General features: G+C 36.9%; 1 protein-coding gene and 1 pseudogene across 4 annotated transcripts; one reads left to right on the top strand and one right to left on the bottom strand.

Annotated features, from left to right (window-relative positions):
- Nucleotides 1-31,962: 31,962 nt before the first annotated feature.
- On the bottom strand, nucleotides 31,963-33,084 carry LOC146896093 (ribonucleoside-diphosphate reductase subunit M2 pseudogene; annotated as a pseudogene).
- Nucleotides 33,085-33,909: 825 nt separating this feature from the next.
- LOC148123308 (solute carrier organic anion transporter family member 6C1-like) lies at nucleotides 33,910-115,171 on the top strand. Of its 4 annotated transcripts, XR_015737773.1 has the most exons (15): nucleotides 33,911-34,372; nucleotides 36,007-36,267; nucleotides 41,503-41,685; nucleotides 42,843-42,939; nucleotides 51,936-52,054; nucleotides 52,846-52,955; nucleotides 64,683-64,827; nucleotides 67,946-68,141; nucleotides 73,862-74,015; nucleotides 81,616-81,803; nucleotides 95,763-95,827; nucleotides 98,488-98,625; nucleotides 103,478-103,628; nucleotides 112,742-112,817; nucleotides 115,029-115,171. XR_015737773.1 is itself a non-coding variant. In XM_087905949.1 (14 exons), the coding sequence occupies exons 2-13, from the start codon at nucleotides 36,045-36,047 to the stop codon at nucleotides 103,603-103,605; spliced, it is 1,746 nt and encodes a 581-aa protein (XP_087762075.1). In that variant the 5' UTR covers nucleotides 33,910-33,998; nucleotides 36,007-36,044; the 3' UTR covers nucleotides 103,606-103,628; nucleotides 115,029-115,171. The 4 variants fall into 4 exon arrangements, 3 of the variants coding, with proteins under 3 accessions (XP_087762075.1, XP_087762068.1, XP_087762072.1); XM_087905949.1 differs by lacking the exon at nucleotides 112,742-112,817 and having other exon boundaries at nucleotides 33,910-33,998; XM_087905942.1 differs by lacking the exon at nucleotides 112,742-112,817.
- The last annotated feature ends 29,008 nt before the right edge of the window (nucleotides 115,172-144,179 follow it).

Genomic DNA, 144,179 nt, shown 5'->3' with positions numbered 1-144,179 from the left:
TTCCAGAAAGGAGGAAGATCTACAAAATCAAAAATAGCTAGGAAATAGCAATTGTTGCTCAAAGGTAATGATTCAGAAGGACCCTTGAGACAGTCAGGAAAGATCTGAGGGGTCAATTCTTCATAGTAAGACCGAATTACTTTAGATCAAAGTTAATTTAAGAACCAAATGTGAGTGCATTTAACTGGATTCTATGAAAACAAACTTGACCCATGACTAGAATCCCAGAACTGTCTAAGCAAAACCAGAAAGATCATAAATTGAGGCTAGCCTGAACAATGTAGGATATTCATGGCCTTCCTGAGCTATATAATAAGTCCTGAAAGAAATAAAGAAGGACTGGGGGTAACCCTGAGTGGTTAGACATTCTTGCATACATAGACCCTGGGTGCAGATTCTCCAAAAAGACGTTTCTTCAAGGTTAACACAGCCTCAAAACAATTTCTCAGTCCCTACTGATTAACGAAAACATAGCAAATGTTTTACTGAAACATTACACTCAAAGCCAGACACAAAGGCCTTACTATACATCTCACTTAAAGCCTGACATAAAGGCTTTACTTTACATAGCACTACAAGACAGGCCTAGAGGCTGCTTTTCAGGTTATTATGGCCTTTAAGGAATGGTGGTACTTAAAACTCCCACCCCCATTTTTTCTTTTTTTTTTTTTATTTGAGGCAGGGTCTTGTGTATCCCAAACTGACTCCCAACTACCTATCAAGGATGACTTTGAGCTCTTTTATCCTCCTTCTGTCACCTTCTGCACTGCAGTTATAGACCTGAGATATCCTCTGAGTTGATGTGGTGCTGAGGCCTGAGTCAGGGCATCATGCACTCTGGACAAGGATGCTCCACTGAGCCAGGACATCATGCACACTGAGCAAGTATGCCAGGGTCTGAAATGCCTTCCTATCCCTCTCCTTTTATCATTTCTTCTTTCCTGAAAAGGAGGTTTTGTGGCACTACATGCTTCCACCATGAGCCAAAGTTCCACACAGTTCCACAGAGCCAAAGTCAACCGACAAAGACCTCCTAAGCTGAGAGTAGTAAAGGGACAATGGTCATTTTGTTTTTATTTTATTTTGTAGGTAATTCATAGAGCTTCTGAAGTAAAGGATTTATAAATTTCATTAAATGTGTCTTCTACAAGGGTTTCTTTGCTTTCTTTTCCCCAGCTTCAAGGATCACATTCATATGTGTGTATCAATCCACAGTTCACAAATGCTCCTTCTTGTACCAACCATTTTTCTCCCTCTTCCCTTTGAGTGGTTTCTATTGTCTGTCTTATCTTACTTTCGCAGCATTTAAAATCCTATTATTACTTTCTAGCTAAGTGTCTTTTTTAATTTCAGAAACCATGTTTTCACCTCCAGACTCCATTTGGTCTTTTAAAAAGCATTTTCTACTTCCCGCATTGTGTTGCTTTTACTTACATATTTGGAGAGAGTTATGATATCTATTTTGACATTTTGCTTTCCAGTTTTATTATCTTTGGTGTATGTATTTTTATTGAGTAATTATTCTTTTGAATGTTAATAAATACTTTTTGCTGAAAAGTATCTAGTAATTTTTATTCAGTGCTAGATGATGAATTTTCCATGGTTGAATGTCTGCATTTTATTGTTTACCTTGAAAGAAAGTTAAATCAGGGGAGGAAGGTGTTGCATTTATGGGGATCAAACCCAGGGTCTATGTATGCAAGAATGTCTAACCACTCAGGGTTACCCCCAGTCCTTCTTTATTTCTTTCAGGACTTATTATATAGCTCAGGAAGGTCATGAATATCCTACATTGTTCAGGCTAGCCTCAATTTATGATCTTTCTGGTTTTGCTTAGACAGTTCTGGGATTCTAGTCATGGGTCAAGTTTGTTTTCATAGAATCCAGTTAAATGCACTCACATTTGGTTCTTAAATTAACTTTGATCTAAAGTAATTCGGTCTTACTATGAATGATTGACCCCTCTGATCTTTCCAGACTATACCAAGGGTCCTTTTGAATCATTACTTTTGAGCAACAATTGCTATTTCCTAGCTATTTTTGATTTTGTAGATTTTCTTTCTTTCTGGAATTCTGCCCTGTTGCTTCCTGCTGCTTCTGTCATTTGGTGTGGGAAACCCTTCTGTATATGTGTTGCTTTCATTGGTTAGTAAATAAAGAAGCTATTTTGTCCTGGGATAGGGCAAAATAGAGCTAGGTGAGAAAACTAAACTGAATGCTGGGAGAAAGTAGGTGGAGTCAGTGAGACACCATGTAGCTGCCACAGGAGACAGACATGCTGGAACTTTGCCCAGTAAGCTACAGCCACATAGTGATACTCAGATGAATAGAAATGGGTTAATTTAAGATACAAGAGCCAGCTAGAAATAAGGTTAAGGTATTGGCCAAACTTTATTGCAAGTATTATAGCTTCTGTGTGATTACTTTGGGTTTTGGCTTCGGGGAAAAATTGAGCACCCTCTGACAACAGTCATTGACCTTTGATTTTTTTTTTTATTTCTGACTCAGAAAATTCCATGCTTTGCTTATATTTCTCTCTTGTTCTATGGTTCTAATTGTCTCTCTGAAAAGAGGCAGGATAATTATAATACTAAACTCATTTGTTTTTTTCCTTAGGAATCACATGCTAATCTTATATCCAGTATCTGAAAGTCATTTAATACATACTAATATTATTTTCTACTTACTTCTGTAAAGAAGGTAATTAAAGTTTTGTTATTCTGTTTTTTTTCCAGAAGTAGACCTTTCAACCAATGAGTTCTTTTTGTCTATTGTTGAATGCTTTCAATATTTACATTTTGTAAAGATAGTCAGAATGTAATTCTTCAATATATTGTGTAGTATTTATCAAATCCCATACTTGAGAGTTTTATATGTTTAATTATTAATTTTACTTAATTATATAATTAATAAAAACGCATGCTGCATAAAGTATAAATATATAACTGAGTATTACTTGATTAATTAAAACATCTAATGCTATTGCTTTTTCTAATTTGATATTTATCTCTTCCTGCTATTCACTGGTTAAGATGAGGGTATAAAGAAGACCTTAAGCTCCCTTAGAAATAAAACAAATTTCAGTATGATGGCATTCCCGTGGATACTATGGTTACAGGAAAGGATGGATGTGCATAGCCTTGAGCTTGTAGATCAGAAGATTTTCTGATACAGACATGGTTTCTCACAGTGCTCACTGTGGCAAATCAACAGTGATGTGATTCAAAACAAACATCAAGGGCCTTGGCACAGCCATGCCAGATCTTCAGAGGCTTGTTTGTTTACCTGGTGCTTTTAGATATTCTTCAGAGGTAATTTCAAAACATAATTCTTCCTTGAAAATGCTATACTGCATAAATCAGATTACTGGTAGTTTTTAATTAGCCCATGTGTTTAAATGCTTAGCTTTATACTTATCACTACTTTAAGTGTGCATATATACAACAAGCCAAGAATGTGTTCTTAATAAAATATATAGATTTTAACCACATGTCCATATAATGTAATTAATCTTTAAGCATATGCATTTATATGTTTTGTTTCAATGGTTTGTAGAGATGATGCAGATAAAGGTTTAATTGATTGTGTGTGTGTGTCTTCTATATGCGTATACATAGTCTCCATTCACTCAAAGAATTTGAGGTAGGATTTGATATAAGATTGTTTAAAAAGTACTGAGCTTTTCACAGCCCTCTCTTCTTTTTCTCCCTAATTAAAGAAAACATTAGTAAGATGCATAAAGTGAAAAGTACTTGCAGAAAGTCTCTTGTGTAATGTGAACTATTTTATATTCTGGGAATTTAACAACGAATAGGAGAGCCATGGTTCTTACGGCCATGGAGCTCACTGGAAGGAGATGAAAATTAATAACAAACAAGGAACCAATTGAATACAATAGTGGACAGCTATAATATAAAATAAGAGAGAATGCAATACTGAAGGAATGTCTTGAAGACAAATGCTCGGTGAGGACATAAAATTTTATGTATGGGCTGGGATGTAAATGAGAAATAATTCTGTATGTGAAATAGCTAAGGAAGAGGCCTTGAAGCAAGTGCATCCCAGGAATATGACCATCCTTTTCTCCAGATGAGAAAGTCAAACCACTGTTTGGATAAAAAGAGCTGCTTAAGAGCTGCAGAGAAAACAGATGATGCTAGGCTGTGAAGTGTATCTTCGAAAATACTGCATGCTTCAAAAAATGATTTCCTCTTTGAACACCTTAATATGCCTGTTTGACTTTTCCATAGGCAATATGTAGATACCATTTTCTCTCATGCCTATGTCTTCATAAGTTGTTAATCTACATTTACTTTTAAGTGTCTCAAAACAGCACATTTTGTACCGTTTTCAGTCTTTTCCTAGGCCAATGAGTCCACATCTGAAAGTCAGTGAGTCCTTTACAGGTGAGCACATTGCTGGTACACACCACTCACCTTTCACACCGAGGAGAACGGTCTGAGCTAAGTGTCACCTTTCTTTAGACAACACTCAGATATTGGCTGCTGTATTTTAATGAGGACCTAGCAGGCTAGTTTATAAGTACAGTACACCAGAAGGTTTGAGTCTTCAGATTCCAAAAGCCTACAGATCCTCTGTGGGATTGCTTTCCAATTCACTGCTGCAAATGACAAAAAACAAAGGTGACCAAAATCCTCAGTGCAATGCAAGCAATGCATGGCTGTTTATTAAGAATGTCTCCTTTCCTAGCATAGCTGTGAATGTAGACAATGGAACAGTTTTGTAACCATCCGTTTGTGGCTCAGCTTAAAAAAAATATTGATAATGATTTGGGTCTTCCCTGTAGTCTCTTATGCATTACAAAATAACTTAGAAAACTTTGAATAAAATTGTTTTACATAGCCAATTTGATTTGGCTCTTTAATGTTGAAATGTCCTTCCAAAAAGCAATACTCTGTATTTCTGTACCCACACTTCATAGCTACTCTTGTCAATACAAAAAATATCCCTGTACGTGATCATAAGTGCACATATGTGCATACACACACACACACACACACACACACACACACACACACATACACACACACACACAACATACACAGAATAACTGGTTAGCTCCACCTACTCTTACAAACTGTCATAAATAATGTGCATTAAACAACATACACTAGCTTTTCATGTTTTGGGGATCTGGGAAATTCAAGATCCAGATATCAGCAGATTGGAATCACTACTTAAGGCTTCTTTGTTTCTCCTTCCTGCTCCAATAAAGTCACTAGTTCCACCACAAGGGCCCAACAACCTCTCGACGTACCACTTCAGAGGTTAGAGTTTAACATATGCTGTTTGGGGATATGCGATACAAAAGTTTAGTTCATAGCAAATGGGAATTTTCTCATAAGTGTCAGAGTTAATCCAAGTTCCAGTATTTAGCCTATGTTGACCTCAAACGCAAAGTCTTGCCTTAGTTTCTGGAACTACAGGTGTGTCAATATTTTCAGTCTGAAGTATGTTGTATTGGTAATTGCATGTAAGCCCTTATTACTAAATGCTCATTATCAAATTTAAACCAGTTAAAAATTTCTTATATTCATTTATTTTGTGTGTTGAGGGAGGGGTAGTGTGCCCCAGCAGTCCTGTGGAAGTCAGAGAGAGTTCTTTCTCCACACTGGGAGTGGGGAGAGAAGTGAACTCAGAGCCTTGGGCTTGTAAGCCAGCACATTTACCTGCTGAGCCATCCCTCCAGCCCTAAACAAGTTTGTGTCTATTGGTTTTCCAGATAATTTGAAAATAGAAATTTGAATTTCTATTGCCATTTCAAAAATACATTTCCGAATTTATATTTTTGATTTAACGGTCAACAATTTATTACATTTTTGGCTGATAATAACATGCAAACTCTAGGAAGGAATGTTTTGTTGAGTTAGTACTGTGAATTGTAGACTTAATCCAGATGTTACATTCACTGCTTAACATTTTTTTTTTGGAGACAGGGTTTCTCTGTAGTTTTTGGTGACTGTCCTGGAACTAGCTCTTGTAGACCAGGCTGGTCTCGAACTCACCGAGATCCGCCTGCCTCTGCCTCCTGAGTGCTGGGATTAAAGGCGTGTGTCACCACCACCCAGCTCACTGCTTAGCATTTTTCTTGGGCCTATAAGACAATTATCTTCAGTTGTTTCTTTTAATGCTTCCCTCTAAACCCACTTTGTTTGGCAGTGGGGAAAAACAGGCTGAAACTCAATTGAAACTAAATTATGAAGATAAGAATCATATAATCTATATGAATTATTTGAAAAAACACAATGGTAGAATTATTGCTTAGAATTTAGTCAGGACGTGGGAAATACAAAATATAAACTGAGAAATTTTAGTATAAAAATTCTATTTGAGGAAGATAACCATGGTCTATGTAGTTTAACTGAAAAATAACAAAGCTAGAATTAAAGTCAGAGTCTAAATTAGGAAACATGAGCTACAAATGTGAACTATGAAATTGTAGTATGAGAGTTATCGTCTTTAAGGGGAGATGTTAAATTGTTGAAAGAACCCTTATTTTTATCTCTGAACTAAGAGCAAGTGTTGAGTTTACCCACCACTGAGATTCAGACCTTGCTAGAGAATGCATGGCTATCACTGTGGATAAATGTGCAATGTTGCATGGCCATAGCTGGTATATAGTCTGTGGGTGTATGGAAGGGGCTAATGGAGTGAGGCTTCAGAGCAGGCAAAGCAGAGCACTGCAGGGTGCTACAGTGTCTCACTTTTGAAGGCTGACTCAACTGCTAAGTGTTCTGGGTCCATCATAGGATGTAGGCAGCATGAAGAGAGGAACTCATAATTCTCTAGTTATGGCAGGGGAGGAACAAAAACAAACAATAAATAAGTAGATTATTAAAGAAGAAGTAGAGAGGTCCCCAGTTGTTTCTTGTATTCCCCTTCTAGACTTCTTTCCCCTCTCAAATAAAAGAATGTCTGCTTGCTTCCAAGAATTGCCTACAAGAATCCTTTCCACTGTCAGATATCAGGTAATGAAGGATATGGCTGGATTGGAGCAGCAATAAAGAGATAATGTAAGCAAAAAAAAAAATGGCAAAATTGATTGAAATCGTATCTGCTTCAGCACTACTAGAAATATGTTGTCCTGGTCATACTTGTCAATTTAACAGAAGCTAGATTCAAGTTGGGCAGAGGAAGTTCCTCAGCTGAAGAATTCCCTGCATCAGAGGTATATGAGTATGTCTATGAGACGTTTTGTTGTTTACCAATCGATGTGGGAAGTTCTAGCCCTGGATACGTGGTTTTGGTTGAATAAAGGATATCGTTGACTAAGCCAGGAAAGCAAACCAGTAAACATCATTTTCCCACGCTTTCTTATTTCCTGACCTGGAAATCCCCTGATTGTCTCTGACATGGAAGTGTAAGATAAACAAAAATTTCCTCCCCCACTTGATTTGGGGCAACACTTCATCAAAACAACAGCAACAAAACCAAAAACAAATTAGAACAAATAGGCAGTAGGAACTTGAGTGGTTGCTGAAATTAGTCTGACTCTTTTCGGGATGGGTGGCTGTGGAAAGATTTTGGAACTTTCATCTACAAAAGGCTGTTAAGTACACTAAGCTCTGCTACATCCATGGCTGCCTCGCCAGTGTAGCAGAAATGCTGACTAGGCAGGCAAATATTGCCGGAGGATTGGGATCCGCGCTCCATGGAGATGTGTCCTGGGCTTACCCATGCCAATCAATTGTGGTGTATTGCCACCTGAGTCGCCATTTGTACTGACTCGACCTGACTGTACTTGGTGCTATATGTCTGTCTTTTCCCTTGTCTGTGTGTTCTTTGTGATCTTTGCATATTGCTAACAGATCAGACTATTCCAGGCAGTTGTGGATACAAACAAGACTGCTGAGGACATTTTTGAGTTTTGCGCCCCTTTTCATTAAAGCCTTTAAAGAAATAGCCAGTTCTGGAAATAGGGAAGTCATCGTTAAAATAATTCCTTGATGATGTGGAGTAAAAGGAGTTGCTCTTATCAGGAGAAACCTTAGAAGCCTTCTGTAAGAAAACAGCTGCAGCAACACTAGATGATTGCCTGAGAATTACGTTCAGGAGGCCTATGCAGCCTTCATTATGGCCAGAATAAACCTAGGCTAATTACAATATTTGAGCCTGAGAATTGAGAAGGGAGAAGAGTTGAGGTTAGTGATATAAAGTAAACTTCAGAGAGATTCAAGACTATGTATTAGAAATTTCCTAGCAGAAAGCTTTCCCAGGGAGATAGTAGCCTTTTTCTTTCTCACCCAGGCACACAAGGTCACTTAGCTCAAACCAACCAGCCACCTGCAAGATGATAAAGATGGTCTAGCTCAAGGGTAGTGATCTCTATGAAGGCAAGAGGAGAAAGTTTGTTTTGCAAAGTGTGAGAGAGCAGAAGTCCTTGTGCCCAAATCAAAGCATCTTCAAAGATTCTTTTTGTAAACTGTTTTATGCTGTTCTTTTCTGTTTTATGATTTGATGATGTATGCCTTTGCCAATTTCTTTGATTGTAAAAAAAAATATAATCCTGCACTGAAGTAAGTAAAAATGCAGCAGAATTTTCAAAAATACATTGAGAGTGACTGTCTGTCAGTTCCTCCGCCGTATCCTGAAATCTTCCGTCCTTCGCCCTGATTCCCTCACAGTCTGAGTGGCTCTCCTGAGCCGGTCCGTAGCAAAGCTCAATGAGCTCTTATGGGATTTTGAAAGAGAAGAACAGTGAGAGATACAGGTGGCAGACACACTACTTGTGAAGTTTCAGAGGAAAGCAAAGAGTCACTCATGATATTTTGAATTAAAAACTCTGGAAATCACACCTATGAACACCTTGTTTTTGAGAAAGAAGCAGAAACTATATAATGGAAAAAAGGAAAAGTATCTTCAACAAACAGTGCTAAACTAACTAGATGTCAACATGTAGAAGAATGAAAATAGATCCATATCTCTGACCATGTACAAAATTCAAGCCCTAGTGGATCAAAGACCTCAATATAATGCCAATTACACTGAACCTGAAAGCATGGGCACAGAAGACCACTTCCTAAATATAGCCCCAGTAGTATGGACATTGAGAGCAACAATCAATAAATGGGACCTCCTGAAACTGAAAAGCTTCTCTAAGGCAAAGGACATGGTAAATAAGATAAAATGACAGTCCACAGAATGGGAAAAGATCTGACCCACATCTGACAAAAGGCCAATCTCCAAAATATAAAAAGCTCAAGAAACTAGACATTAAATTACCAAATAATCCAATCAAAAATGGGGTACAGATCTAAACAGAGATGGATGGAGATAGAGACAGAGACCCACATTGTATTACTGGACTTAGCTCCCAAGGTCCAAATGAGGAGCAGAAGGAGCGAGAACATGAACAAGTGAGTCCACCCACTGAGACGGTGGGACTGATTTAATGGGAGCTCACCAAGGCCAGCTGAACTGGAAGTGATGGAACATGTGTTCAAAATGAACACTCTGAATGTCACTGGCAATAAAGGCTGACTGAGAAGCCAAGGACAATGACACTGGGTTTTGATTCTACTGCATGGACTGACTTTGTGGGAGCCTGGTTTGTTTGGATGCTCACCTTAATAGACCGGGATGGAGGGGGGAGGACCTTGGACTTCCCATGGGGCAGGGAACCCTGACTGCTCTTAGGACTAGAGAATGAAGGGGAGGTGGGGAGGGGGAGAGAAAAGGGAGTTGGGGAGGATGTGGAAATTTTTAATAAATAAATAAATTAATTAAAAAAAGAGAATTCTCAATAGAAGAATTTCAAATAGCCAAAAGATATTTAAGGAATTGCACAATATCATTTATCATTAGGGAAATGCATATCAAAACAACAAGATACCATATTTTTTTACACCTGTCAGAATAGCTAATATCAAAAACACTGAAAACAGCTTATATTGGAAACGTTGTGGAGTAAAGGTAACATTCCTCACTACAGGTGGAAGTGCAAACCTGTGTAGCTACATTGGCAATCGATATGGTAGTTTCTCAAAAAATTGGGAATCAGTTTATCTTAAGACCCAGCATTACCACTCCTGAGCATATACCAAAAGAATGCTCAATAATACCACATGGACACTTGCTCATTTTTGTTCATTAAAGCATTATTCATAATAGCTAGAGTCTGGAAACAACCTAGATGACCCTCAACCAACCAAAATGGATAAAGAAAATGTGGTAAATTTATGCAATGGAGTATTGTTCATGTGTTAAAAACAACAACATCTAATACCACTTTTGGGTATATATCCAAGAGATGCTCAATTGTGACAGAAGGACATGTGCTTAACTATGTTCATAGCAGCTTTATTTGTCATAGTCAGAACCTGGAAACAACCTAAATGCCCATTGGTCAACGAATGGATAAGGAAAATGTGGTACATTTACACAATGAAGTACTACACTGCAGAAAAAAATAACGATATCTAGAAATTTGCAGGAAAATGGAGGGAACTAGAAAACATGATTTTGGGTGAGGTAACCCAGACACAGAAAGAGAATTATCACAAGGACTTACTTGTTAGTGGTTTTTAAACATAAAGAAAAGAAAACCATCCTACAAACCACAATTCCAGAGAACTTAGACAACAATGAAGACAGTAAAAGAGACTTACATAGATCTAATCAACATGGGAAGTAGAAAAAGACAAGATCTCCTGAGTAAATTGGGAGCATGAGGACCTTGGGGGAGGGTTAAAAGGGGGAGGGAAGAGACAGGGAAGGGAGCAGAGAAAAATGTAGAGCTTAATAAAATTCAATTAAAAATGAAATACAGCAAAAACAAAAGAAAAAACAGCAACATCACGAAATTTGCAGGCAAATGGATGGAACTAGAAAAGAAATCATTCTGAGTAAGGTAATCCAGACCCAGAAAGACAAACACAGTGTGTACTCACTCATAAGAGGATACTAGATGTAAAACAAAGGATAACCAGGCCACAATCCAGAGTCCCAAAGAAGCAGGATAACAAGGAATAACCTAAGAAAGACTCACAAATTACCCTGGGAATATGAAAGAGAAGAAATGTCTTAGGTAAACTGGGAGTTGGGCACAGTAGAGGGAAAGGGAGGAAGGATGAGTACGCGGGAGAACGGGATGGTTGAGTTAGGGAAAGGATGCATGGGAGAACAATGAAAGAAACAATCTTGATAGAGGGAGTAATTGTGGGGTTATAGAGATATCTGGTGGTAGGGAAATTCCCAGGAATCCACAAGGATGATCCCTGCTAAGACTCGTAGAAATAGTGGAGTGTGTACCTCATCAGGCCTTCCCCGCATCCAGTCCAGCTCCAGAAGTCCAGTTGAAGAGAAGGAGGAGAGATTATATGAGCAAGGGGGGCTTGGTCCTGCCTCATCTTGATGTACCAGGCTTTGTTGATGGCCTTATCCTTTCTGAGGAGTGGATGAAGGTGGAGTAGGGGCCAGGAGGGGGTAACAGTAGGAGGGGAGGGAAAACTGTGTTTGGTATGTAAAATGAATAAAAATATTTAAAATAAGAAATTAATTATTAATTCCTTCTCCAAAAAAGAATAGAGAATATTGAACAAGAATACAGACTATTAAATAAGAATACAGAATATTAGATAAGACTACTGATGTAATTCATTAGAGATGCAGGTGTAACAGCAGCTATCCTGTGTGCAGTCTGCACTTGTTCCTTCCACTTTGCTCTCAGCATCATCTAAGTCATAGCCTTAATCAGAATACCCACTTTTTACTATTAAACTCTGCTCAGAGTAGATAATGGAACTCAGGCCCTGATTTGAAGGGGCCAGCACTATCTGAGAGCATCTTTTTGCAAAGTAAAACCAAAAAGGATGTGATAAGGTAATTGAATTGGTAAGATGGCCTGATGACCTGAGCTTGAGCCCAAAACCTATGAAAAAAAAAAGAAAAGAAAAAGAAAAAGAAAGGGATTATGGAATCAAAAAGTTTACTTGGACAATCGTTGTTCGTTAAGTGGGGCAAAAGTCTGTGAATAATGGCAGAGCTGTGTCTTTGAGGTACAATCTTCTGGGTAGTATTTTCTCAGGGTCTGCACACAGAAATTATGGTCCAGAGTGGGGAAAGGCTGCATCTCAACCTTGGTAATATGTAAATGTCTGCCACGTGGTACTGGTTTTTGTGACATGAAAGTTGCAGAATTGAAGGGGTTATGGAGAATGACTGAACTGTGGCTTGAAACTATGAGAGGCCACGCAAGGCCATTGGTGAGGGTGTAACCTCATTTATAATGAAGGCCCCAGCGTTGAAGGGCTCAAGGAGAGAACTGTGGTATCATATGGCAGGCTTGGAATCCCTGAGGAGGGTCCAGGAGGCCATTGGTAAAGGTGTAGCACCAGTTGCATTTTGGTGATGCCAGGACCTCGGAAAGACTACCAAGGACTTCAAAGATGTGGAGCAGATCCAGTTTGAGCCTATGAGATTCAAAATAAAAGTTAAATCTGGTGTTTAAAATAGGACGAGGAAATGGTGTGGCCTACTAGTAATAAGCAAGAAGAAACTCCTCTATGTTTCCGTACTTAGAGGTGAGCACACCCTTTTTCTGGGTTTAGGATTCTCACACGAAGGCCTCAAGACTTAGTTCAGGGAAGGACAGAGATAAGAGTTGTGGGGAAGCTTACAAAGAACTTTTGCATGTGCTGTTTCTCAAATTTCATTAACTTGAAGTATTTAGCACACCAGAACACAGTGTTTAGAGAATCTTGGGAACAAATCAAATAGAGTCAATTAAGGTATATAATAGTAGTCACAGTAAAATATATTATCTGTAATACTTTTTTAAAAATAATAAAGGAAGACAATTATCTCCAAGCTTTCAACAACATTTTATTAGCAGAATAATAAATGATACAGGATTGACTAAATGTTATCTATAGTATAAATTTAAATTTCTGAAATCTCCAAAATATATGAAGCATTTGAAATTCAAAACAAGTAAAGGACTATATGGTGTAAACTATCTTTAATTAATTAATTATTTAATTAATTAATTATACTCTCTTTTGACTAAGTCATAGACATCAATTTGTTAGCTCTCTTGAAGAGAAACTTTGCGTGGATAAGTAAAACAGAGGCACAATAATTATTCTTTTTTGTCTATTCTCTCCAGAAATTTGCTTTTTATCTTGACATTTAGCATAGTTTCCTATATAACATGTAAATGATTTCAACAAACATTTGTTGGAGAGCAGAACACACATAGGTTCCATCTCTGCTGAGCTCCCATTAGATGAGTCTATGAGTTATCCACAAATTTGCTTTATCATCTTAATTTCAGACTGCAGCTTTTAGAGGAAGTATAATAGCAGTCCATATGATAAGATAAATGTTCAACTTGAGATATAATTTTGGGATGCTTCGGTCAATTTGACTTTCAGGCCACACTTAGAGGATGCAGACAATTGACATACAATTGAAAATATTTAGTTTTGGTTTCCAAATCACTGTTTCCCTTGGTTCAGTTCAATCCTAATGGCTTTGCCTTGCATGAAGATAATTTTGGGGGGTTGCATATGAGTGCCAAACATTACTGGAAATCGATGGAAATTTGCAAATTTTCCCTTTCATCCTTGAAAGGAAATGCTCTTTGAGGGAGGGGGCAGGGAGCCTAAAGCACTTGGCCAGACATCACTAGCAGTGTGCTCCCTGACTCTGTTGTTGATCGGAGCATCTGTCAGAAAGGAGAGTTATGTTCCCGTGCTTTTCCTTTGACAACTAATCACATCTCTCCTCCTTTTCTCACTGTTCAGCATGTTGTCTTGTTCAGAACCAGGTTCCAGGAGAATCCAATGACTCTGACATAATTCATATAGAAGCTACAACATAGCATTGTTGTGAGTCCTATGAGACTCCGCTACGAGAGAGGCTGGCATTTTTTTTAGTTCTTGCTGACAAGACTATATAAAGTCAGGCATCAATCCCAGGAGACTGATGATCAATGATGACATCTCAGTAAAGAAAACAATAAGCAGCAGACATGCTATTACCTGAGTCTCTGTCGTTCTGATTTATTTCACTTAGCCTATGTTTTAAAGTGTACATGATGAGGAAAATCCTTCTTTACCACCTGAGATGTTCATACCACAGGTGAAGTGTGTCTTTGTGCAATAACTTTATGATTGTGTGTGTGTATGTGTGTGTTTAAAAAAAACTAAGATTCAGTTGATGTTGTGAGAGAGGATGTTTATAGGAACACAGAAACATGAATAGAGACTGTCTTTGGAACAACTAGTCCAGTGCTACATTAGAAAGCACATTACTTTTTTCTTATAGCCATTATATTGAACTATGAAACTGTATTCTGCCCTCCACAAACAGGGGTGGGTTTCTAGCTAAGAAATCTTTGGACCTAAAACTAAATTATTGAAAATAGCAGGATGGAAAATATGAATTCGTATTTGCTTATTGCGACTTACTCAGGTTATATATTCAGACACCGTAAAAATAGCATGATTTTTAAAAGTTAAGTTTAAGAAAATGTCAACTGGTTATATCAAATAATCTGGTTTCTGTTATGCTAGCAAACTTCCAAGAAGGTTGAAGATCATGCTGCACTCCCATATTCATAGCAGCGTAGGAAGATGAGAAAAGGATATGTTTGTTTCTTTTTATTTAAAATTTTCTTTCATACAATGTATTTTGGTCATATTTTCCCCCTCCCTCAACTCCTCCCAGATCTTCCTCACCTCCTTACCCAGTTCTCTCTCTCTCTTCCTCTCTCTTTCTCTCCCTCCCCCTCTGTTTATCTTCCTCTCTCTCTTCCTCTCTCTCTCTTCAAAACAAAACAAAAATGCAAAACAAATCAAAAAAGAATAAAAATCAAAACAAATGAGCAATAAAAAATAAGACAAAAATATGAAAAATGAAGCAATCCGCAAAGACAAAAAATTATGCGAAGTCTATTTTGTGTAGGTCAACTACTCTTGGGCACAGACCCATCTGTGCAGTCATTGCAGTCATTGATGTAGTTGATATACCCAATCCTTCAGTGGAAAACACTGATTTTCCTTTCCTCTATCAGGTATTAATTGTAAATAGTGTCTTGGTTACAGATGGGAATTTGTGTCCACATTCATTCTACATCCTGAAACTTTTTTCAGGCTCTAATTTCATACATGTATCAATCCAGTTGTGTCTGGAAGACCCTATTTTGTTAGAGTCATTCACCTCCTGTAGCATTTACAATCTTTTCCCTTCTTCCACAATTATTCCTGTGGTGTGGGGTGTTCTTCTGTATATATGTTGCCTTTATTGCTTAAAGAATAAAGCTGTTTTGGACAACGGCTTAGCAGAATAAACCTGGGCAGGAAACCTGAACAAAGAGAGAGTAGGCAGATTCAGGCAGACAGCATGATGTTGCTGAGGTAGGTAGATGCCATGTAGCCAAACAAAAAGCAAGAGGTACAAACCATGAGTCTCATGGTAAAATATAAAATCATAGAAATTGATTAATTTAAGATGTTAGAGCTAGCTAGGAATATGTCTGAGTCATTGGCTAAGCAGTGTTGTTACTAATACAGTTTCTGTGTGATTATCTGGGTCTGGGCAACTGGGAAACCAACCTGCAGTCTCTACTTATACCCTGATCCTGGATGATAGGGTTTTGATGAAGAAATCCCACTTACACCGTGCTCCAAAGTTTCTCACTTTCTTTTCATTGTCCAGTTGTGGGTCTCTGTATTAGCTGGCAGCTACCACAAGAAGAAGCCTCTCTGATGTGGGTTGAGCAATGCATTGTCATGCTGCGTCATGAATTCTAGTTGGTCTTAATTAATCAAAACCAAGAGTCAGATTTAAGAGTTAAAGTTGAAGACCAGAGAAGCAGAGCAACAGAAGGACCTTTTTCCTCTACCAGTGCTCATACTGAAGGGGTGATCCTCAGACTTCCTAGACTGCACTGTGTCTCTATCAAACCTCAAACTCCATACTCCAGTGCATTCTGATCTCTTCCTCTTTATATTCCTACCTCTGCCCAGCCACATCCCACAACAGAATGGAGAAATTATTTTCTATGATTTTATTAAAACCTTTTTTATGACTTTGATCTGGGTTTCTTTTTTCTATATGACTAATATATATTATTCATAGATTTGTTTTTTCCATAGTGCATCATATTCCCTACATGTTTTGTGCCTGGATTTTTGGTTTCAGCATTTTCTTTGACTGAGGTGTTCATATCCTTCCCTTTGTCTTCAATGCCCAAGATTCTCTCTTCCATGTTTTGTGCCCTGTTTGTGAGGCTTATCTCTGAGGCTTTTGTTTGATTTACTAAGTTTTTTGTAGCCAGTTTTATTTCACTTTGCATTTTCTTCAGTGATTCTATTTCCTTATTCAATTCTTCTTTCACACCCTGAGCTGTTTTTGTTATTTTATTAAACTGTTTTTGTTTTCACAAACTCTATTTTTGAAGTCTTTCTTAGAACATAGTCATAATTTAATTTTGAAGTCCTTGCCTTGTGTTTCAACTACATAGCTTTCTCAGGACTCATTGCAATAGGGTTATTGGCTTTTGGAGGAGGCATATTGTCTTGGTTTTTCATATTTGTATTTTTGTGCTGGGATTTAGCATCTGGATTCATGGCATTTGAAGTGTTCCTTAATGGAGATATCTGGTCTTCTTTGTTTTACAGACCTTCTGCTCTTGGTAGTTGTTACTAACTCTGGATTCTATCCAAGTGTAATGACTGTTGGATCCCTGACACAGAGTGGTTTTAGTCAAGGAGAATCACAAAGGAATGGAGATATACTATCAGGAAAGATTTAAAGGTGCATCAGGAAAGAACTGAGGGTGGCTGGGTAGGCAGTGTGAAACCATAATTCCTAGAGGACAGAAAAGGACTGAGAAAGATGCTCACAGGGTCAGGGTTCAGTAATACTAAAACTTGAGACACTGGAAGGGCGAACAAGAAGGATGTCACCTACCTGAATCCTAGCCTCAAATGACTGCTATGGGTCCATGGTAGACTGATTCTCCACCTTGATGAGAGTCATGCATGGATGGAGATGGGCTGGAAAGAAAGGCTGAAAGAGTGTGCTGAGAAGAAATCAATGAGGATCTTTGACTTTAGTCCTGGCAGTATATTAGGCCACCATCTCAATAACTAAAAGGGCAAGTTTTCAGAAGAAGGGAGATCAAATCATTGATAAAAAGGATTAAAAGGGAATAACTCAAAGAGAAGGTTAAATTAAGGTGTTTGAAGGGAGGTCAGGGCAGAGTAAGGAGGGTGGCGGAGGGGTAGAGAACACTAATGGCCTTTTCAAAATATCATATAGAAACTTACTACTACTACTATAGAAGTTTCTGGTGAAGAAAGAAAGTTGCCATAAAAGACTATATATGCAGAGTCATCACACACATACATACATACATTTAAAACCTATAAGACACACACACATAACACTTTGTGTATATATATATATATATATATGTGCAACTGCCTACATACTTCTCTATATAAAAACAGTTTATATTCTAACATTATACACACATGCAGATACATATACAAACACAAATAGACACTGACATACACACGCACACACACATATGATAATATTATCCTATAGAAATCCTCTATACCCTTAGTAGATATCATAGGCTAACACTTAAAAAGCTCTGTGCCAGAAATGGGTTACTTCTTTTTGAGTTTTTGGTCCATAAAGTTCCACAATTCCCCACCAAATTATAGCCTATTGTCATTTCTATTATTAAACCAACCAAACTTAACAGTGATCCCCTGTTGCTGAAAGAACACGTACTTGAGTCATTCTGCTCCTTCAGCCAATAGCCTTTAAGATACCAGCCCAATTGGTCATGGTCACTTGTAGTTTAAAAAGCAGTGGGAAATGTGCACCTGCTCTCTTGCTTCCAGATCCCATTCAGACTGCTAGACTCTGTTTCCTGTTTTCACTCAGAGGACTGTTGTTTAGGATAGTAATCTGTAAGATTTTTCACTTAAATTATTAACCCTTTTTATATCTAGTACTTCTGAACTGGTGTGGGATTGATTTACGGCATCATATCAGCATGTACATGTACGCACATATATGTGCATCATACATATCTACACACTCAAGGAGAAAAAGGTTTATTCAAGAACAGCCATAAATGTCTGTATGGTGGAAGGGTAAGCAATGAGATTGTTTCATTTACTCTTCTTAAAATATAGGTAATTCCCTTCATTTCTGAGAGCTCCAGTAAGGAGAACAGAGATCCTTTGTCCTAGTTCTTGTACCAAAGCTTTCTGCTCTTCAACCCTTCCCATTCTTCCTCGGCCACTTGTTGCTGCTGATTTTATGTTTTCTCCAAGCATCATCCTCCATTCTATTCATGGACTTAAGAGTCTATTCAGATGTACATCTCTGGGAGGACTGGAGCTTGGGAGCACGTCTTCTTGAGGCAGTTCCGTGCCAAAAGAAGCAAGTTTTTAAGGGAAATGATCTATTGAAAAAGACCACTTAAAATATGGTTGCATTCATGTGCAAGTCCAGAATAGCTTAGTATTTGCATAGACCTGAGAGGTGGATTCAAGGATGAGAAGAGTGATAATTGTAGTATAAAGCCTTTTTTAGAATATTCTAAATTTTACCATGGTTATTGGGTATCTGTGAATGAGTATACAAAAACTACTAAATTGGTTTCCATTTAAATAAACGCATCTAAAATAAAAACAAAATCAAAACATGAACAAATAGAATAAATCCAAATGCAAAGGTGCTGATTCATATAGTTAGGATCCAGGAGGCAGGAGTCTTCATATTAGGAGCAAAATGAACTTCTAGATAACCCAAGATTCTGTGGCTTTACTACAATTATCCTTCTTTGTAATCTTTTTACTTTATATCCTTCTACAATGCTGAAGATTACAATTTTATTGCAAGCCCAAAACTAAGTTTTCATTGAAAATCTTTTAATATTTTGTCATATTGTTGAAGCTTTTCTACCAATCTTCTTTCTTGGCTGCATCAGAGTATCAAACTCTAGATATTTTTCATTGCATGAATTAAATATGAAATTATTCTGTAAATATTTTTATAGTGCCAATGATAAAAATCTCTTTAAGATATACTGAACATTATTATATCTTTTAAAAAGCCCACATCTATTTACTTTGCATGAAATATAGATGAAAGCTTTTAACTGGCATATTCAAAGGAAATTATTTATAAATATTGAGGTATAATGGTAACATTAGAAGTATATTTATTTTGTAACTTCCAATATAGATTTACTTTCATCTGACTTAAAGGAAATATGTAACTAATACATATGCATGTGTATGCTTATGCATGTATTATATCTTGGAAATGTTCTCCTGTTTAATAATACTTTTTATTCTTTAACATTTAATAGTAAAATTTATTCTCCTGTATACAAAAGAGAGAATTTATTTATGTTCCACTTGATCTTGGTCAAAACCCAAGAAGTAAGAAAAGTGTCCTATCATGAAATAGTTAGATGGTTTGTTGATTTGCAAAGATCCCTAGGTTATTTCACAGCTTTTGTCTGAGCTATTTGTTATGAAAACAAATATTATCTTTGGCAGATTTATATAACTGAACCTCTCACACACATACAATTTTATTGGAAAGTCTTATCAATACACATGCTTAAAACACAGCAAGAAATCAAATTTCTGTATATTGGGTTAGTTTAATATTAAAATATTTGAAATGAAGCCATCAAAGGTCCTATAATATTTTGATAGCGATTTTGAACCAAGTCTACCTTTTTAGATGCATAGTTAATTACTTTACTGAAATGCACTGTCTTAGTTTACTATCTGATGCTGTGCTAAAACACCACTCCCTAAAGCAACTTGAGGAAGAACTCTATTTAGCTTATATGCCATAGTCCCTCATCAGGGAATTCAGTGCAGGAACTCAAAAGCAGGAACCTGGAGGCAAGAAATGAAACGGAAGTCAGGGGGGATTTGTTTGATGCTCCTAGGTTGCTCAGTTTTCCTTCTTTACATACCCAGAACCTCCTGCCCGTGGCTGAAACTCTCCTCCCTCCCCCATGTATGGTCCTCCTATATTAATTTATTAAATAAGAAAAGGCTCTATAGACTTGTTCATAGGCAATAAGATGGGGCGTTTTCTCAATTGATATCTCTTTTCCCAGATAATCTGAGCTTGTGTAAACAACCCACGATATATGTACAGTTGTAGAACTATTATTAATGAGCTATAGGATACTTTAGTCTGTTATGATCCAGCACGAGAGGGGCCTTAGAGGGACAAGGGTCCCCAAGGTGGGAGAGAGAAATACATGCAGACCATGCTACAAAAAGGGCTATTATCTGAAGAGAGGAGATGGGAAAAGGGGAAAGGGGGATTGGAGTGGGAAGACTGGTCTCTGGGGACAGAAGCTATGTAAGGAAAGAGAGAGAAACCAAGACCTGTATTTTCAGGGGCTGAACCAGCATAATGCCTGAATGCTAACATAGTCTCCCCCAACCCCAAATTTGTCTGTGCCTTGTTTTGTTCAGTCTCTTCTTTCTAACCCCAGTCAAACTTTTGAAGTCTCTGTACATTCTTCAAAAATGTCATGAAAATCTTACAACACACCATCTGTTTTTTGTCTGATTTCTTTCACTCAGCATTGCGTTTTGAAGATTCATCCCATTTTATGCAAGTCCTTCCTTTCCATTGTTTTTACTATTCCATGCTGTGTGTGATGCACGGGTTGTCTGCTCTCCAGCTGATGTTCAATTTTTAGTTTGGGTACATATAAATAACACTGCTAAACACATGTGCCTGTTGATCTTTGCATCAGCATACGATTTTATTCATCTTAAATAAGTGCAAAAGACTGGAATATAAAGAACCTGTACAACTAGAAATTAAGAAACAAATCAGTAAATAATAAACAAAACATTTGGGGATGTAGTTTGGCGAAGAGTATATAAAGTGAGTTAAGAAGCATATTTGAAATATGTTTACCATTAACAGTCTTTAAGAAAAGATAAAAACAACAATGATTGTGTAGGGAGATGTCCCATTTTGGAACATGAGGACTTGAGTTGGTATCTTCAACATCCAAGGTGGGGAAAACAGTTAAGTCCTGAGTCTATCACACAAGTTGGCATCAGTAATGGTGAAGTTGGAGTGTGATGTCATAGGGTGAGGAGGCATGAGACAGGGATAGGCATATTCCTCAAGTTCATTGGCCGGCCAGACTAGCTGAATTGTGAGGTTTAGGTTTAATGAGTGACCCTGTCTCAAGCAGCAAAGGTGAAGAATGATTCAGAAAAGAAATGCTTGACCTTTGACCTCTAGATGTGTGTGAACACGCACCTGCACACAGAAATACACTCACCCACATAAACAGGTACAAATCTACAACACACACACACACACACACACACACACACACACACACACACTAAAACCTACTATGACGTACAGCTGTATAGCTATTAGAATGAGTCCAATAAAAAGTCATAAAACTCCAGTGAGGATGTGAATGAAGCCCTCTGAATTTTCATGTGCTACTGGTGGAGTGGAAAGTGCTATAGTTATTGTAGACAATAGTTTGGCACCTTCTCAGTTTTCCTAAAACCAGTTTAAGCAAATGGCTCCATCTAGTGTTTAAACGGGAGGGGAAAAATCAAAATAGATATGTTTCGCCTTAGTATTATTAAAGCATTTCTACTTTATATTGAATCTTTGCAAGTGACTGTTTGTGATTTTATGTTATAAAAAGAAAAATAAGTACTTTAAGTAAAATGGAATGAACATTTTTCTAAATTCTGTTATTCTGATAGATGATGGAATAAGAATAAAGGACTCTATAATGGAGCATGAGTCCCAGAGATTGACCACTGGAAAGAATTCTTTCCTCCAAGGTAAAGTAGAAAGTTGAAAGAGTTCCATGAAAACAGGGAGTTCACTGCTTCTGAACTCACAAGGTCTTACTTTCCCTTATTTTTGATTTGCTAATGTTAGTAGTAGTAGTGTATGATGTGCTTTAGATATTGAATGTGCCTATGGGATATATATCAAAGCTTGGATGCCAGTTCACCATTACTAGAAACTGGTAGAAATATTAGAAGGTGAGGCCTTGCTGGGTAGCCTAGGTCTGTGATAGCATGGCTTATAAAGCCATTTCTTGTCCTCTACCCTTTTCCTGGCTTTGCTTCTCTCTTACCATGAAGTAAGCCGCTTTGTGCTGACACTGTTCTAGCCGAATGATGTTTTATCTTGCCCTAATCCTAAATGCAATGGAACCCTGAATGTGGACAGAAATCTTTGAGTCTAGGTTACCAAAATAAACTTTTCTCCTCTTAAATTGTGTTCTCTCTTGGGTGTTTTGTCACCGGAATGGGAAGTCAAATACAACATTATAAAAATGAGTGTGGAGGAAGGTGATTTGTTGCTCCTTGACCGCAGATTTATTATTCAACTGTCTCTTTATTCCTCGAACTTTAGTTTAGCATTTAGAGTGTGCCAGACACAAAACCAGGCCTAGCACATGCAAAGATCATTAAAATACAAAACTTATGAGATAGAAGTTCACCTATATTTTGGTATATGTGTGTATTTTTTGAGTGCTTGTGTGCAGGCAAGTTGTAATATGTGTGGGCACAAGAACATGTGTGTGTATGTGTGGTATACATTAACTCATATTTATATGAATATGAAGGTCAAAGTGTCCTTGATGATCACTCTAAATTTTCCTTTCAAGGTCTCTTGGGGTGGCATGTACTCTTTCTCCTGTGCCTCCCCTTGAATCTTCCAAAGTTAATTATTGATACAATTTTATTAATCTTACACAATATTCATGTCTTATTCCAAGTGAGAAAAAATAGGAAAACCTTCATTAATTAAGAAAAGGAATGTTTTCTTTATGCAAGTACAAGAACTTTTCTTAAATTAACTTAAGAATGTGTTAATTTCAGGTAACAGTACAGTTTTTCTACATAGTTTTACGACAAGCGAAGCAGTGGACACACAAGTGCTGAGTGTGGGAAACTTATCAAAATGGAATTTGATAGCTAATACTTTGTAATTTTAAATGAAACTTTAAATTAGATAAGAACATTGAGGAAAATCTCTTTCAAGTTAATGGACAGAGAATATATTCTTAAATGTATTTTTGGTGAACAAGACCCAAAGGGTAAAACATTGGCGAATAGACAGTACCTTAGGATAAGTTCCCTTGACACCATGGCAACATTTTCTCCTGTACATATAATGAGAAGTAAATTTTTGAGGGGGTATACTTTGACAAATAAACTTTTCTATTTTCTGTACTACACAGAGTTTTAAAATACGCACTGTGTTTATGTTTTGTAAATGAGGCTAAATAACTTTCTAAGATGATCAGGGCACAAGCGCCTCCCGTGTAAATGCTAGACTTGGGAGGGGAAAGTCATCAAAGTATGTTTGAGAAAGCTGTTCTTTGGTCTGGATGTGCACTTACTACTGGACTGTTTTTCTGGCTTTTTAAAGCCAGATTGTGACTTGGAAATTGCTTTCATCCCCTGTTTAGAATACTCATGCCAAATGGTAGGAAAGACTCAAGTTTCTGTTTCCTAGGAACACGTGTCCCTATAGACCGACAGTGGCCAAGCCAATGATTCTATTCCCACTGTGACCATGACTATTCAAAGTCTAACTTGTTTCTTATCTAGTTTAAATATAGAGTGTTTGAAGTATCAGATATAGTGCTTATGTTTAATAGTATAGGGAAACCCCAAGTATTTAAAGTATGTTAACATGTATTGCTTTTTAATATATAGATTGTTTCTTTTCTATTGTATGGCAATTTGCATAATATGACATTCAGTGTAATTTTGATTAAAGTCTTAAATAATTAGCAACAAAAATATGCAATTCTAACCTTTTTAAGAAATGGTTTATGTACTCTATTGATAGAAGAAAACCTTCCTTCATGTATTCCAAGCAAGCTTAGCTATAAATTACAGGGGATTTAAATCATATGTCTTTACCATATTGTAAATATTAGTATATGCACATTTTTGGTACCATACAGTGTAAAAACACTGAACCGCTTCTAATGGGCAGTATTCCCATGCTCCCTGTGTGCCTGCATCCACAGTCTCTGCTCTTTGGAGTGTAGGGTAGTCAAGGTTCTCTCCTGCTTCCAGTCTTCTAACATGGCTTTGTTTAAATGAATTTATGTGTTACACATTTCCTCCCACAAAGGAAGTCAAAGCACATAACATTATGACACCCTTGTCAAATTCTGGTGATGTAAGAAGTTTTCCAGAAATTAGTGGTGAGGAAAGTGATGCCTGGTGAAGTTGAGCAGCTGAATTTAAGTTCTTCGGTGGTGCAGATCTGACTCTCCGTCTCCAGTGCTTAACAGTAACCATGGGGTAAACACATTGCTTGACCACAGCCACAGCTTCCACCCCTACAAGTCACTGCACAGAGTGCACCAACATTGCTGCAGGGACCAGGTCAGGGCCCTGATTTTACTGTGCTCTGTAGCAAATCAGCATTTCTCTAAAGCTCTCTGCTTAGATGCATTTTCTGAAAGTGGGTTTTTAAATTGTGTCTGTTTGCATCATCCATTTATTGCCAGAACTTTTCTAACCTAGGATCAGGGAAAAGACATATGAGAAGGACCAACTTGGATAGCTCTTTTCTACGAAAAGTTTACTTTTACCGTTTTCTGAAACAGTGTTATTGTTCTCAGAAGAGATGTCCACGCAGCAGTTGATATCCCAAACTCTTAAAAAGCATTTTTAAGCTGGGCAGTGGTCGCACACACCTTTAATCTTAGCACTCTGGAGGCAGAGGCAGGAAGATCTCTGTGAGTTCAAGGCCAGCCTCCAAAGCTACAGAGAAATCCTCTTTTGAAAAACCCGAAAGAAAAATAAAAGTCTTTTATCACTAATATATGTTGATCTTATTTTCCCCTCCCTCATCTCCTTCAGATCGTCCTCAACTCCCGATTCACCCCTTGTCATAGGGGGAACCAGAAGTCCTACTGCTATTTGACCACAGGTTTTACTTATTTGGATTTACAAGACTCGTCATCCCTTTTCTGATTATCCAGCAGAGGGCAGCATGGTTCACAGTTAAAAAGCAGAGATGTCAGGGTTCACTTTTGTTAGGTCATTAAACCCATACAAACAAAGTGGCAGAATAAGGAAGACTTGATTGAGGCTCTAAGTGGAGCCAACTTCTAGTTCCCCAGATGCCAGAAGATCCACAACTCCAAGAAGTGGTGCTTCATCAAGTATAATGCAAGTGCATTTGAAATCATGGTAGCTGAAAAGTGGTTCATCTCTGATGACTGTGGGGTTTAATATATCCTCTGGACAATTGACAGGCCCTGTCATCCTAAGAGGTTCCACTCTACTCTCCTATACCCACCCCAAACAGGTTCAATAATAAATCTCACATTTAGTCTGAAAAAAAATGAGAAAGATAAGGAGGAAGATACAGAAGAAAAAGAGGAGAAGAAAAATTATTAGTGAGGGGAGTTGGTTTTAGTGGTTAAGGGCAAATGCTGCTCAGAGTGACTGTCTGCAATTATAGTTCCAGAGATCTGATGGCCTCTTCTTGCTTCTGCCAGCAACAGACATGTACACAGTACTCATGCAGATTTTCAGGCTAAATGCTCATACACATGAAATCAAGATAATTTTTTAAATGTTTTTGAAAAAGAATGTATTTCCGGTTAGGTATAGAGGTGCATGCCTGTGAATTCCTGTTGTTTTGTAGGCACAGGCACTGAAATGTCAAAATTTCTTGAGTCCAGAAATTAGAAAATCTTCGAGGAAACCTGTCACACATATACAAATATGTCTCCTTCGCATCTGTTTGCAATTCTGATTAGTTATTTAAAAGTGAAAATAACTTTAATAGAAAAGAAGTTAAGTCAGCTATTGTGGGTAAGACCAAATTTCTGTCTTTAGCTAGCAATTGTTAATGGTTTGTATCACAGCAAGGTGCACAGGTGTCCCCCAGGTCACTAAGTTTGGTATCTTCCTAGTAGGTTTCCTTTTGTGGATTCATAGATTGCTAGGGTGAGCAGAGATGCTGTATCAGTGAAATATCGCTTCCTTTTACTGCCCATGCAGCCAGGGAATGAGCAATTTTCCTGGATTCTGTCCCAATATCCTATTAAGGCTTAAAAGCATCTGATCAAACCAACTAGGGAAGAAAATCTGAAACACATTGTTTATTTTAATATTTTAAAAAAGCAGAGATGAAAAGCTGAGGGATGCAGGAGGCATTTCTACGATGGTGACCCTTTCTTTGAGAAAGGAAAGACTGTAAATTAATAGAAAATTGCAGATTAAATGATTAGTCTTTTCATGTTTATCAATGCAGATACATTATGAAATTTAAAGTAATAAGAATTTCCACTACTCATTATGGTTTTAGAAGTCCACATTTAAAAGGTGTGTGCACAGGCACGCGTGCGCGCGCACACACACACACTTTAATCACGAAGTGCAGCTTTTAGATGTTTATCCTATTTTATAGGTACTAACTCTCATGCACTGTCTGAGTCACGACCCTTGTCTTTGCTCCTCATTCATAATGCCCCTCCAAGACAAGGCCCAAGCAGAAGCTAATCTGTGAGAGCTATTGGCGAGTCTGACTAACTCACTTTCCTCAATCCCTGTGGTTCCCCTCGAGGCCCAGCCCTATCTAGAAGCTTCATCTGAACTCTCTGTTGCTGAGGCTGACCCTACACACCTGTGATCCCAAGTTGCTGCCATCACCAGTCTTCTATGGCTCTCCAGGCTCAGACCCAAGTAAGCATAGCATCCCTAGGGAAAATGAAATTAGGTAGACAATTTAGGATTTGCAATCTGAATTAAATGAAGAGAAAGAAACATTAAATAACAAGATTTTATTAGAATAACTGAATAAATACTTAAAAAGACAAAGTGTATGCATTAGTGTAGTTAAATTCCATTAGAATATATAGTATAGTTAGCATATTATAGAACCTAAAATAACTTTCAGATTTTTTGTTTGTTTTTTGAGACAGAGTTTCTCTGTGTAGCCTTGGAGGCTGTCCCGTAACTTTCTCTGTTGATCAGCCTGACGTTGAACTCACAGAAATCTGTCTGCCTCTGCATCCTGAGTGCTGAAATTAAAGGTGTACGCAACCACTTCCTGTCTTTAGCTTTTTTTCTTAATATCACTTGATGAATACCTGATGAACACATAATTCAATAATGTTCTGCATATGTTTACGGGCCAATGACGAATGTAATCCATTTTCCTGTGAACTTGGGTTGCTGTGGAATATTATTTTAACTATGTAAATATGTGTTCCATTTGTTTATCCTGCAGAATATTACTTTGACCATGTAAAAGTGTGTTACATTTATTTATGCTACATTTATTTAAATATGTAAAGATGTGATGCCTTTGTTTCACCTCACCTAAGGCACCTGATTGTTCCAGTAAAGAGCTGAACAGCCAATAGCTAGGTAGGGAAAGGATCGGTGGGTCTGCTGGGCAGAGAGAATTCAGTAGGAGCAGAAAACTAGGCAAAGGAAGAGAAGGAGGGGAGAACTAGGGAGAAAGAGAGTGACAAGCCCAGGACTAGCTCTGAGGAGAATGTAGATGATGAGAAACAGGTTAAAATAAGCTATAAGAGCTAGTAGGACAAGCATAAACTAAGGCCAAGTATTCATAACTAATAATAAGTCCCATGTCTTGATTTGGGAACTGGTTGGTGGCCCAAAATATGAAAGCCTGAAACATTTGGGCTATAGGACACCACTTTAATATCAGTGAGCAGAAGGCAGAGGCAGGAGGATCTCTATGAGTTGGAGATCAACTTGTTCTATATAGTGAGCTCAAGACCAGGCAAAACAATATATAGTGAGACTCTGTCTAGGAAAATGAATCCCTAACATAGTGAAATATTAAATGACTTTATCAAGATACGTGCAGTTCTAATCTGATGAATTTTTGACCAAATGGCTTTCATGCCAGAATTCACATCACCATATCATTGAAGGCCATTCTTATATTTAGTCTTAGGATTTAGTGGAAACATATTTGAACCTATCCTATTCAAAGGAATATAAAGAGTCAGTGCAATCACTATATAAGAAAACCAAAGAAATTCTTCATATAGCTAGAAAAATCAATCTTAAAAATCTACAGAAATTACCCTATAAAATTACATAGTTCAAATCACCTTGAACAAGAACAAAACAAGAAATATACAAACTGTGTTGAAAATATCACGTGTTATTTTGCCATACAGAAGCTTTTCAGTTTCATAAAGTTCCATTTATTAGTTGATGTTCTTAGTGCCTATACTACCATGCTATACTGTTCATAAAATCTTTTTCTGTGCCAATGAATTCAAGACTCTGCTTTCACTTCTATTACATTTCGGGTATCTAGCCTTACGTCTAGGGTCTTGATCCACCTGACCCTGAGTTTTGTTCATGGCTATACTTGTAGATCTATTTGTATTCTTCTACATGTAGTCACCTAATTTGGCCAGCACTATTTATTGAAGATGCAGTGTTTTTTTTTCCAGTATGAAGTCTTTGTTTCCTTTTCAAAATCAGATGTCCATAGTTATGTGGATTTATGTCTTAGTATTCAGTTCCATTCCATTGATCAACCTGTGTTTATGCCAATACCATGCTGTTTTTTTTCTAATCACAATAATTCTATAGTACAATTTAAGATTGGGAATGGTGATACTCTGAGAAGTTCTTCTGCTATTCAAGATCGTTTAAGGATCCTGGGATTTTGTTTCCATGTGAAGCTGGAAATGGTCTTTTTAAATTTTGTGAAGAATTAGGTTAGAATTTTGAAAGGAAGTGCATTGAATAAGTAGAATACATAGATTGTTTTTGTTAGAATGGTCATATTTGTTGTATTAATTCTATCTATCCATAAAGATGGGAGATTTTTCCAACTTCTAAAGCCTTCTTAAACTTTTTGTCATTTGTTGTTGATGATTTTCAGCCTAATTCATGGTGTTCAGGTAAGATTCAGGGTGTTATTCAAATTTCTGTGTGTCTGTTGATACTTGCTTTGTGTCTAAGTATGTGGCCAATTTTGGAGAACATTTCATGAACTGCTGAGGAAAGGTAGATTCTTTTAGTTTGTTACAAGTGTTCTATAAATAACATTTAGGGTTATTTCGGTAAACAATGCCAGTTAGCTCTTGTATTTATCTGTTTAATTTTTGTTTTTATTGTCAAGAAATTGGTATTGAAGTCACCTACTGCCATTGTGTTAGGGGCAACATGTGGTTTTAGCTCTAGTACTATTTCTTTTAAGAAGTTTGGTGACCTCGTGTTTAGTGCACAGACTTTAACAATAGCAACATCTTCTGGGTTGAGCTTTCCTTTAATGAGTATGCAGTGGCCTTCCTTAACTTCAGAACTGTTTTAATTAGAAAATTGTTGTAATTAAATTTCTATACTGGTTTGCTTCTTGAGACCATTTGATTTTAATATCTTTTTCCAACATTTTACCATGAGGTGATTTCCAACTTTGATGGTAAGATGTGTTTCTTGGATGGATTCTATTTTTGCATCATTTCTGTTAGCCTGTATTTTTTTAAATAGGGAATTGAGATCCTTAATGTTAGAATCATCGGTGAGTAAGTAGTCTCTGATGTTTTCTCTTACTTTATCATTATTGTATTTGCCTTCCCCCCTCTTTTTGTGTCCTGGTATGAGACTATTTTTTTTATTATTTTATTTTGTTTGTTTATAATTAACCTCTTAAAACAGAACTTTCCCTATTAAAGCAGGATTAGTAAATAGATTCCTCTCAAAATTGTTTTTATTGTAGAATGATTTGTTTTTCTTCTCCTATTTTGATAAAGTTTTTCGGTATAATAGTCTGGGCCAAATTTGTGGCTTCTGCAGAACAATCACCCAGGGCCTACTTAAGGAAAGAGTTTCTATTAAAAAGACAAATGTTATTTTAATGGGTTCTCTTTTCTGTGTTACTTGATCTTTTTCCCTTGCAATGTTTTATATGCTTGAGTTGGATTTTTTTTTGTATACTATTCATTGTCAGTGAAGCACGAACTTCAAATTCTTCCTTTGGGGAATGAACTTTTTTGTGCCTCTGGTAAAACCCGGAGCACTAGAAAATCTTGATAGTGTTACTGTGCTAGTGTTGCTGTGTGCACCACACAGATGGTATGTTCCTAGGATGCTATTACTTGTCTGTGTTGCTCAAATGGCATATTTTTCCCTAGTCATCTAAGTTGGACTTAATTCCCCTGGATTAATCTGCCTTTCAGAATGACTTAGTGCCCAGACCTAAAAGACAGATCTTGTCTTGTTTTGATGAATTTCTTGGGATCAGATTAAGTTCCTTTCTTTCTTTCTTTGGCAATTTTTTTTTTTTACTTAAATCAGTCCCTGGGGCGGCATCCAACCTTTGGTAGATAGACTGCAGGTAGACAACCCAATCTTCCTGCTCCTTTTTCGCCATATGAGAACATTTGCCTGGGACTAGAGGACTTTAGGTTTCACTGGTTTGTTTAAAAAGGCAAAGTGCTTCTGCTGTGTATGTCCAAAGAGACCAGCGATATAACATTCGGGAAGGAAGTTTAACATTGTTTTCCTTAGAGCAAGTCTATTACTATCAGATAATTTCTTAATTGTTGACAAAGTCTGCTAGATTGGGATGAGCTATCTGTCATTCCACAGACTTCTGAGGTTTCTGAGTATACACTTGTCTCCATTTGGCTTTGATGAGGTCCTCATGTTCTTTCCTTCTGTGTGTTTTTTTCAATATGATCCACATATTCTCTGTATTGCTTCTTAATACCTTCTTATACATTGTAATGAATTCACCTGATGACTACAATTTTAGTTCTCTGATGGAATCCCCAAATATTATTTTTACAAGACCTATATAACTATTACTGACAGACTGGGACAGAGATCTCTTTGGCTTTCTATAATCTCATCAGAAACAAAATTTCCAGAGTTTTCATTGTTTGCAGAGCTATCTTTATTCTTCTGTCTTTAGGCTATGCAAGTCTGGTATCAGAATAGCAATTCTCACCATCCCATACTTTTTATCAATAAGAATCTCATCACGTTTGTGCTTATTAATATGATGAAGCAATATGAGAGGGTATTTATGTTGTTTATAACAAAATGGTACACTAGGCAGTTACCCTTATTTGTGTATTTAGTACGATGACAATTTGAGTCTCTTAATATACGAAAAAAGTCAACATTTTCTGTCAACCTAATACATGTGGGTTTGTTTGCTGGCTTAGGTTTCAGTTGGTTGTTTTTCCTAGGATACCATGACGACACTTTGAGTGGCAAAATTGTTCAAAGGCTTCATGAATTTTGACAACAAGTCTATGTCTTAAGAGTGGAAATAGGTTCAATTGTGCTGGAAAGTCACCCTCAGAAATATACATGACTCAGCTTCATGCCAAAAAGGAAGGATATCCGAAATTGCATTTTTATATGAAACAAATTTAATGCCATAAATCATGGTCCTTCACGCAAGTAGGATTTTTACTCCTAGTAATAAAACTCTGTTCTGTATTTCCTGACTTTATTTATAGTGGAATACATTACTTGCTTTCTATTTTTGGAAGGGAATGAATTTTTCAGAACAACTCTTTTGTCACTGTAAGACCTTTCATTCAAGGCCCTTGCTTGACTCCTTGTATTCTGATTCTTGGTTGTTCTTGATGGTTATTCTTCCACCACAGTAGATGCAGATATGTCTTACCATATACCTTGATATCTATCTATCTATCTATCTATCTATCTATCTATCTATCTATCTATCTCTCTATCTTTCTGTCTATCATCTATCTATCTATCATAATGCTTCACAATTTTTTTTGAGGTAGCTACTCAGTTTTTAGATACTGCTTAACAAATTCAATGACAATTCACGGTGTAGCCAGTTGATTGCTTTTGCTGATTTTTTTATGACAAGGGGAGAACAATAATTCGCAAAGAGCAGGCAGTTTACTCAAAAGTCAGCATCCAAGGTAAAAGAATTCTCTGCTGAATTTGAAATCACCCATATCCTCAGATACTTGCCCACTCGCTTCTCAAAGAAGTTTATCTTCCCTTCTAGTGAATTATTTTCCATGAAGTCAAACGGATTTTCTACTTTGAAAATCTTGCTGAACCCTAGCTCCAGGATAAGACTGTCTGCCACGAATTCAATGTACTGCTTCATCAGGGTGCAGCTCATTCCGATGAGCTTCACAGGCAGGGCCTCCGTGAGAAACTCCTGCTCTCTCCTTACTGCACAGATGATTCTTGTACTCTTTGCTCCGACGGCTTGTGTACCAGGTGCCTGAACATCAGGCAGGCGAAGTCACAGTGTAAACCCTCATCTCTGCTAATAAACACGTTGGAAAATGTAAGGCCAGGCATCAGTCCCCGTTTTCTTGAGCCAGAATATTGACGCAAAAGGACCAAAGAAGAAGATCGTTTCCGCAGCAGCAAATGCCCCAAACTCGTTCTCCATAGGAAGCCTCTTTGTCCCCAATCCATCGCAGGGCCTAGTCAGCCTTCTTTTTCAACAAGGCATTATCTCAATAGCATTGAAGAGTTATACCCTCTCTTTGAAATCTTTAATGTAACTGTCAATGAGGAGACTGTACATTTCAGAATATATGTTTTCCATGGCAATTTGGAAGCCATAGAAATAGCGGGCCTCTGTAACAAGAACTTCTTGGCTAAAGTGCTCCACCAGGTTTTCATTGACTATGCCATCACTCGCCGCAAAGAAAGCCAGGACTTGAGAAATAAAATGTCTCTAGTCCGGTTTCAGTGCTTCCCAGTGTTGGATATCCTTGGAAAGGTCCACCTCCTCAGCCGTCCAGAAGGAGGCCTCGGCTTTCTTGTACATCTGCCAGATATCATGGTATTCGATGGGAAAGACAATAAAGCAGCGGAAATTTTCTCGCTGTAAGGGCTCATCCTCAACCCTGGGCTTAGTAGAGTCTTTACTTTACGGAAGATTCTCTTAGCAGCCTTGCTGGCCAGGATGAGGGTCTCGCTGAGACTCCCGGGCATGTGGCTACACCCTCAGCTGCTGCTGGTCAGTGATGGTGGCGAGCCGGATGCGGGCGGAGAGCATGGTGAGGGCCGAGGTGACAGAGAGGGTGGCAGAGCAGCTAAAACCCGGAGCACACTTCACAAATTTGTATCAAGTGAGAGTATCAATTTGTAGAAAGACCACACACAAAAGAAGCCATTCTCGAGATACTGAAGGTTTGTTCCCCTGCCATATACTTAAACATTTATTTTTTTCTTGTTCTTTTAAAAATGTTTGTCTTCTAAGGAGTCTTGTGTCTGGTTCGAGGCCCCAGGTCTCCATGACACAAAAGATGCTGCCCCCCCCAGGACTTCCTGTACCTACACCACCCTGTGTGGTAGAGATCCTGCAGCGTTGGGGTCTGTGGGTTGGGTCCCTTCACCTGCTCCAATAGATCATAGATGAGGTGGATGCTGGCGCATGTCAAGTTATAACCCTTGGTCTGGGCCTCGGCAGGACTATATTATTGATCCACCTGATGGGAAAGGGGAAAATGACTCTTTGCAAAGGAGGCTTGCAAGTAGAGATGTATGGATAAAGGGGTACACGGCGTGACTTGTTGGGTCACACTGCGGCTTCCATGACAAGAGTTTTAAATTTCTCCTTTTTAATTTTTTTTCTAATTTATTTACTTCCTTTTTCTCTTGAATATTTTTTTTTCAGTGGGGTTGGGGGAGTACGGGAGCATAAGGTGGACATGAAGGGATGGGAATGAATGGGATCAGAATACATGATGTAAAGGACTTCCCTCCTTTCCCCCTTTTTTCTTTCCTTCCCTGTCCTTTTTTTCTTTCCTTTTCTGTGACATAGAGAAGGCAGAATACTATCTTGGAATTTTGGCCACGTCAGTCAACCCTTCCGTGGGGACGTTAGCTTCCTGCACCGGCAGTAACGTTCCCAGAAGAGGTTAGAGTGAGAGCCACAGCCTTAGTCACTGGAGTCTACAGAGTGCACAGGTGCCTGGAAACATCCCTGCAGTCTCCACGGATCTGTCACAGATAAGCCATGACACAGGTCCCGGGGAAAGAGCAAGCTACCATGGAGGTGGCTCAGGAGCAAGAGGGGGATGGCAAGGACAACAAGAAGATTCAGAAATCCAATAAATTAATTCCCTATCTGACAACAGTTCCAAGGTCCGTGACAAAGTTTAAAAAGTTCCCACTAGAGAAAACGCCTGCTTCTTCAAGTCCCTCAAATATGTCAGATTCAAAATACAGTGATTCCCTGGAGGGGTCATTCGGCTTGGGCCCTCTAGTTTTCCCTGCTTTTCAACGTCTCAACAATATTGGCTTCTTCCTGTTTTTGTTCTTTGTGGTGGTCTTAGCTCATGGTAAGTTGGAGAAGTAGAGTTGCTTTATTGAGAGTAAACATGGCCAACATGCTGTGAGAAGGAAAGGGTCAATGCTGGGCATGAATGGAATCAAAATCAGTAAACCCAATCCTCTGTTCTTGCGTCCAGTCCTTGGTAACCTGCTTGGCTTGGTGCACTCCACAGTGGGTACCAGCTTCTGGTATCCAGATACAGAGCTAGTGGGAAGGTAGTATTGTTGGTTCATGTCATTTGATGACCAACTTGAGTTCTGGGTTCAATTTCTTGGAGATTAAGGATGAAAACAGCATTGCCATCCTGAGGTAGTTTCTGCTCACAATTTTGAAACACTCTGACAAAGCATCTTTTGGTCTGGATTTTGTTTCTTCATCTTAGAATTGTCAGGGAAGAAAAGTAAAGGGTGTTTTTATCCACATTTTCTCTTCTCCTTCCTGTTCATCTTTCTCCTCCATGTATAATTTTAGTTATAAACTTTTCTCCATGAATTTTGTTACTATAATAAATCTCATTGCTTTTGCCCATAGTTCTCAAGTTCCATCTCTCGATTTCTGAACTTACTTTTATTTGCAAATGTTCTGTTAACTTGGAAACTGCATTTGCCCACAAACTTTCACCTTCACACTGTTGATAGTGAGAGGCTCCAGCAGGAAGCACACCAAAAGTATAGCCAGAATCTTCTATGGCTTTCTGATGATTTTGGCAGCAGGACCAATACAGGGTGATTGAAGTTCTTGGAGTTAAAGTAGGGAATAGACATTCTATCAGCAGCATAAATGTTTCAGCAGCCCTGTGTTCCTTGGGTCTCGCCTTGACTACTGTTGGGGCAGCAGACCAGCAGGAGATGAGAAGTTTTTCAGAGCTTTAGAAGCTTTAGGAAGAGTCTGGACTCCTGGATCCCTGCAAACAAAGGAGTGCTTGAGACAGACAACAGCAGCTATGGATACTGTCCAGTGAATTTTGATCTAACCCCTTTCCAGATATAGCCTTGAGTTCTAATTTGTAACTATTTCTGTTTTCACTCCAAGAAATATAATACTTTTTCTAGCTATTCCCCATATCAAGTTATTTTTGTTTCACTTAGTATGATTTTTTTTAATTCTTAACATGTTGGATAGTGATTTTAAAGAAATAATGCTACCATCTATTTTATACACAGGACCATAAAACAATTTACATTGAACACACTCATGTTTTGAAAGATTGAAATGCTCAGAAATGTTAAACCTCAAGCACAGAATCCACTCCAAAGCTACAGACTCCCCCCAAAAAAAGAAAAAAATCAAAGCTGGGTTCCAAATGTCTTTATAGTTTTAATTGAGAAAATATGTAAACATCCCTTATATTATTTATTTATTCTACATAACTGATACATAATGCACTTAAAAAGAGGGATGAGATGATAGACCATAGTTTACCTTAATAAACTACTAATAGAGGTAGTTAAAATAGCTTCTAATATTCAAGTAAATATTTAATTGGGGAAAATGAATTAATTTTTGTGTGTAAGTTTTTCTCATTCATAGTATTATAAAATAAATTAAATCAGTGCAATGCTTTTTTGAATGGTTATAATGGTGATATGTTTGTATATTAAAATATTTATATTGTCTTTTGTCTTCCTTTTGAATTTTTAGGATCTGTATTTACCCTTGTTGCTGTGAGTTTGAAAACAATGGAGAAGGCATTTTCTCTGACAGAGACAGAGATATACATAATGGATTACACTGATTTTTATGTATCTTTCATGGTAGCAATATTTGTAGCATTCTACGGAGGCCAAGGAAACAGGTCAAAATGGGTAGCAGCTTCTGCCTTTATATTAGGAATTTCATCATTTATATTTGCTATTCCTTTCTACAAGTTTGAAATTATTAGAAAATTCAAAATATATGAAGGTGAGATTTTTTTTCAAATATATTATCATATACTAAAAAAACCATTGGTTCTGTAAGAACTATATATTACACATATGCTTATAATATGTATTCTATATTTATAGAACTGGCAGTTGGATTGAGAAGATGACTGATAAAAAGAAGGGAATGAAAAACATTTTGTTTCTTTGTTTTCTTAACTATATACTTGTCAGAAATGATAGAATCTTTTTTTAAAATATTTTTATTGATTTTATTGAGCTAAACATTTTTCTGTCCTTCCTCTCCCTTCCTCTCCCCTTCCCTTTAACCCGCTTCCAGGGTCTCCATGCTCCCAATTTACTCAGGAGATGTTGTCTTTTTCTACTTCCCATGTAGATTAGATCTGTGCTGCCTCTCTTCGGGTCCTCATTGTTGTCTAGGTTCTCTGGGATTGTGATTTGTGGGCTGGTTTTCATTGCTTTATGTCTAAAAACCACTTATGAGTGAGCACATTGATAGTTGTCTTTCTGGGTCTGGGTAATCTCATTCAAAATGATGTTTTCAAGCTCTATCCATTTTTCTGTGAAATTGAACATGTCATTATTTTTTTTCTGCTGTGTAGTACTCTGCTGTGTAAATGTACCACATTTTCTTTATCCATTCTTCAGATGAGGGTCATTTAGGTTGTTTCCAGGTTCTGACATGACAGACAATGCTGATACACACACACACACACACACACACACGTGCAGGAGACAAGAGAGAGAGAGAGAGAGAATGAGAGAGAGAGATGTGAGCACATGTCCTCCTTGTGGTACGATTGAGCGTCCTTTGGATATATACCCAAAATTGGTATTGCTGGGTTTTGTAGAAGGCTGTTTTCTAATTTTCTGAAAAATCACCATAGTGATATCCAAAGGGACTTTAACATCTTGCATTCCTACCAGCAGTTCAGAAGTGTTCCATTTATGCCACATCCTCTCCAGGATAAGATGTCATCAGTGTTTTTGATCTTGGCCATTCTTACAGGTGTAAGATGGAATCACAGAGTTGTTTTGATTTGCATTTCTCTGATCACCAGAAATGGTAGAATCTTAAGGAACACAAATTTCTTTTTTTTTTTTTAATAAATCTTAAAATTCTGATCATTGGCAAGAGCATATTCCATAGTTTCAGAGGACTTGAATTTGATTCCCAGTAGGCAGCTAGGAACATCCCATAGTTACAGCTCTAGGGCATTTGATACCCTCTTCTGTCCTCTGCTGGCATTGACTTACACAAACACATACAATTTAAAAATTTAATATAAATCTTTAAAAGGTTGTCACTGCTGGAAAGGAGTCACAGTAGCAAATATGTTTTTCTTCCTCTTGAACCTTGTTCATGTCATCTACATTTTTTTTTCTTGGGATTTTTCTATTCTGTTTTCTGCTCCATGATTCCATCTGTTATTTACAGAGATGACTGCAGTCTTCATATTCAACCTGATGCCTCAACACACATGTTCATCACATCTTGAAATATCTGACAGAAAATTTTTGCACAAATTCATGAAAATACTCCTACCACATAGTCACCTTTGCATGGTAGAATTTTCTATGAAGTGACCATCCACACATCTTTCTCAACAGACATACTGAGCTGGGCTTAATGGTTTTCAGTTTACTCAGAATGAAGGCGAACTCCTTTCACAGGGACGAGATGATAGTAACACCTGCTTTGTCTGATTCTCATAGTTGCTATTTCCTTTCTTTGTAGCTCGCTTTCTGTCTGTCAGCAGAGCACAGTGAAATCATCCAGACCTCCTCCCGTGAGTCCCTTCAGCCTTCCTCTCTCATTGTCCCTTAGGGAACACTCTATTCTAACCTTTAAAAACAATTTAGTTTTTCTCACTGAATCACTAACATGTCCTGTTTTGGATGGAAACTAATGTTATAGAGAAAAATCGTCTTAATTTCTGTACATTGAAATGTTAATTGAGCCCACAGTTACATGTTAGCATGCTTCCCTTCTTCCCCCAGTTGAGATGCAGGAGGTGTCCTCTATTGATGATTCTGTTTGCTTCTGTCTCACCCCTTGCTCCATTCCTGATCCCCTCCTCCTGCCCTCTGCAAGCCACCCTTCTCTGTCCATTCTTACTAACGCCTGAATACGAGCAAACTCTTTAAGTCCACTTCAAAATTTGAATCCTTTTTCAGTTTTTAGTTTTTAAAATTAAAACAAAATGATATCACTTCCTCCTTTCTTTTTTTCTGTCTTTTTATACCTGCTACATTTTGCCCCATGTTTTTGTTTCTCTCCAATTTTTAAAAAAATTTCCAACTTAGTCACTTTCAAATTCAAGGTCTCTATTTCTTTGTTATTGTTATACTGTAATTGTGAAAGGAGGGGGGAATCTTTTAAATTTCTTAAAATCTTTTAAATACTAATTTTGTCTTATCTGTTTGAGTGTTATGCATGTATACACATGGACACATGTGTGTGCCTGGTGCCTGATGAGGCCAGAGAGGCTGTCAAAACCTGGAACTGGAGCTACAGATGGTTGTTAGTTTCCAGTTAGATGTTGCAAACAGAATTCAGATTCTCTGGAAGGACTCTCAGAGTCCTGAATTGCTGAGCCACCTCCCTGGCTCTACGTTCCTCTCACTCTTAAAGAATAAATAGTGGACATGCTACTGATCAGCCCTCTTTTTATGACCTGTTGAAATCTTCTTGCTTTCATATGTGAGTCTGTGCAGTATCTGTATGATTTCTTGATTTTTTTTACCCATTTCTTTCGGGAATTTTAACATGACTTTACCCAAATTGTTAAAACAGTTATTTCTGTCTGTTCATCAAAATAACTCATGATATTTACTATAATTAAGCTTTGCATGTTACAAAATCAGAACTTTAGTCAGTATTGGTATTATTGAACAAACTCCATTTCTTGTTAGTTTCTCTTCTGATAATTTCTATGTGTGTTACTTTTATGCTACTTATGCTATTTACAATCTTCAATCTCCTTTAATATAGAATTATTTTTATTGTTAAGAGTAAAAAAGATTGTATTCAATTATTAGTCAATGGGAAACACAGAAATATAACTCTTAGTAGTAGGTAGACTAGTGAGCTCAACTTTCTAGAGCAAGGCAGAGGTAAATGGTCTCAGGAGATGTTTTTGACTGCAAAGAGCATGAAGGATTTTTCTTGACTCTATTTTCCATAAAGTCAAAGTAGAGTTTGAATGCTACGTGTTTCTTTAGCTCAAAAATTATAGCTAGAGATCATGGAAAAGTGATATTTTGACTATGACTGCAATTTTACTGAGAGTTTGTATGTTGTGTAAGAGAACACAGATACAGAAGAAACATATAAAGAACAACTTAGATAGTTAACAGGAACATTCTAATAGGATTTTTATGTATTATTTGAATCACATACTAAAAATCTGGAAAGATTAGAAGAATTCAAAATAAGAATGGGTGACTGTTGTATGCTCAGCCATTAATAATTCTTCCAAGGCACACTGAATACTCAATATGAAGATGCAGGAGAATGAAAGAACTGGATGTGCTTAAAGGCGTGGGAAGTAATATTAAATGCTGGACTTAGGCATGAAATAGTGAAGTCAAATAGCTCATGGAAGATATGAGTATCTGCACACAAATTATCCAAGATAGTGTGTGCAAACGCTATCATGGGAGAGAAATGAGCCTACAAGTTCCCTGCATTCTTGGACATTTATATGTAGCCATATTGTGGAGAATAAGAGGAGAGGGAGAGAGACAGACAGAGAAAGAGAGAGAGAGAGAGAGAGAGAGAGAGAGAGAGAGAGAGAGAGAGAGGAGAGAGATGGGGGGCGGGGAGAGAGTTGCAGTTGAGTCCTTGCCAAGGTGCCAGGGCCTCTACAAAAGCAAATCTTCACCCATCATCCTGTGACAAATTCTCACACAGCCCATTGAGTCATTTAAAAATGAAGAAGAACATGGATGTAGAAGAGTTGTGTAGTTGGGAAGAGGAAGCCACTCTGTGTGAGTGTTAGGCAGACAGAGAAAAGGGTTGAAATTGATTAGAAACATTATGTTTATGTGTGAAAATGTCAGAAAGAAATTGATTGAACACACAATTGAACGTATTATTATTATTATATTTCAAAAGAAAAGGATGAAAACATTGAATTAAACCACAATGTTAGGAACATCTTCCTATTTTCTGTAGTGTACTAGTCCATAGAAACTAAGTGAAATACCTTTTCTCTAATGTCATAGGTCATGAATTTCACTTTAATAGTTTTTCTACAGTAACATGTCAACTTTGTGTTAAATTTCACCCAAGATGATGATAGTGGATATGATTTGATATCAGTTACTTAGCTCCACAAGTCTCCTAGCAAGTATAAACACAAAAACCTTATAATCATTTGAGTAAGAAAATGAAGACTAACATGTCATTCAAAGGTTTCAAAATCTATTGGGTAAATGACCACAAAGAAACTAAAGAAATTGTTACGATGTCATATCTCCTTTTTTAAAAAATGATCCTGCGTGTAACTAGATGCTCTGTTGTTGTGAACCAATGTAAACAACTTGCAAGTAGAAACGATCTATTTTAGCTTTTCAGAGTGTTCCTCCATGGTTGCTAGGCTTCACTGACTCTGAGCCCATGGTCAGGCAGAAAACTGGGGGTGGGCAAGAGAAGTCTGTATATTTCATGTTAGGACACAAGCAGAATGAAGCTGGGAAGGGACTAGGACAAGACATTCCCATCAGAGACTAATGCTGTCTCTCTCTCTCTTATACAAACCATTTGAGTATGGATTATAAAAGCTCATGGGTCTGAAATAGAAAATTACTTAGTCAAAGTAGTGCACATGTTTTAAAGATTGCTAACAGAATTAACTCAGATGATGGACTTTGACAAGTATGATCATCCAGGGCATTGCAAGTACTTTTATTCTGGAGCCAAATGTCAGAAGAACAGTATGCAAAGCGCAGACAAAATGAGTGCATATGTATGAATAAATGTGTATGTATATAAGAATATCTGTGTACATGCAATCCTGTACATATAACATTCACATTGCTTCTTACACACTGTGTGTGTCTTTCTCAGTATTCCCACGTTTCCTTTGATTGTGCTAGTTCTCCTGAGAAAATGATAATTGATTGTATGACTACACTCAGAGCACAAAAATTAAGTAAAATAAAAGGTATGGTGGTAACCACTGCAAGTTCAATTGTTCATTTAATATTGAATTTGATTCAATAAAATGTATTTCTTATCTTTCAAAAGAGTTGTGTGAAAAAACAAAGACGACAGCTTGTGTGACAGCTAGAATACCACACAGATCAATATGTATCTATCTCTTCGTCTTCGCCAAGTGTCTCCATGGAATAGCAGGGATGCCTCTGTATATCCTTGGTTTCACTTTCATTTATGAGCATAGTCCCACATTCTCTGCTGGCATCAATATAGGCAAGTTGGTTTTTTGTAATATGTACAACCCATTTTGAATATACATCAGGTTCCTGTAGGTTTTTAACTGACACAGAAGTACTATTGACTCTGAGATGACACTGTACCAAGTTGTGATGACTTGTGTGCATAACTTCAAAAAATCACACACTGATGTACTTAATTTTGAGATTTAGAATACTAGAGAATCGTCTAACTCTCTGAAAAGACATAGGAATAAAAAATACATGCACATTTATGTGGTAAAATTTTCTCTTTGTCTCCCTCTGAGAGAGAGGGGGAAGGAGGGGCTTAGGAGGGAGAGGGGCAGAGAGGGATAGAGGGGAAGTCTGAGGGAGGGGATAGATAGTTGAACACATAGTCATCTCATCTGCTTACAGTATCTTACATAAACTCTGTCCTTAAGAAAACATTGATTCATCCCCAAATAATTTACCAAATAATCAGTAATGGAATCTGGTTCTGGTAGGTCAGAATGAAGACGTACTATCAAAGAGATATTTTGGTGTCATTTTTTAAAATAAAATCTTACTTTGAACTTACGTGGAAAATGTCTCTAGTAAAATATTAAAGAAAGTACAGTCTATTTATGTTCATATTGAATATAAGTATATTTACTACTTAAGTATAACGATTAAATAATAAACAATCAAGTTCACAATTAAATTTTCTGAGTATCCAGTACTTGATTAGATAAGAGAATGTGCACCCAGTTGTATGTCAGGGAGTAGTCTATATGGCTCTCTGACATTGTCCTGAATCTGATAAGCATTCACAATCAGACACTGTGAAATGTCCTTTATAATAAAAACAGTTCTCACACAAGTAAGGTAAAGTCCCAACAGTGCAAAGTGACTGTTCCCAAAGAAGCAGTGACTGTGGCTCAGGACAAGCATCAACTATAAGACTTGCATCAACTCTCACATGAATTTCCCACCAGTCTCATGGACTACTAATTTGGGATTTGTTAGAATTGATATACTTTGAATATCTCGATCTGACCCCTCCTTCACTTTGCCCTACTTCTCCCCCTCTTTTCCTTCCTTCCTCTCTTAAGAAATAAAAATTAGCACGAAAAGCTTTCAGATATCACAAATTGCTCAGGTATTTTGTATGACCAAGTTATGAAGCTGTTTGGTGCTGTGTTCATTTTCAAGCTATCGCTGATTCTGCACAAGTTGTTGGATACGCTATAGGTTATGTAATAGGATTCCAAGGTACTATATCTGCTCAGAAACAAGCTTTATATGCAGGGTAAGTTATGCTATTTGCTTTTCTATTTATTTAGTCTAGGTTATATAGAATATTTTTGAATAGATACGATTGCTTGTAAGTAGTACACATTTAATTGGCAAAAGTTTTGGAAAATGTATGTAATTGTGAGTGATGTACAGTTATAGCATACATTTATGTTTTTACTCTTTGAAATGTAACTAAAACCATTACTTAAAAGTTCACTAATTGAGCCTGGATAGACAACTCAGTGGCCAAGTGTCAGCTGTTTCTGTTCCAGGAGATCTAATATCCTAACACACGTATGCAGGGTAAAACACCAAAGCACATAAAATAAAATAATTTGTAACAAATTTAGAAAACAGTTTACTATTATTTTAAGTTTTGCCTTTAAAAAACATGCCTTATTCACTCAATGCAATACAATAGTAAACATATGATCAGGATAGGTAGAAGTTTTCATCTTATTTATTTTATTATTTAAGGTTTTTTTTCATACAGTATATTTTGGTCATATTCTTCCCTTACACCAAACTCTTCCCAGATACTTCCCTAGCCATATTAGTTGCTTATGTTCTTTCTCTCTCATTTATTGCAAAAATATGAAACAACCCCTATATAAAAGCACAAAAGTGAAAATCAAAACAAACAACCAAAGACTAGCGAGACAAAAATAAACAAAACAAAAATGAAAAAAAGTTTAGAAAAAAAAAACTCTTCATTTTTTGTCTGTCTACTACTCCCAGTCATGAGACAAGCTATGGAATGTTGCTGTTATATACAGTCACCCTCTACTGTAGAAAACGTACTGTCCCTTTGCAAATGGCATTTATTGGAAACAGTTTCATAGTTAGGACTGGGACCCCATGTCTTTTTCCTCATCTCAATTCTGAGACCCCCATCTCGGACCAGTGTAGATCTTCTGTGTGTTGCTACAGTCCCTGAGTTCATACGTGTATCAGTCCTATTGTGTCTGGAAGATGCTATTTCCATGAATTCATTCATCACTTCCTGCTCTTAAAATCCTTTCACCTCCTCTTCCAAACAGAGTCCTGAGACTTGAGGTGAGGGTTTTGATGTAGACATCCCTTTTAAGACTGAGTGCTTCAAAGTCTCTCACTTTTTCCACATTATCCATTTGTGGTCCTTTTCCACAATAATCTTCCCTGATGTGGGCTGAACAAGTCAATGATTGACAAGTATACAAGAATGTTAGTAGTCCTTCAGCAGAATAATACAATTAGGTTTTACCCTAGGGCCATGACTTATCTTGTCTCAGGTTCTTGGGCATTTTAGCAGTATCATATGTGGGTGCCATCTTATAGAGTGAACCTTAAATCCATTCAAAAAGTTCTTGACTACTCTCAGAAACTTTGTGAAAAGCTTGTACTAATGCATCTTAAAGGAATGGTACTGTTGTAGGTCACAAATTTTATAGATTCATGATATTGATAATTATGTTTCTCCTTTGGTAACATGCAGAGTACCTTCCAGTGCCATGAACACATGTCAGTAGGGATGACGTGTCTCTAGTTGAGCACTAGCTAAACTTTTCCATGTTTAATGACATAAATTAAGTGCTGTCTTTAGCAACTGGGCCTGACTGTCCAATTGTGGAGAGAAACCAATAGCCCTGGTAATAACTTGTGGTGTATGGTGGTTTTATTGGCATGCCTTTGGTAAACACATTCAAGAAGTTTTAATTTATTCCTGGGACTTTATGGCCTAACATCTAGTTCGGGCATTGTTTCCTCAATTATTTGATGACTCTATTTTGATTTTTTTCATATATCAAAATATTTTTGGAAGCTTCTAGTGTAGTTGGTTTTTAAATGAGATTTCAAATGACATTTAGTGTTGGATGTTTTGCCATATTTCTTTGTTAATCCGTGTTCATCATTCCCTTTCCTGTTTAACCCTCTCATTCTAGTTTCTTTCTTATCTGCCCATAACACTATGTTGTATATTCCCTGTCTTGGTACATCCTTTCCTCCCTCCTGATTTCTTAGTAGATACCTATATTCTAGGTTTTTCTTATTGAAACACATATTTCAAGTGCTCAAAATCTAACATGCACATGTAAAAGAAAGTATATAGTACTTGTGTTTTTGTATCTGAGTGATCTCACTCATGATGATTTTTTTCTGGTTCCAAACACTTTCTGCAACTTTCATAATTTTATTCTTAATAGATGAAAAATATTCCTTTTTGTAAATATATAACTTTTTTATTATCTGTTCATCAGTTTGTGGACATTTAGGCTATTTCTGCCTTCTGGCTACAATGAATACAGTAGTAATGCTCAAGATAAGCACTTATTACTAAGGTCCTTTGGGTATATACCAAAGAATGATATAATTGGATAAAGGTAGATTGACTTTCAGATTCCTGAGAGAAAAATCCATTCTTTTTTCCATAATGGCTGTACCGGTGTGCACTGTTGTTGTTGTCTGAGATTTTACGTCCTGCCTCGTTCCTGCAATCATTTTGTCCCAAAGAAATCACACAGAGGTCTACCTTAGTTATAAGCTGATTGGCATATTAGCTCGGGCTTCTTATTAACTCTTTTATTAGCCCATTATTCTAATATATGTTAGCCACATGGCTCGATACCTTTTTCGGTGAGGCAGTCACATCTTGCTTCTTCTGTGATTCGGTCAGGCCTGCTGACCAAGCTTTCCTTATCCCAGAATTTTCCTGTTCTCCTTGACCCACCTCTACTTCCCATCTGGTTGTCCCACCTATACTTCCTGCCTGGCTACCAGCCAATGAGCATTTATCTAAAATATAATGGACAGAAAACAGACGTGGTCCCACACCACACTGTAATTAGCCCGTGCTGTAATTTGTTTTGTTGAACCTGACAGTTTGATAGGCATGAGATAAAGTCTCAGAGTAGTTCTTTTTTGCATTTCTCTGATGAATACAATCGCTGAGAATTCTGTGTTTTTCAACTCTTTGTGTTTCAAATTTTGAGACTTTCTGATTAGATTTGTACTCCATTTTTGAATTGGGTTATTTTCTTGATGATTTAGATCTTTCTATATTTGTTTTTGTTCTCTATATGTTTGTGGATATTACTATTCTATCAGACATAATTGATAAATATCGTTACTCATTCTTTTGACTATGAGTTTTGCTTGAATGATTGTGTATCCTTTGTCTTATAGAAGCTTCTCAGCTTCATGAAGTACTGTTTTTATTAAAGTTGGTCTTAGTGTCTTTGCTTTTAGAGTACTGTTAATAAAGTCTTTTTATCAATGAGCTGTATCAATGAGCTGAAGCATATTTCTTCCTCTCTCTTTTGTGATGGTCAGTGTATCTGGTCTCATGTTGAGCTCCTTGGTTCACTTGGAGTTTAGTTTTATTTGGAGTGACAGATAAGGATCTATTTGCATTCTTTTAATGCAGTTGCTATCCAGTATTACCACTGTTGTTTTTGAAGATACTCTTTTCTTCAGTACGTATTTTTGGTTTCTTAGTAAAAATTCCCGAGTGGGTACCTGTGTGGTTCTTCAATTGGACCCAATTCATTAGTGTGTCTGTGATTTAACCAATACAATGCTGCTTACTATATTACTCTATAACTCTTATACAATTAACAATTGGAGATAGTGATATATTCACCAATTCTTTTACTATTCCAGATCATCTTACTAGGTGTATGTATGTGTGTGTCTGTGTGTGTCTGTGTGTGTGCATATTAAATTGAAGATATTTTTTTGATTTTTGTTTTCCTTAAGAACTTCTTTTTTATTTTTTTTTTTACTAAAAATTTTCACCTCCTCCCCTCTTGCCATTTTCCTTCCCTCTCCCCAATCCCCCTGTCCCTCCTTCTCCAGTCCAGAGAGCAGTCAGTGTTCCCTGCCCTGTGGGAAGTCCAAGGTCCTCCCCCCTCCATCCAGGTCTAGGAAGGTGAGCATCCACACAGACTAGACTCCTACAAAGCCAGTCCATGCAGTTGAATCAAAATCCAGTGCCATTGTCCTTGGCTTCTCAGTGAGCCCTCAATGTCAGCCGCATTCAGAGAGTCCAGTTTGATCACATGCTCCATCAGTCCCAGTCCAGCTGGCCTTGGTGACCTCCCATTAGATCACCCTCACCGTCTCAGTGGGTTTAGCTATATGATGGATTACATTGATAGATTTCCATAGGTTGAATCAGACCTGCATCCTTGGGATGAAGCCTAGTTGATCGTAATGGATATTTTTTAAATGTGTTCTTGGATTCTGTTTGCCAGAATTTTATTGAGAATTTTTGCATTGATGTTCATGATTGAGATTGGTCTGTAATTCTCTTTCTTTGTTGGGTCTTTGTGTGGTTTTGGAATCAGGGTGACTGTAGCTTCATAAAAAAGAGTTTGACATGACTCTTTTGATTCTATTATGTGAAACACATTAAGGAGTATAGGTATTAGCTCTTCTTGGAAGTTCTGATAAAATTCTGCATTAAAACCATCAGGTCCTGGGCTTTTTTTGGTTGGGAGGATTTTTATGAAAGCTTTTATTACCTCACGACTTAAAGGTCTATTTAAATTGTTTACCTGGTCTTGATTTAATTTTGGTAAATGGTATTTATCTAAAAACAAGTCCATTTCTTTTACATTTTACAACTTTGTAGCATATAAGCTTTTGTAATAATACCTAATGATTCTCTGAGTTTCCTCGGTGTCTGTTGTTATGTCTCCCTTTTCATTTCTAATTTTGTTGATTTGTGTGGTCTCTCTCTGCCTTTTGATTAGTTTGGATAAAGGTTTGTCAATCTTGTTGACTTTCTCAAAGAACCAGCTCTTTGTTTCACTGATTCTTTGGATTGTTTTCTGTGTTTCTATTTTGTTGATTTCAGGGCTCAATTTGATTATTTTCAGTCTTCTACTCCTCCTGGGTGAGTCTGCTTCTTTCTTTTCTAGAGTGTTCCGCTGTGCTGTTAAGTCTCTAATGTGAGCTTTCTCCGTTTTTTTTTTTTTTAATGTGGGCACTTAGAGCTATCAGCTTTCCTCTTAGCATTGCTTTCATAGTGTGCTATACATTTAGGGATGTTATGTCTTTATTTTCATTGAATTCAAGGAAGACTTCAATTTCTTTCTTTATTTCTTCCCTGACCCATGGGTGGTTTAGTACTTGACGGTTCAGCTTCCATGAGTTTGTAGGCTTTTTGGGGGTAGAATTATTGTTAAATTCTAACTTTATTTCATGGTGATCTGATAAGACACAGGCGGTTACTAATATTTTTTTGTATCTGCGGAAATTTGCTTTGTTACTGATTATGTGGTCAATTTTAGAGAAGGTTCCATGAGATGCTGAGAAGAAGGTATATTCTTTCCTATTTGGGTGGAGTGTTCTACAGATGTCTGTTAAGTTCATTTGATCCATTACTTCCATTAGTTCTCTTATTTCTCTGTTAGGTTTCTGTCTGATTGACCTGTCCATTGGTGAGAGAGAAGTTTTGAAGTCTCCTACTTTTAGTGTGTGTGGTTTGATGTGTGCCTTCAGTTCTAGTAATGTTTCTTTTACATTAGTGGGTGATTTTATATTAGGGATATAGATATTCAGGATTGAGGCTTCATCCTGATGAATTTTTCCTGTTATGAGTAAAAAGTGTCCATCTCCAGTTCTTCTGATTTATTTTAGTTTGAAGTCAATTTTGTTAGAAATTAGTATAGCCACACCTGCTTATTTCTTAGCTCCATTTGATTGAAAAACCTTTTCCCAACCCTTTACTCTGAGTAGATGTCTGTCTTTGTGGTTGAGGTGTGTTTCTGGTAAAGCACAGAATGTTGAATCCTGTTTTGGTATCCAATCTCTTAGCCTGTGCCTTTTTATAGGTGAATTGAGACTATTGATATTAAGTGATATTAATGACCAGTGGTTGTTACCTCCAGTCATTTTATTTATTTATTTTTTTGGTAGTAGAGTTTGTGTGTTTCCCTTCTTTGAATTGTGCTGGTAAAGGGTCACTGGATGTCTGAATTATTGTGGGTATTGTTGGATTCCTTGGGCTGTGATCTTCCTTCTATTACTTTCTGTAATACTGGATTTGTGGCTACATATTGTTTAAATCTGTTTTTGTCCTGGAATATCTTGTTTTCTCCATTGATGCTGAATGCAAGCTCTGCTAGATATAGTAGTCTGGGCTTGCATCCATGATCTCTTAGTGTCTGCAGCACATGTATCCAAGACCTCCTGGCTTTCATGGTTTCCTGTAGTGAGGGGCTGCGGGCCGGCCTGCTTTTCATCCCACCCGGTTCCTGCACAGCTAGCTTAGCCCCAGAAATAACAACACACAAATTGTATTCATTTAACCACTGCCTGGCCCATTATCTCTAGAGAGTTAGTTAATGGCTAACTCTCACATCTTGATTAGTCCATTTCAATAATCTGTATAGCACCACGAGGTGTGGCTTACCGGGAAAGATTCAGCATGTCTGACCTGGTGGCTGGCTCCATGGTGTATGCCTAATTTCCCTTCTTCCCAGCATTTTGTTCTGTTTACTCCGCCTACCTAATTTTCTGTCCTATCTAAGGGTCAAGGCAGTCTCTTTATTGACCAATGAAAATAACACAATAGACAGATAACCCTCCTCCATCAGTTTCCATTGAGAAGTCAGGTGTAATTCTGATAGGTGTCCCTTTATATGTTACTTGACCTTTTCCCCTTGCAGCTCTTAATATTCTTTCTTTATTCTGTATGTTTTTTGTTTTGATTATTATTTGGCAAGGGGATTTTTTTTTGATCCAGTCTATTCGGTGTTCTGTATGCTTCTTGAACCTTTATAGGAATATCCTTCTTTAGGTTGGGAAAGTTTTCTTCTATAATTTTGTTGAATATATTTTCTGGGCCTTTGAACTGTAATTCTTCTCCTTCTTCTACCCCTATTATTCTTAGGTTTGGTCTTTTTATTGTTTCCCAGATTTCATGGATGTTTTTTGGTGAGAATTTGTTATATTTGTTATATTTTTTATAAGTGTGCTTATTTTATCTATAGTGTCTTCAGCATCTGAGATTCTTTCTTCTATCTCTTTTATTCTGTTGGTTATACTTGTCTCTGTAGTCTCTGTTCATTTACCTAGATTTTCCATATCCAGCCGGTCCTCAATTTGTGTTTTCTTCATTGCCTCCATTTCAATTTTCAATTCTTGAACTGTTTTCATTATCTGTTTGATTGTTTTCTTTATTGGTTTCCAGGGTATCTTTTAGGGATTTATTCATTTCTTCAAACTTTTTGTTATTCTTCTCATCCATTTCTTTAAGGGAGTTTTTCATATCCTCTTCAAGGGACTCTATCACTTTCATAATGTGTATATTTTCTACTTCTTCTTGATTAGGGTGTTCAAGTCTTCCTATTGTATGTTTGCTAGGTTCTGGTGTTCTTATATTGTTTTTCAGATTGTTGGAGGAATTTTTGCATTGATGCTGCCCACCCATCTCTTCCTTCTTATGCTCTCTGATGGATCTTCTGGTACAGGATCAGGGACCCTTGTTGGCCAGGGACCTTGCAGACAAAAGGACTAGCTTGGGTACAGGATTAGTGAAACAAAGGAATTCTTGCCCGGTTGCACTCATTACCCTGTCCCAGAGCCTCAGCCCCAAAACAGACTGAGTTGGAGGATCTTATGAGCCAGAAGGTAAGGGGTGCCTGAGAGTAAGCTGGGATGGGATAGGAAGAGAGAGGCAGTAGCCGGGTATAAAGGAGTGTGCCACCACCAACTGGCTTAAAAATCATATTTTTTTAATATTTGAAATTTTATTGTCTATAAGCACACACACATATGCACACATGCACATACACACACATACACACACACACACACACGCACACGCACACACACACACACACACATACAAACACACACTTTGGAGCTAAAGAGGAAGGTCGGCAGTAGCCATCACCTGATTTTTCTACCAAGAACCTCAATTGGGTTTCCACCAACCACATGTTGACTCACATCTATCTGTGACTCCAAGCCCAGGGTGTCTAACAGTCTCTCTGAACTCTACGTGTGGCATAATACATAGAATGTAGGCAAAACACTCATATACATAACATAAAATAAGGTGTATATAACAAGAGATTTAAAATAATAATTATTTAAAATAGACAAGTATTTTTCTAGATATATTTGGAATTCTGAAAATAATCAAAGCACTTATCTTTCAACTAAATTCAAGTGTCAAATTTTTTTCCATGAAAGAAAATAGCATGCTATGTCATTATCTCTAGTCTTCTTAGAGTTGTTCAAAGAAGATTTATTATAGTCATTATTAAATATATATCAGAAAATGAGTGCATGGTATTTTCCAACAGGTTGCATAGTGGAATCATTACATCTTTGAATTTTCAAATCACTTATTTATAAAAAGAAGTATTTTTGCTGTCAACAATGTATCTTATAAATATGATCACCCTGTCAAAGATATTGCTTACATTTAATAGTCTGTTGTATGTTTTGCTTTGTCTGAGGTCTCTGCTCCTCTGGTACACAATCACACACAGTATGAAACAACTGCGTAATATGTGACATGTTATTAACAAAACATACGAGTGGATTCTAAATGCTAAGTAACACAATACTTCTGGATATTACAAGCACCATGGAGCCAGGGTCACGAAGAAAGAGATGTCAGATGATATGTGACTCTAAGGGTCAGGTGCCATGTACAAGAGAAGCTGCCCCAGTTGTCCAAGTGTAATGTTTAAAGGAGCAGGATAAAGAGGGAAGACTTGTCTTCCAGGGGCACAGCTGTTAATGGAGATAATTTTGAATCGGTGCAAACAGGAACGTCTTCCACTCGAGGAGTTTCACTGAAAAGGAAGATGGGAAAGTTAGGCTCTAATGGGGGCAAACACACCACACAACTGAACATTAGCACCTGACCCATATCAGCAAAACCCCAAAATTAATTGTGACAAATTACAAATGAATGCAAATTAACTGGGAGTTCTCTTGCTACCCCTGCTAACTATGATCTATTTTTTAATAACCTTAATAGAAATTTCCCATTTTTCTCAGTTCAAGCGCAAATGCGAACAACTTTCGGCAATGGCAGAAAATTTGGTGGAGTGCTTATACCTTATTTGCTGTGCTGTCATGGTGTTTATTTCCCCTGTTCCTGTGCTTTCCACCTAGGCTACCTGGTGAGTATAAGAATATTACAGTAATCCTGACCCCTTGGCTCCCATTCTTGAAGCATAGATAAACTCCATTTACGTATGAATATGTTTCTCCTACTAGTATTGCTCTGTAATAGAATAATATCAAAGTGTTGTTTTATCAGCACAATCAGTATCACATCCAAATATTACATTTGTGTGCTACATTTTTATGAGCATATATTGTATCACTCATTATTTCCTTTTAAAAACCCTTTATATTTGTGTCTTTTCAAAGTGAAGTATATTCGAATCTATTTGCCTAGTGTTTTAGTCAGCATTCTCTAGAGTAATAGAACTTTCTATATAGAATGAATCCCTCTCTCTTGATACACACACACACACACACACACACACACTCACACACACGCACAAACACACATACACACACACACACACGCCATAACTATGCATTTTAGGGCTGTGTCGTCAACTGTCAATTATTGAATATGGCTATTGAACTTTACATTAAATTAAGAATTAATTAATTCAGCCATAGGAAACACACTTCCAGCAGTTAAAAGACAGACATAGTGCTTGACTGCAGAATTGGGCAGTGCAGATGTAGGAAACTTTTATAACCAAGAAATTGTCTTTTGTGAAGTACTACTGTAGAAGAATTTGCATTCTAACATATACGTTGGTTTTAGTTTGTTTAAAATAATTCACATTTCTTTCCACAACAAATTGGGATTATTGTAACACAGACAAATGTGTGGTTTATATTTTCTTATGGATTTGGGCATATCAAAAGACTGTTTGCTTGTGACCTATAGGTGCACAAAAGCTAATGCTTGAGAAAGAGAAGGAACATCTCTCCTTTGACAAGAGACTTAAAAATAAGGAATTTGGACCTAGTTTGAAGGATTTATTTCAGGCTGTTAAGGTAAAGTAAAGTGTCTTTGTTAACAAGCCTGTTAAGTTGACTTGTTTAATTTTCTTATAGAGTTAAGAAAATGGCAAACTCTTTAAATTTATGTGAAAGTTTCAGGGCCTTTTAATTAAATTGCTCATTTTCCTTGTGATGAAAAGAAAGACCCCCTTTTTTGGCATTGGTGGGGACCTGTCTAGTGTTTGAGACTGATTATGCCCAACTGTAATTCTGATTTTTAAATTGATTTTATAATATTTTGTGCTATTCCCTTTGGATAAATAAATAAGGCATTTTAACAAAGGTCATGAATTGGAAGAATTCTGTTGTAAACACATATTTTCTATGTACAAAAAAGTCTCACTACTGAATACAAAATCCTGCATTTCTTTAGCTATTCAGTTTATTGAGATACCATTTATTAATTGTTGATCTTAGTTCCTACCCTATTTATTTTATGTTAAGAAAACCTTCTTCTGTGTCAGTTCAAGGTTGTTTTCTCCCTTCTCTTCTATCAGGTTTGGTGTATCTGTTTTTATGTTGAGCTCTTTGATCCATTTAGAGTTGAGTTTTTTGCTGAGTGATAACTATAGATCTGTTTGCTTTCTTCTACATACCAACATCCAATTTGACCAGCACCATTTCTTGAAGATGCTATCTTTTTTCTGCTGTGTATTTCTGGCTTTGCAATAAGAAATCTATTGTCCATGGCTATGTGGATTTATTTCTGGGTCTTCAATTCAATCCCCTTTATCAACATTACTGTTTTTATTACAGTATCATGCTTTCTTTATTATTAAAACTTGAAATAAGGGATAGGTGATATAACTATCAGTCCTTTCATTGTTCAGAATTTATTTATCATTCATGAGTTATTTCTTAGTTTTGTTAACATATAAAGTTGAGATTTTTCTGTCAAGATCTATATTGTATTTTCAAGGGGGATTGCATTAAATTTGTAGTTTGCTTTTGGTAGAGTTGACATTTTTACTGTATTAATCCTCCTGACCCACAAGCATGAGCTATCTTTCCAGTGTCTGATCTCTTCTTCAGTTTCTTTTTTAAGCATCTAAAAATTTTGATTATACATGTAATTCAGTTGTTTGGTTAGAGTTATCACAAGATATTTTATATTGTTTGTGGCTATTGTGAGAGGCAATGTATTCCTAATTTCATTCTCAGTTCACTTGCCATAAATATATATGAGTGCTACTGATTTTTGTGAGTGAATTTTGTATCCAGCTACTTTGCTGAAAGTGTTTATTATCTGTTGGAGTTGCCTGGTGGAATTTTTGGACAAACACACATACCCATATAATATGTGTGTGTATGTGAGAGAGAGAGACTCCAAAAATATACTATATTTATAAATAAGCTATTATATCAACTACCAATAAAGATATTTTGATTTCTTCCTTTATGAATGTATCACCTTGGTCTCCTTCAGTTGTCTTACTTCTATAGCTAATACTTGAATTTCTAAATTGAATAGATGTGAGAAAATGGACACCCTTGTCTTCTTGATTTTTGGTGGATTGATTTAAGTCTCTCTTAATGTTATATGATGTTGACTATGGGCTTGCTGTAAAGTCCCTTCATTATCTTTAGATATTTCTCTTGTATTTATAATTTCTTTAGGAATTTTATCATTAAGGGTTTTGGATTTTGCCAAAGGCCTTTTCTGCACCCACAGAGATGATCATATTGTTTTTTCTTTCAAATTGTTTATATGGTGGATTATATTTATTCATTTTCGTAATTGGAACCATCCTTGCAATCAGTGATGAAGCTTACTTAATCTTAGTGGATATTTTTAAATCTGTTCTAGAATTTGGTTTTTAAGTACTTTATTGAGTATTTTTGCATCTATATACATAAGTGAAATTGGTCTGTAAGTCTTTCCTTGTTGGATATTTATTTGATTTTGGTATCAGGGTAACTGTGTCCTCAAAAAATGAGTTGAGAAAAGCAACTTCGAAAGTCTGGTAGAATTCTGCATTAAAACTATCTGGCCCTGTAATTTCTCTGGTTGAAAAACTCTTGATGAGTGCTTATCTTTCACTAGTGTTATGCATATCTTTAAATTGCTTATCCGATCTTGGTTTAACTTTAGTATACCATACCTTTTTGAAAAACTATCCATTTCTGTTGGATTTCCCAATTTGGTGGAGTACAGTTTTTTTTAGTACATGGCTTTTTAATTCTCTAGATGTCCTTGTTGTCTCTTGTTATGCCTGCATTTCTATTTCATTTTTTCTTTTTTTTAAAAACTTCATATAGATTATTTGTAAATTTTATATCATGCACTTCAGTCTTACTTATCATCCCATCCCTACATAACTGCCCTCTGCCTTTGAAACCTCCCCTCCCCCAAAAACCAAACATTAGAAATGATAAATAAATAAATACAAGTTAAACAAAACAGAAGCATCTCTATGTGAAAGCTGTACTGTGTCATGATGTGACACACCAAACAGCTTTATTTGCAAATGTTCATTGTAAGGAATCATTGAGGGCAATGCTGTACTATCATTACTAGATCCTTACCAGAACTTCTTTTGGGTAACTAGTTGTTGCCCTGTGGCATGGAGATCTTTCAGCTTTGGTTCTGTAGGACCAGAAGCTTCACATGTTCCAGCACTTCTTAGATGGCATAGACAATTGGTGTTGGCTAGCTCAGAGCCCTGGATCTGGGCTTGAGCGGTAGCTGAGTTGATGAGCCTGCCTGCTCTCCCAAACCCTCAACTTCAGGGTCAGCTCTCTTGCTTTGTGTAGGTGGGAGGGGCCAGCTCTCCTGCAGGACTATGGACCCAGACATGTCCCTTGGTGGCAGCACAGGCGGGTCATCTTCAGGGCCTCAGGTGATAGTGTTGCCTACTCACATTTTCTGTTCCTTGCCACCTTTGCTTGTTCTGTCTCTCTTCAGAGTTAAAAAAAAAATTCCACTTATCTTTCTCTATCATCTGTCTACCATGCACTTTGTCATCTTAGTGGGCATCTCAGGGGCTTCTGTTCCATCCTCATATTATGGCTGGGGAAAGTAGAGGGGTGCTCTCAAATGTTTCTCAAATCCATGTTGCTATTGACAGGGTTATTTCTTTCTTTTTTTTTGTAAATTTTATTAAATTATAAAAGTTTCCATTTCCGCCCCTCTTCCCAACACCTTCCCACTTCCCCCACTCCCTCTCCTCCTCCCTCTTCGTCCCTTAGGGCAGTCAGGGTTTCCTGCCCTGTGGGAAGTTCCAGTTCCTTTCCCCTCCCTCCAGGTCCAGGAAGGTGAGTGTCCAAACAGACTGGATCCCCAAAATCCAGTATATGCAGAGGAAACAGGTCCCAGTATCATAGTCAATGGCTTTTCAGAAAGACTTCGGGCCAGCCACAGTCAGAGAATCCGGCCAAATTCCGAGAATCTGGTTAGATCACCTCCTCGTTCAGTCCCAGTTCAACTGGCCTTGGTAAGCTCTCATTAGATCCGTTCCCTTGTATCAGTGGGTGATAGCATCCCTCGCAGTACTGATTTCGTTTTTCATGTTCTTCCTCCTCCTGCTCCTCATTTGGACCTCGGGGGGCTCAGTCCGGTGCTCCAATGTGGGTCTCCGACTGTATCGCCGTCCTTCGCCAGATGAAGGATCTATGGTGATAAGTAAAATATACATCAGTATGGTTATGGGCCACGGCCGGTTCAGGCACCCTCTCCTCTGTCCAGAGAACAATCTAGGGCATCTCTCCTTGGACCTGGGATCCCATATATAATCAAGTCTCCTGTAAACCCTAAAATGACTCCCTTAGTTGAAATATATTCTTCCCTGCTCCCGTATTCATCCTTCCTCCCCCCCCCCATCCCAGGCCACCGAGCTTTCCCCGTTCCTCCCCTACTCCCTTCTCTCTAACCCTCTCCCCTTCTATCAACCCTCCCACCCCCCCATGCACCCGAGGAAAGAATATACCTTTTTCTCTGCAGCTCATGGAACCTTCTCGAAAATTGACCACATACTCGGTAACAAAGCAAACTTCCACAGATACAAAAAAATATTAGTAACTACCTGTGTCTTGTCAGATCACCATGGACTAAAATTAGAATTCAACAACAATGCTCCCCCCAGGAAGCCAACAAACTCATGGAAACTGAACAGTCAACTACTAAATCACCCCTGGGTCAAGGAAGAAATAAAGAAAGAAATTAAACTCTTCCTTGAATTTAATGAAAACAAAGACACAACATACTCAAACCTATGGGACACTATGAAAGCAGTGCTAAGAGGAAAGTTCATAGCACTAAGTGCCCAATTAAAGAAAGCGGAGAAAGCACACTTTGGAGACTTGACAGGGTTATTTCTGGAGTCCTCTATCCATCTAAGCACAGCAGCACCTGGCATGACTTCGAGTGTACTCTTCCTGCCGAAGTCCAGCGGCACTGAGTGGGACCCTTAGCCATCTCCATTTTTTATTTTTTTGATTTGGATGATTTCTGTCTGTGCTTTAGTTTGGATAAGGATTTGTCTATCTTTTTTTGCTTATCAAAGAATCAACTCTTTGTCTCATTCTTTGTATTGCTCTCTTTGTTTCTATGTCATAGAATACAGACCACAGTTTGATTCTTTCTTGGTCATGGTTTCTTCTTTCTGTTAGAACTTTTTGACATGACACTGAGTTGCTAGTATGAGATAGCTCCATTTTTTTTTAAATGTAGGCATTTTGGGCTATGAACCTGCCTCTTAGAACTGTCTTCATTATAGTTTTTTAATTCACATATGCGATATATTCATTTTCAAAGAATTCCACATAGTGTTTAAGTTCTTTATTTCTATCTTGACCCATTTTTTATTCAGTAGATCATTGGTTGTTCAGTTCCCAGTGGTTTGTAATTTTTCTTTTATTTCTGTTGTTGGTGATTTCCAGTTTTAATCTGTGGCAGTCTTATGGGATGCAGGGAGTTACTTCAATTTTATTGTATCTATGATGACTTGCTTCATGTCTGAGTATTTGATCAACTTTGCAGAAAGTTCCATGGGGTGCAAAGAAGAAGGTTTGTTGTTTTGTGTTTGGGTTTAGTGTGCTATAAATGCAGTAGATTTATGACACCTATTAGCACCAGCATTTCTCTGTTTATGGTTTGTCTGTTTACTATTTATTGCTGAACATGGCATTTTGAAGTTTTCTATTATCAGTGTGTGAGGGTCAATATGTGATCTGAACTGCAGTAGGGTTTCTTAAACAAAAGTGGCACATAGACATTTAGAATTAAATGTCATTTTGCTGGATTTTTCCCTTGATGAATATGTAGTGTCACTTCTCATTTCTTCTGTTTAGTTCTGATTTAAAGTCTATTTTACTACATATTAAAATAACAATACCAACTTGCTTCTTAGGTCCATTTGATTTGAACACCTTTTACCAATCCTTTATCCTGATGTGATCTCTATCCTTGATGTTTCTTTGACTTGGCAGGTTAAATCCTATTTTCATGTTCATTCTCTTATCCTGTATCTTTTTATTGGGAATGAAAGACATTCCTATTACTTTGATGTGGTTGTTCTTGGTGATGATGGTGGTGATGATGGTGGTGTGTTTGTGTGTGTGTGTGTGTGTGTGTGTGTGTGTGTGTGTGTGTGTGCGTGTGTGTATGCTGCCCGTTTTTTTGGTTTTGCTTGGGTGAGATTATTTATTCCCTATTTTTTCTTATGTGTAATTAACCTTCTTAGTTTGGGGATTTCTTTCTGGTTCCCTCTTTAGGTCGGATTTTTAGATGTTGTTTAATTCGTTCTGTCATGGAATATCTTTTTTGAGGAGCTAAGTTTATTGAAAGTTTTCCTGGGTAAAGTAGTCTCAGCTGGCATCTGTGGTCTCTTAGAGTCTGCAGTTTATTGCCCATGCTATTCTAGTTTTTATAATCTTTTGGTATAACTCTAATAGATCTGATTTCATATGTCATATGGTCTTTTCACCATGCTGCTTTTAATATTCTTTCTTTGTTTTGTATGTTTAATGTTTTGACTATTAAATATTTAGGGAACTTTCTTTTTTGTTCCAATCTATGGAGTTTTGTATGCTTCTTATACCTATATAGGCATTTCCTTCTTTATTTTATGATTTCGCTGAATATATTTTCTTGGTATTTAAGCTGGATTTCTACTCCTTCCTCTAATACTATTATTCTCCTCATATTTTATCATTTCATAATGTGTCATATTCCCTGCAATTTTTATATGAGAAGTTTTTTAGATTTAATATTTTCATATATATTTCTGCTCTTGATTAAGATATTGTTTTTGCACAGGTCATTTAAAAATATAATGTATAACTAAGAAACATAGGTTAATAAATAATCATCTATAATAGTCAAGCTTGTAGTGATATTATGTTTTCTCTTACATAAAGATAAATTTCAGCTAGATAGATAATCTTCAAACCTATCAAAGACCTATGGAATATGGCAATAATGTGTTTTAAGAATTTAAAACTTTTCACAACAATCAGACACATCTGCTCCTGGCAACACCACTCTACTTCAAGAGGAAGATGGGCATGAGAGAGGCTTCTCATAGAGCTTATTAGTCATTTGAACAAGAACCTGCTCTTGCCTGGACTCTTTGATACAATGCTGTATGAACTGTCTATATAAGGACCACAGAAAAATGACTGCTGACCTTGCCTAAAGATGAGACCATGCTTCAGATTCCTGCTTCAGGAAGGAATCTGCCAGGCATTCTGCAGGACACAGGAGAAAACAACTGATGAACTTTGCCAATATAAAGCATAAAAGATCTTCAAATTTACTGCTTCATGAAAAGTTTGTCAGATACTATGGGCCTGTTGGCTGGAGATGAGTGTTACAATGTTACAAAAGAACTTTGGGTGGCTGTCTAGACAACAAGATGTGTCTGTCATTTCTAGAGTTTTGGAAGCTGCTTACAATGCATTTCCTGTTAACTTAGGTAATATTATATCCTTCTGGTGTCTTTGATGGAATTTAAGAATAGATAGTTATAATTATAATTTTTCTTAGTTGTGATAAAAGAAAAAGGTGGTATAAATGCTGTAACTGCAATTCTTGCTTGATACATGCTTTGTTATATATAATTTTACTATGTTAAAGTCAAAATCTTTCATATTTCCATGTGAATTTTAAGATTTTTTATTTTTGTGAAGAACTGAGTTAACATTTTTATCTGTAGTTTGAATTAACTTTGTAATGGTAAATGTGAACAGGACCTAGGGCTCTAGCATGAACATGCTATGACTTTTGCTGTTAGTTGAGATCCTTCAAATCTAAGTGGATATACTACAGAAGTTTTATTTTCACCTATTCCAATTTTCCAATGCTTATTTTTTATTAAATAATACACCCTTTGTAACGCTTGATCATACTACATCAAAAATCATTTTTTAAAATCACATTATTTTGTTTAGACTACTCTTGAGTATTTAACCTCTTTTTGGGTCTTTGGAGTTGAGGGTTTTAGGAATGCAATACCACAGCTGGCCCATTTAATATTAATTATTATCAAATATTACATGCACATATTTTAACAATGCAGAATCTAAACAACTATAACTACTTTACATTGTTAAATGTTAAGCTGAAATTATCAACAATATTTAGTATAATTTAAGAATTGGTAATTTAAAGTCGGTTATCATTAAAAATTCTTTGATAAAATGAGTTAACTATCTATGTTAATGGGGATCATTATGGTATCTCCCATACTGAAGATAGCAGACACTGACTAAATCATAATAATTAGTGTCCCTTCATCTCACCCTTATAAATTTTTTTGTATTGTAGTACTTAAGGCATTCTTTTGAAAATCTATTTAGAATTTTACAACAGAATATTGAAGACCATGGTCATCCTACTCTATAAAAAAATATGAAAGCTCATTCAATCTTGCATGGCTTTGTGCCACCTTTATTCTTCCCCAATCAATTTTCTAACCTCCCCCCAATTATAACATATTCTCCATGCAGACAAACTGTTTCTTACAGTACAGAATATTTTGTGTTTGTCTTCCTGTTTCTAACTTAATCTACTTCACATCCGAAGAAGCTACCAACTAATTGAACTTGTTGGGGAGCAATTCATGTCTATACCATAACATCATTCTCACTGGGAATAGAGATATCTTATTGTAGCTTTTATTTGCATTTTCATGATGATTAATTTTTTACATTTTTATGTTTCTCAGATGTTTTATTTCTTTTGATTCATATTCTGATCATTAGTTCATTTTTAAATTGGGTTACTTTGTGTTGTTAAATTCCTTCAGAATTTTTGCCATTTTGAATATTGATTCTTGGACAGAAGAATGTGTGGCAAGCATTTCCTCCCATTCTACAGGTTACATTTTAATTCCAGTGATTGTTTTCTATCCTGCAAAGCAGCCTCTAGTTTTTTAAATATTGCTCGACTATGTTGCTTCTGTTTTCTTTACCTTTGGAGTCATAGATGAAAAATAGCATCATCACTCATACTGATGTAGTGTAGCCTTTATGTTCCGACTTAGTAGATTCGTAGTTCCGGGTCTTGCATTTGCTTTCTAATCACCTTTGAGTTGGCTCTTTCTACAGAATGAAATCAGAGGTCAAACTGTGGTTTTCTACATGTAGAACTCTGCATATGAAAGAACCTATCTCTTTCAGTCTTTACTTTTTGACTGTTTATCAAAAATCAACTGGCTATAGATGACTGATAATTTCTTGGATAGCGTGCATATCTATACCCTTGGCTCACTGGGCTCGGTGTCTTTTTTCTTTCTTTCTCATGCTGCTTTGTCTAATGTGGCTCTGTAGTATGTCTTGATATCAGGTATACAAACACCGCCAACTTTCCTGTGTGACAGATTACTTCAACTTAAAGAGGTCTTTTTTTCTGTCTTATGAATTTCAATATTGTTTTTAAAAGTTCTGAAATAGTATCACTAGTGTTTTGGTTGAGGTTGTACTGAATGTATAGATTCCTTTTTCATTTTCCAACATTAATTCTTCTCTCATGATCATGTATGATCTCCCCCCTTTTTGTATGTGTGTATACTTCAATTTCACTCATCTGTGTTTTGAAGCATGAATTCTAATTGGTCTTAATAATTGAAACCTGGAGTCAGATATCAGGGTATATACTGAAAGATCAGAGAGGTAGTGGATCAGCCATAGTCACTACTTACCACCACAACTCTCAATCAGAAAAGGGACCAAGCTCCCATCTCTTCCTGTTTTATATTCTCTGCCCCGCCATACGACTTTTTATCTGTCTGTACAGACCTTCAGATCTGTGTGGTTAACTAGTGGCTAGCTCTGTCCTCTGATCTTCAGACGTGCTTTCTTTGTTAACGTATAAACAAGACATCACCACAGTGTTTTACAACTATCATTGTAGAAGTACCTCATTTCCATGGTTGAAATTATTTCTGGGCATTTTCTCTACAGCTGTTTTGATGGTGAGTTTTTCAGTGATTTTTTTCCACAGCAAGTTCATTTGGCTAATTAAACATCACTAAGATTTGTGGGTCAGTTTTATATGCTACAAATATCCCAAATTAATGTATTGGTTTTACTGATGCTTTAATATTAACCTTAAGTTTTTCTGTATTTGAAAACATATAATCTTTAAACAATAATAATTTGACCCTGTCCTGTAACCACCATTTAAATACCATTTATCTAAATCAAAGATTGGATTGTCAGCTAAAACAGTGACAAAATTGTAAATAATTCAGAAATTCATTTAACAGCTATGTTTAAAATTTCATTAAGAAAAATTAATGCAACCTATCTGTTCCTAGCACTCAGGAAAGCTGACATATGTAATGTTTATTCATAAAGGCTCAATAATCTATAAATTCAATGCAATAATAATCAATAAAATGGCATATGCATTTTATATTTTAAAGAAAACACATTTCTTACTTGGATCCTAATAAATCATAGAGCAGACTATCTAACAATTGGTTATCTGTGTGTATATATATACATATATGTTTAAGAAATATTTTCTGTGGCTTAAGCAAAGCACAAGGTATTGTTCAGTGAATGTTATAATAAATATAAGACCTCCTACCTTATATTATATACATAGATACTTTGCAGGTTTATTGAGTTCTTTAGAGAAATTAAAAAGTAAATGTTGACAGAGAATATATGTATAAAAGAGAAGTGAAAATGTGTTCTAAGTAAATTTTAACCATTATAAAACACAAGATAAAAGTTACTAGGTCAGATAATGTAAGTAAAGTCAAGAATATTTGTTTTATGAATGAATCTATAGTATATGAGTATTGGCTATCTAACTACAAGAAGTGAATACTAAGAATGAATTGATAATTCTTAGGAAATCTACCCTTCTGTAAGGAGGTATAGAAGAATAGCACACATAAACACACAAACTGGACTTCTAAATTATATAAAGAAACCACATATTTATGTGTATTTATATATATGTAGATATTCACATATGTTCACATTCATGTGCAAATGAGTACACATATATGTGAAATTCATATGACTCAGGTGTCATTCCTCAGGTACTATACATTTTTATTTAATTTTGGGGATATGCTGTGGTGGAACTTGCTATGTAGGCCAGAGTAGTTTACCAGTAGGTCTCAGGGACTGTCTTTGCCATCACCATTTCTCAGCACTTATATTATAAGTTATGTTATGAGCACTGATACTATGTTATGCCACCAAGTCTGGCATTTTTTTATCTGAGTTCTGCACATTGAGTTCAGGTCCTTAGGCAGAGCAAGTACAGACATTCCAGCCCCCAAAATGCACATTTAATTTGCAAATAGAAATGCAAAAGAAATACTATCTTGTGTATGATGGTAGGACAAAATTTTCGAGGTCTACAAATATCAACAAAGGTTTATATCTGTTCCTAATTATGTGATCTATGCCTCTTAGTTATTGCTGCATGACGAGACTTAGTAGCCTGACAGAAAACGGTTTTACTCATCAGTGCAACATTTGTATGAGGCTTTTTCCTCTCAGCTTCACATGGGGTGACTAACAGTGTGAAGGATGGATTTATCTCCAGGCTTCTGTGCTCTAGCATTAGCATTATTGCTGGCTAGGTTTTAGAACACTCAAACACAGTCTTGCTGGCAATTGTTAGGCTTTCCCATGCTCAGGATCTTATTGATGCAATCATATATGTCTGCAAGAGTCTTCCAAACATGAGATGTTATTCTGATGAATCTTAGAGTATATGCTGCATCCTTCAGAAACTAGACTTTCTGTCATTATGGTGTTATTATAAAAAGATACAAACTAAAGAAAAATTTGGATCAAAAATGAAAGAAATTACTCATAAGTCCAATATAAAAAATCCCTTGCAAGGATGCACAATTCTAAACATACTTTGTCATAGGAAATCAAGAGTATATTCATAGGGGTTTTTATTGTAATCATGTACACGGTGGAGTTGAAGGTGTCATAAGTATTTTATCCTATAGGAATCAATTTCAATCACATGATGCAAAATTACAGAGTACCCGCCAGCTGAGTGAAGGAAATTCAAAATATGGATGTATTTAAATAGGCACTGAAAGATACATTCAACAAGCTAAAAGTTCCAAAGATAAAAGCTATTTTGGTCGTATAGAAGAACCAAACTACAAATATCGTATGGAATGTGTCTATTATGGAATTACACAGTTTTGTTTGCATAAGTCTGATTTTTTCTGCAGGTTGATCATTAGCATCTACAGACATCAAATGATAGTGATATGACCTGTTCTGTTTCAGTGTCTGGTCTTCAACCCGCTGCTGATGTGCTGCTCGCTGTGCAAAATCTCAGAGTGCCTGATTCTTAAGGGAAACTACGCGTTTGTGCCCCTATATGTAGAAAGTCGGTTTTTGATGACGCCAACACTTGCCAGGCGTCTCACAGGTAGGTTTTTCTTCTTACTGTGCTGATCTCAAATTCCCGTGATGTGTATATGTAAGTGTGTTATGTATATTTAAGAAACATGTCATGTAAGCAGAAGACACAGTGTGGATGTCACTTGCAGAAACTATATAAACATGACCATTCTACACTGCATCAATATTTTTAATACATAAAACTCTACAATGTTGCTTTTATAGCCACTATCTTCTATCTTCCCTCTCTATATACTTGCACATTTATTTTCCCCTTATCTATAGAAAGTCAGTCTTAGCAAGCCACAGTTTGTCTTTCCTCTCTGTGTGTTTATACCTTTCTGCTTGAGTGTCAATACTCAAGGTTTTTCTAAAATATTCACACAATTCCCTACTTATTCTTCTGTATTTTCTGGATTCAAATTGGTTTGAACTTAATGCATTATAATTATGCTATGGTACAGTTTTTTCCCTAATTGCCAGAGACATGCCACTGTTTATGTAATGTAATTGTATATCCATTATTATACTAAGAGATATAAAATTAGATTTAATCTTAATTTCCCTAAACACTGTCACAGTACATAAGCCCTTTGATATCCATTCGTATTGGTAAATATTGTTTTATGTTTTGACACTAAGCAAGAATTGCTATTGTTTACACTTTTAATCTTAAAACAGAATTGAGAATTTTGCTCAATAAAAGATTCCAAATAATAGTTCTAAATGAAAGCATTAAAAGGTTCTAGTATTTATTAAAAAGTGATGAACATAAAAGTTTATTTTAGGCTATAAAACATCAAGCAGGTTTCCAGGACAGCCAGGAGAAACTTCATCTCAAATAAACAAGCAAGAAAAGAAATGATAAACAAAGTAACAAAAAGTCAAGGACCTTTGTTATAGATTTAATGTAACCTGTGAAAGCATAGATAGTTAAGGGAGTATTTACATTAATATTTGACTATACAGAAGGCCAGAAAATGAATGGGAGAAAATTAAGTGAAATAATCTTTCTGCCAAAGATCTCTCTTAATCTTCTAGATTTGAAAAATTTAGTGAATTAGGTGAGAAGAGTAGGTTGTATTTTTCAGATTGTTCTAATTCTTTTGTCATTAAAATAGTGGACACAGAAGCACACTACGATCAACATTTGACAAAGTCAGAGGGCATGCTGGCTGTACTAGGAGCATGTACTCTCTAGAGTCTCGGTCTTCAATGCCCTGAGCATGGACACTGATAGTGGAACAGGACACTGTCTTGCCATATGAGCATAGGAACGAAAATCTGTTCTAGATATATCATTACTTAAAAAGGCATTTTATTCTGTAGATGGAGAAATAGACAATATTTGGGGTACAGCAAGCTCTTCTCACTGAACACTAGATTTGGACCTATAAGCACTATTCTGAATGGATACATTTGCTCTGAAGACTTATAGTTTTTGCATCTGGGGTCATAGGCAGCATCTAAGACATGGGGATGTTCCTGGAATGCCCCTACAGTGTGTGTGGGCATATATCTGTCAGTACATTGTATCAAACATACTCAGGTATAACTTTCTTGACTTTGCCTTTAGTTGCTGCTTTCCTAGCTATGCACTGAGGTGTTAAGTAGAAGTCTGAGATAGACTCTGTTGGGATTTCCATTCTCAAAGTGACTGAGTCTCTGATACCAGATACTCTAGCAGTAAGATTTCCCTGATCCTCTTGTTAATATCTTTTGTCAAACTACCTTGTTTTCAGACGCAAGGTTCGGTATTATAGGCTACTTGTATACAGGATGCAGCCTTATAGGCCAAGTCTTGTCTTCCACTGTCATTTCCTCCCTAGGAACACAGACTCCACTTCTCTACTAAATTTTGTATTCTAGGAGCCAGGGTATTTGATCCCCTTGCCTTGTCATTCTCTTTAGTTTGTGGAATGTGCCAGGTTTCATTTTCTGTGAAACTTCCAGACTCATTCATTTTTCTTTTCATGACAAATTTCAAGTCTTTCATTTTGTTTCCACTCCATGGAAGAGAAAACTAGTGCCTGTTATCCCTATTCTACCACTTTGGACCTGAACTTGATTTCTTCTTATTATCTCAATTATGTTTTCTTAACCACTTTTCTCATTTGTTTTTGTTTTCAAATGTCTCCTTTATTTCTTGATTCTTTTTGTTGTTGGTTATCTTTTTACTCTGACTCTTTATTCCAAATAAAACACATGGAGGCTTATTCTTAATTATGAATGCCAGACCGAAGCTTGGCTTGTTTCTAGTCAGCTTTTCTTAAAATAAATTATCCCATTTATCTTTTGCCTCTGGACTTCTATCATTCTCTATTTCTGTATAGCTTTCTTTACTTCTTATTTCATGGCTGGTTGTGTGGCTGTATGACTGGTCCTTTGAGTTCTCCTCTCCTCCTTTTTCCCATTCATTTGATCCTCCCTCTCTCCAGAGTTCTCCTTCAATTTATTCTCTCTTCATGCCAGCCCTGCCTATCCTTTCTCCTGTCTTGCTATTGGCCATTCAGTTTTTTATTAGAGCAAACAGGTGTTTTAAACAGGCAGTAACACAGCTTCAAAGAGTTAAACACATGCAACATAACAGAATGTAACATATCTTTGCATCATTAAACAAGTATTCCATAGCATAAACAAATGTAACACATCTTAAATTAATATTACATGACATCTTTCAATTTTTCCATTTTTTTGTGGAACCTTTCAGGTATGTATATTTATTATGGTATGATTCAATCATGTGTTTGTGTTGTTTTATGGTATTTGTTCTCTTTCCATTACTTCTTCTTTTATTTAAATTAAATCTCTTACAATAAACATAATTCAATTAGATAAGTAATAATATCTCTCAATAAGACAAATCATAGCTTCTGTGTGGTATGAACTAAGTTCCTAGTCATTACTGGATATCCTGTGTATTGGAGCAACAAAGCACTGTCCTTCTCTACCAAAATCCAGAAGACATATAATGGCTCAATCCCCATGCACATGATGGTATATATTATAAAGTCCAGATACAGGTTTTGTGCTTTGTGTTATTTTTTTCTAAAAAAATGTATTTGGTTAGAGGGATTGTTTATGTGTAATTTTTCTGTACTCTCAACAGGTTACTTTTTAACAGTATTTTCTTTTCATTTTCACAGCCGTTTTTCTGGTTTCAGGACATGCAGTTGGCCGTTTCCTGGGAGGTTTAATAGTTGACAGATTGGAAATGTCATGCAAGAACAAAATAAGATTTACAGTGTTTACATCTTTTATAGCACTTTCTCTTTTTTTATTAATCCTCTCCGTAAAGTGTGAAACAGTGAAATTTGCTGGAATCAATGATGATTATGATGGGTAAATATAAGTTTTTGTACTAGATAATTATTTAACTAGTAATCCAGAAGATAATTTCCAGAAAAATAATCCAGTAACAACATATATTCATATATGTCTTGGAGTTTTTAAACATATAAGTGAAGTATAAAACACAGCTTTACTCCTTATATTAAAGTTACATAACACACAGAGACATGTTTGCCATGTATTCCTAAATGATTTAGAATCAAAATTTGAACTTTGTGTTAAGGTATGCAGCAAGTAAGATGGTATAAGAATATATACACAGTGATCTGACCTTTTGTTCTTGAACTGATCTGTCAGCATTCTTGTAGACATCAAGGGTGGGTTTAATGGATCTGTGAGGTTGCACAGGAATATTTTAATTTAAATATGCAAAACGTCTCATAAGCATAATTACTAAAATTATGCTTATTTAAATGTAATATGATTATAGAAAATTCAAAAGGCACTAGAACTAACATATTGAGTTGAGGATAATTACACAACACATTGTAAATATTAAAAAAATCCATGATTCTCTATGACTGGAGCTGTAGGTCATTGATTGTCCATTTGCACAATTATTGCATGACTACATATTTTTACCCTCACAGAAAATACATACATACCCCTGAAGCAATAGAGAATCTTCATACAAATGAGAAGAGACACAATCCTTATAAGAGAACATAAATTTCTTATGTTCGTTACAAAAGAATATAATTTCACATATTATATAAAAGAGCTAAAGAATTTAAAATGTTATTAACAATGATGTAAATCAAATGTGAAAACTCTGTATTGATTATTACAATATATTGGTAAAAATAATTAGAGACAATTTAAAAGAAAGCAACTACATGTTCTTAAACTGGAGAATTTATTCTTTATGAAGAGTTGACTCCTTCACAGATATCTTCTATGTATTCAGTTTAATGACAACAAAATCCCATCAGACTGTTCTTTGTAGATATTAGCAATAAAATCCTATATTGTCATTGATATGCAGGGACCTAGAAAAACAAAAAGGTCAAAAAGAAACAAATTTAAAAGACTAATTCTATTTGCTTCCAAAAAGAATTGTAGAACTCAGCTGGGTGGTTGTGGCACACACCTTTAATTCCAGCACTTGAAAGTCAGAGACAGGCAGATCTTTGTGAGTTTTATACCAGCCTGTTCTATAAGAGCTAGTTCCAGGACAGGTTCCAATACTACAGAGAAACCCTGTCTTGGAAAAAAAAATGTAGACCTCTGTTAACCACAGAAGTGTTAAAAGCTTGTCAGTGGACCAAAATGAAGAGTGCATGAATAGAGTTACATGTCTGTATAGAAGTTTGTTCTTTGGGCTGAGTACAGATGCAATGAAGTAGAGACTCTAGAACCATGTACAAAATTATTATTAGATGACTTCATGGCTACACACCCACACACACACACACACACACAGACACAGACACACACACACATATATACACACTAATTCTTTATATATAAAGAATGTATATATATATGTATATATATATTTTTTGTATGTGTGTATAGCCTCATATGGAGTAAACAGATTATATATTTAGAAATATATGCATATGAATAGATGCATTCAATATATTTAGTGAAAAAAATTAAGCCATGAATTTGAAGGTGAGTGGGCAAGGCTTGAAGGAAAGAAAGGGAGTGGAAAAATTTAATTATATTATAATCTCAAAAACTATAAAAAGTTTAAAGAACAAAATTCATATTATATATAAATACTATTAGCACGGCTAGAGAGATTGCTTATGCTTAAGAATGCCTGTTATTCTTCCAGAGAGCATGAATTTGGTTCCAAAAACCCATGTCAGTCAGCTCAGAACTGCCTGTTATCCCAGCTCAAACACGAAAGAGGAAGTCAGATTCCCCGGAGCTGATCTTATACAGGCACATGCATACTCATAAATAAAATATAATAAAAACAAAGGTGTAATAATACTATTGGTTTGTGACCATTACATGTCTTTATTTTCATATAAACCAACGTGGAACCCTATTTTGTATTATGTAGAGGAATTTAAAATGAACCATAAGTATAAATATGAAATATAACATTCTAAGAATATAAGGGAAAATCTTAGGATTTCTTTCGCAAGATATAAAACACATAACCCAGGAAGAACATTGTAAGTTGAACTTCATAAAATTTAAATCTTCCCTTTCAAGAACTTCTTTTATTTTTTTCCCTGGGGGAGGGCTTGATACAGGGTCATCTTATGTATACCTGGTTGTTCTTGTACTCACTATATAGACCACGATGGCCTCAAACATGCAGAAATTCATCTGCCTTTGCCTTTCCCTCCCAAAACCTGGGATTAAAGGTATATGCCATGTTTGTCTTTAAAGAACAATGTTTTAAATGAAGAGACAGATTTTCAAAAAGATACTTGAAAATAATATATAGAAAACTAAAGATTTGTTTCTGATCATACAAAACATCTAATATAAAAAATAAACAACAAAATGGAAAAACAATTTGAAATAAGACTTTCACACACACAAACACACACACACGCACACACACACATACATACATACAACTGGAAAATATGCAGAAAGAATTTATTATTACTAATTTAAAAAATGGGAATCAAATGTTACAGTCTAAACTATTGTTCCCATATCAGAATGCTTAGGTCATTGAAATCATACTGTTATAGAGAAATGTGGGGAACAGTTGAAGCTCCTAAATACTAGGAGCAGAATTGCGGTCACAAACTGAGGGGTCTCTAAAGGTGTCATGCAAGTGGGGAGATGAATTGCCAAGAGGTCAGAATGAAATCTTGGTTCAGATTGACTTTGCCAACATTGATCAAACTTTCGCAAGTCTGATGCCATTTTGATTCTTTTCCATTTTGGTGTCCAAGTCCCTCATGTCCCACCCTTTCCAACTTCTGTTTACTAAGTTCCACCAGCTTCACTGTTACAAATGTTTCCATTCATGCACCCTTTCTACATTGACAACCCTTCTGCAATATTTCTTTTCTCTCAAGTTAGGTTGTTTTAAGTTCTCAGTGTATCTCTATCCTTCATATGCTAATATATACATGAGGTGGGTTAATGTTGAGTTTCACAATTCCTGTTGCATTTTAGGCGTTAAATTTCTTGTCAAATTTAACCAAGAGTCTCCAGGAAGCAACTTAAAGAGTGGGTTCAAACCCTTAGTAGTGCTAGGCAGTTAAAATTACATCTTATAGAAACAAAATTTTAATTTTGATCTTTTATTTAATCTAATATAAAAGCTAAGTACTCATTTAAGCACTGATTTGATGAGCAGGAGAGGAGAAAGTTCTCCATATACTGAATGGGCAACACCTCAGGAAATTTAATCAACATCAACTTGATTGCCTTGTCTAAGCTGCAGTTGTTTCTATAGTAAAAGATGGCCTCTTTTTGATGTTTTTCTCTCAATAAGAAATGAGCTGTTCCTGCTATAAGGGAAAACAAAAACAGAACAAAACAAAACAAAAACAAAAGAGCAAAGCTCTATTCCTAGGTCAAGCTGCAGGTTGTGGAGTTCCTTCTGTCATTCCTTGGAGTTCAGGTACTGCTCTGAACTAGTGGGCCCTGGGCAGGGAAGACTGACTGGAGGCATGAGAGAGGCGGCTCTGAGCAGGAATGATTGAGAGGAGGCATGCAGAGGGGCAGCTCTGAGTTCTGGTCAAATCATGCAGGAGGGTGAGCGCCAAACCGGTGTGGCTGGACTGGAATCTGAAGAGCCGCGGAGTCCATTCACCTGCCAAAGTGTGAATGGCAAAAAATTCTCTCTCTCTCTCTCTTTCTCTCTCTCTCTCTCTCTTTCTCTCCCCCTCCCTCCCTCCTCCCTCTCCCCCCTCCCTCCCCCCCTCCTGATTTCCCTGCTCTATTTTCTTAAATAATGGACAGGGATTGTAACTCGCTTCTCGTGAGATTTCTTCATATCAGTTCCTACACCTATAAAGTTGCAAAACCATATATCTGAATATTTTGTTTTTCTGGATTTTAACAAACATTTCAATAATTGTACAAAATGATTTGTCCCAAAGGCTGAGAAGAATACACATTAGAACCCCTCTCTCAAGAATTTATAACTCTTTTCAGTGAGAGGCCTCAGTTTCCTGAAACCCCAGTAGCTTTTTATTTTATTTATTTATTTTTGTAGTGTTAATTTGGGTATTGTTTAGACCAAACATAGAAGTTATAGAAATGGGAAGACACATCTGAGAACTGTATTTTGAGTTAACAATAAACAAGAAGTCTAAGTTTCCTGGTCTAAAGAATAAATACTACATATCTACCTACTGGATTGTACTTTTTTACTCATTTCTATCTCTGTTTGTCACCCAAGCTCACATAAGTGACCTCAACAGCTTTTTAAAGAAAACTTTCTTTAACTTCTCAGAGGGTCATGTGACCCACATTTTGGCACCGTTAGGTGTCACTGCAGGTAGTGAAATGAACCAGGGTGAAGTGAGAATGAAAACTCCATCCCGACAGACTTCATTGACCTGGATCAAACTTTTGGTGGTCTGATGCCAGGAAATATAATGTCACCGTATTCAAACACAGTGTAATTTCAAAAAATACTTTCCTAGCGTAATAGCATCCCCAGTGCACAAGGAAGCATGATCACATTGAAAGTCAACTCAGGGCACATGTCATTTCTTCCAAGAAAATGGCTTATAGAGATAGGCTACCTGTATTATCTTAAGGACCTAAGATTGGGCCTGGTCATACAGACAGAGCAGAGATGTCAGCTACATCTTTTTCTTGTGGTAGGAGCTTGGGAGACCTCATGGCTATACATGTAATAAAATATAAGGATTATTTATATTACCTCTGGTCCTGGCTCTGAGATCTTTGTATTTCCTACCCAATGGATAATGCAGACTATTAATAACCTCCAATTCACAGCTTTCTTGATGGAAGAAAAGGTTAAAAGTCCACTCCTTTGAGAGGAAAACCATGAGCACTTAACATTTCCTGGTTTCCCAGCTGATCTGTGAGCAAAGGACATTTCTGCTCCTAAGGATAAACCATTTTGGGAAACTGATAGTTTCTCAAAACATTTAAAAAGGAAAGGGTAGGTAGAGAGTGGCTCAGTGTTTAAGAACACTTGTTCTCCTTCCAGAGTACCCAGGTTTGGTTTCCAAGACTCACATTGGGTATCATAACTGTCTGTAAGTCTATTTCCAAGGGATTCAATGAATATTTTTGCTTACACAGGTGTTGTACTCACAAAGAGCATAAATATACATTCTAACAAAACATGTACACATGTAAAATAATTCTAAAATAGTTGCATAAAACCTTTCACAAAATTTAAATATTCTACTTTAATATTGAACACAAGAACAATGGAAACATATGTCCATATAAAGCAAAAATAATTACTTACATGTATTTATCTGGTACCTATAGAGATCATAAGAGGGCATCAGATTTCCTGGAACTAGAGTTACAGGTGGTTGTGAGCTGCATTGTGGATGATGGGAATAAAATTTTGGTCCTCTGGAAGAACAGGAAGTGCTGTTAAGGGCTAAGATATCTTTTCAGGACTATCATGTGATATACTCTTAAATGTGCATTTTATGTTTTTTTATAATTTGGTAAATCTGTGAAAAAATATTTAAATGATAATATTTGCAGATCTTATTGATATGCTGATACATGCACCAATAATTCAAATGGTGATGTTATAATTGTATTTAATGTCAACTTCACAGGACAGGTATCCTTGGAAACCTCACAGCTCCATGCAATGAGAACTGTGGTTGCTCAAGCACACGCTATGCTTCCATATGTGGAAGAGATGATACAGAGTACTTCTCTGCGTGCTATGCAGGCTGCCATGCTTATAAATCCTATCAAGGTCAAAAGGTAACTTTTATCTATTATGTTTTTCCTTTTCCAGTAACAGGTTCCTTATTTTTTTTTTAATCTTTGAAATAGAGAAGTAAAACCTAGTTTATGATTCCTGCATTCCCTTTCAGCAACACTTACTGAACTTTGTTTTTTTTTTTAGTAAATTTTATTAAATTATAAAAGTTTCCATTTCCGCCCCCCCTCCCAACACCCTCCCACTCCCCCCCCTCCCCACCTCCTTCCCCTCCATCCCCCAGGGCAGTCAGGGTTTCCTGCCCTGTGGGAAGCTCCAGCTCCCTCCCCCTCCCTCCAGGTCCAGGAAGGCGAGTATCCAAACAGACTGGATCCCCAAAATCCAGCATATGCAGAGGAAACAGGTCCCAGTGTCATAGTCAATGGCTTTTCAGAAAGACCCCGGGCCAGCCACAGTCAGAGAATCCGGCCAAATTCCGAGAATCTGTCTAGATCACGTCCTCGTTCAGTCCCAGTCCAACTGGCCCTGGTAAACTCTCATCAGATCCGTTCCCTTGTATCAGTGGGTGATAGCATCCCTCGCAGTACTGATTTCGTCTTTCATGTTCCTCCTCCTTCCGCTCCCCCTCCGGACCTCGGGGGGCTCAATCCGGTGCTCCAATGTGGGCCTCCGACTGCATAGCCGTCCTTCACCAGACGAAGGATCTATGGTGATAAGCAAAATATACATCAGTATGGTCATGGGCCACGGCCGATTCAGGCACCCTCTCCTCTGTCCAGAGAGCAATCTGGGGGATTTCTCCTTGGACCTGGGATCCCATATATAAACACCATCTTTCGCACACCAAAGGTTGCCTGGTCCCATCCTGCAAGTCATCTTTTCTTCAAATGTGCCTTCCGCTAAGATTCAAAATGCCTATGCTGTATCTCTACTTCTGCTTCACAGCAACTCAGATGAAATAAGATTTTTCTTAATGGGGTATTGAATCCAGTGCTCTACCTTCACAAAAAATTTGAGAGAGCTTGGAGAGGAATTTTAGACACAAAAGACGAGAGTTAAGCATGACTTCTCAGTAGCAACATTTTCTTGGTTGGGTTCTGTTTGCTAGAGGCAAGCAGAGGAATAATTCTTTTAAGAGAAGGCGTCCTGACTCAGTGCTAGCAGCAAAAACTGTGCATCTCCTTTAAGAGCCAGCTTCCTGGTTCATGCTGGTCCTATTAGGCAGAACTTTAGTGGGGTCTCTGAGAATTGTGTTACAAATTTCTTAATGGTGGCATAGACCCACTGCATTCCTGGATTTGAGGCCATGAGGATGGCTCACAGAAGCAGTGAACATACCTCTGCCATGGTGAATGGGGCAGAGCCAACAGGCAGGGCTGCAGAGTTGGTCCCAGCCACACCCTCTTTGCATTAAAAAATGCACTCCTCATCAGAAAATAATACAGATACACAATAAGACAGATTCAACCAAAAAAAAAAACCCTCTGAATGGGACACAGAGTATTTTTAAAAAAAGATGTATGTAGGCTTAAGAAAAAATGGGCTATAGGCAGATATAAAACAAAATAGTTCTAAAAAATAAAACAGTCTTTAAGGAGACAATAAAACTTATAAAAAGTATAGACACATAGATTAAAGGAAGTATTAAAAAGTCACAGAGAATAAAAGCCACATAAAGAATGAAAATATGCAGAGAGTCTCGATTATGTATACTACTGTGTTTTCTTTGATCTTTTTGATTTTTAATGAGCGAAGAACACAGAGACATTTCATTGTACAGGCTGGAAAGCTAAACCAACATATTTACTTTAAAGGTATCTTGATGTCAAAATTTAAGTCTAAGGATGTATGTCTTTGGAAAGAGGTTCTGCTTTTGTTTTTACAGAAGATGAGAACCTGCTGATTCCTTCCTGGCTAATGTGATTTGATGGAACCTGACCCTCCCAAAAGTTCTCCATGAACTCTAAAAATACTTTGCCCAACAAACAGCAGGAAGCAGTTTGAAAAAAAAAAAACACCCAAATTTCCACTATTATTGTTTATAAATGTTTCTTTACATTTAATTATATATGATATAATAATTAAAACTTTATATTGATATGAATCTCAATGTATTGATACAAATTTAAGCTCAATTTTGTTGTATGTATATTTCTACTCTTGTTTAAGGTGTTATGTTCATATAGCTCATTTAAAAGTGCAATAAATAATTAAGCAATACAGATTAATAGATTGTCATCTGCAATAATTAAATATTAATTGTGTTAGTTAGGCTTTCTACATAAACCTGCAGAATATGATATTTAAAATGTCTTATGAACTCAGAGTTTTCTTGACAATGAGACATATCTGCTTTGGGCAGCACCAATAGAACTTGAGGGGCATTGCAGAAATTCGTTATGTAATTTGCTCTCATTGTGATAAGGCTAGCCATTTTGGCAAGAAACTGCTTTTGCCTGGACTTATTGGTGGTATGCTCTATGAATTGGACATGCAGGACCCACAGAAAAATGACCACTTAACATGCCTAAAGAAGGTGAGACTGTCCTTTAGGGTTCCTGCTTCATGAAAGAATAAACTACCATACATTCTGAAGGACTGAAAAACTGCCAATATAGTTTAAACAGCCTTTTAAATTTTCTGATTCATGGAAAAGTCTGCCAGATACTATGGGCTTGTAGGCTGAAAATGGATGCACCAATGTTACAGAAGAACTTTAGGTGACTGGACAGGTAGCTAGATGTCTCTGTTAATTCTACAGTTTTGGATGTTGCCTATCATCTTCCTGTTTACTTGGATAATATTTTATCCTTCTGGGGTTTGGTGGAGTTGAAGACTGATAGTTATAATTTTCCTTAGGTATGATAAAAGATAATTTATATATGACCAGTGGTTGTTAACTCCGGTTATTATTATTATTACTATTACTGTTGTTATTATTATTGGTGGTAGATTTTGTATGTTTCCCATCTTTGAGTTGTGCTGGCGAAGGGATGTTAGATGTCTGAGTTATTGTGGGCATTGTTGGGTTACTTGAGTTGTGATATTGCTTCCATTACTTTGTGTAAAGCTGGATTTGTGGCTAAGTATTGTTTAAATTTGTTTTTATCCTGGAATATTTTGCTTTCCTCATGGATGGTGAATAAAAGCTTGGCTGGGTATACTAGTTGGGGCTTGCATCCATGGTCTCTTAGCTTCTGCAGCATATCTATCCAGGACCTTCTGGCTTTCATGGTTTCCATAGAGAAGTCATGTGTAATTCTGATAGGTTTACCATTATGTATTACTTGATCTTTTTCCCTTGTAGCTCTTAATATTCTTTTTTTATTCTGTATGTTTTGTATTTTGATTATGATTTGGCGAGGGGATTTTTTTTGATCCAGTCTATTTGGTGTTCTGTATGCTCCTTGTACCTTCGTAGGAATATCCTTCTTTAGGTTGGGAAAGTTTTCTTCTATAATTTTGTTGAATATATTTTTTGGGCCTTTGAGCTGTAATCCCTCTTCTTCTTCTACCACTATTATACTTAGTTTTTGTTTTTTATGGTGTCCCAGATTTCCTGGATGTTTTGTGAGGAGAATTTGTTGGATTTGCTGTTTTCTTTGATCAGTTTGTTTATTTTCTCTATAGTGTCTTCAGCATCTGAGATTCTTTCTTCTATCTCTTGTATTCTGTTGGTTATGCTTGTCTCTGTAGTCCCTGTTCATTTACCTAGATTTTCCAAATCTAGATGTCCCTCGTTTTGTGTTTTTTTTTCATTGCCTCCATTTCAGTTTACACGTCTTGAACTGTTTCCATTATCTGTTTGATTGTTTTCTTTCTTGGTTTCCTAGGGTATCTTTTAGAGATTTATTCATTTCTTCAAACTTTTTGTTATTCTTCTCATCCATTTCTTTAAGGGAGTTTTTCACATCCTCTTTAAGGGACTCTATCACTTTCATAATGTCTATTTCTTCTACTTCTTCTGGATTAGGGTGTTCAAATCTTCCTGTTGCATGTTTGCTGGGTTCTGGTATTATGTTGTTGTTTTTCAGATTGTTGAAGGAATTCTTACAATGGCGCCTGCCCATCTCTTCTTTCAAATGTTTTCCACTGGATCTTCTGGTACGGGATCAGGGCCACTTGCTGGCCAGGGACCCTGCAGACAAAAGTGCGGGCTTGCTGTGTGCAGTCTCTGTGAAACAAAGGAACTCCTGCCCAGTTGCATTCACCACTTTGTTCTCAGAGCCTGAGCTGAGTTGGGAGATCTTATGACCCCCAAGAAGGGAAGGGGCGCCTGGAAGCAAGCTGGAATGGGATAGGAAGAGAGAGGCAGTAGCCAGTACAGAAGCCCTAGCTGGATGGTCAAAAAGTTTAGATGGTTGAGGGGTGTCTGTGCTCCCTTTCTGCGGCATCTGTTGGTAGATCGGGAACACACTCACCTCTCTGATGGATCGTCTGCTAGGGGATCAGGACCACTTGCTGGCCAGGGACCTTGCAGCTTGCTGTGTGCAGGTTCCCTGAAACAAAGGAACTCCTGCCCAGTTGTACTCACCACTTTCATATTTTATTCTTTTACTTGTAGTTTGTAATAAATGCACTTTTCTTGCTACTAACTCCACCAGATATATCTAGAAATACATTCCTGATAAAGAAAAGAAAAGCAGTCAGTGATGAAGCGATGCAAATTGCTTAAAATGAACTATGATGAGTTCTCTTCTTTGGCGACTTTGCTTGCTTGAGATGGACTGCAGACATTGATTAACTTGCTTAGGTTCCTATTAATAAAAACATACCGGTGTCTTTTTTTTAAAATAAGATTTCAATTACTATGATCTCTTTGGTATTCAGTTCTAACCCAAGTTCTAGCTTTTAGGGTAATTCCTCATCTCCATTCTCATATATTTCTGATTTGTGTATCTCATCATTTGATTTCATTTTCCATGTATTTCTTCTACTCTGCTCTCCAAAAACTGAGTTTTCTGTCCAAGCACTACTTCCTTTTCCATCTCATTTTCTGACTCAAGTCTACCCCTTCTGCTTGCTTCACATTAAGAGGCCCCTGAAAAGGTAGCATTCTTATTGTGTCCATGACAATTTAGGGCATGTTCTATCCTCCTTCTCCTAAGTACCTCTCACTGAGACTTTTCTCACCAGAATGGACTTCTATTGCTGCTCCTCCTTTCCTTCAGATTCAGGTTTGAGCTAATTCCTCCCATTCCTTGCAGAGGGTTTAGAGCCTGAATCACTGATGCATTTCTTTCATTTGATGCTAATATATGGACTTCTTATTTTTTAAAAATAACTTTATAGACTATAACATTGTGAAATCTCGCCAGGTGAAAGCTAAACTTGGTGTTTTCAGTCTTGTTGTCAGTCACCTTATTTTTTATCCTTTGGAGACTATTACTGCACTGCATCTTGGTTCTTCAGATCTGTTCAGTATGCTTAGGTACATCTGTTCTGCCCCATAAGTCAATCATATTCTTAGAGCCTTATAAAGGGATCCCTTGATCACATCAGAAAGATAGAAAAGAGAAGTGAAATCAATATTCTATTTTCTTGTTTTATTCTGCTGCCTCTCTGGAACGATATTCTCTTCCCGTAGTAAAACTTTTTCTGTGATTTTCTTGCTTTTGTTCCAGGTAATTACACAGAGATTCCAGAAAAGTCTTTCATACCTACTTTCTACATAGGATTATTTTACTTATTTTTTTTGTTACAAAGGTGTACACTGTCAAAACCTGGCTCTATCTTAGATTTTGTTTTTTGATTCTTTCACATCCTTTCTGTTCTAAACCTTGCTGTATTTGGTCACTGAACTTGTTAAGCAAATTTGAGCTCACTGCCTTTATGATTGACTGCTGTTCTTCTGTTATCTGTAACATATTTCTCTTAACTAGAATCATATGTTTTTTAAGTTTCATCTCAAAAAGTACTCCATTATTTATGCATTCTCTAATTCTGCGTAGTACAGAGTATTTGTATAAACACTGCCTGCAATTTGGCCTTGCCTTTTTTCTTCATAGTAGCCACATAATATTACATAAAACCTTTCCTTTTGTCTTGTATCATTGTTCGCCTTCTTAAGCAGGATGTTCTGTTGTATTGTTTACAATATATCCTCAATTTAAGCTGTTTTTTGGCATACAGACATTTAGAAACTTTGGCAGAAAGATCATTTTAGCTTGTTTTTATATTTATGCTATACAATTTTATACTCTTATTTTCTGAACCCCTCAGGCCCAGGGCGTTTATAACTTTTTATCAGCAGTATATTTACTTTGTTGGTGTTTCTCGGTTATAATTATCATTTTTTAGCTCAAGGCATTTTAAATGGTCTAATGAATTCCTATATAATCTCTTCATCTCTGTGGTGGTTTGAATTTACTTGGCCCCCATAGGTTCTTAGGAAGTTGAGTGTAAGGTGCTGTGGCCTTGCTGGAAGAAGTGTGTCACTGTGGTGGCCAGCTTTGAGGTCTCATATATTCAAACTACACCGATGTTGGACTCAGTTCACCTCCTGTTGTCTGAGGATCAAAATGTGGAACACTTAGCTCCTTCTCTAGAACCATGTCTTCTTGAGTGTTGCAATGTTTCACAATGATGAATATGGACTAATGGTCCATATTCCAAATTACTCCAAATACTGATTTCTGGTGTGTGTGTGTGTGTGTGTGTGTGTGTGTGTGTGTGTGTGTGTATGTGTGTGTGTGTGTGTGTGTGTGTGTGTTTGTGTGTGCACTTCTGCCGCTTCAGTGCTGGGATTACAGTTGCTGATCTTTGTACTCTTGAACATATTTCATCTCAGAAACAATGTGTCTACTCTGATAAAAAAAATAAATGTTGCCATGATTATTCACAAAAGAAATTATGAACATGGTTACACAATCTTTCAGAGTTGGGGTATTGTCTATATTTCAAATCTTAGCTATTTAATTTAATTTATTCACTACATACCTTTATTTGTGCTTAATCTATCATCATATTCAATGATAAAAAGCATAAAATGATAATTATTTCTTAAATGTAACACTCTCCTCATTTAAAAGGATTTTATACCCACAAAAGCATATGCATAAAATAATACATTGCCATGTAAAATACTATACATTTTATAACTAATATTGAATTTCTAAATAATGTATGGCAGGTATAACACAAGTTTATTCATTAAAAGTAGGCAGTATAATCTGGATATGATTGCAAATGTCTTTAATCCCAGTGCTCTGGAAGAAGAGGCAAACTTATCTTTGTGAGTTCCAGGCCAGCCAGGGCTACATAATGAGATCCTAGCTATGGAATGCTGAGAGCAGGAGAATATTCTTCTTTATGGAAACGCCCACCAATTGGTTATCGAATACCAAAATGTCAACCCTAAAAGCATAAATACAAATAATATTATACATATTGAGCAACTTGCCTTAAGAAAAAAGGCTATGAATTTGGAAAAGGATACATAGAAAGTTTTGGAATGAAGAAAGGAAGGGGGAAAGTCATCATTATATTTTAATATCACTAAATTAAAAATATTAACAGAAAAACAATCAAAACTCTGTACAGTCTCCCTTTAAATATTGATTTAATTTTTATTTTTATAGTACTAAAGCTATTATCTCTTCTCTGTTTCTGAAATACTGTATTTGTGTTCAATATTTACAGACATACTACAATTGCTCTTGCATTAAGGAAGGATTGGCAACTTCAGATTCTGATGATCATTTTATTGATGCCACTTCTGGAAAATGTAGTAACAAATGTGACTCATTACCTTTGTTTTTTGCTTTTTTCTTTTCTTCAGTCATTTTTGCTAATTTGTCTAGTGTAGCTGTCAGCTTGTCTATTCTCCAGTAAGTATGTAATTTTCATAATTATTATTTACTTAATACAAAAGAAGGATATACTTAGAAATATTTCAGATTATTAAAGGAAATGATATCTTGTGATTTATAGCAGTAAATATAAAGATGAAATACTTATATTGTTAAAATTCGTGTGTAGGTATAATTTTTCTTTTTAATTTTTTATTATTTCTTAATATATAGATGTTACATTTGGTCTCAAATTAAACTCAAAATAAGTGTAAGATTTTGGAATTTCACATATTACTTTCAAATTTTGTAGAAAATATAGGTATCTGTTTACCAGTAACAAACTAAACTTACTTTTATTTTGTTTAACACTACATGAAAAATCCATAAATGGGAAAATTTCAATTGAAACCTATTTTAGTATAAAGTTCCTTCACTGGTCTGGGTATTTAATCCAGTTCTACATTAAAATCCTGGCTATGAGGAAACACTAGAGTCATCCACAGAAGAACACAGTAACTTTTACAGTTTTAACTTATTATTCTAAATTGAGACCACATTTTCATTCATGTGTTCTTCCAGAATAGTTTATGTCCTCCTAACATTGATTTTTATTCTAGGAACTGATTAAAAGGGCATATTCTGAAACTGTTTTTTTTTTTTTTGTAAAAAAGAAAAAAAAGAGGTTAACAACTGTATTTGAATCCTAACAATTATGTAAGATCTGAATAACAAAATGACAAAATATAGCTTGTTTCTGGCATGATCTCAATTAGCTGTGGAGTTAAGGTAGAGACAGCAATGTGTAGACTATCCTAGCAAGTGTTTGGTTCTGATGGAAGCAAAGGCCTGATAGAGAATAAGAAGGAGCTATAGGGGAGGAAAAATAGGGGTGTGTTTGATCAAGATTCATTATATGAAGAGTGGAATTCTCTAAAAATGAAAAGCAATATTGATGAGATATATGTTGTTTTATTTTTTCTATGTAGTTCCATCATTTTGCTTTCTTTTCTGAACAAGGTCTTTCTATATAACCTAAGCTACCCTCAAATACGTAATCCTCTGCTTCTGCCACTTCCTTGATGGGATTTCCAATGAGATAGACATCTTTTAGGGTCGATTGAAGAAAGTCAGGAAAATGGAGCCAAAAGAGGAAATTGGCAAAAAGAAAATGAGATTGTAATGATAATGTTAATAGAAAATATGATAGATCATATTCAGGCAGTACTTAGTTTTCTAAATGTTAGACTAGGGTTATAGAATCATATTCAGACTTCCCATTTGTGCATCTAAATGAATGATAATTCTAATAACTAATGTATAAAATCAGACAAAGACAAAATGCAAAGGAAGCCATGCTTGAATTGATAAAATGCTTCAGTGAGTATAGAAACTTTTTACCATGTCTGAGGACCTGTATTCAATCCTTTGAACTCACAAGGCAGAAAAAAAAATAAACAATTCTTGAAAATTTTTCTTGTACTCCTACAGCATCTCCTCTCTAACCACCCCATGTGCATGCACACACACACACACACACACACACACACACACACACACACACAGACACACAGAAATTTTTAGAAAATTATGAATATGACTTCTTTAAAGATGGTTTGAAATATACAAGCCAAATGTCTTCTTCAACCCTCTTCCAAGGTCCCCATGCTCTCAATTTACTCAGGAGATCTTGTCTTTTTCTACTTCCCATGTATATTAGATATATGTATGTCTCTCTTGGGGTCCTCATTATTATCTAGGATCTCTGGGATTGTGATTTGTGGTCTGGTTTTCTTTGCATTATGTTTAAAAACCACTTGCTAGTGAGTACACATGATAGTCTTTCTGGATGTGGGTTACCTCACTCAAAATGATGTTTTCTAGCTTCATCCATTTGCCTTTAAAATTCAAGATATCATTATTTTTCTGCTGTATAGTACTCCATTGTGTAAATGTACCACATTTTCATTACCCATTATTCGGTCGAGGGGCATTTAGCCTGTTTCCACGTTCTGGCAATGAAAGACAATGCTGCTATGAACATAGTTGAGCATATGTCTTTGTGGCACAATTTATCATCCTTTGGATATATACCCCAATGTGGTATTACTGAGTCTTGAGGAAGGTAGTTTCCTAATTTTCTGAGAAATTGCCAAAGTAACATCCTAAGAGGCTGTACCAGCTTACATTTCCATCAGTAATGCAGAAGTAATCCCTTTACCCCACAACCTCTCCAGCATAAGTTGTCATCAGTATTTTTGACATGTCTTGTTTACTGTGTTATTTGCTTTAAAAGCTTTTCAGTTTCAGGAAGTCCCATTTATTAATTGTTTCTCTCAGTGTCTGTGCTACTGGGGTTATATTTAGGAAGTGGTCTTCTGTGCCAATGTGCTCAAGTTTATTTCCCAATTTTTCTTCTGTGAAGTTCAGTGTGGCTGGCTTTATGTTGAGGTCTTTGGTCCATTTGGACTTCAGTTTTGTGTGTCATGTTAGTTATTAATCTATTTTCATTCTTCTACATGTTGATTTCCAGTTACGCCAGCATCCTTTTTAAATATGCTTTCTTTTTTCCATTTGATATTTTTTGCTTCTTTGTTAAAAATCAAGTGTTCGAAGGTGTGTGGATTAATATCCAGATCTTATATGCTAGGATTTTGATGGGCATTGTATTGAATCTGTAGAGTGCTTTTGGTAAAATTGCCACTTTTACTATGTTAATTCTACCTACACAAGAGCATGAGAGATCTTTTCACTTTCTCGTGTTTTCTTCAATTTATTTCTTCAAAGATTTAAAATTCTTGTCATATAAGTATTCCACTTGTTTGGTTAGAGTTACTCTGAGATATTTTATGCTATTTGTGGCTATTGTGAAGGGTGATGTTTCTCTGATTTCTTTCTCAGCTCATTTATCATCTGTGTACAGGAGGGTTATTGTTTTTTTGAGTTAATATTGCATCCTGCTACATTACTGAAAGTGTTTATGAGTTGTAGTAGTTCCTTGGTAGAATTTTTGGGGTCACTAATGTAAACTATTGTATCATCAGCAAATAGTGAGAGTTTGACTTCTTTTCCGAATTGTATCCCCTTGATCTCCTTTTCGTATCTTATTGCTCTAGCTTGGACCTCAAGAACTATATTGAATATATTTGGAGAGAGTGGAAAACCTTGTCTTGTACCTGATTTCAGTGGGATTGCTGGAGTTTTTCTCCATTTAGTTTGATTGTTGCTGTTGGCTGACTGTATATTGCCTTTATTATGTTTAGCTATGTTCCTTGTATCCCTGTTCTCTCCAAGATTTTTATCATGAAGGGATGTTGTATTTTGTCGAAAGCATTTTCAGCATCTAGTGAGATGATCATGTAGTTTTTATTTTTCAGATTGCTTATATGAATTACATTGACAGATTTTTCTGTGTTGAACCATCCCTGCATCAGTGGGATGAAGCTGACTTGATGATGGTTCTGATGTGCTCTTGGTTTTGCTTTGCCAGTATTTCATTTACTATTTTTGCATCAATGTTCATGAGTAAGATTGTTTTGTACCTCTCTTTCATAGTAATGTCTTTATGTAGTTTTGGTGTCAGGGTAATTGTAGCCTCATAAAAAGAATTTGACAATGTTCCTACTGTTTCTATTGCTTGGAATAATTTGAGAAGTGTTTGTATTTATTCTTTGAAAATCTTGTAAACTGAGCTGAAACCATCTGATTCTAGTTTTTTTTTCTTTTTTCTTCTTTTTTTGGGGGGTTGGGAGACTTTTGATGACTGTTTCTATTTCTTCAGCAGTTGTAGGTCTGTCTAATTTGCTTATCTGGTCTTCATTTAATTTTGGTGAGAGTTATTTATCCAGAAAGTTGTCTGTTTACTTTGTTTTCCAATTTTGTTGAATATGGATTTCTGAAATATGACCTAATGATTCTCTGCATTTCCTCCATGTCTGTTGTTATGCCCCCTTTTTGTTTCTGATTTTGTTAATTTGGATATTTTCTCTCTGCCTTTTGTTTAGTGTGGATAGAGGTTTGTCTATTTTGTTGATCTTATCGAAGAACCAACTCTGTCTCATTGATTTTTGTATTGTTTTCTTTGTTTCTATTTTGTTGATTTCAGCTCTCAATTTGGTCATTTCCTGATGTCTAGTTCTCTTGTTGAGTTTCCTTCTTTTTGTTTTAAGATTTTCAAATGTTCTGTTAAATCACTAGTGTGGGATTTTCCCAGCTTTTTTATGTAGGCACTTAATGCTATGAGCTTTCCTCTTAACACTGCTTTCATTGTATCCCATAAATTTGGGGATTTTGTGTGATCATTTTCATCTGGGAAATGATTTCATCAGGGAAGCCATTAATTTCTCCCTTCATTTCTTTCTTGACCCATTCATGATTCAAGTGAGTATTGTTTAATTTCCGTGTCTTTGTGGGCTTTCTGAAATTAGTATTGCTGTTGACTTCTAGTTTTAAGCCTTGGTGATCTGATAAGATACACGGGGTAATTCCAATTTTTTGGTATATGTTGATATTTGTTTTGTTACTGATATGTGGTCAGTTGTTGAAAAGGTTTCATGAGGTGCTGAGAAAGTATATTCTTTTATGTTTAGGTGGAATATTCTATAGATGACTGTTAAGTCCATTTGAGTCATAACATCTGTTAGTTCCCTTATTTCTCTGTTATTTTTTTTCTCAGACTGGTCTGTCCAGTGGTGAGAGTGGAGTGTTGAAGTTTCCCCCTCTTATTAATGTGTAGGGCTTAATATATGATTTAAGCTTTAGAAGTGTTTCTTTGACTTATGAGGATGGCCTTGTATTTGAGGCATAGATGTTCAATATTGAGATTTCTTCTTGATAGATTTTTCCTGTGAATAATATGAAATGTCCTTCTTTGCCTATTTTGATTGATTTTAGTTTGAAGTTTATTTTGTTAGCTATTAGGAGAGCTATACCAGCTAGTTTCTTAGGCCCATTTGATTAGAATGTTTCCCCCAACCATTTACTCTGAGGCAATCTCTGTCTTTGAGGTTGAGATGCGTTTCTTGTATGCAGCAGAAAGATGCATTGTTTTTGTATCCAATCTTTTAGCCTGTGCCTTTTTATAGGTAAGTTGAGTCCATTTATATTAAGGGATATTAATGACCAGTGATTGCTATCTCCTGTTAATTTGGTTTTCATTGTTGGTGATGTTAATTTGTGCATTTTTCCCTTTTTGGTATTTGCTGTTATGAGACTATCAATTGTCTATGGTTTTGTTGATGTAGCCAACATCTTTGGGTTGGAGTTTTCCTTTAGTATTTTGTGTAGGGCTGGGTTTGGGGCTAGGTATTGGTTAAATCTGGTTTTGTTATGGAATATCTTGCTTTGTCCTTCTATGGTAATTTAAAGTTTTTCTGGGTATAGCAGTCTGTGCTGGGACCCATGGTCTCTTAATGTCTGCATAATGCTTGTCCACGACCTTCTGACTTGACCTTCTAGCTTTCATTGTATCCAATGAAAACTCAGATTTAATTCTGGTAGGTCTGCTGCTACATGTTACTTGGCCTTTTTCCTTTATTCTTTCTTTATTCTGTACATTTAGTATTTTGATTATTTATGTGGTGTGGGAAATTCTTTTTTTTTTTGATCCAGTCTGTTTGGTGTTCTGTAAGCTTCTTGTATCTTCATAGGCATATCTTTCTTTAGGTTGGGAAACTTTCATCTATGATTTCATTAAATATATTTCTGTACTTTTGAGTTGAACTTCTCCTTCTTCTATACCTCTTATTTTTTGGTTTGGCCTTTTCATGGTGTCCCATATTTCCTGGAAATTTTGGGTTAATCTTTCATTAGATTTAACGTTTTCTTTGACTGATGAGTCTATTTCATCTATTATATATTCAGCAATTGAGTTTCTCTCTTCCATCTTTTGTATTCTGATGTACATGCTTGCATTTGTGGTTCTGATCATTTTCTCATTATTTCTGTTTCTATAAATCCCTTGGCTTATGTTTTCTTTATTATCTTTGTTTCAGTTTTCAAATCTTGAATAGTTTCTTTCATATGTTTGATTGCTTTTTCTTGGTTTTCTTTAAGGGATTGCTGATGTCTTCCAATTGTTTGTTTGTCTTTTCCACCATTTCTTTGATGGAATTTCTCATTTCCTTTTTAAGTGTTTCAAACATTCTCCTGAAGTTACTTTTAGATCATTGTCTTCTGCTTCATCTATATTTGGTTGTTCAAGCCTTGTTGTTGTAGGGTCTTTAGGTTTTACTGGTGTCTTTTGCTTTTTGTGGCGTGGCATGTGTTCTTAACTTCTGTATTCATCTTTTCCTCTAATAGGTATGGTCGGGCTTTCTGTGATTCTGCTGATTAATCTTCTAGGTGCCCGTGAATCCAAAGCTCAGATGGCTGTTAGTGACATGGTTCTAGTTACCCTATGGATCTCTTGATCTTCCTGGAGGTCACTCAACACTCCCTGGCTTTGCTTTGCTCCCTTGGAGTTTGCTGTCTCAGGCTTGCTCTAGCCTATGTTGTTGGCTCAGACCTGTTTTTGGAAATGTCCCTGGTCTGAATCCATTCCTGCAAAGGTCCCTGACTTGGCGGTTGTTTCCACCAAGGTCTCTATTTCTGATCTATTCCCTCGGAGGTCCCAGACTTCGTTGGGCCAATATCCGCAGAGGCCCTGGCTCAGACCTTCTCCCTCAGAGGTCCCCGACTCATGGTTGGACCTTTAGAGATTTCTGGTTCCTGCCAACTCACTCAGAGGTCCTAGACTCAAGCCCAGACCTGCAGAGGTCCTGGCTCAGGCCTAGTTCCTCAGAGGTCCTATACTCACATCCTGACCCAAAGGGGTCCTGGCTTAGGTCTATTTGCTGTCTCAGGTCTTCTCTGACACAGGTTGCTGGCTCAGTCTTGCGTTCATAAATATCCCTGGTGTGGATCTGCTCCCACTCACTTGGAGTTCACTTTCTCAGGCCCCTCTAGTCTAGGTAGCTGGTTCAGTCTTGTTCCTGTGGAGCTCACTGCCTCCGCATTCCAATTTATATTTAAAATTCTGAAATCTGGCACTCCTTAGCAGTCAGTCAGCAGATGAGAGACCTGGCTGTAGACTGTACCACCTTGGCCAACACATACCTTATTCTGTTCCCCCAAGACCCACTCTGCCATCCAACAACCACCCACCTCATAACCTCCCTTCAGCTAGCCCTCACCCCAAACCCCAGCAGAGTACATAGGCACAAACACAGCCCACACCAGTTGGAAGAAAAGACTTCCTAGGCACAGGTACAGCCCACATCAGCCAGAAGAACAGGAGGATATGCTGGATCTAGGTACCCAAATGACCACAAACCTCACCTGAGACAATCCTACTGGACCTGAAGATCTACCAATCACCAGAACTCTTGGCCATCTCTGCCAAAAGCTAAAAAAAGAAGCTGATAATAAAGGAATAAAACACCCACCCAACAAAGACAACACAATAATCAACACCCATACATACAATCATCCCTAACCCAGATGCATAATTGCCAGTGTAAGAATACATTCAACAACAGAAAGAGCAATATGGTGCCACCAGAAACCAGTGACCATGCAACAGCAAACCTGAACATTCCAGTGCAGCTGAATCACAAGAAGACAAACTTAAAAATAACTTTATGAAGATGATAGAGGCCCCTAAAAAGGAAATAAAAAATCCATCAAAGCAATGTTGTAAAAGACGAACCAAAAATTGGAAGAAATCAATATATTCCTTAAAGAAAGCAAGGAAAAACAAAGAGGTGAAGGAAATGTTTCAAGACTTGAAAATTTCAATAAAAGCAATAAAAAAACACAAAATGAGGGAAATCTGGACATGAAAAATCTGGGTAAAGAACTGCAGATGCAAAATAGCATCACCAACAAAATGCAAGAGATGGAAGAGAGAATCTCACATGTTGAATATACAATAGAGTAAATAGATTCATTGGTGAAAGAAACTATTACATCAAAAAAAATCATAACACAAAATATCCAGGAAAATCTGGAATATCATGAAAATACCAAATCTAAGAATAAGGATAGAAGAAGGAGAAAAACACCAGATCAGCTCATATACTCAGAAAATATATTTAACGAAATCATAGAAGAGTACTTTCCAACCTAAAGGATATTTCTATAATGGTACAAGAAGCTTATAGAAAATCAAATAAAGTTGCTTAAAAAAGTCCCCTTACCACATAATAATTAAAACACTAAGTATGCAGAATAAAGAAAGAGAATTAAGAGCTACAAAGGAGAAAGATTAAATAACACATAAAGAGAAACCTTCAAGGAAGAAATGCAAAAAAAATTGAAGAATTCCTAGAATTCCATGTGAATGAATGCCTAAAATTATGGGACACTGTAAAAGCAGTGCTAGGAGGAACATTCATAGCACTAAGTGCCTACATGAGCAATTTATAGAAATCTTACACTAGCAACTTAACAGCATACCTGAAAGCTCTATAACAAAAGGAAGTAAACTCACCTAGTAGGGATAGATGGCTGGAAATAATCAAATTCATGACTAAAATTAATAAAATAGCAACAAAGAAAACAATACAAAGAATCAAGAAAACAAAACTTGATTCTTTGAGAAAATCAACATGATAGATAAATACTTATCCAAACTGACTACAGGCAGACATAGAATATTCTAATTAACAAAATAAGAACAAAAAGGGGGACATAGCAGACACTAAGGAAAACCAGCGACTCTTTAGGTCATACTTCAAAGATTTGTATTCCTAAAAAATGGAAAATATAAAATAAATAGACAATTTTCTTGATAGATTCCTCATATCATAATTTAATCAAGACCAGATAACCAATTTAAATAGACATACAACCTCAAAAGAAACAGTTTCAGTCATCAAAGTCTCCAAACTAAAAAAGTCCCAGGGTCAGAAGGTTTCAATGCAGAATCCTACTAGACTTTCAAAGGATAATTCATACCAGCATTCCTCAAATTTTTCCACACAATAAAAACAAGGACTCATTACTAAATTATTTTATAAGGCCAGTTACCTTGCTACCCAAACCACACAAAGATATAACAAATAAAGGGAATGATAGATCGATCTCCCTCATGAACATTGATGCAACAAAATACTGGTGGAATGAACCAAGATTACATTAAAAAAATCATGGGGACCTTAGAAGAGGATGGAAGGGGAGGGGAAAGGAAGGGTGAGGAGCAGAGAAAATATATAGCTCAATAAATTCAATTAAAATAATTTTAAAAAATCATCAAGAATAATCAAGCAAGCTTTATCTCAGAGATGCAGCAATGAATACATTGCATGTCAATACAATAAACAAATTGTCAATGCATATAAAAACACTAAAAGGAGGAAAATCATGTTATCATCTTGTTAGATGCAGTACAGCACTTTGTCAAAATCCAACACTGTTCATGATACAAGTCCTGGAGAGAGTATGAATGTAAAGGACATGATCAAACACAAGAAAGGTAAGTTATAACAAGCCTATAGCCTACGTCAAATTAAATGGAGAAAAACTCAAAGCAATTCCACTGAAATCAGCAACAAATTAAGGGTAAACGATCTCTCCATACCTATTCATTACAGTACTAGAATTTCTAGATATAGCAATAAGAAGAAAAAAGGAGATCAAATAATTAAAAATTGAAAAGGAAGAACTCAAACTTTTGGTATTTGGAGACGATATGATAGTATACCTAAATGGTCCCAAAAATTCTATAAGGGGTCTTCTACAACTGATGAACACTTTCAGTGATGTGGCTCAATACAAGATTAATCAAAAACAAAACAAAACAAAAAATCAATACCCTTCTTATATACAAACAATAAATGGGCTGAGAAAGAAATCAGTGAAACAATACTCTTTATAATTGCCATAAAAATATAAAATATCTTGGGATTAACCAAACAAGGAAAAATCTGTATGACAAGATCTTTGAAGAAATAAATGGAGAAGATATCAGAAGATGGATATCTTCCATCCTCATGGGCTGGTAGGATTAACATTGTAAAAATGGCAATGTTTCCAAAAGTAATCTACAGATTCAATGAAATCCTCATCAAAATTCCAACACAATTCTTTACAGACCCTTAAAGAATAATACCCAACTTCATATGGAAAAACAAAAATATCAGGATAGCCAAAACAATACAATTCTGTGCAATAAAGGAACTTCCCAAGGGATTACCATTCCTGACTTTGACTCTACTGTAGAGCTACAGTAATAAAAACCACATAGTATTGGCATAAAAACAGACAGGCTGATCAAATGGAATCAAATCAAAGACTCAGAAGTAAATCTAGACAACTATGAACATCTCAGTTTTGACAAAGAAGCAAAAATTATACAATGGATACAGGAAGACATTCTCAAAAAATGGTGCTTGCATAGCTGGATGGTGGCATGTAGAAGATTGCAAGTATATCCACAACTATCTGCTTGTACAAAACTCAAGTTCACGTGGATCAAAGTCCTGAACATAAATCCAGTTATACTGAAGCTGATAGATGAGAAAGTGAGAAGCATTCTTGAACACATTGCCTTGGGGGACAACTTCTGGAGTAAAATACCAGTAACACAGATGATAAGATCAAAAATTAATAAATGGGACCTCCTGAAACAGAAAATCTTATTTAATGTAACAGACACTGCCAATAGAACAAATAGCAGCCTACAAATAGCAGAATTGAAAAAGATTTTCATCAACACCACAACTGATGGAGGGCTATTTTATTAAATATATGAAGAACTTAAGAAACTAGACATCAAAATATCGAATAATTCATTTAAAATGGGTGCAAATTTAAAAAGAGAATTCTCAACAGAAGAATGTCCAATGACTGAGATAAAGTTATGTAATTGTTTATAATCTTTAACCCTCAAGTAAATGAAAATCAAAATGACTCTGAGATACCATCTTATAGAATAGCTAAGATCCTAACCACTTCTGACAGCCTATGTTGGAGAGCACTTGGAATAAGGGAACACTCTTCCACTGCTGGTGGGAATGCAAAGTTGTACAGCTACTTTGGAAATCAGTCCAGTTGTTTCTCAGAAAATTGAGCATCAGTCTATGTTAAGACCCAGCTATACCAATCTTGGGAATATACCCAACTGTGCTCAATCGTAACACAAAGACACTTGCTCAACTATGTTCATATAGCAGGGTTATGTGCAATAACTGGAACCTATAAACAACCTAGATGTGCCTTAACCAAAGAATGGGTAAAAAAAAAGTAGAACATTAACACAATGGAGTATTACTCAGCTGTAAGAAACAATGGCATCATGGAATCTTAAGGTGAACAGATAGAACTAGAAAAAAAAAACATCCTGAGTGAGATAATTCAGACCCATAAAGACAAACATGGTATGTTCTGACTCATAAGTGGATATTTGCTGTAAAGGATAACCATGCTACATATTCCCCATCCCTAAAGAAGCTGTATAACAAAGCATACCCAAAAGTAGATACATGGATTTCCCTGGAAATGGGAAATAGATGTTCTGGGTAAACTGGGGACAGGAGTGTTGTGTTAATGGGGGTTTGGAGGGATCAGAACATGAGGGATCTGGTAGTGAGGTTAGTGGTGGGTCAAAGATTGAGAGTATAGAAAGAGTTGTCTTGATGGTGGAATATTTCAGGGTTAGGAAGAAACCTGGTGCCATGGAAACTCCCAGGAATCCACAAGGACAGCACTAAGATTCCTGTCAATAGTTCAGATGGTGCCTAAACTGGCAACTATAGAGGAAACTATTTTGGGGTTTTTGTTTGTTTTCAAGACAGGATTTTCTATAGGGCCTGTCCCAAAACTAGTTCTTGTAGACCAGGCTGGCCTCAAACTCTGTCTGCCTTCCTCCTGAATGTTGGGATTAAAGATGTGTGCCACCATCACCTGGCGAGAGGGACCTTTTTTGTCCCCACTGCCCAGGACCAAATAACCATTCTGAGTATAAACATTAATTATAAATGTTTGGCCAATAGCTCATGCTTATTACTAACTCGTTCCTACATTTTAAATTAACTCATCTTCCTTATTTACACACTCTCATGTGTTTTGTACAGGTATATAGCATGAAACGTTCATTTCCTGCTCCCTGAGTCTGGCTGATGGCCCTGATTCTGCCCTTCTTCTTCCTATCATTCTCAGTTTGACTCTCCCACCTATTTCTCTTCTATTCAACTATTGGACAGTCAGCTTCTTTATTAAACAAATGAGAGTTATATATATTTCCATTGTACAGAAATATATAATTGAATTATTCTACAACATGCTATTACCTGTAATCAGATCTACCCTAATTGTCATCAGAGAGCCTTCATCAAATAATAGGTAGAAACAGATGATGCAGAGATCCATAGCCAAGCACTGGCCTGACTTCTGGGATTTCTGTTGAAGTGAAGGAAGAGGGATTGTAGGAGTTAGGGGAGGTCAATATCTTGACTGAAGAATCCACAGAGAGAGCAGACCTTGGCTAGTGGATATCCATGGACTCTGGACTGAAAACTAAAGAGGCTCTATGGGACTTACCAAGGCCCTTTGCATGTGTGTGACAGTTCTGTAGCTTGGTTTGTTTGTGGGGCTCCCTGTAGTAGGATCAGGACCCATCCCTGAAGCTTGAACAGGCTTTTGGGAATCTTGTGACCCATGCATGGTTACCTCTCCCAGCCTTTATACAGGGGAGGATCTTGGTCCTGCCTCAATTTGGAGTGCCTGATTTTGTTGACTCTCATGGGAGGCTTGCCCCTTTTTGAACAGAGACAGAGAAGTGGTTGGGAGGTATAGATGGGAGGCAGGGGAAGGGAATGGCAGAAGAGGGAGAGGAAACTGTGATCAGAATGTAAAAATAAGTGAGGAAATAAAGGAAATTTTTCAGAAAGCTCTATATACAGATTATGAAACTATTTATCATAAATAGTAAAGCCAAATTTTATAAAAGAGACATTATGCAAAGTGTTTTCTGTTTTAGTACAAGAAAATAAAGCAGTAAGTTTCTTGACAAAATGCTAACTGAATAATATACCTATGTGTCAATTTTCTTCTTCAATAAATATTTAATCAGTGAGAAATACATATATCTTCTTTCTTATTTTTCAACGCTTTCATACTAAAATATGGAATTTAGTTGTTTTTAACCATGTAATCTGTTCTTTTCTTCTTCCCAATAAGCTTCTTTGTTAGTGACTTCTCTCCATGTGTGACTTGCTGAACGAATTAGAGTTGTTTGAATCCTTGTGCGTGGACACCACTTATTTAAAACATTGTGAAGTTAGTTGTCATCTATTTAAACATATGGCTGTATATCAAATATAATGACTATAATAAGGGTAACACAGGAAAGAAAACACTCAGAAACTAGGACTATGTAAGTAAAGCTGAATAAAGCTGCAGGTTGGATGTAAGGAACACTATTGCAGAGTATGGTGTGTAGCCACCTCCTACTCAAGGGACTAAGGGTGAGAAGAAACACCTGTAAGGAGGAAACCTTCCTGTGGCACTCAGTCTCCCTGAGTAACTATGGGGAGGAAGCCTGAAGACAGAGACTTGATTTGACCCTTCTTCTCCTTCCAAGGTAACATTGCTGATATAATTTGTGGAGTACAGAATCCAAAACAGTCAACAAACTAGAAAAATGTGGAGTGGACTTCACAAAGCTGAAATGGATTCTAAACAATCCTATGCCTGACAGCATGAGGAAAGATGAATTGAGAGGCAGAGAACTATGTCATTTCAAAAAAAAGGAGGCTTAGGGGGAATTTAATACATGAAGTTCCTTCTCTTTGGAAGAATAAAGAGCTGGCAAAGAATGAATGGGAAAATCAAAAGATTTACACTATATCTATAAGCCAAATTGAACTTCTGTTAGCTGATGATCTGTAATATAAATATAAATATATATATATATCTGTAATATAATTCCATAAATTATATAATGTTTATAAATGTATTTTTAAAGCATAAACCTAGCATATGTCACCCGTAAGTAATACCATTGCTATTTGCTTTCAGAAGTACACCTATCAGTTATAGTTCACTGAGCTTGGGTGTGAGCCTTGCAACTTGGAGACTAATGGGTATGTATTTTCAATGTACCAAATCATCCTTTTTTAATATATAAATGTGCCTATATATGTATTTAAACCTAGATGTAAACAATAATGTAAAATAGGAGATTGCTTTTTTAAGGCTCTCCCAATACTTCTAGTTCTATATTTTAGTCATGGGTTTTCTACCTGGTACATAGTTTACTGTATATACATGTACACTCATTGTAACATAATGTCTCCTCCCCATTTTTAAATTTTTTATTGATTTTATTGAACTATACATTTTCCTTTGCTCCTGTCCCTTCCTTCCCCAACTTGACTGAAGAATGGATAAGGAAAATGTGATACATTTACACAATGGAGTACTATACAGCAGAAAAAATAATACATGTTGAGATTTGCAGGCAAATGAATGGATCCAGAAAACATTATAATGAGTGAGGTAACTGAGACCCAGAAAGACAAATATCGTATGTACTCAATGATAAGTGGCTAGTAGACATAAAACAAAGAAAACCAGACTACAATTCACAATCCCAGAGAACCTGGACAATAATGAGGACCCTAATAGAGACATACATGGATCTAATCTACATGGGAAGTAGAAAAAGACAAGATCTCCTAAGTAATTTGGGAGATTCCTTTAAAAATATAGCTAAATATAGAGAGAAATTATGTGAAATCAAAGCTATCCTGTTAAACAAAGAAATGCATCAATCATATTGCATCACCTGGAGCCATGCAATTGGATCCAAACCAGACAAGTAACTCCAAGAGATCATACAAAGCATCCACATGCTCACAGTAATTTCATACTTTTTATGTGCCTGTGAAGTCCCCAAGCCAAAAGAGTTCTTTAAATAATTTTCCCTAGTCATTGTTTTTGACCACGTTTACAGCACAAGTCATGATTTTCTTCCATCAAAGAGACCTCAGAATCAATCAAGAGAGTGGTTGGTTGTCCCCATATACGGTCTTGCAACTTTTGCACCAAAGGTGCTACCAGACCATAGGTTGGTACTATGGCAGGGTCTGGAGCTAGCTAGGTTAGAGCTGCTTTTTCTCCTCCATCAGGCTGCATAGCGCCTTATAGCACTGTGAATACAAGCAAGCCGGGAGCTTAGGGCTGTTTTCTCTGTGTCTCATAACCAAAGAGTGCAGTGTCTTCAGTAATAGGGTCTTATGATTGGGTTATGTTGGGATTATGATCACTGGCATTAGACTGTATTGTTTCAGATACCTCTCTGTCCTCCCTGGCCAATATCCAAAGGAGAGGAAAACCGTGTTTGGCAATGAGATTTTCATTTAACAATACATGTCTTCAGGGAGCAGGATCATTTACTAATGTGGCATACGTCGGTTCAAACTCTGAACTAGATCTTACCACATGATCCAGATATACCACTCCTGGGCATATAACCAAAGGAGTTTATAGGCTATTACAAAGTATTTGCACATTCATGTTCACTGATTTTATAGCCATTACAGCTAGGAATAGAGTCAACTTAGATGGTCATCAGCTAGTGAATGGGCAATGAGAATGCATACATACATACATTCATACATACATACATACATACATACATATTACTCACCTGAAAAGAAAAAGTGACATTGAGAAACTTTCAGGCAAATTAATATAACTGAAAGAAATTATACTGAGTGATGTCATCCAGGTCAGAAGACACAACTCAGAATGTTCCATCTCATGTGACTACAGCTTCCATTCATTTCCATGTTAACATAAAGTACACGTGGAAACTTGAAATGATTCATTGCTTGATAGAATGCATTTGGGAAGGAGAGATAGCAGAATATAGGTGAGATGAAAGTAGGAAACGGAAGGGTTCAGACAGGAAGTGAAGTGATGGAGTAGCAGGAATATGAGCAAGAGGAAGCGTTACACAAAATGAAGCAGCAATGATCTTGTATCTGAGGAAAAGTATAATAAAAGGGAGGCAGAAGAGAAATACTGGGAGCTAATAATTAAGAGAATTGGGATGAGATGGATGAGAGAAAAATAGGGGATGAATCCAAAGCTAAGAATTATAGAAGATTTATGATATCTCACAAGTTTGTAAGCTAAATGAAAATAAAACACATGAGTAGGCAATGTATTTCATTTTAAGTGACAGTAGCACATTGTGCCCGAAAGTAGTGTATATGTGTGCATGTTTGCGTGAGTGTGTGCAGTTTGGTGCCATATGTAGTTTCATACATCCACTGGAGAATCTTGGAATCTCCTGCAAGTATAGGAAGAGTACTGTAGGAAAAAAAAGAGAATACAATCAGAAAACATTAAGTCAATTTCAGTCATTAAAAAATCTCACAGTTGTGTATCATTACAGATACTAGAAATAACAAAATCATGTAGTTTACTTCCTTTGAACTAAATATGTTCTCCTAAATATCCCATGCAAATTCAGCAACTGCTTTTAAGTTACCCTGTAAACAACAGCATAGACACAATTCTAAAATCACTTCACACTGTTAACGTTTGTATCCATTTCATATTCAGGGTTCAGGATATTGATTACCAGTGTTAATAAGTCAATCTATGAAAGACCATTATGAATTTCAAATAATGTGTTTAGAGGATTGCATGTGTGTGTATTTTAAGAAGAAATTATTCTAATAGCGATCAAAGTGTTTCTATGGAGAACTTACAATCATTGACTACTTCATAGGATTTAGCGGTGTACCAGTGATTTTAAAAAAAGGATTAGAAGAAACTTGCCTTTACTGGCACATTAATAACTGTGGACACAGAGGAGGTTGTTGGATCTACAGTGTCTCAAAAGTGGTCTACGTGTTGATGGGAATATGTAAGTGATGTATATGGATAAAATTGTTTTTAGAATTTGTAATTGTTTATAATAAGGTAATAATTAACCATGAGTAAATACTTTGCTAATTAAATCTTATACAATTGTGTACAAAATATTTTATAAACTTGTACTACAGAATTATGTAGATACTTACAGATTTGTTCAAAAGGCTCTTGATTTCTGTGTTATTATATAATAAAGAGTTATAACTAGTATGATTTCAGTTTATTAACTAATTTTAGTCATACATTGAACAGCCAAATTGATCTCCTTTATGAATTTTTAATTTTTACAGTATTAAATATTATGTAACTTTGAATAAAAATTATTATACTTTAAATAATATTATCACAATCTTACTGAAGATTAAACTTCACAATTTCTCCTTTGTAATGGTAATATGAGACACATGTTATTTTTCAGATACTGAAAAATCTCATAAAATTATTTAGTATTTTTCTTTCAAATACATGTTGACATGTCATTGCCTTGTTCCCACAGTCAGTGTCTGTTTAATAAACAGAAAGTGGAGACAGTGATCAGTGATCAGGATACAGGACAAAGACACGAGCTCTCAAGCCCTTCCCTGTCCCCAGTGAAGTGTTTCTTCCATCGAGGCTGCTCCACGTCCCAAAATAGTGCTAATCACCAGAAACCAAGTGTTCAAATCCTTGAGCCTATGGGGATATTATCATTCAAACTACTACATTTTTCTCCTGGTTCTCATAAATAAGCTCATGGCAGCATCATCATATATAATGCATTTAGTTTACCTTTAAAAGTCCTCATTCACTTCAACAGTCTTAACACTGCTTCAGTGACCAAAGTCTCTTTGAGATTCAAGACAATCCTTTAGCTGTACCCCTACATAAAGTCAAAAGAACAGGTACATACTTCAGCCTACAACACACATTGTATACATTACTTTCACAAAGGGAGGGATGGGAAAAGAGTTAGAAAATAACAAACCAAAGCAAGATCAAAACCCAGAAATGAAAATATCTAGCCCTGTAACTCCATGCCAAGCATCAAGAGTTTTAGATGGCTCTACCTCTCCATATTTGTTGAACACAATGTATATGTTATTCCACATTGTTTCCTGTGCTCTCTGGTAGATATTTCACTGCTCTGGCAGCTCCAAAATCTTGTAATCTCAATGGTAAACCAGGATTCATTTTCACAACTTCATGGCTTCATGGCTTCTTAGAGCATACCTTTTGACGGGACTGCCCTGCTAAGTGCTTGCTGACCTCAGCATCAAACTGAACCATTGAAGGAGGAATTTACAATCCCCCCACTTTTAATTCTTTTTATTTTTTAACTTATATTCTTCTGTCATGTATTATCACAGTTTCCCCTCCCTCCACTACTCCCAGTTTCTCCTCCTACTTCCCCTCTCCCCAAGATCAACTCCCCATCTGTTTCCTATGTTTCCATAGCAGTCCTCCTAGGGATACCCACTGAACATGGCCTTATATAATACAATAAGACTAGACACAGACCCTCACATCATGACTCATCGTGGCAATCCAGTATGAGGAAAAGTGTCCCAAGTTCAAGTAAAATCACTAGTACAGTACCATGTGAGCAACAATGTCACATTTGGCTTCCAGTTTGTCATGGACCCTCACACCCTGGGGTCACATTTGTAGTAGCTGTAATGGGTTTGTGATGAGTCCCCGACAGCTTTCTGTGGGGTCCTGAAAGCAGCCAGCCCCAAGCAGGGACAGTGCATAAGACCACATGGCAGATCTCTAGGTCTCCATGTGATGACAGCGGGAGAGAGAAATGGATAGGCAAACCATGCAGAGTGAAGTTGGACATTTATTAGGTAGGTTATGGAGGTGAAGGAAAAAGGGGAGAAGAGGGGGAAGAGAGAGAGAGAGACAGAGAGACAGAGAGACAGAGACAGGGAGAGACAAAAAAAGCAGAGAAAGAAAGGGGGAGAGAAGAGAGTCAGAAGCTCCCTCTCAGAGAGAGGGACAGAAAGAGAAGAGAGAGAGGGTAAGGCTGCAAGCAGAAAGGGAGTGGGCATGGCTTGTCTCTTAAAAGGGACAGAACATTACATTCCCATCTCTTTTTTATAAAAAGTGGGAGATTAGGCACCATAGGTTAAAGGAATTAAAGGATTCTCAAGACTGCTTCCTGCTTATTTGTGGGTGTTGTCTTTGGCGTGGGGAACCTGAGAAGGCTGGGTACTGGCCACATCCTGGCATGGTTGGTCTCTTTGCTCCTGTCTGGTGGTTGTGGCATGAAAATGTCTGGTATCTCTTGCACCTGGTTAAGGTATTGGCAGAACAGAGGACAAGGTTAAATTAAGGAAAAATAATTTAGGACCAGGGAATTGATGGGGATGTAGTTGACCTGTTTAAGGTGGATCAGGAAATTGATGAGGATGTACCTGACCTGTTTAAGGTGGATCAGGGATTTGATGGGGATGTATCTGACCTATTTAAGGTAGATCAGAGAATTGATGGGGATGTATCTGACCTGTTTAAGGTGGATCCTTCAATTTGGCTCCCTGGAACTCACAATAATTCTTTGTGTTTGTGAAAATAGAAGTTTTAGACATATGTCAGAATGACTGTGACAGATATTTTTGCACAATAAAAAGTATTTTTAAGACTATGAAAGGCATTATGAGAGAGAAATTTGATCTGAAATTTGTTTGGTGAGGTTGTCCTTTTAATCTGACAACACCTCTCAGCTGTCAAACTGCATCAGAGATCTTTGAGAAGGATGCATGAGAAAGAAGTTTGATAACTTGCATTTGTCCTCACACCTTTATAACTTGCAGGTCATGTATTTGTATTTTACTGAAATTTGTTTGGTGAGGTTGTCCTTTTAAACTGACCAAACCTCTCAGCTGTGAAACTGCATCAGAGATCTCTGAGAAAGATAAAGTTTTACTTGAGTTACTGATTTTTAAAAAAAATGACAGAGAACTTACTTGGTTAGCACCCATAGCTACTCCTCAGGGTCCTCCATGGTCGCTGAAGGTCGCATTTGCCTTTTGCTGTTTAGTACAGGACTCCAGAAGGTCCTGTGGGCTGAGAAATCTGTAGGAAGACAAGCCTACCTTGACATGAGTAGCTAGGCTGTCGATTCCAGCGATTCTGTCCATGTCTGGAGATCTTCAGTTTAGATGAAAGGAAGTTTTGCCTGGTGGTCAACACTTGTCAGTTGAAGAAAACTGCAGATGGATGTTGTTGTGTGCCCATTTGTCTTCTGTCTTCTTTGGAGGAAGTAAAGTGCTGTTGCTAGGAGCCAACCTGTCTCTTTCTGTTATGAAAAGGTTTTTAATAAATGCCATAATTCCCAGATCTCTGAGTAGTTGAGGGTTGTTTATCAGTTATATTCTACACACACACACACACACACACACACACACACACACACACACACATATATATATATATATTATACAGTATAGAATATGTCTGGAGGGTTGGGTCTGAGTTTTACTACACTGCAGCAGGTATAAAACAGAAAAAAAGAAAATATATTCAACAAATTTTTCTGGCATAACTGGATATCAACATGTAGAAGAATGAAATTAGACCCATATCCCTGACCATGAACAAAGTTCAAGTTCAAATAAATCAAAGTCCTCAACATAAAGTCAACCACACTGATCCTCACAGAATAGAATGTCACAGCAGATAATACTCTTAAAACTCCAAACCTGATCTTCCATGATCACGGTGGTGAAGGGTGCCCCCTCAGGCAACTTATATCTGTGAGTTTGGAGATTCTACAGGACTCATAGTTTCTTTTTAGGTCTACTTTTATATTCCATCTACAACTTTTGCAGATATTGCTTAATATTTCTAGCTTCTCTGGCTGTCTATTGTTCACTCTAGATGTCCACTTCAAAAGCTAAACTTGGCATTGTCCTATTAGGTCTGTTCTGCATGGGCTCCAATCTTGCAGCAGGTTTCGGGCTTTTTTTTTTTTTCAAAATTTTTGAAGGTGTCAAGATCCCAAAATATTTGCAGTTTCTCCTCTGGATGACTAGGACCACTTAGTAAGACTTGCTTCCAACATGAGTATTGGAACTTAAGTCTAAGCCATAACTTCTTAGTGGTACTCAGTTGGAAGCAAGAAAAGTTCCCCTAAGCAGAAAGACCATTTAGAGTTATGAAGCTTAGCCACTGAAGAATTCTCCCCTGGCAGGAACAGACTATTTTCCCAAGAGTTCTGAAATGTTCTGAAGACCCTTTTTCATTTTTCTGATTCACAATGACCCACTCCTGTTTAGTCACACTAATCTCATTAGCAAGTGCTTGCTGAGCCCCACTTGTATTTTCTTCTTCCAAACATTTGGTCTTGTTCTTTCCTGACCAGGCTATAAACTCACCAAGTCTTTTCATTTGGTTTCTTTTTTTCAACTGTGATTCTGAATAACAAGGCCAATACTACCTACCCACAGCATACTCTTACCCTTTTGATGTTTGAACTTCTGCCCTCTCGGTTGTAAGCACATGTCTTGGTACATAATTACTATAAAAGTATTTTATTTTCTATAAATTAATATTTAAATAGCTACATGAAGGTTAAAACAACTTGGTTAAATTACAAAAATATAATTCATTTATGTGTTCACAAATTAGCACACTTCATAAATTTATTGAATATTAATCTTTGGACTCTAAATGATGAATATAAAAAATTTTGTAAAGATTTAAATAAATATTTTGAGGTAAGTTTATATTATTAACTATATTTGTAATTGGGAAAGTAATACTTTAAGAAGGAAGTTTATCTTTTGTTTAGGTAAATAGATATTTTTCAAAGCTTTTGTTAAAGGAATAGTTACATTCCTGATTATTATTTCTTCTTTATTCAGGTATTATTTTCCAAGCATCTTTGATCTTCTTTAGTCTTTTGGCACTTTGCAGCTATAATCGTGGTGTAAAACAAAACACTGAGAATGAGGTTAAGAAAGCAAATACAAGTAAAGAAGAAAAAACTTAATTTCTAAAAGATTTCTCCATTGGGTAAGAATTGTATCTTTTCCCATCGTCAATGGAATATCATATTGATAACCTTTAAAACAATAATAGTAAATAGTTACATTTAAAAATATACTTATTGTAATCCCATAATTTTTATTATGAGCATAGTAATATAATCTGTCTTAAAATTATTGAATATATTAAAAAATACACTTTTTTAACTCAAAAAGATATTGTAGGTCTTCTTATTTTCCCTTATCTTGGAAATATATTATTTTCTCTAATCTATCCTTAATACAGTTTCCCTTCCCTCTACCCCTCTCAGTTCCTCCCACCTCATCTCCCCTCCAGATGCATCCCATTTCTGTCTCGTATTAGAAAAGAGAAGGCTTCTATGAGGTTGCAACTAAACATGGCAAAATAAAGTGTAATAAGATAAAAGAAAAGCCATCACATCAATGTTGGACAAGGCAACCCAATAGAAGGAAAAGAGCCCCCAAAAGCTGTCACAAGAATCAGAGACACATTTCACCACACACTCAGAAGCCCCATAAAAATATTAAGTTGAAAGCTATAATATAGATACAGAGGACCTGGTAAACACATTTGTAGGACCTGTGCTTCCTGCTTTAGTCTCTGTGAGTTCTTCTGAACTTTGTTGATACAGAGGACCATTTTTCTGGTGTCATCCATCTCCTTGGGCCCTTACACTCTTTCTGTCTCCTTTTTCTCTGGGTTCTGGAGCTCTGAAAGGAGGAATTTGATGGAAACATCCTATTTAGATCCATGTATTCCAAGAATACACAGAATTCTCTCTCTCTCTCTCTCTCTCTCTCTCTCTCTCTCTCTCTCTCTCTCTCTCTCTGTGTGTGTGTGTGTGTGTGTGTGTGTGTGTGTGTGTGTGTGTGTGTATTTGTGCAGAATATTGTTGGGAGTCATTTTATTTATACTCTTTTATCTTAAGACCAGCAGGGCTTGTTTTTACCCTTGGTCTCTAGGTTGTCTATTCTCTGTCTAGTCAAGCAGTATCAGGTATGAGTTCTGTCTCATGGAGTGGGCTTTAAGTCAAATCAGATGTTGGTAGACTATTCCCATATTTCTGTGTCATCATTGCCTTACCAAATATTACAGATAAGATTGATTATAGGTCCAAGGATTAGTGGCTGGTTTGATGCTTGCATTTCTCTTCTGGTAGCCTACAAAGTACCTTCCCAGACCAAAGATAACAAAACACAGCAACGAAGGCTCCATGTAGGCACCATTAAACTCATTCAATGAGTTGTATGTGGGTGTTGTTCTTGGCAATGGGTCCCCTTTGTCAGTTTGTAGAAAGAAAACCATTCTCTTAACAACAGCCTCGGTTGTTTGAAGACTTCTGTAGGACCTCCTGGTAAACAGCTCAGTAGAATGCAATGCATTCTGTTACTAAAAGTCTTCTTTGAGACAAGATGACAAGTTAGGTGTTTGCCTTCCCCATTATTAGGAAACCTGATTTGGTTTGCTTTCCTATATTTAAGGGAATTTCTACTGCCCTATGGATTTTCGATATCATCTCTCAAATGCCCCACAAATACAGCTATCTCTTTCTTCTTTCCCTCACTCAACATAATCTCTACTCTTTACTACCTCATCCTCTCTTTCACATTCCTACTGACACCCTGTCTCCTTGACAAAATTTGTTCTACTGTTCCTTCTCAGGAGGATCCGCACATACCCCACCACAGCTTCTTCCTGGATACACAACCTCTGTGGTAGTTTGAATGAAAGTGGCCCCCATAGACTCAAAAGAAATGGCACTTTTAGGAGATATGGCCTTGTTGGAGTCAGTGTGACATTGTTGGAGGGAGTGTGTCCCTGGGTGTAGGCGTTGAAGTTTCAGATACTCAAGCCAGGGCTGGCATCTCTCTCTCTTCCTGCTGCCTGCTCATCAGGATGTAGAACTCTTAGCTCCCTCTCCATCACCATGTTTGCCTGCACGTTACCATATTTCCTGCCATGATGATAACAGGCTAAACTCTTACCTGTAAGCCAGCCACAATTAAGTGTTTTTTTATAGGAGTTGCCATGGTTGCAGTGTCTCTCCACAGCAAAAGAAATCTTAACTAATATAACCTCTCTGGGTCTACAGATTATAGATTGGTTAACATTTACTCAACGGCTAATATCCACATATATGAGAAAACATACCTTATTTATATTTCTTGGCCTGAGTTACCTCACTCAGGATGTTTTCTTCAGGTGCCATCCATTTGCCTATAAATTTTGTGTTGTCATTTTTTTTTAACTGGTGAGTATCCTCTGTTATGGTAGGATAAAGCATACTTTGGGTATATGCTGAAGGGGATATAGCTGGATCTTGAGAGATTGATTTTCAACTTTCTAAGGAACTGCCATATTGGTTTTAGTGTGTCTGTAGAAGCTTGCACTATCACCAGCAGTAGATGAGTATTTTCCTTCTTCTACATCTCTGCCAGCATGAACTGTCACTTGTGTTATTAATCTTAATCATTCTGATAGGTGTTAAGGTTGATTCTCAAAGTAGTTTTGTTTTGGAAGTCTCTGCTGGTTAAGGATGCTGACTATTTCTTTAAGCGTTTCTCAGCCATATGCATTTTCTTTTTAGAGAATTCCATGTATGTCTCTGCTCCATTTTTCAATAGGATGATTTTTGTGTTTTTTTTATTTTATGATTCTTTGTGGATTTCACATCATGCATTTTATTCCCACTTATCCACCCATCTCCTCACATCTACTCCCTGAACTTACAACCTCCCACAAATCAAAATCGAATTCAAAACAAACGAAATAACCAAATCCCAAAAAAGGCAGAGAAAAAAATCACAAAAATAAAAATAAAAGTGAAAAGAAAGAGAAAGGAGAAGAAGGAGAGGAAGGAGAAGAGAAGAAGGAGAAGGAGAAGGAGAAGGAGAAGGAGAAGGAGAAGGAGAAGAAGAAGAAGAAGAAGAAGAAGAAGAAGAAGAAGAAGAAGAAGAAGAAGAAGAAGAAGAAGAAGAAGAAGAAGAAGAAGAAAAGAAGAAGAATCTTGTGGAAGTTGTAGTGTGGCCCACTGAGTCACACGTTTACCCTTTGGTCCGTTCATCTTTACTTGCAGGTGTTCATTTGTCATTATTCTGACCTGAGGCATCTGGTTTCTGCAACACCACCAATAATGGGCTCTCTTTGGGGCTCGGATATCTTGTGGTCATGTGTCATGAAGATCCTGCTGTTTTGGATCTGTAGGTTCATCCCACTTTCACAGACTCCAGCAGTTCATACATGAGGTGGATGTTGGGGTAGGCCAACCCTTAGTTCTAATTATGGGCCTGGGTGGTATCTGGTTTGGTCAGCTCTATAGCTTTCCCTTGTTGTCATTGTCACTACCTGAGCGAGCTCCCCAGCACTCCCATGGCTAACTCATCCAGTGCAGCCTACAGCAAGGAGTGGAGCCAGTACTCCTGCTCTTGGGACTTCACATCCAGGTCTCTCTCACTCACCAGAGACAACTCTATTTCCAGGCAAGGCACAGGGCCTACTCTACAGATTGCTGAAGGCGAATATGAGAGGGTAGTAGGGTCAGAGAATATGAGAGGGTAGTAGGGTCAGTTTTCCTGTTCTCATGACCCTCAGGGCTGGCTCATCTGTGGCCCTGAAAACAGGGTCAACCCTATTGCATTGTCCAGGTGGGGTGCAGGGTCTAGTTTCCGGTGTGCTGGAGCTGGTGTGGGGAAAGCCTACCATACCCTGGTACCTGCTCTCTTACCTGCCACCGGTAGCTAGGAGTAGAGAATGGGAGGAGAGCAGGGATGTCAGGAGGGTTTGGGTGGTAAACTCTCCAACTCTCATGCTCTCATGCCCTCAGGGACAGACCATCTGTGTCCCAAACTACAGGAACAGCTGTAGTGCACTTCCTACGTAAAGTGCATGCCTATGTTGAGGGGTGAGCTCATCTTTTTGTGTTGCAGGGGCAAGCTCTCTCCTGGGAGTGGTAGGGCCAGCTTTCCTGCTGCAGTTTTCAACAGGTACGATCATCCATCCTAGGGCCAGTGAACCCTCATGTCAGCATGGCCCATGGATCCCACCACAGACCCCAGATGTGATAGGACCATGACAGAGACAAGGCCCTTGGCAGCAGCCTAGGTCGGATACCACCACAGCCCTGGTGGCATCTCAGACCACCCAGATCAGCTCAGCTGGTGGCAACATGGTCCCAGCTGGCTGATCAGACCCCAGGTAACTGGTGGTGGTAGCAATCACTTGAGATTTATTTACATCTTTTCTTCAGGTCTTTATAGATTTAGAATATTATTCCTCTATTATGTGTGAGGTTCATTAAAATCTTTCCCCAGTAGATTGCTGCTTTGTACCACTGATGGTGTCTTTTACTTTATGGAAGATTTAAATTTCATCAGGTCCCATTTATTAATTGCTAATTCTAGTGCCTATGCTCTTGGTGTTTTGTTCAAGAAGTCTTCACTTGTGCCAATTAGTTCAAGGCTATTCCCCATTTTTCTTCTATAAGGTGCAGTGAACATGTCTTTTTTTTTTTTTTACTATGTTAACCCTACCAATCCATGATCATGGGAGATCTTTTGATCTTCTGATATCTTCATCAATTTCTTTCTTCAAAGACTTGAAGTTTTATCATATATGTCTTTCATTTTCTTGGCTTGAGTACGCCAAGATATTTCATATTATTTGAGGCTATTGTGAAGGGAGGTTTTTTTTTCCTAATTTCTTTCTTGGTCCCTTTGTCATTTTAATATAAGAGGGCCACTGATTTTTGTGAGTTAAGTTTGTATCCTACAACTTTTCTGAAGGTGTTTACCAGCTCTAGGAGTTACCCAGTTGAATTTTTAGGGTCACTTATGTAGACTATCCTATCATCTGCAAATGAAGACATTTTGACTTCTTCCATTCCAAATTGAATCCCTTTAACCTCCTTTCAGTTGTCTTATTGATCTAGCTAAGAGTTCAAGTATTATATTGAATAAATATGGAGAGACTATACACCCTTATCTTGTTGCTGATTTCAGTGGCATTGATTTGAGTTTCTCCCCATTTAATTTGATGTTGGCTATAGGCTTGTTATAACTTACCTTTGTGTGTTTAGTCATGTCCCTTATATTCATACTCTCTCCAGGACTTGTATCATGAAGGTGTTGAATTTTGTCAAAGGCCTTTTTCTGCATCTAATGAAAATATAAGACGGAGTTTTTCTTTCAGTATGTTTATATGCCAAATTATATTTATTCACCTTCATGTACTGCAACAACCGTGCATCTCTGGGTTGAAGCCTGTTTGGCCACTGTGGGTGATCTTTTTAATATGTTCTTAGATTTGATTTGCAAGTATTTTATTGAATATATTTGGATCTATGTTCATAAGGAAAATTTGTAATTTTTCTTCTTTGTTGGGTCCTTATGTTGTTTGGGTGTCAAGGTAGATGTAGCCTCATAAAAAAATGGACAAATGGTAATACTATTTCTCCTCTGTGGAATAGTTTGAGGAGTATTGGGATTGACACCTCTTTTTTTCTTTTTTTTATTGATTTTTCTTGAGCTCTACATTTTTCTCTGCTCCCCTTTTTGCCTCTCTCCAACCCCTTCAACCACCCAAGGTCCCCATGCTCCCAAAGTACTCAGGAGATCTTGTCTTTTTCTATTTCCCATGTATATTAGATCTATGTAAGTCTTTCTTAGTGTCCTCATTGTTGTCTAAGTTCTCGGGGATTGTAGTTTGTTGGCTGGTTTGACAATTCTTCTAAAGTCTATTAGAATTTTGCACTGAAACCTTGTGGTCCTTGGGTTCTTATTTTTTTCATTGGGAGGTTTTAACGACCACTTCTATTCTACTAAGGGTTATAGGTTTGTTCAAATTGCTTATCTATTCATGATTTAACTTTGATAAGTGGTACCTATTCAGGAAATTATCCATTTCTTTTGATTTCCAGATTTGGGGGAGTTCAAGATTTTAAAAATATGTATTAGTGATTCAATAGATTTCCTTGGAGATTATTGTTATATTTCTTCTTTTACAATTTTGGATATGTTCTTTCTTCTTTTGTGAGTTTTGATAAGAGTTCATCTATTTGTTGATTTTCTCATAATGTCAGCTCTTTGACTTATTGATTCTTCATATTTTTTTGTTTCTGTTGTATTGGTTTTAGACCAGCGTTTCATCAATTCTTGCCAACTGCTCCTCTTGGCAGCAGTTGATTTATTCTTTTTGAGTGTGCTTTCTGGTGTGCTGTTAATATGCTAATATGAGCTTTCTCCAGTTATTTATTTTTTATATGGGTGCTTAATACTATTAAGTTGCCTCTTATAACAACTTAAATTATTTCATAAGTTTAATATGGTGTGTAATAATTTTCATTGAATTCTAGGAATTATTTAATTAATTAATTTATTTCTTAATCAGTTTCCATTATGCAGAGAATAGTTCAGTTTCCATGAGCTTTTAAGCTTTCTGTAGATACTGTTGTTGTTAATAGGCAGCATTAATCTGTTTGGATCTGATAGGATACAAGAAGTTATTTTACTTTTCTTGTATCTGTTGAGACTTTCTTTGTGTTTTGAGTATGTGGTCATGTTTTGAGAAACGTCAGTGAAGTGCAGAGAAGAAATATTTGTGTGTGTGTGTTTATGTCACATATTCTGCAAATATGTTAGCTCTATTTGCTTTATAATGACTAGTAGCTCCAGTATTTTCCTTTAAGTTTTTGTTTCGATGTTCTCTCTTTGTTCAAGTGGAATATTAAAGTCTACTGAGATCAGGGTTTGATTGCCAATATACAATTTAAACTGTAGTTGTATTTCTTTTACAAACATGGATGCCCTTGTGCTTAGAGCATATATATTAAGAATTGAAATGTCATTGTGTTTAATTTTTTTCTTTGATGAATTTGTAGTGTCCAGCTCTATGTCTTCTGATAATTTTGTTTTGAAGTATATTTTATTAGATATTAAAGTAGCTGTAAAGAGTGTTTCTTAGATCCATTTTCTTGGAATATCTTTTTCCAACCCTTTGCCCTGAGGTAATATCTATTTTCAATGCTATGGTGTGTTTCTTTCATGGAACAAAAGCATGGATTCTGTTTTCACAACCATTCTGTTAGTCTGTTACTTTTATTGGGGAATTGAGGCTGTTGATATTGAGAAATATCAATGACCAATGCTTGGTAATTCATATTTACTGTCGTTATTGTTGGTGGTAGTGGTAGTGGTGTAGTGTGGTGTGTGTGTTTGAGTGTGTGTGTGTGTGTGTGTGTGTGTGTATTCTTCCCTTTTGTTTTTTTCTGATGCCTGATCATTTATTCTCTGTTTTTCCATGGATGTAGTTAACCTCCTTAGATTGGAGTTTTCCTACCAGCATTTTCTGTAGGACTGGGTTTGTAAATAAATGATGTTTAAATTTGGATTTCTCATTTAATATTTTATTTTCTCAATCTGTGGTGACTGAAAGTTTTGCTGGGTTTTGTACCCTGATTGGCATTTGTGATCTTTCATAGTATGCAGCCCATCTGTCCAAGCCCTTCTGGCTTTGATAATCTTCATTGAGGAGTCAGGTGTAATTCTAGTAGGTCTTCTTTCATACATGACTTGGTCTTTTCCTTTGCAGCTTTCAATATTCTATCTTTGATCTTTCTGGTTCAATCTGGTTGGTATTCTCTATGATTTTGTAAGCACCTCCTTCTTTAGGCTACAAAATTTTTCTGCTATGATTTTGTTGCAAACATTTTCTTGGCTTTTCAGCTGGATTTCTTCTCCTTCTTCTATACCCATATTTCTCAGATTTCACTTGTCATAGTATCCCAGATATCGTGGAAATTTTGCATCAGAATTTTTTTTAGATTTATTGATTTCTTTGGCCTGTGTTTTTCTTCTATGATTTTGTTGCAAACATTTTCTGGGCCTTTCAGCTGGATTTATTCTCCTTCCTCTATACCCATATATTTTAGACTTCACTTTTCATATTATTGCAGATTTCTTAAAATTTTTATGTCAGTAATTTTTTATATTTATCATTTTCCTTCTCCCATTGTGTCTTCAACACCTGAGATTCTCTCTTCCATCTCTTGTATTATGTTTGCAAAGGTTGCCACTGCAGTTTCTTTCTGAAGTCCATAATTTTTCATTTCTAGAATTCCTTCCATTTGAGGTTTCTTTTATCGATTCTACTTCTAATTCCTGGTCTTGAAAAGTTTTATTCATTTCTGATGTAGGATAATTTATTCCCTGTATTTTCGTGGTGTAGTTAATGTCCTTAGATTGGAGTTTTCCTACTACCACTCGCTGTGGACCTGGCTTTGTAGATAAATGTTGTCTAAATATGGCTTTTTCATGCAATATCTTATAATTTCCATTTCTGATGATTGGGTTTAGTTGACTGGACATTCAGCTGGATTTCTCCTCCTTCCTCTATTTTTATTAGATTACATCTTCTCATAGTATTCATTACCTTCCACCATTTGCTGGTGTGGGACAATTGTCTATATTCAGTCAATTATGTTTTAAATAAATGCTGATTGGCCAGAAGTCATGTAGGAAGTATAGGTGGGACAACAGTACAGGAAGTAGAGGTAGGTCAATGAAAACAGGAGAATTCTGGGAAGGAGGAAGCCCATCCCTCCCCAGTCCATTCCAGACACTGAAGAAGCAAGATGTGACCTATCCTGCCAAAAAAGGTACTGAGCCAGGTGGCTAACATATACTAGAATAATGGGCTAATGTAAGAGTTAATAAGAAGCCTGAGCTAATGGCCCAAACAGTTTATCATTAATATAGACCTCTGTGTGATTTCTTTGGGGCTAAACAGCTGTGGGACCTGGTGGGAGGAGAGAAACCAGGCAGGACAGAAAACCTCAGACAACAGTTTGTTTGTATTTTCTTGGGTTTCATTGAAGGATGTATTCATTTCTTGTTTCAGTACCCCTATTATATTCATAAGGTTGCTTTAAGGTCTTTTTCCTGTGCGTCAGCTATGTTGGAATATTTGGATGCTCTAGTGGAGACATAATACTCGTGTTATTATTGTTTGTGCTTTCATGTTGTCATATAGATATCTGGGATAGGGATGAATCTATATCTACTTGCTGATCTGGATTTGTCTTCATTGGGTGGGATTTTGTTTCGTGGTTTGCTTTTCTGCTCTAGATTTTCAGAGAGTGTGATACCTCTGTGGTGGGAAATTATCTCTGAAACGGATAGATATGGCCACTTAGTGTTTCAGGTAAAATGTATTTCTGAATATTGAGAGATGGTCCTAAATAATGGGGATGGGCTAGGTGTCTGAGGGGTTGAGAGTAGGGTTGTCAACCAGGATCTGTTTATTTTGTATCCTTGGAATCAGGGGAAGACAGTAGAGTTTACCCCACAGTTTCTTCTATAGCTCTGGGTATGATACAGGTTAATGGACTTTAGAGAAACAGAAGAAGAGCAGAAGATCTAAACACAATCTATCTTATTTTTTGACATGAGTGGTGTGTGGGATAGCAGGACAGGTCAGCTGGAGTTGGGGGCTGAAATAAAGAAACAAGTAAAGAGAGGGAGGTTGGAGGAGAAAGCCTGTAAGATTCATAGATGTAACAGAAGGGAAAGGAAGGCTGAAATGGGTGTTCTGAAGCAGAGGTAGGAATGAGACTGGGGGATTGGGTTTGGAGGAGAGGAGGGAGAGTGAGGGTGTTCAGTATACTTACCTGTTTGCCCAGCCTGCTCAGCTGGTGTCTTCACAGGAGAGCCTTCTGGTAATAGAGACTGGTATACTGAGATGAATTGAGGGAAGAAAGGCTGGAAGAGAATGTCTTTGGGATCTGTTGGGTAAGGGGTCAGAGAGGAACAGGAGACCTCAGAAAGTTGTTATGGGGCTGGGAATGAGTCTAGCAGATTGATTCTGGAGGAGAAGAAAAAAGTAAGGATCTACCTTCTGTCTACTTCCTGAGCTGAAAAGAGCAGCAAAACCTTTTGGTTTACAGATGATGCCTTCTTGACTTGGTTGCTGGGTGAGATCAACAGTTGGGAAAAGAAAGTTAGAAGGGGAAGATATACTGGAGATGGAAGAATGGGGTGGGAGCAGGGAAGGTTGTCACAGGTGTTCTCCTGCAGAGCTGGGGTGAAGACTGGAGGATTGGATCTGGGGGAAAAGGATGCATAAGTTTTACTTTTAATATGAAAACACTTAAAGGAAGAATCTGAGTTGACATGTGAAAATATACACCGTTTAACCCTACAAGACTTCCCTATTAGTTAGTGGGCATAGAGAATTTGAGAGTCAATTAAAAAATGTTCTACTTCATTTTTGAGAATTTCACATGTGTATAAAATGAAATATTATCACATCTACCCTTCATTCCCCTTAGCTCCTCTCGTGTCCACTCAGCATGTACAGTTCTCAACTTCATTTCATGGTGTGTGTATGTGTGTGTGTGTGTGTGTGTGTGTGTGTGTTTGTGTGTGTGTGCCCCAACAAGTGGAGTTAGTGCCACCCATGTATTCATGGGTATGGGGCCATGTACTTGAGCATGGGACTCAGTCTATTTTTAAAATTATTTTTATTTATTATTTACATGTGTGTGAGTGCATGTATGAATTTGTATGTGTGTGCTGTGGCATGTGTGTGGAGTAGGCTTGAACTAAGATTACTCGTTCTGGTGACTTTACCTGCTGAGCTTTTCTTCCAGCCCCTAATGTCTATTTTTGTTACTTTTTCTTTGGGGTTTTAATAATCGCTTCTAAATAATCCTATAAATTAAATTACATCTTTCACTACAAAACATAACAAGAAAATTTAAAAATTAAAATCATGTTATATTTCTAAAAGATTATATTAGCCACTTGAGTCAAAATTATATTTATTGATGATTTGACAGAGATAACTCCAAAAACTTTACTTTTTTCACTGCTTTATATTTTAGAAGACACAAAATATCATGTCATCACACATCTCTATATTTTATCTCCACTTGAATTTTATAAATAGTGCCTGATAACCTAAATCAATTGCCTGTTTGTTTTAATTTTGCAATTTATATTTAATCACAAGTATTTCTTTGGAAGAAAGATCTACATTTGAATATATAATAAGTATCCATCAACATAAGGAAATTTTCTCAAGTTAAAATGTTCTTCTAAAGAAATTAAATTTTTCTTATATTATAATGTAGTATTTTCTTGTGTTTTCCAAGTACTAGATAAAAAATGATTTTTTTAAACCAAGAATACAGATGCACTGCAGTATTCTCTGCTCTTTCTCTGAGAGAATTGATAACCTTAATGTGACCTAGCATGGAAGGGTGGCTCCATCTGTGCCCACAGCATGCAGAGGAGAAGGTAAAGCAGGAAATAATCACTGCCCTCACAGTCCATACACTGACCATACAGGATGAAAATCTATTAACTAGTTTTACGTGAAAATTGACTCATTCTTTTTGGTTTAAACCCACAGGACCAGAGAATCTATGAGGATCTGAGTTCTAAGTCTGTCCTTTGAAGATTTCCTAAGATTTGTGGCCGGGCTATAATTCAGAAGAGAAAATATAGCAGAAAATATTTATGTAAACTTTCATTTTCACAATAAATAATACTCTTATGAAATGTTTCTGATCGTGGTTTATGAATTAGGAATTTTTTCTTAGTTTTTGTTTTTGTTTTTGTTTTTTTGGAAAGCAAGTGTTCCTGCCATAGCTCATGCAGGGGAAGGTCTCAGGAGTCAGTTTACTCACAGCAGCTTGTGGGCTATGGGGTTGAACTCAGATTGTCAGAAATGTAGATAAGCACTCTTACCCCCTAAGCCATTTGCTAGTCATTGATTAGGATTTTAAAGTATTATTTTATGTCTGTGATGTAGATATTAGTCAGAATTAGTTTTAAATTATTAAATTATGTATATGAAAACATTCTTCAATCTAGATATGATTAGAATATGTATATACAGTTAGATAATGTTAAAATAATAGCATTCAGATTCTCTTGAATAAACATGTGATACGTATTCATGCATTAAGGACTCATTTAATTTACATTTACTCCCTTCTCTCTCACTCTCTCAAAGAAAAACATAAATTATAATAAAAATTAAGAGTTGAGTTGTAGGGTGAAGGCATTAATTGATTTTTTTATGGCAGAACATCATATACTCTGGCTCACAAATTTATTCAGCACAAATGAAAAAGAAGGCTATAAACAAGTCTCTGGAAGCCTGGTACATACAACAGTGACAAAGGAGAGATCTTGTCAACAGAAGAGCAAGGCAAGAGTCAACATCTAACATTGTTTAGACATCACATGCACATGCATTTTTGGTTTCAGACTGTTCACGGACATATGAACATGTACAAACACTCATTACAGTGCAAATATACACAAGATTTTAAAAGGAAATGAGTATACATTAGAACGTTCAAGTACAGATGAAAAATTTTGAAGATTTCTAATTTTCATGAAATTGGAATCTTTGGAGAGTACATATATTGAATGACTTATTTCTTTTTGTTTTTCCATTCAAACATTTATATTTCCTCCCTTCCTCCCATTCCCCTCCTGCTGCTCCCCTATTCAACATCCTCCCTTCCCCTCACTCCTTAAGAGAGGGCAGGGAACCCTGCCATGTGAAAAGCCCAAGGCCCTCCCCCCTACACCCAAGCCTAGGAAGTCATGCATCCAAATAGACTAGGGTTCCAAAAAGCCAGTAAATGCAGTAGAAACAAGTCCCAGTGCCTTTATCAATAGCTTCTCAGTCAGTCCCCATTGTCAGCAACATTCAGAGAGTCTGGTTTGATCACATGATCATTCAGACCCGGTCCAGCTGGATTTGGTGAGCTCACATTAGAACAGGCACACTGTCTCAGTGGGTGGACCAACACCTCGTTGTCCTGACGTCCTTGCTTGTCTTCTCCCTGCTTCTGCTCTTCAACTGGACCTTGGGGACTAAGTCTATTGCTCTGATGAGGGTCTCTGTCTCTATCTCTATCCATCGCCAGATGAAGATTCTATGGTGATATTTGAGATAATCATCAGTGCGATAGTGGGGCAAGGACAGTTCAGGCACCCTCCTCTTCTGCCCGAGGTCCTAGCTGGGGACATCCCCGTGGACACATGGGATCTCCTCTAGAGCCAAGTCCTTTCCAACCTTAAAAAGCCTCCCTTAATGTAGATATCTTCTTCCCTACTCCTCTAACAGCCCTTCTTCCATCTCCACCCTCCCACTCCCCCTAGCTGTCCCCAGTCTTTCCCTTCTCCCTTCTCTCTCCTCCTCTCCCCTTCCCCCAGTCCTACCTCTAACCCCTACCCCCAACCCCATTCTTCCAACTTTTGCCCAGCAATCTTGTTTGCTTCCAATTTCCAGGAGGATCTATATAGGTTTTTCTTTGCGTTCACCTTCTTATTTGCCTTCTCTAGGCTTGTGAACTATAGGCTTAATGTCTTTTGTTTATGACTAGAGTCCACTAATGAGTTAGTACATACCATATTCCTCTTTTTGGATCTGGGTTACCTCACTCAGGACAGTGTTTTCTATTTCCATCCATTTGCATGCAAAATTCAAGATGTCATTGTTTTTTACCTCTGAGTAGTACTCTAATGTGTATATATTACACAATTTTTTTAATTCTTCCATTGAAGGGCATCTAAGTTGTTTCTAGATTCTGGCTATTAAAAATAATGTTGCTATGAACATAGTTGAAAAAATGCTTTGTAGTATGATTGGGCTTGTCTTGGGTATATTCCCAAGAGTGGTATTGCTGGATCCTGAGGTAGGTTGATTCCCAATTTCCTGAGAAACTGCCACACTGATTTCCAAAATGGTTTCACAGGTTTGCATTCCCACTAGTAATGGATTAGTGTTCTCTTTACTTCATATCCTCTCCAGCATAGGCTATCATTGGTGTTTTTGATTTTAGCCATTCTGACAGGCGTAAGATGGTATCTCAAAGTTGTTTTGATTTGCATTTCCCTGATAGCTAAGAAGGTTGAACATAACCTTAAGTGTCTTTTGACCATTTGTACTTCTTCTGTTGAGAATTCTCTGTTCAGTTCAGTACTCCATTTTTAAATTGTGTTAATTAGAATTTTAATATCTAGTTTCTTGAGTTCTTTATATATTTTTGAGATCAGACCTTTGTCTGAGGTGGCATTGGTGAAGATCTTCTCCAATTCAGTAGGATGCCTTTTTATCTTAATGACAGTGTCCTTTGCTTTACAGAAGCTTCTCAGTTTCAGGAGGTCCCATTTATTCAGTGTTGCTCTTATTGTCTGTGCTACTGGGGTTATACGTAGGAAGTGGTCTCCTGTGCCCATGTGTTGCAGTCTACTTCCCACTTTCTCTTCTATCAGGTTCAGTGTGGTTGGATTTATATTGATGTCTTTAATCCATTTGGACTTGAGTTTTGTGCATGGTGATAGATATGGATCTATTTTCATTCTTCTACAGGTTGACATCCAGTTATGACAACACCATTTGTTGAAGATGCTTTCTTTCTTCCATTGTATACTTTTAGCTCTCTTGTCAAAAATCAGGTGTTCATGGGTTTGTGGGTTAATATCCTGGTCTTCGATTCAATTCCATTAGTCAACGTCTCTGTTTTTATGCCAATACCAAGTTGTTTTCATTACTGTAGCTCTGTAATAGTGTTTGAAGTCAGGGATGATAATGCCTCTGGAAGTTCTTTTATTATGTAGGATTGTTTTGGCTATCCTGGGTTTTTTGTTTTTTCATATAAAATTGATTAATGTTATCTCAAGGTCTGTGAAGAATTTTGTTGAGATTTTGATGGGGATTGCGTTGAATTTATAGATTGCCTTGAGTAGAATTGCCATTTTTACTATGTTGATCCTACCCATCCAAGAGCATGGGAGATCCTTCCATTTTCTGGTGTTCTCTTCAATTTCTTTCTTCAATGCCTTAAAATTCTTGTTAAGTAAATCTTTCTCTTCTTTGGTGAGAGTTACCTCAAGATACTTAATGTTATTTGTGATTATGGTAAAAGGTGAAGATTATCTGATTTCCTTCTCTGCCTCTCTATCCTTTGTGTATATAAGGGCTACTGGTTTTTTTTGAGTTGATTTTATATCCTCCCACATTGCTGAAGGTATTTATCAGCTGTAGGAGTTCTTTGGTAGAGTTTTCGGAATCACTAATGTACACTCTCATATCATCTGCAAATAGCGAGAGTTTGACTTCTTCCTTTCCGATTCGACTCCCCTTCACCTCCTTATGTTGTCTTATTGCTATTGCTAGAACTTCAAGCACTATGTTGAAGAGATATGGTGAGAGTGGACAGCCTTGTCTTGTTCCTGATTTTAGTGGGATGGCTTTGAGTTTCTCTCCATTTAATTTGATATTAGCTGTTGGTTTGATGTATATTGCTTTTATTATATTTAGGTATGATTCTTGTATCCCTAACCTCTCCAAAACCTTTATCATAAAGGGGTGTTGAATTTTGTCAAATGCTTTTCTTGCATCTAATGAAATAATCATATGTTTTTTTTCTTCAGCTTATTTATGTTATAGATTACATTGATAGATTTTCATATGTTGAACCAGCCCTGCATCTCTGGGATGAAGCCTACTTGATCATAATGGACACTTAAGGTCATGCTCAAGCCCCTTAGCGTTCAGGGAAATGCAAAAAAAAACAAAAAAACAAAACAACAACAAAAAAAACATTGCGATACTATCTTACACCTGTCAGAATGACTAAATTCAAAAATACCAATGATAGCCTTTGCTGGAGAGGATGTGGAGTAAGGGGAACACTCATCCATTGCTGGTGGGAATGCAAACTTGTGCAACCACTTTGGAAATCAGTGTGGCAGTTTCTCAGGAAATTTGGGATAAAGAAAGTGTGGAATATATACATATTAGAGTACTACTCAGTGGTAAAAAAACAATGACATATTTAATTTGGCATGCAAATGCATGGAAACAAAAAACACTGTCCTGAGTGAGATAATCCAGACCCTGAAAGATGAATATGGTTTGTACTCACTCATAAGTGGATTCTAGCCATAAATAAAGGGCATTGAGCCTTTAATTTGTGATCCTAGAGAAGATGAATAAGAAGGTGAAAACAAATAAAAACAAATAGTTATCCTCCTGCATATTGGAAGTAGAAAGATTTCCAGGCAAAAATTGGGAACTTGGGGGTGGGGGTGGTGTAGGGGTAAGGGGATATAGGGAGAGACAAGGGAGAAGGGGAGAATGGGGAGACCTTGGGAGAATGGGATTGTTGGGATGGAGGAAGAGTGGATATGGGAGCAGGGAAGTAGATACCTTAATTAAGGGAACCATTTTAGGGTTGGAAAGTGACTTGACTCTAGAGGGGTTCCCAGGTGTCCAAGGAGATGTCCTCAACTTGTTCCTTGGGCAGCTGATGAGAGGGTGCCTGAACTTTCCTTATGCTATAGCCACACTGATATCTTGCATATCACCATAGAACCTTCATCTGGCAATAGATGGAGATATAGACAGAGACCCACACTGGAGCACTGGACTGAGCTCTCAAGGTCCAAATGAGGAACAGAAGGAGGGAGAACATGAGCAAGGAAGCCAGGACCACGAGAGGTGCGCCCACCCACTGAGACGGTGGGACTGATCTAATGGGAGCTCACCAAGGCCAGCTGGACTGGGATTGATGGAGCATGTGATCAAACTGGACTCTCTGAATGTGGCTGACAATGAGGGCTGACTGAGAAGCCAAGGACAATGGCACTGCGTTCTGATTCTACTGCATGGACTGGCTTTGTGGGAGCCTAGTCTGTTTGGATGCTTACCTTCCTTTACCTTGATGGAGGGGGTAGGACCTTGGACTTCCCACAGAGCAGATAACCCTGAATGCTCTTTGGAGTGGAGAGGGAGGGGAACTGAGAGAAGGGAGGGGGAAGGAAATGGGAGGAGGGGAGGAGGTGGAAAATTTTAATAATAATAAAATAAAATAAGACATAGATTTGTTGAAACTCATGAACTTTTTGAACAATTTTGTCCCCGAAAGTGTCACTATGGTATACTAGGAAAAACAACCAACTGAATGAAGCCTAAGCAACCAAACCCATATGTATTTAATTGATAGAAAATGTTACTAGTTTTCTTACATTAAGGGCCTCAAATTGTTCTCATAATCAGTACATGAATAATGGTAAATTCCTAGTTTATCATTTCATTATATTCACCATAAATATCCTCTCATTTGGCTTCATCATATTAATTAATAAGCACAAATGAAATAATCTTCTTAGGGATAAAAAGTATGGGATGGTGAGAATTGCATTCTTGTTCTCTGATACCAAACTGTGCATAGCCTAAAGACAGAAGGACAAAGATAGCTCTGCAAAGAATGAAAGCTCTGGAAATTGTGTTTGAAATGAGACTATAGAAAGCCAAAGAGAACTCTATTCCAGTCTGTCAGTAATAGCAGTATAGGTCTTGTAAAAATAATATTTTGGGTTTCTAGCAGAGAGCTGAATTTGTAGTCATCAGGTAAATTCATCACAAAGTATAAGAAGGTATTAAGAAGCCGTGCATACCATGCACATGCTATTTTGAAAAGACACAGAGAAGGAAAGAACCATCAGAAAAAAATTTGGACCTCTTCAAAGGCAAGTGGAGGCAAGTGTATACTCTGGGAAACCTCACAAGCTTTAGGAATGAGAGATAGCTCATCCCAATTTAGCAGAGTTTGTAGCAATTAAGAAAGCATCTGGTAGGAATAGACTTACTCTAAGGAAGAACAATGTTGAACTTCCCTTCCCCTTATGTTGTATTGTTTGTCCCTTTGGACATACACAGCAGAAGCACTTTGCCTTTTCAAATAAGCAAGGGAAACCTCAAGTCCTTTAGTTCCAGTCAAATGTTCTCATAAGGAGAAAAAAGAAGAGGGAGATTGGGTTATCTATCTGTTGTCTACTCAAAAGTAGGATGCAAACACAGAGAGAGATAGAAATTAAAAAAAAATACAAAAAGAAGAAAGAAACTTCATTTTATTCCAAGTAATTAATCAAAACAATACAACATCTAGCCCTCAGGTCTAGACACTGAGGTCTTTCTGAAGTGCAGACTAAACAAGGGGAATCAAGTCCAAATTCCATGACTGGGGAAAAATGTGTCATGTGAGCAACAGAGACAAGTAATAGCATCAAAAGAACATGCCATCCATGTGGTCCACAGACAGGATTTGAAAAAAAAAGTGGCTAGCACAGTAACACTATCAAGCTTTTCTAGTACTCCAGGTTTTACCAGAGATACAAGGAAGTTTATTCCCCATTGGAGAAATTTGATGGTCGTGTTTCATTGGAAGAATTTGATGTTCATGTTTCACTGTCAAGGATTAGTATAGAAACAAAATCAAAATTAAACTCTTCTTGAGCACCCATTAGCATATATAATATCTAAAGAAGTGCAGCAACTATCCAGGTATAAATATTTCATTCAGTCTTCACCATTCTTCATATTCACTGCCTAAAATGATTGTGTTAGCTTACCTCATACATACAAGTTTAGGTACTTCTGTGAGATCAAAGCTAGAAAACCCATTTGAACACACAAGGGACATATGTTTTAATAAACTAATGAAAGTTCCAGAACCATATACACAATTATTTTGGTAAATTAAAAATAAACAGGCACAAATACAACAAAAAAACACTGTTACTAATATAAATGTCAAGATGCAAATTTCTCCTTTCTGTTGTCCCTCTTCGACATTCCCTCTAGCCCCTGTTATAGCTTATCCTCATTTTTTTGTCAACCCCAGTACATAGACAGACTTTCGATCTGGGATCCTTAGAGGTAACATCAGGCTGGGAATTAGGCTGATGACTCCCACTGTTCTTCTTATCCTCCATTATGATGGTCTTTCCCCATACCCAGGGCTGCAAGAAGTTCTGTGCAGGAACGCATCCTATTACCTCAACTCTATTTACCAAACTCCAGTTCTTGGTACAGATGCAACATTCCTATAGCCATTTTATCTCTGTCTCTCCAGATAACTTTTTGTCTTACTGTAATTTACTTTCAGAAAGCCTTCCTCCTACAATACCTCCAACTTCCGGAACATCTCACCTCGCACTGTGGATTGGATCCCCTTGGCATTTTCTTGAAGCTCACCTATCTATTCTTCCTATCCCAACTCTATTTCATTATGCCTTCAACTGACCTGAAAAATCACTCTCAACAGGAAAACCTACTGCAACCAGACCTTCCTAAGACAAAGAGAAGGCAACAGAAGATGAGAAAAAGAACATCCAACCTACAAAGATAAGATTAAATGTCAAACCCCACAATCAAGTGTCCTAATTTGAAATGCATAGACACCAGCCCCAAAGCAAAAATATTAATAATATGCCTCCATCAAAATACAGATACCATATTGTGGGCCCTGAGAAATATTGTATTTATATATAAAGCACAAGACAAGGAAATCAAAAGAGTAAAGATGTTCAAGGATCTTGAAGAGTATATGAATACATTGCTTGATAAAGTCTGTGAAAACACAAAGATGGGTTAAAATAACAAAAATCATAATGAGAGTAGAATTTAACAAGTAAATAGGATCACTAAACAAAACCTAATATAAGAAAAAAACTGAAAATTAAAATTTAGGAATTCAAACAAAAATCTCATTGGTAAGGGTCACCAATAAAATACAAGACATGGGACAAAACCATAGGAACTGAAGGGAAGGAGCAAGAAATTGGTACCTCAAGCAAAGAAAATATTAAATCTGCAGAAGTCTAGGCACACAACATTCAGAAAATGTGGTACCCTATGAAAAGACTAAATCTGCAAATAATAAGAATGCAGGAAAGAGAGATACCCAGATAAAGCTCAGAAAATTTCAAAGAAGAAAATAACCACAACCTGAAAATTGATAATCCTGTCAAAGTAAAGAATGAAAAATAAAGAACTGGGAAAGATATCTTCCAAGGAACATAGTGATCAAAAGCACACTAAATGTACAGAACAAAGCATATGAAAGTTTGCAAGGGGAAAAGACAAAGTAACACAGAGAAGCAAACACATTAGAATAATATTTGTCTTATCAATAGAAACTCTAACATTAAGAAGGCCCCGGATGATTGTTCTACAGAGACCACAATTGCTTGCCCAGAATATTATACCAAGGAAAAAAATCAATCAAAAAAGATGAAGAAAGAAAATCATTCTACAATAAAAACAAATTTGAGCACAATCTATTCAACAATCATACTTTAACAGGGAAATTTCAGTTTTAAGATATTAACTACACCCAAACAAAATAAATCAATAAAAAATGGTTTCACACCAGGACACTAAAGGAGGGGGAATAACCAACCCAATCACAACAAAATAACAGAAATCAGTAGAGGCTATTCACTCACTGATGACTCTAACATTAATGATCTAAGTTCCCTAATAAAATTACATAAGTTAACAGAAATATTGCAAAAACAGGTTTCTTCTTGTTACTACAGCCAAGAAACACATATTATCATGAAAGCTGGTCAGCACCTCATGGTAAAATTTTGGAAAAAGTTATTAAAAGCAAATGGGCTGAAGAAACAAACCAGTATAGATATTCAAACATGGCTCAAAAGAGTAGTCAAATTAAAACTGTTCAGAAGATAGAGAAGGATACTACATACTCATTAAAAGAAAGTTCAACCAAGTCTGTGCACTAAACACAAGGTCACTAACTTTTTAAAAGAAATATTACGAGAGCTAAAACTACATCTTTTTCTTCAAACAATGGTAGTTACCGACTTAAAAACCAATTTCTTGACAATAAAAATTAATTAGAGAAATATAAGAACTGACATCATACACTGAAATGATCCTAAACGATATTTATAGAACATTTGTAACAAACTAAAAGAATAAACCTTTTCTCAGCAGCTCATGAAACATTCTCCAATAGTGACCACATACTTAGACACAAAGCAAGTATCAACAAACACACAGAAGTTTAAATAACACCCTGAATCTTACCTGACAACCATGAGTTAAAGTTGGATATCCTCAACAAGAAACACCAAAAAGTTTGAGAAGGCTTTAGAAGTTATAAAATCTCCTGTCCTCATCCAGCAAATATGGCCATCCTACCGAGACAATCTACTTATTCAATGCAATCCCCATTAAAGTTCTAACCTAATTCTTCACAAAATTTGAAAAGACCATTTCCAGCTTTACATGGAAACAAAATCCCAGGATCCTTAAACAATCCTGAACACTATCCCCAATCTCAAATTGTACTATAGATTTTTCATGATAAAAACAGTATGGTATTGGCATAAAACACAGGTTAATCAATGGATTTGAATTAAAGACCAAGACTTAAATCCACCTAACTATGGACAACCAATTTTGGAAAGGAAACAAAATACTTCATACCTTAAAAAAATATACTGCATCTTCAATAAATAAGACTGACCAAATTGGGTGACTACATGTAGAAGAATCCAAATAGATCTACAAGTATAACCCTGAACAAAAACTCAGCATCAGGTGTATCAGGACCCTAGACATAAGGCTAGATACCCTAAATGTAATAGAAGAGAAAGTGGAGTCTTAAATTCATTGTCACAGGAATAGATTTTACGAACAGTATAGCATGGTAGTATAGGCAATAAGAAAACCAACTAATAAATGGAACCTTATGAAACTGAATAGCTTCTGTATGGCAAAATACCTCATGATATTTTGAACACAGGTGGTATATCTCTTGCGTTGTCCTTTATGTTCAAGGTGATATGGGTCACGTAGTTTTATAGGGTAGCCTCTGTAGTTTTTAATAATAATTTTTCTAGCTCTTTGAAGAATTGCTTTCGTTTTTTTTATAGTGATTGCACTGACTCTTTATATTCCTTTGAATAGGGTAGATTCTAATATGTTTCTGTTAGATCCTAAGACTAAATATAAGAATGGCCTTCAATGATATAGCAATGTGAATACTGGCATGTTGTTGGTATATACATACAAAAACTTTATTTGTATGCGTCAAGAAACTGTCACCAAAAATTACATTAATATTTCCTCTCACCCTAGTCAAAATAATTAATACCAAGAAAATAGAAACAAGTGCTGGTGATAATATGGGGAAATACATTTTAATTTATTTCTTTACCATTGGCTATAAGTATCTTGAGAACTGCCTTCACAACTCATTCTTCCATGTACTTATTGGATTATATATTCCTTTGAATTTCAACTGTTTTAGCTTTGCATATATTCTGGATATTAATATCTTTTTAAACATCTGGTAAAGTTTTTCCCAGTCTGGAGGATCTCAATTAAAATGGTATAGCATCAAAAACAGGCAAAAATATCTATCCTCATTTGAAGTTGCATGATCTTAAAATAACAGTAAAAGCAGTGTTATGCCCCAGGCTTCATGTGGCAGAAACAGAGCTTCATATTTGAAAGCATGTGAAAATTAAATCTATTAGCATACAGATTTTTTAAAGTACTGTATTGGGAATACCTGTCATAAATTTTCATGGAGGCCTCAACAAAGAATAATTATAGATCTAGATAAAACGAATGCTCAAGTCATTGATATTCTCCTACTCTGTGAATAGCATGAACATTAAGAAATATGTAAGGTCGAATGTGATGATGAAGGTCTTGTGGATAAGGACCTGGTGGAAGGCCAACAGGTATGGGTGACCAGTTAAGTCTAGGGCACTGGATTTCGGACTTATGGAGTGTTAGGAAGGGTGCATGGAGGCAAGGTATATTGTGATTACAATCTCATATTGATCATATATATGCCACCTTATGTAATGTTGATGTTCATTGGCTGAGTTACTACTTTAGGCCATGTGGAAGGCTGTGGTCTTGTTGCCTCCTAAATCCATGTGGATATCTAGGCATCCATATTGATGCCCATAGCCTTTATTGTTCTAGAGGTCATTTTGATGTCCTTGGCCTCTATTGCCACTTGAGACCAAGCTGAGGTCCATGGCATGTACTGAAGCTAGAAACCATGTGGATGTCTGTGCTTCATGCTCCTACTCTCTACAAAGAGCACGGAAGCTACATTCGCGATAGTGTTGACTGCAGACACACAGTTAAGAAAGAGGGTGAAAGAAAACTTCTGTGACAATTACAACTCCCACCGCCCCCCCCCCAAAGTAACAGCCTAGACAGGAAGCCATTGAAGAGACCTTTTAAAATTGTGATAGTAATCCTAATGTGTAGCTTTTTACAGTATGTGGATTCTGCTGGGTGTACGAATGCGGAAAGACTCAGTTTTCTTTAAGAGCCTGGCAACTGGGAATTTGCTCCAGAGAGGATATTCACAACACAAATTGGATCTTTTTCTTTTTCATTTTTTTGGGAGGGTGTCAAAGGTAAAAGAGTGGACCAAGGAGAACTGGGGAGTGTGACTGGGATTCATATGAAGTTCACAAATAATCAATAAAAATACTATGTTAGGGAAAAAGACCTAGTAATTTTATCTAGTGTGTGTTTGTGTATGTATATGTAGCTAATTGATATTAACCATGAAAATCAGTCAAAGGAAAATCTTGAAAGAACTCTTCTGAGTTTGCAGAGCTAAGAAAAAATCACAAATAGCAGAAACAATAAAACAGAAGGAACATTATCAAAGTAATTTTAAGAGTTCAGTCACCCTGATATCCAAACCACACAAATACTCAACAAAGAAATATTATTGTAGACCAATTTCTTTTATGGACATTATTCCAAAAATGCTCAATAAAATACTCAGAAACAGAATCCAAAGACACATCAAGAAGATTATTCATTTATGATCTGGCTTCATTGCAGAGAAGTTCTGAGTTAGCCAGAAATAGGCTTAAGCTTTTGGCCAAACAGTATTGCAAATAATATGGTTTCTGTGAGATTATTTTGGGGCTGAGCAGCTGGGAACAAACAAGTGGCCTCCCTACAATAGTGCTCTATAGGCCAAGTGTCCCAGGCTTTCATTTTTGAGGACACCAACCAGTTCTCAAATCAAGATGTGGAGACTTATTATTAGTTATGAAGACTTGGTCTTGGTTTATGCTTGTCCCACTATCCCTTATAGGTTATTTTGACCTGTTTCTCTTCAACTACATTTCCCCACAGGTCTTTTTACCTTCCTTTCTCTCTGTATGGTCTTTTCCGTGTCTGGCTTGCAGCTCTGGCTTCTAACCCTGGGCTTGGCACACTCTTTCTTCCCAGTTCTCTCCGCCTTTTCCTTTGCCTAGATTTCTCCTCCTACTTAATTCTCTCTGCTCAACAGCCCCACCTATCCTTTCTCTACCTATTTTTTCATTGTTCAGCTCTTTATTGGACCGAACAGGTGCCTTAGGCAGGTGATGTGAAACAAAGGCAACACATCTTTACATAATTAAGCAAATACAGCATAAACAAAGGTAACACATCTTTACATAATTAAACAAATGCCGCATAAACAAATGTAACACAGCATTGTATGGTTAAAGTAATATTCTGCGGCATAAAAAAAGTAACACATATTTACATAGTTAAAACAGCAACCCAAGTTCTCAAGAAAATAGATTACATTTGTCATTGTCCCATAAAGACTTGTAGAGCATTGTTAAAGGTCTGTGTTCATCAGGTGCTACCTGGTGACTATACAGACCCTCTTCAAGTGACAGTAAGGAAGAAAAGCTAAAGTCAGGCAGAGGTGGCACACATCTTTCATACCAGCACTCAGGATGCAGAAGCAGGCAGATTTCTGTGAGTTCAAGGTCGGCCTGGTCTACAAAGCAAGTTTTAGGACAATCTCTAATGCTACACATAGAATCTCTGTCTCAAAAACAATACAAAAAAATGAAAGTAATTTTAGGTTCTATAATATACTAGATGGAATTTAACTACACTATTGCATACATTCTGTTTGTTTTTTAAAAGTGTTCAGCTATTCTAATACAATTTTGTTATCTACTGTTTCTATCTCTTTATTTAGTTCATATTGCAAACTCTGTATTGTCTACATAATTTCATTTTTTTCCATGAATGCAATGCCTGCTTGGGTCTGAGCCTGGAGAGCCGAAAAAGACTGATGGTGGTAGCAACTTATGTGTAGGATTAGCTTCAGCACTAGGGTGTTCAGATGAAGTTTCTAGATAGGGGTAGGCCTAGAGTAGAACCACATGGGTAGAGGAAGCTTAGTTAGACTCACCAATAGCCCTCACAGATTGGCTTCTGCTTGGGCCTTGTCTTGGAGGGACATTATGGATGAGCAGCAAAGACAAGGGTCCTGGATCAAGGATACATGAGAGTTTGCACCTGTAAAATAGGATAAATATCTAAAAGCTGCAGTTTGCGATTAACACGCAAGCACGCGCATGAGTGTGTGTACTTTTGAATGTGTTACTTTTGAAACAATAATGAGTAGCGGAAATTCTTATTACTTTAAATTTCAAAATGAATCTGCATTGAGAAACATGAAAATATTAATCATTTAATCTGCAATTTTCCATTAATTTACAGTCTTCCCTTCCTCAAAGAAAATGTCACCATCCTAGAAAAGCCTTCTATCTAAATCCCTGCATGCCTCAGCTTTTCATCTCTGCTTTTTAACTGTGAACTATGCTGCCCTCTGCTGGATAATCAGAAAAGGGATGATGAGTCTTGTAAATGCAAATAAGTAAATTCTATGGTCAAATAGCACCAGGACTTCTGGTTACCAATAAGACAAGGGGCGTGTCAGGAGGTGGGGAGAATCTGAAGAAATTGGTGAAGGGAGAAATATGACCAACGTATATTAGTATGAAAAGACTTTTTAAGAGTTTGCTTTATCATCTGTAGACATCTTTTCTGTTGACTATATCACTATTTCAGAAAACTGTGAAAGTAAACTTTTTTAGAAAAGAGCTATTCAAGTTATTCCTTCTCATGTGTCTTTCCCTGATCCTTTGTTAGAAAAGAACTTGCAATAAATGGATTATGTAAATAGACACAATTTAAAAACCTACTTTCAGAAGAAGCATCAAATCAGAAAGGTCTAGAGAAATGCTGATTTGCTCCAGAGCACTGTAAAATCAGGGCCCTGACATGATCCCTGCAGCAGTGTTGGTGCACTCCTGTGCAGTGACTTGTAGGAGTGGAAGCTGTGGCTGTGGTCAAGCAATGTGTTTACCCTATGGTTACGGTTAAGCACTGGAGGCAGAGAGTCAGTTCTGCAGCACTGAAGAACTTGAATTCAACTGCTCAACTTCACCAAGCATCACTTTCCTCACCACTAACATCTGGGACGCGATTATTGCTTCTTTGGTGTAGGATAGTTTTCTTTCTATGTGTTGTTTTCATTGGTCAAATAAAGAAACTGCCTAGGCCTTTTGATAGGGCAAAACTTAGATAGGCAGGGAAGACAGAACAGAATGCTGGGAAGAAGGAAAGTGTGGCAGACACCATGGCTCTCCTCCTCAAGACGGACACTCGTTAGACTCATGCCCGTAAGCCACAGTCAAGTGGCAATATAATGGAGATGGGTTAAACTAATATGTGAGAGTTAGTCAATAAGAGGTTAGAACTAATGGGGCAGCCAGTGTTTAAATGAATACAGTTTCCATGTAGTTATTTCAGGTAAAGCTAGCCGGGTGGCTGGGAGCCGGGTGGGATGAAAAGCAGCCCGCTCCCCTTTTACTACACTTCTTATATCACCAGGATTTGGCAAGGGTGCCATAATGTTATGTCCTTTGACCTCCTTTGTGGGAGGCAATGTGTAACACATAAATTCATTTAAACAGAGCTGCATTAGAAAATGAAGCAAGATAGAACCTTGACTACCGTAAACTCCAAACAGCAGAGACTGTGGATGCAGCCACAGAGGGATCATAGGACTACTGCCCCTTAGAAGCTGCACAGTGTTTTTACACAGCATTTTAACAAAATGTGCATATACTAATATTTACAATAGGATAAAGACTTATGGGTCAAATCTCCTTTAATTTATCCAAAAGCATGTTTGGAATACTTGGAGATTTTCTTCTATCAGGCGGGTATGGAAAGTATTTGTTAAAGAGGTGAGAGTTGCATCTTTTATATTTTAACTATTTTTAGTCTTTAATCAAAACTACACTGAATGATTGCTATGAAAATTGCCATACTATATAAAAGAAACAACCTATGAATTAAAAAGCAAGGCAAAATTGTTAATGTGCTATGAATACTTGAGGTATCCCTATAATCTTAAACATAAATACTATATCCAATACTTCAAACACTATGAATTTAAACAAGATGAGAAACAATTTACACTTTGAATACTCTTGGCCACAGTGGGAATAACATCATAATCTTGGCCGTTACTGATCTTTAGGGACAGGTGCTACTAAGAAACAGAAACACAAGACTTTCCAACCATTAGGGATGACCATTCTAAAGAAAGAATGACACAAATTACAATTGGTATTAAAAACAGAACAACAGCCCAGTAATAAATGCATGTTCAGACCAAAGAATGGCTGTCTGAAACCTACTTTGAAGACTTTCCCCTCCCAAGTTCAGCATTTACATGGGAGACAGTTGAGCCCTGATCATCTTAGAAAGCTATCTAGGCTCATTTACAAAACACAAACACACTGTGTATTTTTAAACTCTGTATAGCACAGAATACAAAATGCTAATTTTTCAAAAGTATAACCCTTCAAAAATTTACTTCTCATATATGTACAGTAGAAAATGATGCTGTGGTCTATGAGGAACTAATTCTAAGGTCCTGTCCACCCTTCAAATTTTTGCCCTTTGGGTATTGTCCACTATATCTATCCATTTAAGAATATATTCTCTGTCTATTAAGTAGAAGAGACTTTTGTCAAAGTCCTTTCACCTAGTCAAAGAGCTGAGAAACAATTAAAGAAATGTTCAACGCCCAGAGTCATAAGGAAATGAAATTCAAAACTATTTTGAGATATCATCTTACACCAGTAAGAATAGAACCATAACAACAATGATAGCTCATACTTGCTAGGATATCAAGTAGGAGAAACAAACATTCCATGCTTGTAGGAGTGCTACCTTTTTTAGCCTCTATGGAAATCAGTGTGGTACTTCCTCAATAAGATGAGTGCTGATCTGCCTCAAAATATATACTCTTCACTATATACCCAAAGGATGCTTCATTATATTGTAGAGGCCTTGATCAGTCATGTTCATTGTTGCCTTACACAAAAGAGCCAGAAATCAGAGACCAACCAGATGTCCCTCAAGAGGACAATGAATAAAGAAAGTGTACATTTACATGATGTAGTATTATAATGCACAGTGGAATACCCCATTGTGTAAATGTACTCAGTGATTGAAATGGTTAACATCATACAAATTGTAGGTAAATGGATGAAACTAGAAAACATCATCCAGAAGCAACACAGACATGGAAGGAGTGGATATTAGCTGTTAAAACAATAATAGTCTAGCTAAAATCTGTAGAATGATAGAGGCTAGGTATGGATTAAGGCACTATGGAAATAAATCAGAAATAGATTGTTATAGATACATGGGGATAAGACTGGAATGTGAGGTTACAGTGAAAAGTCTGGGTGCAGAGAGGGGAATGAGGGAGGAAAAATATAGGGAGAGACAATAAAAATTTAGGTCCTTATATGAGAAGTCGTATGGAAACAATGCAGTAGGAGCTTCCTAAAATACAAACATTTATGAAGGTGATTTAAGTAAAATTATAAAATAATGGGGGATAATGGACCCTAACTAGACATTTCTTGTTACCAAAAGAAGCTTCTCCTACTGAAATAGAGTTACATCTGATTGAGGTTTGGGGCAATAGTGCCCCATGGGAACCCACAAACAACCCAGACTATTGCCAAGGTCTTGTCTCTGCAAACTGACAACAAGTACCAAGGCTGAAGACAAAGCCTAAACAACTCATAGAACTGGGGAAATCAAGCTGGTGCCACACAGAGCTATGCGCTAGCATCTCTGGTAGCAAAAGTTTCTCTGCACAACCCATAAAAGAAAGGTAACACCAATTAAGTGACAAAACCTTTGATTTGCCATGGTATCTCGTCTTCAAGATATGCTAGGGCAATAGTGGCACAAAGTTTGTCGTAGTAACCAACCGGCAGAATATGGAAAACCCATACCTGGCATTGTTTTTGTGATCAAGAACTTCAGCCAGCCTATATAGCCCAAGGACGTAGGGGAAAAAAGACTACTGCTGTGAAAACACACACAGACACAGGAGTACAAGAAAGTAACTTCTAATGACATTCTGACAGACTGGTAATGTAAGGGTCATTTAGATTACTTGCCATCCTGGTGGAGTGGGCTGGCCAAACAGATAACACAGATCACTAGGGTGTTAATAACCTCCAATCCCCAGATATCTGGATGCAAGAACAGATTATATGTCCTTTCCTTTGATACGGCAGTCCTGTATCCTTAACATTCCTAGTTTCTCTGGAGATCTGTGGATGTAAGGACGTTCATGCTCCCAATATATAGGTACTACATTTTTTTCGCCCATTATACTGTTTATGAACACCTAGATTGGTTTGATTTTCTAGCTATTGTAAAATAGTGAGACTACGAGTCAAAATACAGAGCTATTTCTGCGACAGTCCTTCATGTAAACATCAAAGAATCATAGGTCATAGGTCATATGGTAGATTTACTTGAATTTTTAAAAAAGATTTTTAGTTATGTGCAGATGGGGGGGCAATGTGTCTGTGTGTATGTGTGTGTATGCACAAAAGCAATTGCTTGGGGGCTGGAGAGATGGCTCAGAGGTTAAGAGCATTGCCTGCTCTTCCAAAGGTCCTGAGTTCAATTCCCAGCAACCACATGGTGGCTCACAACCATCTGAAATGAGGTCTGGTGCTCTCTTCTGGCCTGCAGACATACACACAGACAGAATATTGTATACATAATAAATAAATTTAAAAAAAAGCAATTGCTTTTAAAGCCCAGAGGTACTGGCATTTGTGTCCAAATTCAGGTCCTCTACAAGAGTAGTATGCATTCCTAACTGCTAAGCCATCTCACCAGTTCCTTATTTCAGGTCATTTATTTTTCTTTTGAGGAACCTTCAGAGTACCTGTACAACTTCATGTTCCCGCCGGTGGGGAGTAATAGTTTTTCTTATCCCCCAATCCTCACTAGCCTTTACTCTCCTGGTGACAGCTATTCTAACCGAGTCAAGGTGGAATTTAAATTCAGGCTTAATTTGCATTTCCCCAGTGGAAAAAGATGTTGAACATTTTTCAAATGTCTATTGTCACTTGAATCTTTTAAAGAAGTGACTCTGAGTTTTGGGCAGGTGTTCTGAGAGTGATGAGCTTTCTTTTCCAGAGTTGCTCCAGTTGCATCCCAAATGTCTAGGAATATTGTAATTTCCATTCCTAATTTTTTTGTAATAACTAAAAGTTCAGACTTCCCTTAAGTCACTTTGGCTCTTTGCCTGCATGTTCTTACCGTCACTAAGAAGTCCATTCCTTCACTGCATTCGGACCTTCTCCTTCAGGATTTCAATGTATAGTGAAGACCCGCTAAGACATACCATCCTTATGGGTGGAAAAACTAAAGGATTCTTGGACCTTCTGTTTACAGACACTCCTTGTTGGATTAAATTCTTCACAGACTGTAAGTAATTCTAATAAACCCCCTTTCTGTATGTAGAGAGAGATTCATTCTATAAACTCAGTTACTTTAGAGAATCCTGACTAAAACACTAGGTAAATAGAGCTGGTGTAGTTAATTTTTAAAAGACAATTATGCACTTTAAACAAAAAGACTATTATTAAAAGGAAATAATGAGTGACACAAATATACACTAGTGAATTTGTAGTGTATTAATATAATATTTGGATGCCATATTGCTTGATTTCTTAAAAAAAACAAGAACTACAACACTATGATACTATTTATCACAGAGTAATACCAGCAGGAGAGTCATATTTATAAAGACATGTCATTTATCTGTGCTTTGAGAATGAGAGCTGAGGGCATGAATTACTCTAAGTAATTATGTTTTTATACTCACCAGGTAAATTCGATGGAAAACATAGTAATGGGAAAAAAGTGAACCATGCAAGCACAGTGGCACTAAGGAAACCAGCCCACCAATTGATCTGCTGCAATAGAGACGCAAGAGCGATCCTGGAATAAAGAAAAATTGGAAAGTTTAAATTAGGGACATTTAAATTTCAAATCATAATTAGTGGTAAGAGAGAGAATTTTCTGCTAATTTGCATTCATTTCTAATTTCCCACTATTAATTTTTGGTATTTGTTTGCAAGTGTCAGTGGCTAATATTCAGTTGTGTGGTTTGCTTTTCGATCTTCTCAGTGCCTAACTTTCCCACTTCATTTTCAGTGACACTCCTCAGGTGGCAGAAGTTCCTCTTTGTACCAATTCAAAATTATCTCCATTAACAGCTGTGCTCCTGGAAAACCAAGTCTTCCCTCTTTGTCCTGCTCCTTTAAACCTTACACATGGACCTCTGGGGCAGCTTCTCTTGTACATGGCACCTGACCCTTAGAGTCACATATCATCTGAAATCCCTTCCTTCAGGTCCATTGTGTTAAGTGTATTTGATACTTCTGTGATCTTATGCTAATCTCAGAGTTTAGCATCTAGCAAGGCAGAGACAGAATATGAAAGATCCTGTGCTGGGATTTGCTAAATTTCTCTTTCACAGAGTAAGCACAAGGTATCAACATCCCTAGTTTTAATCAATGCTGAGACCACCTAGAATAATTTTCAAAGTTATTCAAGGTTTTTGTTTGTCTATTTTTTCAAACATTTAGGGAAAAGATCTACAGAAATCAGTGAATACACTGTTACTAATCTTTTCAGCTTCATACCTATGGAAAATCTTAGCTAGGAACTACAAAGATGACATAGACAGAAATTGGAAGCACTGAATATCATTGTAAGGAGCATGGTTTGGCTTCGAGTACGCACACGATGGCTAACAATCATCCATAAGTTAATTTTCAAAGGATTCAACACTTTCCTCTCTACTTTTCTAGAACTAAAAAGAAGCATAAAGAGAGAAAACCGAAAAATAACCATATTTACAGTTGCACCAAAACATAAAGCACCTAGTGAAAAGTTAATGAAGGTAAAAGAAACTACGGTGAAGTACACAAAACACTAGAAGGTAGAAAACCATCAAGAACTGGAGAAAACAATAAAAGGAACTAGTAATAGTTGGATTGACATTCATGTACATGATTTAGAAGGATTAATAGTGTGAAAATGGACTGCCTCAGTTGGGACTTCTATTGCTGGGAAGAGACACCATGACCACAACAAGTCTTAACTAATTGAGATAGGAGCTTACACTTTCAGAGGCTTAGTTCATTATCATTATTATAATAGCAGGAAGCATTGCAGGCTGCAGACAGACATCCTGCTGGAGAAGGAACTGCTACATGTTGCTGTGAAGGCAGCAGCAAGTAGACTGATTGCCACAATGAGTGAAACTTGAGCAAAAGAGACGTCAAAAACCACCCCCACAGTGACAACCTTCCCCAGGTCATACCTACTTCAACAAGCTCACACCTCCTAATGTACCACCCTTTTCAGGAGGCCATTTTCTTTCAAAACACCACAATTACACTTCCTGATCCCCACAAGCTTGTAATAATAAAATAATGCAAAAATGTGTTCAGTCTAACTTCAAAAGTCCCCATAATCTATAACAGTATCAAACTAATTTAAAACTCTAAAGTTCAAAGTCTCTTCTGAGATTCATATGATCTTTTAACTGTAGTCTCCTATAAATCAAAATAAAAAAATCAGATCACATGCTTCAAAACATAATGGCACAGATTATACATTATCACTCCAAAATGTAGGGAAGGGAGCATAGTGAGGAAATACTGGACCAAAGAAAGACTAAAAACCATCTGGGCAAACTCCAAACTCTTCATCTCCATGTCTGATGCCAAAACACTCTTCAGATCTCCAACTTCTTCCAGCTCTGTTAACTACAATATACTAAATCTTCTTAGGACCACTCCCTGTTGGCAGCTTTCTTCAGTAGATATCCAAGTACTCCGGCCTCTCTAGCATCTTGAAGTCTCCAAGGCAACCTAGGCATTACCTTCACAGCTTCACACAACAGGGAGCATTACCACAGTGTGCTCGCAGATATAGTGCTGTCTGTATCTTCATGTGCAGGCAATAGAGCTGAAAGGAGTAGTCATCTGAAAAGCATTTTTGTTATGTATGTTGAGTGTTTTGATTATTGTATGATGGGACACTTTCTTTTCTGGTCCAATCTAATTATTGTTATATATGTTTCTTGTAACTTAATAGGCACCTTTTCTCTTTTTTTCATAGAAAATTTTCTTCTATGATTTTATTTGAAAATATTTTCTGGGCCTTTGAGCTAATATTCTTCTATTATTTTATTCTTGTTTGGTCTCTTCAAAGTGTGCCAGACTTCCTGAATGACTTGTGTCAGAAGGTTTTTTTGACTTGCCATTTTCTTTGACTGATGTGTCCATTTCTTCTACCATACCTTCAATTCTTGAGATTCCCACTTCCATATCTTGTATGCTTTTGGTGATGCTTACCTCTTGTAGTTCCTGTTTTAAACCCTAAAATATCCATTTCCAGAACCATTTCAGTTTGGGTTTTCTTTATTGGTTCTTTTTCCAGTTTTAGGACTTGAACAGTTTTATTCATTTCTTTACACTGCTTTCTTGGATTTCTTTTAGGTGTTCATTCATTTCCTCTTAAAGGACCTCAATCATATTCAAATAGTTGATCTTAAGATGTCTTCCTCCAATTTCATTTCCTCCAATGTATGTGTGTGTTCCTGGATTTCTTTAAAAGGTTTATTCATTTCCTCTTTAAGACTCTTGTGGTCATACAGTTGCTTTTAAGATCTTCTCCCTGAGCTTCAGCATGGTGGAGTATTCAGAGACTACCTGAACTCCAGCGGAGACATAGTGCCATGACTTTTATTCTGTTTTGATGCTGGCATCTTAGTGTCTGAGTTTGGCAGGATTATCATTCTAGGTGCCAGTTTCTGGATTTCTCTTTGTTGGGTTGGTATTTGTTTCTTAGTTTCTGTTTCCTTTCTTGATTTCTGAAGAGCATGATGGTTGTGTATTGACTGATTTCCTGGCTTGGTCAGCTAGTGTGTTCCTAAGGAATGCACATTCATGTTGAATTCTGAGATGCTGGGATGAGTTGGGAGAAGGAAGCTTGGTCATTGTGATCCACTGGAGACGGGGTCAGTGAGGAGGCTTCAGAAGTTTTCCAGGTACAGAGCTGGGGAAAAAACTGTGGTGAGAGCACCTCAGGATCAGGAATAGATAGTGGGACCACCTTCAGCCTACTTGTTTTAATGAGAGGAGTGGGCTTTGGGTTGACAGGGAGTAGAGGTTGGGACAAAACAAAGAGTGGGTCCTGGGAGGTTAGAAGACACAGATCAGTGGCATGCATAGGAGATGGGAGCAAGGGGGACGGGAAGACTGCTATAGGTGTTCTGCTGCAGTAATATTTCTACCTTTTTGGTTAGCTGTTCAGAAATTCTGACCAAGATGCTTGCTTTCTATGTGTTTGTAGTCACTTTTACAATTTTACAAAAGCTGGACAACACTTAGATTCATGTTTCCCAAGATTCTACTGTTAATGAAATGCAGATTTTCAACACTACAAGGGTCACATAAATGTAAAATTTCTTAATACAATACTTGTAAACCACATACAAGGGCACAGTGAGAAGATTATTCACCATGATCAAGTAGGCTTCATCCTAGAGATGCAGGTATGGTTCAATGTAAATAAACCAATAAACATGGACTACTACATAAACAAAATAAAAGATGAGAAGCCGCCTTTGACAAAATGTAACATTACTTTATGATAAATTCCTAGAGAGATTAGGAATATGAGGAACACACCTCAACATAACAAAAGCAATTTACTTCAAGCTTACAGGCAACATCAACCTAAATGAAGAAAAATTCAAGGCATTTCCACTAAAATTAGGTATGTGAACAAAGAACTCTTCATACCTACTCATTTTAGTACAGTAAGTCTTAAATAAAGTATTAAGACTACAAAAGGCATTCAAGGTAACACAAACAGGAAAGGAAGAAGTCAAATTATCCGTATTAGTAGATTAAATGTTTTTATGGATAACATACCATAAAGACTCTGACAGGAAACTTCTACTGATAATAAGCACTTTTAGCACAGTAGTGAGATAAAAATATTTGACAAACAAGAATCAGTATTCTTCTTATATGCAAATAGAAGACTGAGAAGAATTATGGAAACACCACCTTTTACAATAGTCGCAAAAAATATCTTGAGATCAATCTAACCAAGTGAGTAAACAACTTGTGTAATAAAAATTTCAAGATGCTGAAAAAGATCATGAGGTGTGATCTCCATTGCACACAGATCATAAGATCATAAGATCACACACAATCACAGATCATAAGGGTTAATACAGGGGAAATGGCCATCCTACTAAAAACAAACTGCAGATTCAACAAAAGCTGCATCAAAATTTCAACACAATTTGTGACAATAATTGAGTAAAACCTTCAACTTCTTATGAAAACACACACACATACACACGTGCACGTGCGCTCAAACAATCCTAGGTAATGAAAGTATTGCTGAAGGTATCATGATCTCTAATTGTGACTTGTAATACAGAGCTATAGTACTAAGACACTATGGTATTAGCATTTAAAAGAGCACATTGATCCATGGAATCAAACTGAAGAACTATACACATAAAGACATAGAACTTTTTATTTCAAAACCAAAAGACACAAACTGCAGAAAGAATAGTATCTCCAAAAATAGCAGTGCAAACTTCATAGTTTCATGTAGAAGAATGTAAATAGATCCCTGTCACACTACATAAAACTCAACTTCACGTCAATCAAGAGCCTCAAAATAAGACCAAATAAACTGAATCTTGCAGAAGAGAGAGAGGACGGAGAATAAGCTTGAGTCATTTACACGAGAAAGGACTTTCTGAACAGGACTCTAATAGCCACCCAAAACAACAATTAATAAATGAGACTTCATGAAGTTCAAACGTTTCTAAAAGGCAAAGGACATACAATCATTCAAGCCAGACAACAGCCAAAAAAGTGTAAAAATTTTTGCCAGTTACATGTTTGATGGAATATTAATATCTCAATATATAAAGAACTAGAACACTAAACATAACCCAATTTAAAAATGAAGTATAAAACTATCAGTGTCTCAATAGGTGAAACACAAATGGTTGAGAAATACTTAAAGAAATGCTCAACAACTTTATTTATCAGAAAAATGCCAATTAGAACTCCTTTGAGATTTTTGTCTCACACCTGTCAGGCTGTCAAGATCAACAAAATAAATGACAGTAGATGCTGATTACAATGCACACTGGGGCAGCCATTATGAAAATCAATGTCAAATTTTCCTCAGGAAGCTGGGAGTCAGTCTACCTCAGAATTCAATTGCACCACTCTTGGGTATCTACCCCCAAGATTCTACGTTGACACTTGCTCATTCATGTTCATTGCTGCTGTATTCATAGTAGCCAGAAACAGGAAATAGCCAAGATGTCCATCGACTAAAGAACAAACAATAAAATGTGGTATATTAAAAACATATAATATTATTCACTTGTTAAACATAAAATTGTCAACGTTGCAGGTAGATAGGTGGAACCAGAAGAAAGTCATTCTTAGTCAGATAACGCAGATAAAAAGACAAGTACTATATATTTTCTCTTTTTTTATTAATTTATAAAAGTTTCCACTTCCACCCCTCCTCCCAACACCCTCCTACTCCCCCCACTCCCTCTCCTCCTCCCTCTCCAGCTCTAAGAGCAGTCAGGGTTTCCAGCCCTGTGGGAAGTTCAAGTTCCTCCCACCTACCTCCAGGTCTAGGAAGGTAAGCATCCAAATAGACTAGGATCCCCAAAATCCAGAACATGCAGAGGAAACCAGTCCCAGTGCCATTATCAATGGCTTCTCAGACAGTCCCTGTGCCAGGCACATTCAGAGAATCCGGCCACATTCAGAGAATCTGGTTTGACAATGTGCTCATTCAGTCCCAGTCCAGCTGACCTTGGTGAGCTCTCATTAGATCAGTCCGCTTGTATCAGTGGGTGAACGCACTCCTCATGGTCCTGCCTTCCTTGTTCATGTTCTCCCTCCTTCTGCTCCTCATTTGGACCTTGGGGGCTCAGTACAGTGCTCCAATGTGGGTCTCTGTCTCAATCTCCATCCATCGTTGGGTGAAGTTTCCCTATGATCCTGCCTTCCTTGTTCACGTTCTCCCTCTTTCTGCTTCTCATTTGGACCTAGGGAGTTAAGTCCAGTGATCCAATGTGGGTCTCTGTCTCTACTCCATCCATCGCCAGATGAAGGTTCTAAGGTGATATGCAAAATATTCATCAGTATGGTTATGGGCCAAGGCCAGTTCAGGCACCCTATCCTCTGCTGTCCAGGGAACAATCTGGGGATCTCTCCTTGGACCTGGGAACCCCTCTAGAATCAAGTCTCTTGTAAACCCTAAAATGACTCCCTTAGTTGAGATATATACTTCCCTGTTCTCATATCCATCCTTCCTCCCTCCCCCCATCCCAAATCCCCAAGCTTTCCCCAGTTTTTCCCTACACTCTTCTCTCTAACCCTCTCCCCTTCCATCCACCCCCCACCCCGTGCACCCAAGGTTGCCTGGCACTCTTATCTACTTCCAATATCCAGGAGGATAACTACATAAAATTCTTTAGGTTCACCTACTTATATAGCTTCTCTAGGATCACGAATAATTGGCTCAAAGACCTTTAATTATTGCTGGAATCCACTTATGAGTGAGTACATGCCATGTTCCTCTTTTTGTGTCTGGGTTACCTCAATCAGTAAAGCATTTTCTATTTCCATCCATTTGCATGCAAAATTCAAGATGTCATTCTTTTTTACCACTGAGTAAAACTCTAAAGTATATATGTTCCACACCTTCTTTTACCATTCTTCTATTGAGGGGCACCTAGGTTGTTTCCAGGTTCTGGCTATTACAAATAGTGCAACTATGAACATAGTTGAACAAATGCTTTTGTGGTATGATAGGGCATCTCTTGGGTATATTCCCAAGAGTGGAATTGCTGGGTCCTGAGGGAGGTTGACTCCCAGTTTCCTGAGAAACCGCCACACTGATTTCCACAGTGGCTGCACAAATTTGCATTCCCACCAACAATGGATGAGTGTTCCCCTCACTCCACATCCTCTCCAGCATACGCTATCAATGGTGTTTTTGAGTTTAGCTAATCTAACTGGTGTAAAATGGTATCTCATAGTTGTTTTGATTTGCATTTCCCTGATCGCTAAGGAACTTGAGCATGACCTTAAGTGTCTTTTGGCCATTCGAAGGAAGTTCTTCTGTTGATAATTCTCTGTTCAGATCAGCACCCCGTTTTTTAATTGGGTTAATTAGAGTTTTAGTGTCTCGTTTCTTGAGTTCTTTGTATATTTTGGAGATCAGACCTTTGTCTGATGAGGGGTTGGTGAAGATCTTCTCCCAGTTAGAAGGTAGTCTTTTTTTCTTACTGACAGTGTCCTTTGCTTTACAGAAGCTTCTCAGTTTCAGGAGGTCCCATTTATTCATTGATTCTCTTATTGTCTGTGCTACTGGGGTTCTACCTAAGAAGTGGTCTCCTGTGCCTATGTCTTATAGACTACTTCCCACTTTCTCTTCTATCTGATTCAAAGTGGTCAAATTAATGTTGAGGTCTTTAATCCATTTGGACTTGAGTTTTGTGCATGGTGATAGATATGGATCTACTTTCATTCTTCTACAGGTTGACATCCCGTTATGCCAGCACCATTTGTTAAAGATGCTTTCCTTCTTCCATTGCATACCTTTAGCTCCCTTGTCGAAAATCAGGTGTTCATAGGTTTGTGGGTTAATATCTGGGGCTTCTATTCAATTCCATAGGTTGATTTCTCTGTTCTTATGCCAATACGAAGCTGTTTTCAATACTGTAGCTCTGTAATAGAGTTTAAAGTCAGGGATGGTTATACCTCCAGAAGTTCCGTTATTCTATAAGATTGTTTTGGCTATTCTGGGTTTTTTGTTTTTCCATATAAACTTGATTATTGTTCTCTCAAGTTCTGTGAGACTTTTGATGGGGATTGCATTGAATCCATAGATTGCTTTTGGTAGAATTACCATTTTAACTATGTTGATCCTCCCAATTCAAGAGCAGCGAAGATCTTTCCATTTTCTGGTATCCTCTTCAATTTCTTTCTTCAAAGACCTAAAGTTCTTGTCAAATAGGTCTTTCACTTCCTTGGTTAGAGTTATCCCAAGATATTTTATGCTATTTGTGGCTATCGTGAAACGTGAAGTTTCTCTGGTTTCCCTCCCTGCTTCTTTATCCTTTGTATATAGGAGGGCAACTGATTTTTTGGAGTTGATGTTGTACCCTGTCAAATTACTAAAGGTGTTTATCAGCTGTAGGAGTTCTTTGGTAGAGTTTTTGGGGTCGCTCATTTATACTATCATATCGTCTGCAAATAACGAGAGTTTAACTTCTTCCTTTCTAATTTGAATCGCCTTGATCCTCTTATGTTGTCTTATTGCTATTGCTAGTACTTGAAGCACTATATTGAAGAGGTATGGGGAGAGTGGATAGCCTTGTCGTGTTCCTTATTTCATTGGAATGGCTTTGAGTTTCTCTCCATTCAGTTTGATGTTAGCTGTCGGCTTGCTGTAAATAGCTTTTATTATACTTAGGTATGATCTTGTATCCCCAATATCTTCAGCAACTTTATCATAAATGGATGTTGAATTTTGTCAAATGCTTTTTCAGTATCTATGTTTTTTTCTTTCAGTTTATTTATATGATGGATTACATTGATAGATTTTCCTATGTTGAACCAGCCCTGTATCTCTGGGATGAAAGCTACTTGATCATAATGGATAATTTTTCTAATGTGTTCTTGGATTCGGTTTGCCAGGATTTTGTTGAGAATTTTTGCGTCGATGTTCATGAGTGAGATTGGCCTGTAATTCTCTTTCTTGGTTGTGGTCTTTATGTGGTTTTGGTATCAGAGTAACTGTAGCTTCATAAAATGAATTTGTCAATGACTCTTCTGTTTCTATATTGTGAAACACATTAAGGAGTATAGGTATCAGCACTTCTTTGAAGTTCTGGTAGAATTCTGCATTGAAACCATCTGGTCCTGGGCTTTTTTTTTTGGTCAGGAGGTTTTTGATAACAGCTTCTAATTCTTCCCGACTAACAGGTCTATTTAGATTGTTCACCTGGTCTTGATTTAACTTTGGTAATTGGTACTTATCTAAAAACCAGTCCATTTCTTGTACATTTTCCAACTTTGTGGCATATAAACTTTCGTAGTAAGATCTAATGGTTGTCAGAATTTCCTCTGTGTCTGTTGTTATGTCCCCCTTTTCATTTCTGATCTTATTAATTTGAGTGTTCTCTCTCTGCCGTTTGATTAGTTTGGCGAGGGGTTTGTCAATCTTGTTGATTTTCTCCAAGAACCAACTTTTTGTTTCATTGATTCTTTGGATTGTTTTCTGTGTTTCTATTTTGTTGATTTCAGCGCTCAGTTTGATTATTTCCAGTCTTCTACTCCTCCTGGGTGAGTCTGCTTATTTTTTTTCTAGAGCTTTCAGGTGTGTTGTTAA

Source organism: Myodes glareolus, chromosome 1 (genome assembly GCF_982192425.1).
Source record: "Myodes glareolus chromosome 1, mMyoGla1.1, whole genome shotgun sequence".
Lineage (NCBI taxonomy): Eukaryota > Metazoa > Chordata > Mammalia > Rodentia > Cricetidae > Myodes > Myodes glareolus.
Note: the sequence above shows the minus strand (reverse complement) of the source record. Positions and strands in the feature narration are given on the sequence as shown.

What these genes read in the sequence shown, in the direction of transcription:
- LOC148123308 (XM_087905942.1), top strand. Translation starts at nt 34,048, where the DNA reads ATGACACAGGTCCCGGGGAAAGAGCAAGCTACCATGGAGGTGGCTCAG. An exon ending in AAAATTCAAAATATATGAAG is followed by an intron (nt 36,268 to 41,502) that starts GTGAGATTTTTT and finishes ATCTTTCAAAAG; the next exon opens with AGTTGTGTGAAAAAACAAAG. An exon ending in CTACGTGTTGATGGGAATAT is followed by an intron (nt 98,626 to 103,477) that starts GTAAGTGATGTA and finishes TTCTTTATTCAG; the next exon opens with GTATTATTTTCCAAGCATCT.